The sequence below is a fragment of the Acinonyx jubatus genome, chromosome A2, assembly GCF_027475565.1.
Source record: "Acinonyx jubatus isolate Ajub_Pintada_27869175 chromosome A2, VMU_Ajub_asm_v1.0, whole genome shotgun sequence".
Classification (NCBI taxonomy): Eukaryota; Metazoa; Chordata; class Mammalia; order Carnivora; family Felidae; genus Acinonyx; species Acinonyx jubatus.
Window position 1 is genome coordinate 13,992,785 of NC_069383.1, and position 117,274 is coordinate 14,110,058.

At 47.2% G+C, this 117,274-nt stretch overlaps 1 protein-coding gene and 1 long non-coding RNA gene across 12 annotated transcripts; one reads left to right on the forward strand and one right to left on the reverse strand.

Moving 5' to 3' along the window:
- The first annotated feature begins 2,546 nt into the window (after positions 1-2,546).
- On the forward strand, positions 2,547-104,521 carry DENND2A (DENN domain containing 2A). Of its 8 annotated transcripts, none has more exons than XM_027075610.2 (20): positions 2,547-3,313; positions 30,998-31,099; positions 33,651-34,805; positions 48,109-48,236; positions 50,690-50,811; positions 59,303-59,503; positions 64,079-64,172; positions 64,710-64,760; positions 65,872-66,059; positions 70,757-70,866; positions 71,831-71,900; positions 73,195-73,272; positions 79,719-79,859; positions 81,553-81,701; positions 94,617-94,794; positions 96,433-96,474; positions 100,706-100,823; positions 101,138-101,383; positions 102,980-103,066; positions 104,171-104,521. In XM_027075610.2, the coding sequence occupies exons 1-20, from the start codon at positions 2,562-2,564 to the stop codon at positions 104,200-104,202; spliced, it is 4,044 nt and encodes a 1,347-aa protein (XP_026931411.2). In that variant the 5' UTR covers positions 2,547-2,561; the 3' UTR covers positions 104,203-104,521. The 8 variants fall into 8 exon arrangements, with proteins under 8 accessions (XP_026931411.2, XP_053073970.1, XP_053073973.1 ...); XM_053217995.1 differs by having other exon boundaries at positions 59,306-59,503; XM_027075609.2 differs by lacking the exon at positions 2,547-3,313 and adding an exon at positions 4,921-5,129.
- LOC113604179 (uncharacterized) lies at positions 8,268-31,759 on the reverse strand. 4 transcript variants are annotated; one of them, XR_008296580.1, is made up of 5 exons: positions 30,973-31,759; positions 16,506-16,625; positions 10,984-11,698; positions 9,274-9,465; positions 8,268-8,916 (listed from the first exon to the last, which is right to left on the reverse strand). It is a non-coding gene; the product is annotated as an uncharacterized LOC113604179 (long non-coding RNA). The 4 variants fall into 4 exon arrangements; XR_003426039.2 differs by lacking the exon at positions 30,973-31,759 and adding an exon at positions 17,417-17,723 and having other exon boundaries at positions 9,274-9,344; XR_003426038.2 differs by lacking the exon at positions 30,973-31,759 and adding an exon at positions 17,417-17,723.
- Positions 104,522-117,274: the final 12,753 nt, after the last annotated feature.

Below are 117,274 nucleotides of genomic sequence, written 5' to 3' on the forward strand. Positions count from 1 at the left end.
CAAAGGCTCCTTTTCAGGCTCTCTCCCCGTCTTCCTCAGGCTAGCCTTCTTCCAGCCCTGGGTACTTCTTCACTTGGTTTATAGCGGAGATGAAGGAGGCTCAGTGCTGTGGTGCAGAAGGCCCTGGACCTGAGAGGTTGGGGGAAAGCTCCACTCGGATATGAGAGGAGAAAATGGCCTGCTGTCCTAGGAAAATAACAAACAGGAGGTGACCGAGAGTGCCCCCAACAGGCCAAACCCAGTACCACACCATTTACTTGCTGATCTGTTTTTAATCCCTCCCAACAGAATGAAGTGGGTTATAACCATTGCTACTTCCACCTTACAGATGAAGACACTGTTAGAGGCAAAGCAACCTGCTCCTGAGCCCGTGCTCCTCAACAGGATGCTGAAGGAAGAGAAGGGAGGGGTAGGAGAGGTTCTGTGGCGCTCCTTGGTTGTTCTAGGTGGAAAAAACAGGACTCAAGATGAAGAAAAATCAACTCTGTCTCCCTCTTCCCATCCACACCTTTCCCGCCTTGAGGCCAGGCAGTATCTCCTACCCTAGGCCTCATTTTCCAACATGGAGAGACGTTGAAGACAGACGGGGAGGGCCGGGGCACTGTTGGAGCAGTCAAGTGTCAGGAACGGGGAGAAGAGGGACCACTGAGAGGGCCTTCCAGGCTCCTGTGCACAGCCCTCACCTTGGATGGCTACCCTGACCTCTGGAGCTGGAGACCAGGGCTTGGGATGGATCAAACACCAGCTGGGAAAGCTCCAGAGAGCCAGGGGGGCAGGGCCACACAGGAGAGGCCGAGCCCTGCCGTGGCGACAGTGGCTGGTAGGCCCAGAGACAGGAGCAGCCATGGGGTTGGGGGCTCCAACAGGCAGGCAGGGATGGAAAGTCGCAAAGCACAGGCTCCACTCAACAGAGTCTGCCCCAGGGAACTGAGGCAGGGTCTGGTTCTGAAACAAGCTAGTGTCTAGAGCTCAAAGATGAAGGAGCAGAAGGAGTCTGGCCACCACCAAGGAGTTGCCACTAAGGAGCTCCCCAGCCAGCCTCCTCTTGGTTTGTCCACCTGACGTGGGACTGGCAATTTGGAAGCCACGGAATCAAAGGTGAGCAGCCTGCGCTGTGTGTGGGATTGGGGGAGGCAGCCAACTGGGCTCTCAGCTCCATTTGCCATTTTTCCCACTTTGCCAGTTTGCCCCATGATAACCCAGAGCCCCGGGGGTAATAAACGTTGAAGCCAAGTCCTAGAATTATTTTTTAGAAAGTGAAAAGGTATTGAGTCACCTGGGTGGCTCAATCAGTTGAATGCCTGACTCTGGATTTTGGTTGAGGTCATGATCCCAGGGTCGTGGGATCCAGACCGGCTTCAAGCCCCGAATCGGGTTCTGAGCAGAGCATGGAACCTGATTAAGATTCTCTCTCTGTCTGTCTCTGTCTCTGTCTCTGTCTCTGTCTCTGTCTCTCACTCTCCCTCTCCCCCACTGCCCCTCTCCGCCATTCGTGTGCTTGCTCTCTCTCAAAATAAAGTGGAAACGTATTAAATGATGCTTCAGCAAACAAAACAATAATTTAAATGCTTATACTTTTAAAAAAAGTAATTTGCTTGTACCCTGCAAATTTGTATCCTGGAAGTTTACTGTGCTTAGTTGAAGTGGGTATAGCATGATGGAGTTTAGGAAGCTTTAACAAGCTCTAGAAAAGCTTCAAAAATCTCACAGAATGAGCAAAACCCTGAGCTAAGGAGACACAGCTTTTTTTCTGTGACTTTTTTTTTTTTTTTTTGAGAGTGAGCGAGTGGGGGAGGGGCAGAGGGAGAAAGAATGTTAAGCAGGCTCCCGGGTCAACAAGGATCCCCACATAGGGCTCCATCCCATGACCCAGACATCATGACCTGAGTGGAAATCAAGACTCCCATGCTCAATCCACTGAGCCACCCAGGCGACGTTCTGTTCTGTGACTTTGATACCTAAATTAGTCCCTCAAATCTTGGGCCCCAGTCTATAAGGACTGCCTAGACAGTATCTAATGTTCCCCATGTTCTGCAATAGTTTTTCTTTTCTCTCTCCTACACACCCCTTTTGTGGATTTATAGGCTAGGGCTCTATCTCCCCACACCCCCCCCCACACCCCCCCCACACCCCCACCCCCGTTGCCTAGGCTTTAGACCCTTCCTTCTAGGGGCCCCTGAGCTAAAGACATGAGTGACTTTTCTCTGGTATAGAGATTCGCCTGGAGTCTCCCCCCCACCCCCTCCACACACACACACCCATAAATCACCACTGTCAGTTCCATCTCCCTTTCATCAGGGAACTCCTCCGCTCTAAAACCTTCCGTGGCCCCCCATTGTCCTCAGCACGAGAAGCCCACAGCATTTTCGCGTGTACTCCTCCTCTGGCAGTCCTAATTCACGCGATCTGTGTTCCTTGATTGCCCTACGTAAGTGGGGGCAGTGGACACTATAAAGTCGTGTCCCCTCTGGGAAGCTTCTCCTGACTCCCTCCCGCCCGGCTTGGGAACCCGTGTGCCCCGCGCTCGCCCCCTCTCCCCCGCCCCCGGGCTTTTATTGCCTATGTTCTGGTTGTCGGTGCCCCAGCCAGACTGCAAGCTGCAAGGGGCAACCGAGGCGGCTGACTCGCTGCCCGGGACGTCCCAGACCCCAGCGCCGCGCCCGACCCGTAGTAGGTGCCCCACAAACGCGTTTGGCGACGGAGCGAAACGGGCAGGGGGGGCAGGGAATGTCGCCGCCGCTTCCGTGCCTGTGTCTCAGGGTCTCGGCCGCCGCCGGGCGCCTCGCGCCAATAGATCCCGGGCCTGGCGGAGACGGAGAACACCGCGCCGCCCGGTCTCCAGCGAAGAAAGGGTTAAGCCGCCGTCGCCCTACCCACCCCCCACCCCCCACCCCCAAAAAAAGGCGAGGGGAAGAGTCCGGCAGAAGGTCCTGTTTACGGGAGCCGCTCGAGTCCGCGCGGCCCTGGGAGAGGCGTTGCCGTGGCAACGGGCCGGGCGCCCGCCAGCTGCGGATGAGCTCACTGGAGCGGCGGCGGCGGGCGGGGGTCGGCGGCGGCGGCGGGGCGCGCGGCCCGGCGGAGAGGACGCGGCAGCCGGCCGAGCCCGCCCTGCACTCGCCCACAGCGGCGGCCGGGCGGCGGGCACGCGAGCGGAGGGCGCGCGGCTCGCCGGGCGCCGGGAGAGGCCCGGCCGACACCAGGGCGGAGGGCTGCGGGGCCATGGCGCCCCGGGCCCCCGCCGCCCGCCGCCCCCGCCCGCCCGGGCGCCCCCGAGCTGCGCCCCGGAGCCCGCGGAGCCGCGGCCCGCCAGGAGGTAGGGCCGGGCCGGGGGACCGAGGAGGGGACGCGCGGGGCGGGCGGGGGGCGCCGCGGAGGGGACGCGCCGGCGGGGGGCGGGGGGGTGAGGGGGTCCTGGGGGGAAGGGAGGGGACGGCGGGAGCTGCCCCAGCCCGGGGCTCGGAAGCGGCTCTTTGCAGACTGAAAACCGGGTTTCCCGTGTGCGGACGTGGGGACTGAGGCTCTTCAGCCCGACCTGAGGGACTTGAGCAAAGTGCTGGCCGGACGGCCTTTGGGGGCTCGGCGTGACTTTCAGGGCCGAGTGGGGAAGCCGTCGTCCCGCGCTTCGGAAACCTGCAGAAACTGGGCAGAGCCTGGGTCCGCCGGGCTGTGTCCCAGGGGGCGTGAGTGAGAAAGAGAGGGTGTGTAGAGAAAGAATCCAGTGGGGCTGAGCAGCCAGAGACAACCCCCCCCGCCCCCCAACTGGGTCAGAATTTGCAGTCTTGGGAAAGCAGGATGGTCAAGATGATTAAATGCTCTTATTTCTCCCACTTTTCCCCTAAGGAGGGATTTGGGAGCAGATGGAGCCCGGGGAGTGGGGTGTCTCTTAACAACACGGGGTACGGTGATATTTAGGAGAGTCACAGAGAGCTGGATTCAAACCCTTGAGGACGGCCAGACCTCAGCGGTGGGGTCCTTTCCAGGGGACCCGGTGGGGAAGCTGGGCAGTGCACTCCGGCCGGGCTGGGCAAGGAGAAATGCAGTGACTTGTGCTCTAAGCGGCCGGTACCGGAGAAGGAGCAGGGGGAATTCTAGCTGGTGTGGAGATGGGCTTCAGGGACCGACTTCTCTAATGCCTCCAGCCACTCAGATAGCAATGGCCCCAGATTGGTCGTCTTATAGTCGGCACTCCACCGAAATTTTGTTATCAAACTCTACGCCCTTGGTGGTTACGCATAAAAGAACTAACTCCTCTCTGCTTGCACTGTCAAGTATTGAACACACCAGCGTGGTGGAGTAGAAAGCCTTTGGCTGGGCTGCTTAGATGGAGCAAAAGTCTGTGAGAAGTTAAGAGCAAACAGCGACTGTTTTTTGAGGAAGGGTAGTGAGTGGAAAGGCTGGTGGAAGAGGATGGCTTCCAGTGCTTTTATTGGGAAGGTTTGAAGCCTCCCTGTGTTGTGTAATCGTTCACTTAACAGCACTGTGCTAGGCGTTAGGAACAAACCCAGTGATGAATAAGAGCTCTCTCTTCCTTCCAGAACTCACCATCCCAGCTGGATAGTCAGAAGAATTAAAACCAGGGGTGCCTGGCTGGCTCAGTCTGTAGAGCATGGGACTCTTGATCTCAGGGTTGTGATTTCGAGCCCCACGTTGGATGTAGAGATTACTTAAGAACAAAATCTTACCAAAAAAAAAAAAAAAATTAAAACCAGTCCTGGGCTGGCCTGGCTGTGGGTGCTACGTGCTAGGGGAACCCAGAGCTGGGCCACTCAGCCCAGGGGAGGCCCACAGAGTAGGTAATGCTGGGACTGAGCGCGGAAAACCTCTTCACCAAGAAAACAAAGCAGGGAAGGCGGTTTCCAGCTGAGGGAACGGAAAGCACAAAGTCACCAAGACAGGGGGAGGGAGAGGGCGGGAGGGTAAGTGTGGGGAGAATTCCCAGTGTGCCCCCAGAGGGAAGGAGGATCTCACTGAAGCTGGGTTCAGATGATGTCCTAGAAAGCTCGCTGTGGTTGTTGGGTGGAGGTCTGGAGGAGAATGTGACCGCGGCTTTGCAGTGCCCGGGCCAGAATTACTGACGCGCAGATGATGGCAATGCTGAGGCAGGACGGATGGATCCCAGAGATTAAGAGGTAGGACCCTGGCGACGGGCACAGGTGAGGTAACTTAGACCAAAACCAAGTGCCGAAAAGCTCAGGAGAAAACAAAGCAAAGCAAAAGGAATGGATATTTTGAATGGCCTGAGTTTAGCAGATTACAACACTTGGACAACGAATTTGGCTCTAAATTTCCTGGCAGCTTAGAGACAAACAAAAATACACTGGATTGCACAGTTTTGGAGTTTGGACAACAGAAAGCTTACAAATTAATTTTCAGAACACAATTTTTCCTGGAATGAACTCAATAGGGAATTTGTCATGAGGAACCTTGTGTAAAGACCAAAGAGTGACAGAGGGAAAAAAAAATGTTCGTTGTCGGTGTTACAAGAGATGGGAAGATAAAATTCCACGTGACTGGCTCCTTATACCATCTTCCTGTTTTGACTTGGGAGCACACTGCATTTCTGCGGGCTGCTGAGCGTCAGCTCAGACTTGCAGGCAGTTGGGGCCAGGGGAAATCTATGCCCATGGTCTCAAGTGGAGGAGGTGACACCAGCTTTGATGAATGTAGAGAGCAAAGCACCCCGGGTGCCCACCGTGAAGGGGAAGCAGGCAAGTCGTAGAACGGTCCCCCGGCTGGTAGACTGAGACTCTGGTCTGCTGAAGGGTCTGGTACGCAGTGTGCATCCAGAAACCCTGACCAAAAGGGAAGCAGGCAGTGGGGGCAGCATTGGAGGACTGCGGTCAGATGGGCAAGTCCACGTCTCACCCCCCACGCCCCATCCCCACCAGATGCCCTCAGACCTGCTGTTAAGCCTGCTTCTCCACAGCAGGGAAAGGGTGGGACTCGGGAGACCAGAGATTCACCCTGAGTGAGGCCGGAGGGGGTGGGAATCTTGTTTGCTGCCATACCAGGAATGTCACAGGACAGGGAACGCAGACCCAGAGTTGAGAGGTTCTGCTGACTCCCCCACAGATCCCTTGGCTGGGTCCTTCCCTTTGCTTTCTGAACAAGGGACGGAACCTGCGGAATCTATGTCCATGCATTGCTGCTGTTGAAACCATTTCTTGCTAATTTTAGATGTCTTAAATTAGCATTGAATAGGTGTGAGACTCTACTCCTCCAGCCCCCCTCCCCCATCACTTTCTTAATATTTGTAACTGGGAGTGGCCTGTTAAAACACACATTTAGGGGCGCCTGGGTGGCTCAGCCAGTTAAGTGTCTGACCAGCTCAGGTCATGATCTCACAGTTCATGGGTTCCAGCCCTGTGTTGGGCTCTGTGCTGACAGCTCAGAACCTGGAGCCTGCTTCAGATTCTGTGTCTCCCTCTCTCTCTCTGCCCCTCCCCTGCTTGTGCTCTCTCTGTCTCTGTCTCTGTCTCTCAAAAATAAACAAACATTAAAAGGGGGGTGGGGTGGGGCGCCTGGGTGGCTTAGTCGGTTAAGCATTTCAGGTCATGATCTCAGGATTTTTGAGTTCAAGCCCTGGGTTGGGTTCTGTGCTGACAGCTTAGAGCCTGGACCCTGCTTCAGATTCTGTGTCTCACTCTCTCTCTGCCCCTCCCCTGCTTGCACTCTCTCTGTCTCTGTCTCAAAAATAAATAAACATTAAAAAAAATAAAAATACACACACACATTTAAATGTCTTAGGGGAGCATTTTTTTTAAAGAACAGATGCCTGGGCCCCATGCTAGAGAGAGTAAATAAAAATCTCTGAGAATGGGCCCTGGGCATCGGTATTTTTGAAAGTCACAGGTGGTTTTAAGGTACAGCCAAGGGTGAGAGTGGCTGCTTTAACAATCACATAAAGGGTTCCTTATAGCAGGGGACAGAAACCTCAGATTCCAAAAACAAGGACCCCATAAAATTTAGTTAGGAAGCCCGTTACTCATAATAAAAATCAAATAGCTAATGTGCGTTCAACATCAGAATTTAAAGCCAGCTTGAACAGAGCTAGATACAAAGGCTGGTGGCAGACACATTTGTGTGTATATGAAGTATTTTTTTACAAAAATAGAAATTCTTGGGGCACCTGGGTGGCTCAGTCGGTTAAGCATCCTTTTTTTTTTTTTTTAATTTTTTTTTTTAACGTTTATTTATTTTTGAGACAGAGCATGAACCGGGGAGGGTCGGAGAGAGGGAGACACAGAATCCAAAACAGGCTCTAGGCTCTGAGCTGTCAGCACAGAGCCCAACACGGGGCTCGAACTCACGGACCGCGAGATCATGACCTGAGCCGAAGTCGGCCACTTAACCGACTGAGCCACCCAGGCACCCCTAAGCATCCGATTCTTAATTTAAACTCAGTTCATGATCTCACGATTTGTGAGGTTTGTGAGTTTGAGCTCCTCGTGGCGGTGCAGACCCTGCTTGGGATTCTGTCTCTGTCTCTCTCTCTCTCTCTGTCTCTCTGTCTCTCTCTCTGTGCCCTTCACCTGCTATCTCTTTCTCTCAAAATAGATAAACATTTAAAATATTAAAAAATAAATAAAAATGAAAAAGAGAAACTCTAAAAGCAGAATCACAAGGCTTCTGCAGTTAAATTTGTCTAATCCAGCTGTATGCATGCTTCACCTTAGCCCAAACTGAGAACATTTGGTAACTTTCTCTCTTTGCTTGGAACTCACATAATTCTACTTTTCTTGAGTGCTGAGCTTCTGAGTTCTGGGTACTTTCTACTTGCCTCAAGCAGACACTTCAAGTGTGTTTGTTTTCTAACCAATGTCTTCTGGATTGGAAAGAAGCTGGGAAAATCAGTTTGCAATGGAACATCCATAAAGTCTTAATCAAAAGGAATGAATCTGTACGGGTTGAATTCAGCAACTCTGACAGGATAATAGGGGAAATATTTTGAGGCTCAATGACTTTCCTTATAACACTCAAATACACCTTGCAGGCAGTTGCTTCTTTGGCTGTAGGCAAAGTTGACTCAGCTTCCTTTATGATCTCTGGAACCCCAGCCCCTTCTTTTTTGCTTCCTGAGGGCCCATGGAATGTCTCACAGGCACTCATGAGTGACCCAGGTTGTGTCATGCCCATTCTCCTGTGTCTAGGCATGGACCCTTCCTCCTCCACAGAGCCAGATGGCCTCCATAGGTACCCCAGGTGATCTTTAAACGCCCCCCCCCCACCCCCCGCACGCACACACACAGGCTACCCAACAGAAAGACTGACAGACACATGTACCCCTTTAGTTATAGGAGAAAAGTCAGTGTCTGGAACTGAGGTGAGTGAGTAGCTCAGTTTTCTACATTTGATATCCAAAGACAGAATATGTTGGGAAGCCAGAGTCAGACCATCTTTTACCCTTGTGTCAAGATCATTGTCTGATCTGGGCAAAAATGTATCCTGTCGACTCCCAGCTTGCCCAGAGTTAAGCCCTTTGCCAGCTGCAGTCCAGAATTGCTTTGCCTTTGGCTTCTCTTTGATGCATCCATCCTTGGCCTGCAGTGGACTGGAAGAGGGGTGAGCCCTAGACCCCCTTTTCTAACAGGCTGAATTGCCAAAAACTGCTATCTTTTTCTTCTCCCTGGCCTGAAGGAAGGATGGGGTGAGTCATCTTCATGGCAAGCTCAGGGAAGAGGTTTGCTTCCCTCAACAGTGGGGAACAAAGAGGTCCCACGGCTCCCCTTCAGAAGGAAATGAGAGTAGGATAGAGCTGGAGTGGGATCAGGACAGGAAGTCCTGACAGTGACCATTTTTTCCATGGTATCCAGGCCTTCCTTGGGCTGTGCGTCTTATCAGGAGGGCTTGTCAGACCAGTTCAAACACAGTATCAGATGCATTTCCTTTAGTAGTTTTGTTTTCCTAAAAAGCATACTATAAAGTTTTAAGATTACTCTTGTACACGTACTTGTATATATACATATATTTTTCTATGTAAACTGTGAAAGTTATATTTGCTATAAAACATTTAAGCAATAAGAAAAAAGAATAAGATGAAACATGAAAATTTACTGCATACTCTCTCCCTCCTTAAAGGCAATCCCTGTTTGGTATATATTCCAAATAGCCTCAGACTTTCTTCTTTGCCTGTAATATGTTTGCTTGTTTGTTTACAGAAGTGGAAACATGCTATCATAATTGAACACTCGTTTGTGAGAATAATTCTGTGGGGGACCTACATAGTCCTACTGTTTCTTTGCATGGATTGCCTTCATTTGTTTAACAAATTACCTGTTTTTGAGCCATTGGTTGCTTCTGAGTTTAGCCACTACAAGCACTCTGGGTCACTTGTTCCAATAGTTCTGTAAGATAAATTCCCAGAAGTGCAATTGCTAGATTAAAATAGATTTCAAAGCCAAATGGATATTGAATATATTTGTGCCCAGTGACGTATAATTTAAAAATGAGATCCTGATGCTCAGCCTTAAAAACAAAAACAAAAACAAAAAACAACTGTAAAATGTATTATTACCTCTCTCTTCCTTAACCCAAGCATTACCACCCCAGCTCCCCACTGAATGTACTCTGAATTTCTATGTAATACAAAAATTAAAATTCATAGTGTGGTACATTCATAGAGGCAATCTACTATTTTGAGTTATATTAAATTTTTTTTTTAATTTTTTTTTCAACGTTTATTTATTTTTGGGACAGAGAGAGACAGAGCATGAACGGGGGAGGGGCAGAGAGAGAGGGAGACACAGAATCGGAAACAGGCTCCAGGCTCTGAGCCATCAGCCCAGAGCCCGACGCGGGGCTCGAGCTCACGGACCGCGAGATCGTGACCTGGCTGAAGTCGGACGCTTAACCGACTGCGCCACCCAGGTGCCCCGAGTTATATTAAATTTAAAAAGGCACTATATTAACATTATGATCTCTAGGAGATTTTTTTATGTTTTGTAGTTTGTGATCCAACAAACCATCTTAATTTTTGTCTCTTGGTTGGCTGTTGGTTTCATGTTCCCACAACCTCGATCCCACATAATCACGATTCCACATATTGTGTAGGCGGGAACCTGGGATGGGTGGGGTGGGTTACACACAAGAGTCAACCCAGTGCAGTAATCTAAAGTACCTCCCTCTTTCTCCCTCATTCTTGCTTCTCAGAAAAAAATGTAGTCAGGGTTGTGTTTGACTTAGCAGCAAGTTCTCTGCAAATTCACTATGGGGAATGGATAGGGGAACCATAAGATACAAACCGGGCCACTTTGAAAGTAAAAAGGGAGCACTTAAGATAAGTTGTTGGGGTGCCTGGGTGGCTCAGTCAGTTAAGCAGCTGACTCTTGGTTTTGGCTCAGGTCATGATCTCACAGTTTCATGAGTTCAAACCCGCGTTGGGCTCTGTGCTGACAGCGAGGATCATGCTTGAGATTCTCCCTCTCTCCCTCTCTTTCTCTGCCTCTCTCTCTCTCTCTCAAAATAAATAAATAAACAAAATTAAAAAAAAAAAAAGGTAAGTTGTTAATTGATCTACAACAGGCCTGCCCTGGGACTATCCCTGGAAACTGCAACTTGCGGACGCCCTGGGAAAGGGTGAGAGTTGGCCATTATCTGTCCGTTCTCCCTGCTGGTCCAGGGGCATTGACACAAGCAGAAATGAGTTTGCACCATCCCTCTGCCCCCCAGCCTTTCTTAGCCCCCCTAGAGTAGAGCCCGAAGCACAGGGAAGGAGGAGGGGTCAGCTGGATAACCCGGTGCTACATGTGAACTTCTCATTCCCACTAAAGGAGTCAGAGGAGTTGGACACTCCTGTCCCTGCCTACCCCCAGCTCACCATGGGAAAAAAAAAAATCACGACTGCCTTTTCTCAGCAAATTGGAACCATTAAAGCAGGACACTTCTATCATTTTGTCTGTGCTTTTCATGTCCCTGTGAATTACAGGCGCAACCTCCCTGGATGTCCCATTTGTATGGGATCAGCAAATCGGGATTAAAACTCACCTTGCGTGGTCAGGGGAGATGTTAGTTGGGGGAGAAGCCACAGAGCACTGATCTGATCACTGGGCAGGGGTGACGGGGGCACCTGAGGTTTAGAACTTGCCTCCCCTACAGCTGGAGCAGGCCAGCTTCTCAGCCACAGACTCGCCCAGGGTGGAGACTGGGAAGACACAGAGGAACTTCTCGAAGCAGCTTGCCGGTGCTCTGAGCTTCTCTGCCAGAAAACGTCTCCAGCTCTCTGGGGGCGCAGGGGGGTTCTCTGCTTAATACTCTGACTTGCGGGTGAGAGTGGTTCAGATGTGGAATGAAGTGTGTGGTCATCCAACCCCCAGCAAAGCTCCCCGGCATCTTGTGGCCGCTGTCATCCTTTACATCTGGCCCATTTCACCATCTGTGTTGGTGACAGGCAACAAACACAACAAACACACACAAGCTCCCAGGACATCAAAAAGAGACCAGTGCTCTCTGTTTACCTTCCAGCTGAACTGGTGCATCTAATGGGCTGAAAAAATGTCAGAGAAAATTAACCCCCTAATGCCTCCCAGAACATGGAGACTTAGAGGTCTCAGCAGTGCCGAGGGAGGGTCACAGAGGCTCTCCTTTCCCCTGAACCCTGGATAGCCCGGATCCCGGGCCTGGGGCAGAGAGGAGGGAGTTGGGGAGGGGGTCAAAGAGACAGCTTCTTTGGTTCAGGCTCCAGGTTCAAGCTGCCAACCTCCTGGAGGAAAAGAGAAGGAGGGGGTTTCAGGATGGGGACCTGGAACAGCAGGAAGAGCCCCCGGGGGCAGGTCCACCAGCAACAACCCCCCCCCCCCCCAAGTGCCTGAAATCTGGCTTCCTTCCCTAACCCTCTGCTGAGACCTTATCCTAAGTTTCTAATGAAGGCCGTTCACTGTTCTTTAGCTCCCTAGTGTATGCGACACCCTGACCCAGGTCAAGGTTGATGGAGAACTGGTGTGCACTGATACACTGTCCACTTGTCAGAATGGCTAATGCTTCTGAACCACTTAGTAAGCAGTCACTGCCCAAGCTCCCAGTGTCCCTCATTCCTGGGAACCCCAACCGCCCCAGATCCAGCCATCACAGGGTTCACCATAAGGCCAATTCTCATTGGCTCGTGTCCCAGCCACAGCTTTGTTAAGTACTCTGCGTATTGCCTCCCCACCTGAGACACCACAAGATTTTGGTTATTCTAATCATCTGTAGAAAAGGAGATCTTCACTGATTCATTTTCTTTTTCTTATTCAACAAGCATTTGTACCTCGCCCACAGTAGCCTAGTGTGGGTTAGGCACTGCAGAGGAATAAAAAGAAGCCCAACCCTCATGTCCTACCACTGTCTAGTTGGAAGGCCCAGATGAGGACACATAAAAACAAACTGAGTCAGTGGGGCACCTGGGTGGCTCAGTGGCTTGGGCATCTGACTCTGGCTCAGGTCATGATCTCACGGTTCGGTTCGTGGGTTCAAGTCCCGCGTCAGGCTCTGTGCTGACAGCTCAGAGCCGGGAACCTGCTTTGGATTCTGTCTCCCTCTCTCTGCCCCTCCCCCTGCTCACTTGCTCTTTCTCTCTCTCTCAAAAATAAATAAACACTGAAAAAAATTAAAAAAAAAAAAAGAAACTGAGTCAAGCTGAGTAACAGGGGCAGTGTAAGAGTGCCCCGTGCCTATTTCTTCACTCTCTGCACTTTTCTCTCAGGGATCTCCTTCATGCTCACAGGTTCGTGGGCTCCCTCCCAGATTTACACCCCCAGGGGTGTTCTTTCACCAGACCCCTAAATCTTTCCCTCTGACTGCCTACTCCACATGGCTCCTCTTGAATGTGCCATTTTAACCCCATCATGTCCAAAAGAGTGTGTTTCTCCATTCTGTATTCTCTTTATTTTCCCAGGTGAGCAAGTCTTAACTCCTCCTCCTTCCTTTCAGGACATCCCCCAGTGTAAGCCCCCAAGCCATTCCATCTTCTCCTGGCTCACATCCCATCGGTCCCTGTGTCCCAGGTGGGAGTGTACCTTCCTGCTCTGGCCTCACCTGCAACCTTCTCCTTTCCCAGCTGTTGGAACCCAGTCTCCTCTTAAGGGCCACCAGGTCCGACCTCTTCTTTGAGGCAGTCTGTGGCCATTCCGACTTCCATTGCCCACCTCTGCGTTCCTCCAGTTTGTATTTGTTTGGTAACATCCACCACTGTAGTTCAAATTTAGTCCTTAAACTCGTGAACCGTATGTCAGTCATTCCCTGGACTAATCTTGTCGTTTGATCGTGAACAACTGCAGTCTTTTACTGCCATTCGGTTGTTTGGGTTTATAGCTGTTATTCCTCCCTCTAAGAGGCAGGGACCATCCCATATACTTGTGTATTTCCCAGCATCCCCCCACCACCCAGCACCTCACGCTCTTTGATTCATCTTACTGATTAAATTCAAATCTCTCCATGCTGGCCCAGATGAGCTAAATAAAGTCATAGGAGAAAGACCATTTCCCTTTCTCAAAACCTAGCTAAGTAAAAATGAACATGTTCCCAGGCATTGCACAACTTGCAAGTCCCAAACACCAGAGACAGATAGTAAACAAACAGAGCCAGGGCCTCGGAGTTCAGGGAGCCAGAAAACGGAGGGGGAGGGGAGTCAGGATGAGCCGGCTGTGCTGATCTCAGTGGGCTCCTCCTACTTTCACATCTAGCTCTGAAGCTGAGCCTGAGCACGTCCTGGTTCCTACTGAAAAGGAAAAGGGGTCAGCTCCCCTTCCAATGTCAAAACCAACTCACACAGATTACGTTGTAACAGCAACTCCGTGCTTGGGAGGGTTTTGCAGCTTTACCACACTTGGAGACAACTGAGGCTGGGTCAGTAGCCCTGCAGATGAGTTGAGGAGGTATTATTATCATCGACACAAGCTCCTGTGTTATTACTCCTGTTTGTATTATTTGGCAGAGTTAAGCTCGCTTTATTACAGAAGGGACGTGTGGAGCACTTTTTACAGGACATGTGCTGTGCTGAATGCTTTACAGGTGCATTCTCATTTAATCCTTACTTGCAGTCTTTCAAAATAGGTGCTACAATTATCACAGTTTTACAGAGGAGAGGACTAAATCTTTGCAAAGTAACTTGTCCAAGGTCCCACAGCCTCAAGTGACAGAATGGGAATTTGAGCGTGGGTCTATTTGCAAACTCTTTGCTTTTAACCCCATCTCTCAAGGCCTTTCCCCCGAACAGGGAGCTGTGGCAGAGAGGCCTGGGCCCCCTTCTCCCTCTCTGGGCTCGGGAGCCACAGTGCCGGCCCCGGGAAAGGGGGTGCGAGATGACGTCTTCCTCTAAGATTGCTGCCTTTTGTCCAAATGTGCTGGCCAGGAGCCAAGCTGGAAACTCTCTGCTCATGGAAAGAAAGAGAACAGAAGCCAGCAAAAGAGGGTGGGAAAGGGTCTGAGGGGGAGGAAAGGAAGAGGAGGGCAGGAATTAGGGAGAGAGGAGGTGGGAAAGTGAGGAGTTTGGGGCAGCACAGCTGGAGTCAGAGATGGGTGTCAGGAAGCAAATAAAATGTGCCTTTCAGGTGCATCCCTTCAAGTGGCTACCTCGTGGTGTGGTGCAGCAGCCAGCCCTGGGAGGCACAGGCCCCTGGGAGGCACAGGCCCCTGGGAGGCACAGGCCCGGGGGCTCTCCAGGTGCCCAAGGGTCAGGACAGATGGGGCAGGGGGCCCTGCCTCCCCTCCTCAGTATTACTGTTCAGTGAGGTCAGGTTACAGTGAACATCAGGAGAGCATTCAGAGGAAAAATAAGTCACAAAATGGCAGCCTGAGGGCTGCTTCTGGAAGTGGAAGAGAGGGCCAGGCAGTGCCTTGGTGCCAGGGTGTTCATGGTGGGCAGGAAGGAGATGGAGGGGAGGTAGGAGAGGGGATGGATGCTGGGTACTTGGAATAAAATCCAAGTAACACTTTTACTGAGTAGCTACTCTGTATCCAGGAGGGGAAGGTCTGTACCCTCCCCCCCCCCCACATTTATTTGGGTGTTAGGCACTGGACTTTTGAATCTGACAACCTGGATTTATTCAGCATGCATGTGACCTTGGGAAAAACTTACTCCCTCCAGGCCTCAGTTTCCACATCTGTAAAGGGGAGGCAATAGTAGGGTTGGTGTGAGGATTCAACAAAACAATCCATGTAGAATCTTGCCTAGAGAATAGTAGATGCTCAATAAACGTTAGCCATGAGTTCATTATTGCAGTTGGAAGTGGCAAACATGTGGACCTTGGGTAAAAAGTATTTAAATAATAGTCGAAGCATGCTTATTAGATGAGCAAATGTAGATAAGTTAGTAACTGCTCTAGAAATTCAGAAGAGCGGGGAAGAACTTTAGTTTGTGGGGTGGTCACAGTAGGTTCTGTGGAAATTTCAAACTAGATTTTGAGGGCTTGGTGGGAATATAATAGCAAAGAAAAGGGAGGGTGACAGCCGAGGGAAAGAACATGAACAGAAGTGCGGGGATGGGAACGTTCCAAATTGCTGAAGTGCAGGAGTATTTGCCACTGGACTATCCTAGCTCCTCTTGCCCGCAGTGTAAACTTGGGCAACGTATTTCATTTACATCCACTTCAGCTGCAAAAACAGCTGATCGCCAGGATGCTGCATCCAATGGAAGGGCGTCTGGGCGTCACCTAACAGAGCCGCCCTCTCTGTCTGTGTCTGGGTGGTTTCTTGCTGGGTCCCTCCTCTCCGTGTTTCAGTGCCTTTCTTTCCCTGTTTGTTTACTTCTCAGTCTTTGTCTTTCTTTCTGATTCTCTGCCTCAATTTCTATCTTACCCTCAGTCTCCAGTTCATTTCTTTTAACCTGCTAACACTAAGTCTCTTTTCCTCCCTGGAATAGGGCAGGGAAGCTCTGAACACTGTATCTGTTCGTCTTTTTATAAAAAGAAAAAGCAGGGGCACCTAAGTGGCTCAGTTGGTTTAAGCATCCGACTCTTGATTTCGACTCAGGTCATGATCCCATGGTTCCTGAGATAGAGCCCCACGTTGCTGTTTAGGATTCTCTCTCCCTCTCTCTCTCTTCCTCCCTCCCTCCCTCCCCTGTGTGCATGCGCCCTCTCTCTCTCTCTCAAAATAAACAAATAACTTTAAAAAAGAAGAGGGGCGCCTGGGTGGCTCAGTCGGTTAAGCGTCCGACTTCGGCTCTGGTCATGATCTCACGGTCCGGGAGTTCGAGCCCCGCGTCGGGCTCTGTGCTGACAGCTCAGAGCCTGGAGCCTGTTTCAGATTCTGTGTCTCCCTCTCTCTCTGACCCTCCCCCGTTCATGCTCTGTCTCTCCCTGTCTCAAAAATAAATAAACGTTAAAAAAAATTTTTTTTTAAATAAAAAAGAAGAAAAAGCATTCCATGGGAGCCAGTGGCTAAAGTTACCTCGCATCTGTAGGGCAAATGCTTTTGTTTTTGTCGCTGTTTAAAAATCTCTCAACATCCTAAGACCAAAAACATTTCTCACTTCTTAAAGAACAAAACAAAAACAAAACAAAACAAACACCAACCACCAAAAACCCACTAACCTCAGAAATCTCTCTGGGTTTCTGAAGAGGTGGGGTGACCAAGAAGAGAGGAGAACCACCTTCATCAAGAACACGGAACTAGTAGACCCAGGTTCTTCTTTCCATAGAAACAGGAGTCATCTGGGGAAAGGAAAGGAGTGTGGAGCTGGTGAGTGAGCCCTGGACGGGCCACGAACCCTGGGTCCTGCTTCTGCCTTAGCCATCACCCAGCAGGGTGTCCAATAAGGTGAGCCACAAAACTCTTGGGCCACAGTGTCATCGTTTCTAGCCCCAGCTCCCCCCCACCCCCGCTGGTCCGTCCCCTTTCTGTGTTCATATTTAGTAGCTTCTCCAAGCCAGGGGCCTTTCTGACTTCATTATGTGTCCCCTCCCCTTTTTTTCTTTGAATTTCCTCACTAGGCTGGGGCCTCCTAAAAGCACTGTCATTTACAGGCCGGATTCCCAGTACTGACTGGGTCACAAGGGTAGAATTGCTGAGGCCAGGAGGATGTGGAAGGCTGGGTCAGCCTGTGCAGGCGTCATTCCCTACAGGGTCCTGGGAGAAGGGGCTCAGCATTTCCTGAAAGGAAGTGACTCCCATAAATAGACAGAGGGATGGGAAAAGGATTCGTCCATCCCTTCCCTCCTGTCAACTCGGCTCTTCTTCCGTTGTCCAGACTATGCAAACTCTTGCAAATGTTTTTCATTCAAATGTGTCCCTGCCAGTGTGTGTGGGGGGGGGGGGGGGGGGGGAGATGTGATATCTGCTTTCTTGTATATATATCGCAGATCTAAAATAAGAACTGAAGAAGGCGTACGTGCCTTTTATTTGTTCATTTACCCACAGTTACCTCTCATTAGTCCATTCCAATAAAAAGCTGGAGTTTTTCTCAGTGGGGTTTTATTGTCAAGAAAGGAAGGAGAGTGTTCACCTTCTGATTCCATGTCGTATTTCAGGGTTCATTCAAGGGTTCAGCAGCTCTCCTGTAATAAGGCTTATAATATGCTCTTCAGCTTCTTGGAAAGGTTAGGTCTCAGGATAACTTTACTAAGAAGTTTCCGGCACCTCCAGTGCCATGAAGTGTCTCCGCAGGGACAGAAAGGGACTTCTTGAGAGCTGCTCTTCTGACCCTCAGTCGTGTAACGGGAAAGATCAGAGAGCACCCAACCTCCTGCGCCAGGCTGGAGGCAAACCCAGTGGGGCTTGCTCAGCTTCAGCCATACGGTTGCAGATTCATGTTTAAAACTCATACATACAGTAGCTTTACTTTTTCGCTTTGGGAAAGTAGTTGAATGTAGCAGCTGAACACAGATTGAACAGAACACTGCATGAAGATGTCTGGTGGCACCCATGGGCAGAAGTGCAGCCTAGCCTCAGGAGGCGACTGGATCCAGGGGATGCCAGGCCATCTTTGCACTGGCATCATTCTCTCCAACAGCCCAGCCCTCCGCTCCTTACTCCGCAGAGTGGAAGATGGCCACCTCACAGCACTCGTTTCTGTCTTCCAGGACACAGATAGACGCCACTCCCTAGGAGTGAAATCTGATTGGTCCGACTTGAGTCAGGCCTCCTCTGGAGCCAATCAGCTGTGGGTGGGGGTGGGCTCCTCACTCAAACATGGCTGCCAGTGACCCTGGGACCCTTCGAATGAAGGATGGGGCAGTTTGTAGAAAAAGGGAACTGCTTGTGAGGTAGGCAAGCTCGCATAGCGCCTGCCGCATCTACTACTTGGGTCATGTTTCTTTAACCATTTCGTGTTCATTTGTTTTACCATTGTACTCATAAGTATCCTACTTTCTGGGATTCATTCGCTAAGTACTTTGCCAGAGATACTGCTTGTGAAGGAAGTAACGACATTCTAGAGCAAGGGCTCTGGGGCTAGACAGGTCTCTTTTAAAATCTAGGCGTGCCTGGGTGGCTCAGTCGGTTAAGCGTCGGGTCTCGGCTCACGTCAGGATCTGGCGGTTCGTGAGTTTGAGCCCTACATCGGGCTCTGTGCTGACAGCTCAGAGCCTGGAGCCTGCTTCGGATTCTGTGCCTCCCTCTCTCTCTCTCTGCCCCTTCCCCATTCACACTGTCTCCCTCTCAAAAAAGAGTAAACGTAAAAAAAAAAAAACAAAAAAAAAACCCTTAAAAAATATATAAAAAGGGGGCGCCTGGGTGGCTCAGTCGGGTAGGCCTCCGGCTTCGGCTCAGGTCATGATCTCACGGTTCCTGGGTTCAAGCTCCGCGTCGGGCTCTGTGCTGACAGCCTGGAGCCTGCTTCGGATTCTATGTCTCCTTCTCTCTCTGCCCCTCCCTAACTTATACTCTGTCTCTCTATGTCTCTCAAAAAATAAATGTAAAAAAAAAAAAAGTTAAAAAAAAAATCATGTACCTGTTGGTACATGATGCTAGATACTTAGATTCATCCTTCCTCCCCCCTCCCACCTTCCTTCCTTTCTTTTTTTTTTTTTTTGGTAATAGCTTTATTGAAGTATAATTCACTTACCATAAAAATTCATCCATTTAAAGCCTACAATTTCATGGTTTTTGGTGTATTCACAAAGTTGTGCAACCACCACCACAGTGGTTTAGAATATTTTCATCACAGGGAAGAAGAAACCCATACTCCTTAGCAACCACTTATCTACTTTCTGTCTCTATAGCTTTCCCAGTTATAGACATTTCATATAAATGGACTCATACGATATATGGGCTTTTGTGACTGGCTTGTTTTCATTTAGCATAATATTTTCAAGGTTCACGTTGTAGCAGGTATCGGGACTTTGTTACTTTTAGGGCTGGGCAATATTTCATGGTATGGATATACCACATTTGGGTTATCTCTTCATCAGTTGATGGCGTTTGGATTATTTCCACTTTATGGCCATTCTGAATAATGCTGCGATGAATGTTAGCGTAGAAGAACATATGTGGACATATGTTTTCATTTGTCTTGAGCGATGCATTATTTCTGTAATTATGTTTGCGAAGAGCTTAAATCAATGCCTGACAGATCACCGGATGTAGCAGTGCTAATTTCTTTACCCTGACCTTCTCAAAGGTTATGAATGAAAGCTATTTCCTGCTTGCTGCCCTTAGAAGAAAGTCAGGCTCCCTAAAAGGCCTGACCCCTGTGGGTCAGACTCTGAGGTTACTGTCCCCAAGGGGTCCTGGCATCACCAATTAGCAGATTCTTGCATCAGGTTGTGAGAGGTCTCAATCCTGGGTGGTTCTAGTTAAAGATACTGAGGGAGCAGATAAGGAGGTTTGAGGACCAAACTACAGAATTTGGAGTGGAGAGTTACGAATTCCCTATCCTGTCTCTTAAACAATCATGATTCTGGGCAAGTCTCTGAACCTTGATTTTCTCACCTTCAAAATGAGGATAACAGTAATGCATCTGGAAATTGGTGGGAGGGAGTGGGCTTCTGTATCTTATCATGTGTGTATACTATGGGTGCTGCACAATGTATTGTAAGCTCTAGGGCTGTCCTAGAACAAGTCAGATTTTTGAAAATCCACTGAAATCACAGTGGGTTCTGAAGGCAGTTGGAGCCCCTCTGGGGTTGGTGTTAACCATTCAAGGCTGCAACCCATCATGTGAAACCCGTTCTTGCCTGCAGCTGGTTCTCTGGCTCAGAGAAAGATGCGGGTTATCCTCCTGCAGTTCACTACTTCTGCAAGCACATCGGATTTTCTCTTTTTAAGTAGGCTCCATGCCCAGCGTGGGGCTTGAATTCACGACCCTGAGACCAAGAATCATATGCTCTATTAACTGAGCCAGCCAGGCGCCCCAGGCACATCAGATTTGCGGGGTGACCTTACACGAACACCTTTGGGCTGTTTGGTTATTCCAGCATCATTTATTTAAAAAGTCCATCTTTGGGGCGCCTGGGTGGCTCAGTCAGTTAAGCGTCCGACTTCAGCTCAGGTCACAATCTCGCCGTCCGTGCGTTCGAGCCCCGCGTCGGGCTCTGGGCTGATGGCTCAGAGCCTGGAACCTGCTTGTGATTCTGTGTCTCCCTCTCTCTCTGCCCCTTCCCCGTTCATGCTCTGTCTCTCTCTGTCTCAAAAATAAATAAAAACTTTAAAAAAAAATAAAATAAAAAAATAAAAAGTCCATCTTTGCCCTAGTGATTTAAGATGCCACCTTTATCATATATAAAGTTATTTTTTTTTAATTTTTATTTATTTTTGAGAGAGAGAGAGTCTAGACAGAGTGCAAGCAGGGGAGGGGCAGAGAGAGGGAGACACAGAATCCGAAGCAGGCTCCAGGCTCTGAGCTGTCAGCACAGAACCCGACGCGGGGCTCGAACCCACAAACTCTGAGATCATGACCTGAGCCAAAGTCAGAGGCTTAACCCACTGAGCCACCCCGTCACCCTTGCCATATATAAAGTTCTATGTGTGGCTAGGTCTAGCCTTTCTATTTTGTCCTACCAGTGTATTTATCTATTCTTATAGCGGTACCACACTGTTTTAGTTACAGAAGCTTTAGAGTACGTTTTAATATATGATCGTGGTCCCCAAACCCCACCTCCCCACACACATTCTTTTTTATTGTTCTTCTTTCATTTTTCTTTTTATTTTTCTTCTTTCATTTTTCTTAGCTCTTCTTGCATGTCTGGTATTCAGGTTTTAAAGTTTTCATTGTCCTCCTGGGAGGTCCTGGTGGAGGATCAGAGTGGGTTGGGGGCTGAGTTGTCTTTTGGACCTGGCTGTGCTTACTTACTTTAGTAAACTGGTTTTGTAAGATTCTGTTTTCTTTCAAATTCATGAGCATTTAAGACTTCTAGTGCCTGGATAGAACTTACTTTCCCTAAACCTTCCAAACAGCATTTTAAAGCAGTCTTTAATAGAGTGTTAGAACTTGGTAAACTTGGATGAAGGGTTTATAAGACTTTTCTGTAATATTCTGGCAACTGGGGGCACCTGAGTGGCTCAGTTGGTTAAGGTCCAGCTCTTGATTTCAGCTCAGGTCATGATCTCAGGGTTTATGGGTTTGAGCCCCGCATTGGGCTGCACAGACAATGCAGAGTCTGCTTGGGATTCTCTGTCTCCCTCTCTCTCTGCGCCTCCTCCATGCATGTGTGCGCCCCTTCTCTCTCTCCCTCTCTCTCTCTCTCTTTCTCAAATAAATAAAAAAGTATTCTGGCAATTGTTCTTCAAACTTGAAATCATTTCTGAATAAAAAAAATCTGTAAGGTCATTAGGCTTAGGGTAATATCTTAGTAAAAGCTTTCAGAAAATCTGCACAAATTGTATTCACAGATTCTGCCTTGGTTCACATGTTGATTGACCCCTGTAGTGGAATCCAGCCACTCAGTTCAGTGTAACCTCCTTATGGAATCGGTGCTGCTTTTCATTCAGTGGTTTGTGCCTCTTTAAGTGTTTAGTCATCCTGAGATTATGCAAACATCTATGCAAAGGAAATTCAGCCCATCCTTCAAGCCCAGGCCCACAAAGGATCTTGCCTTCACTCTTTTGTATCAGAGACACTCTTGTGCGTCTTTCCCTCCAGCTTTATTGAGATATAATTGACCTACAACATTCTGTAAGTTTAAAGTATGCAACATGATGATATGATACACGTATACATTGTGAAGGTTTGTTAACACATCTGTCACCTCACAGTTAACTTGTGTGTGTTTGCAGTGAGAACATATAAGAGCTACTCCTTTAGCAACTTTCAAGTGCATAGTACAGTCTTGTTATGTGCATCTTCTTTCCTGTACAAGAATGAAAACTCTCAGAGGGCAAATCAATCTCTTTATTTTATATTTCTCTCAGGCTTCACTCTCGGTTTCCCTTGCAAAGCAGACACAACTATTAGTTGGAAGAATGAATTATAGGATTATTTTCCTGTTAACCATATGTTTCCATATAATCTCTCTTTGGACCCAGGGCAACATCTGTACTGGGAAGTGGCAGGCCAGAATACAAGTCTTGGTGGTCACTAAGGGAAAGGCGGTAATGAGAACAGTGTCACTTACCCTTTCATTTAGGAGGTAGCTGTGCCATAACAAAACAAGTGCTGGACTGATGGGTTCAGGCCAGCCCAGTGCCCAGCCACACTTGTGGCCATAAGGCAACCAGAGCCTTTTAAGGGGCGCCACAGGGCAGACTCAGGCACCCACAGACAACAGGGTTTACATGTTCCCCATTATTTGTGACATTAATAGTAATGTGTGCTTATTATAGAAAGTTTGGAAATCTGTTTTTTGTTGTTGTTGAATTATAGGTAAGTATAGAGAATGGGAAAAAAATCATCCCAAGTTTCTTACCCAGTGACAACTGTTAATCATTTGTTACATATACTTACAGTCATTTTCTTACACAGTTTTGGAAATTCCTTTTTAAGTTTATTTATTTGGGGGGGGGGAGGAGGGTGAGAATCCCAAGCAGGCCCTGTGCTGTCAGTGCAGAAACCATCACGGGGCTTGAACCCACAAACGTGGAGATCATGACCTGAGCTGAAATCAAGAGTGGTCGCTTAACCCCCTGAGCCACCCAGGTGCCCCTTTTACACAATTTGGAATAGGAATAGATTCTTCCTCCTCTTTTTTTTTTTAATATCTTATTCATATTGGACACAATATTTTTAATTTATTTTTTAAATAAGAGCTTTATTGGGATATTTCACATACAGTACAGTTCACCCATTTAAAGGGTACAGTTTAATGGGTTTTGGCATATTTATAGAGTTGTGCAACCATCATCACAATCAATTTTAGGACATTTTTATCACTTTAGAAAGAAACCCCCAGCGCCTGGGTGGCTCATTCGGGTAATCATCGATTTTGGCTCAGGTCATGATCTCACTGTTCATGGGTTCAAGTCCTGCATCGGGCTCTGTGCTGACAGCTCAGAGCCTGGAGCCTGCTTCAAATTCTGTCTCCCTCTCTCTCTGCCCCTCCCTTGCTCATTCTCTGTCTCTCAAAAATAAATAACATTTTAAAAAATTAAAAGAAAGAAAGAAACCCCATACCCATTAGCAGTCACTCCTCTTTTTCTTGCCATATGCACCCCTGACCTAGGCAACCACTACTCTCCTCTCTGCCCTTACAGAATGGTAGTCTCCTTAAACATAATTTCATGTGCTCTATGATAGTCCGTCAAATAGCTATATTATAGTTTATGTTACTATTATATGGTCTGACATTTGAGTTATTTATACACCCGGGCACCCCATTTAGGATTATTTCTTAGGATAGATTCTCCAAATACAGAAGTATATCATCACAGACCATTAAAAAAAAAAAAAAAAAAAAAAGAGACCCACAAAAACGTTCAGTCTCCCTCCCAGCTCACTCAGCAAGCTGAGTGACGAAATTCGGCATGGCTGCAAAGCAGTGTAAAACAGTTGTTGATTTTGAAGAGCTGAAGGAGACAGACACTGAAAACAATGAGCTAGAGTCTGTTTCTAGACTGAATGAGATAGTATGAAGCCACAGTTGTCGCATAAGAAGCACCAGATTTGGGTTCAAAACCTAGACCCGTTCCTGGCTCACTCATGAGTTGTTGTATGAACTTGAACAAATGACCTAACCTAACTGAGCCTCTATTTCCTATCAGAAACATGGTAGGCACTTTGGCATTGACTTCTGTAGAGGTTAGAAGTAAGAAGCGGCTTCTGGTGTAGCCCAGAATAGAGAGAAAGAAGAGCAAGTCTAAATATTTGGGAGTTGAGAGGCGCCTGGGTGCTCAGTCAGTTAAATGTCCGACTTTGGCTCAGGTCTTACATGATCCCGTGTTCATGAGTTCGAGCCCCACATCAGGCTCTGTACTGACAGCTCTGAGCCTGGAGCCTGCTTCAGATTCTGTGTCTCCATTTCTCTCTGCCCCTCCCCCACTCACGATCTCTCTCTCTCTCTCTCTCTCTCTCTCTCTCTCTCTCTGTCTCAAAAATAAAAATAAACATTAAAAAAATATTTGAGAGTTGAAAGAAGTTGGAATCTGACTCCTCCCAGTTTGGTGACCTCTAATACACAAAAGGAACAAAAAAAGCTTAATTTTTGTTTTAATGAGGATAATACCACTGCATTGCAGGTTTATTATTTTTTTAGTAGGCCCTCTGCCCAACGTGAGGTTCGAACTCAACAACCCCCAGATTAAGAGTCACGTGCTCTACCAACTGAGCCAGTACTTTTTTTCTTACAAGCAAATATATTTACCAGAATTCAGATTCTTAAATCATATTTTGGCAGTGTGAGCATATTTCATAGCTTTTATAACTCATACTTTGATGATTTGTGGCAAACCCATAGGAACTTTTTCCACAGCGGTGACACGGGTAGTTCTCAAGCATTCCCCGGGAGGGCTGGCAGCACTAAAACCTTATACACTGTAGCTTAGTGCTTATATGCAAGATGGCCACCTAATTGTACTTTATCTCTTTTTACCTCGACAAAATACACAACCTAAAGGCAACATATGGAAGTATTTCTACATTGTGAGTGACGGAAAAAGCACGGGTTTGCAAATACTGTCAAGCGAAAATGTGTTTCCATTCTACTAAGGTGGCCAAATACATCGCTCTGTACATAAGAATGTTCTGCAGGTGTGAAACTCGGGTTTATGAAAGGAAGAAGAATAAAAATCTTTAGCTGCCTCTGGCCACAGGAGCATCACAAAGTGTGTGCCTTCCTGCAATGTCAGGCTGTTCTGGCCACAAATTCCCAGTGGCTTCATTTGTCAGACAAGCTGACAGGTGCAGGTCAGGCAAATACTGACCAAATTGTTAAAAGAAAATATCGTCAGTAACTGAGGAGTCATACCGACAGAAAGTCTTAAAATGACTCAGATTATGCTTTTGGGCTTGAGGCCTCCTTTAAGCGTGAAAATGAGCTTTTCATTTTCAAATGCTCATTGGAGCATTTACCCCTGGGTTCAAGGGGCAGAGGCAACTGACTGTGGGCTGATAACTCCTCCACCAGATTTTGGAGCTGCTCCGAAATAGGCGCAAACGGACACACTGGAGTGAAAGGCTGCCTTACAAAGGAGAGGCCATAGGAGAGTATTTCTGTTGCCGACTGACGATGCAAGAGGCAGAAAGATAAATATGGTTTAGCAGCTCTGACACCGTCCCATGACTTCCCTGGGGAGCTTAGAGATGCATATTCCTAGGCCCTCCTGGATGATTCACTCTGTCTGGGGTGGGGGCCAGATCTCCTCATGATTTGCAGTTGTTCCTGCTTTTTGTTTTTAACTTTTTTTTTTTTTAATGTGAAACCTCATGGGTTTTTTTTTTTTTTTCTTTTCTTTTAATTTACATCCAAATTAGTTAGCATATAGTGCAACAATGATTTCAGGAGTAGATTCCTTAGTGCCCTTACCCATTTAGCCCGTCTCCCCTCCCATGCCCCCTCTAGTAACCCTCTGATGTTCTCCATATTTATGAGTCTCTTCTGTTTTGCCCCCTCCCTGTTTTTATATTATCTTTGTTTCCCTTCCCTTATGTTCATCTGTTTTGTCTCTTAAAGTCCTCATATGAGTGAAGTCATATTTTTCTTTCTCCGACTGATTTCACTTAGCATAATACCCTCCAGTTCCATCCACGTAGTTGCAAATGGCAAGATTTCATTCTTTTTGATTGCCGAGTAATACTCCATTGTATATATACACCACATCTTTATCCATTCATCCATCGATGGACATTTGGGCTCTTTCTATACTTTGGGTATTGTTGATAGTGCTGTTATAAACATGGGGGTTGCATGTGTCCCTTCAAAACACCACACCTGTATCCCATGGATAAATACCTAGTAGTGCAATTGCTGGGTCATAGGGTAGTTCTATTTTTAGTTTTTTGAGGAACCTCCATACTGTTTTCCAGAGTGGCTGCACCAGCTTGCATCCCCCCCCCCGCTTTTTTTTAAAGAGAGAGCGCTAGGAGAGAGAGGCAGAGGGAGAGGGAGAGAGAGAGAGAGAGAGAGAGAAATAGAGAGGGAGAATCCTAAGCAGGCACCACACACAGTTCAGAGCCCAAAGTGGGGCTTGATCCCATGACCTTGGGATCCTGACCTGAGCTGAAATCAAGAGTTGGATGCTCAACCGACTGAGCCACCCATGCACCCCTTATAATGTATTTTTTGATGGAGATAATAACTCACATAAAATTTACCACTTAGAAGTGTACAGTTTTGGGCATCTGGGTGGCTCAGTCCATTAAGCATCCAACTCTTGGTTTCGACTCAGGTCATGATCTCACGGTTTGTGAGTTCAAGCCCTGCATCGGGCTCTGCACTAACAGTGCAGAACCTACTTGAGATTCTCTCTCTCTCATTCTCTCTCTGCCCCTCCCTTGCTCGTGCTCTCTCTTTCTCTCAAAATAAATAAGTAAACTTTAAAAAAAGTGTACAGTTTAGTGACTTGTAGTATATTCACTGTGTTGTACAACTGTCACTGAATATTTCTGTCATCCCCCAAAAAAACCCTTACTTACATATCGGCAGTCAGTCCCAACTCCCCTTCCCTCTATGGACTTGCCTACCCTAGACATTTCGTATGAATGGAATCATACAACCTGTAGTGAAGACTACCTGGCTTCACCAGACTGGTTCCTCAAGTGTCAGTGGAGGAAAGAGCAGACAGGCAGGCGTGGGCAGGATCCTGGAGGAGCTGCTCTCCCCCTTCCTTTCCCTGGTGAGAGCGTGCAAGCGCCCAAGCACGAGCAGGGGAGGGGCAGAGGGGAGGTGCTAAGCAGTCTCCAGGCTATCTGTGCAGAGTCTGATGCAGGGTTCGATCCCACAATCATGACCTGATCTGAAACCAAGAGTCGGACACTCATAGCTGAGCCACCCAGGCACTCCAGAGATACTTAGGTTTTAATTAATGATTTCACCTTTTAGTACTCCAAGGTCCTTAAGGAAAGTGTTTTCAGAGATCAAGCTGGAACTTCAAGCTTAGTGGATTAACGTAAGGGAATTAAAAAAAATTTTTTTTAACGTTTATTTATTTTTGAGAGACAGGGAGAGACAGAGTGTGAGCGGAGGAGGGGCAGAGAAAGACGGAGACACAGAATCTGAAGCAGGCTCCATGCTCTGAGCTGTCAGCACAGAACCCGATGCGAGGCTCGAACTCACAAACTGTGAGATCATGACCTGAACTGAGGTCGGACACTTAACTGCTTAACCGATTTAACCAAGGCGCCCCAACGTAAAAGAATTTTAAAATAATACAGGTTTTTGATCCGGTAATGTCGGTCTGGAGCAGTTACATTTTCTGTCGGCCTTTGAGACTGACCAGAAGCATCTCACTAAAAAATACATTCATGTACCACCCGTTATTTAGCTTCAGAATTTTGTCTAACATTTTAAATTGAATTAAAATGATCAGTACTAATTATTAGTACTAATTAAGCCCGTCTGATGAATGTCTCCATTGTATTTTTATGGAGAGCAATTGAGTGAGAAAATGTGTTTTTATTAGTCATACATTCATTATACCTCCTGGAAACCAGTCTGGATCACAAGGCCAGATTGCCCAGGAAGAAATAAAGAACGTTGGGTTGCGTAAGAAATCACCTGAGGCCTTTGCTTTACTGTATTGAAATGCAGCTTCCAGGCCATTGCCCGGACAGTTGGTTTTGGTACATTGGACTGGTGCCCAGGAATCTACCTGTCTGACGAGGTCCCCCGGTTCCCAGATTCCCAGTGGACCACACTTGAAATCACTCCATCTTGCAATCCCAGACCTATAAAGTGATAATGAAGTTATGGTAATTTTAAGTCAGAGAACTTCCCATCAACAAATTAGGCTGGGCTTGTCACCTAACTAATGACTTTTAAACAACACAGGTGAAAAGGGAAGGGTCATAGGTTTTTGGGGGCCGCATTTTCCATTCCTCTGTGAATTCAGAAATGCCAGCACGCTGATTGCTGAGTGGGGGACGTTCTTTGCCTTCTGAGTTCCAGCCCCTGAAGCTTCTTGGAACATGACATCAGCTATTTCTCCAAAGACCATGCGTTTAGCACTCGAAGCTGTTACTGCCCCATGGGAATCGTCTTCACTTCAGTACCGTATTAAGTGCTTCTTGTGACTTCAACCTCAGAGTCCATATGTGGTTCTCCATGCAGGAGACACAGTGGCCTTTGTCCCTTTTGGAAAAGCTCTGGCTTTCTGGGAAGTATAGGGAAATTGTTCTCTTTGGGGAGAGCTGGATGCCAGGGCCGATAGTGACCCAAGCACAGTCCCGGGTGTTCTCCCTGAGGGCACACTCCCTGTCTTCCTCATCCTTGAGCCCCAGAGCGTCCTGCACAAAGCCTGGCACCTCGTTGTAGTGCCAGGGAAAGGGGGTGCCAGCTTGAAAGAAGAGGGTAGGTGGACAGAGCAGCTGCTCACGGGGAACAAGGCTGCATCCCTGCGGTCGGTCTGTGTGGAGGCAGAATGCAGGCATGAAGGGGGTGGCGGGGGCGGCCACTGTCCTTGCCATCTGACAGGCCTTGCGCCAGATTCAGGACAGAAGGGCAGTGTCTTTCAGTCCGGCCAAATGGAGAGGCTCCAGAGTTTTTTTTTTTTTTTTTTTTTTAATTTTTTAAATTGTAGTATAGTGGACCAGAAGCTTTGTGGAACTTACGAGAGGGGCAATGAGTTCCTTCCTGTCTCTGAAAGGCCCTTCAGTGCTCTTTTCCATAAGAGGAGAGGAGAACCCTGGGTCTCGCTATCTTAAAGAGCTGGGCTTGGGGCGCCTCGGTGGCTCAGTTGGTTGAGTGTCCGACTCTTGGTTTCAGCTCAGATCATGATCCCACAGTCGTGGAATCGAGTCCCACATTGGGCTCTGTGCTGAGCATTGAGTCTGCTTAAGATTCTTTCTCTCACTCTCTCTCTCTCTCCCACTCTCTCTCTCCCTTCGCTGCCTCTCCCCCACTTGTGCTTGCTCTCTCACTCATTCTCTAAGAATCTTAAAAAAAAAAAAAAAAAAGAGCGGGGCTTGCTTCCAGCATGGCCATCCCCCAAGCTGCAGGGTGCCACATGACTGGTAAGGGGCAGTTGAGGTCTGTGCACAGGCCTGAGCCTCTTTCCTCCTCCCCAAATGCACACCTTCTTGGACCAGTCTGTTCCCTTCCTGTATTTTTAGCTCACCAGTCCTACCCTGCTTCTTTTTAATTTGTTACCCACACTCACTCTCCTTTTTCTCTTCCTCTTGCTGGCCTCCCTCTCCTTGTTCCCGGGAGTTATATGGATGTCTTGAAGCCTAGCCCTTTGATTTCTTGTAGGAAGGGGATGCCCAGGCCAGGAGTTTGGGCAGTCCACCCTGTCACCTGGCAGATAAACTCTCCTGGGAGAGGGGATGGGAATTTCGGAACTTTAGAGGAATTCAGAAGAGGAAGTCCCTGGAGGGTCAGTGGGAAAAAAATGTGAATCTCCAATATCTCAATACTCCTTGAAACTCTAGTCAAAGAATTACCTTGTCCCCCTCGGGAGGGACGGGGACGAGGTAAATGAATTGCATAGCCCATCCTGTTGGCATTCTCTGATGGGCCTCATCTTCCAAACCATGTCCACCTGAGCAATGTCCATTTGTCCTCGTGTTGAGAGACCCAGAGTTCTATAGGGACTTGCTGTTGAAATCATACATTTTATTTTATTTTATTTTATTTTATTTTTAATTTTCTTAACATTTATTTATTTTTTGAAAGACAGAACATGAGTAGGAGAGGGGCGGGGGGCAGGGGGGAGACACAGAATCTGAAGCAGGCTCCAGGCTCAGAGCCGTCAGCACAGAGCCTGACGTGGGGCTCGAACTCAGAAGCTGTGAGATCATGACCTGAGCCAAAGTCGGACGCTTAACACACTGAGCCACCCAGGTGCCCCGAAATCATACATTTTAATCAGCCACTTCACTTCAGTTGAATGTCAGGCTCTGGCATATTGTGCAACCACCATGGCGCTGAGGCAGCTGCTTTGGTATCCACATGGTCCTGATTATTTTTCAGGTCTAAGGTGCCCCGTGGGATTCCTGGGTTTGCCAGAACCACCTAGTTTCCCTTAGACAGATGACCCTAGGGGTTACATGTTTCCTCCCCTGGGTTTGTGGCCACTGGGAGAGGTCCTTCCTGCGTGGTTCCAAAGCCAAGGACGCTGTGGGTGCGTGCTTCTCGTGAGGGCCAGCGCAAAAGTACCTCTGTGCAGATGTTTCTGCTTTGGCACCTAGTTTATTTCTTGTTTCAAGTAAAGTAACAACTCGTTTCTTCTTTGGGGACTTTTAGCTCATTACGGGTTCTTAGGCTGAAAGTGTCACGTTGAGCTGGTATCTGTTTTGCTTACACACACACACACACACACACACACGAGATTGGCATGGGGTCTGGAGGTGAAGAGGTTGGTATGGGGTCTGAGTCCAGGTGGACCTCGGGATTCTGTGCCCTTGCACCCTCCCCTGGGTCCGGGATTCTGAAGGGTGTGTTCCAGTCACACATACCCCCGCCCCACTCCGGGGCTGGACTCTATCAGGGATAAATAGTTCAGGGTGTGGGCCCTAGATCTGCCGTGGTGACTCACCAAGTGTGCATCCCTGTTCCCCCAGGCGACTTGGAGCTCCTCTTGGTGCTGACATGATGACAGTGTGCAGGCCGGCCAAGGGCAGCCACAGCCAGACTGAAAACCTGAGCTACAAATTGGCTGACAAGTAAGAGTTTTTCTCCCCCGAGAGTGTAGGAATTGGCCTGGATTCTCAGTTTCCTTCCTTTCTCTGTCTCCTTTCCCTCCTCTCTGACCTCACTTCCTTGGACCAAGGAGGAGTTCTTTTCCCGGTCATTGTGATGCGCCTCCTGTACATCCTCCCCAAGGCGCTGCAGGACCTGAGGCCAAAGTGGTCAAGGGAAGGTCTGACTGATGTCCAGTTGTCGAGAGGACAGACGCATGGCAGCTTCAGGCCTCTCCCCGATACGCTTCCCAGCCCAGGATTTATTTTTCTAACTAGTAGGATGCACGGGTATTTGAATTATACTTGCACCGTAAAGCTTTACAGCTGCATCTGTCCGCAAAGCCAGCTTTGCCCATTTTATCTCAGCAATGCTGTTTTCTGTCCAGATGGAGCCCTTTCCTCTGATTGTCTGTCTCATTCTTCAGAGGGGTTGATGACCGCTGGGCTGTTCACAGCTCTGCACCCCAGGCCCGAGTCCCTTCTGGAGCCATAGAGTCCTGGAAACAGGACCTTGAGAAACTCTTGGGTGCGGCAACTGTGTGGAGAAGGCACTCTGCATCTGGTTTCACCACCCCTGCCTCTCTTGCTTGAGCTTCGTAAATCCAGTGCAATCTTCCAGCAAGCCATCCTTTCTCCTTTTCAGAAGTTTTTACATAGGGCCTCAGTGATTGTGAGGTCACTCCAGATGTTTGGGATCTTAGACAAGAGCGGTAATCACTACAATAACACTGCTTGCCCGGGGCTTCTGGGTGGCTCGTTTAAGTGCCGACTTCGGCTCAGGTCATGATCTCGCGGTTTGTGAGTTCAAGCCCCACGGCAAGCTCTGTGCTGACAGCTCAGAGCCTGGAGCCTGTTTTGGATTCTGGGTCTCCCTCTCTCTCCGCCCCTCCCCCACTCGCATTCTGTCTCTCTCCCTCTCTCTGTCTCTCTCAAAAATAAATAAACTTAAAAAAAAATTTAAAAACACTGCTTGCCACGTAGTAATATCACAACCTACACTGTGTGCTATAATGTGGGAACATTACCAATATTAACTCATCCATTCATTCATTTTGTAAATATTGACTACCAACTGTGTACTAGGCACAGAACACAAGATAAATTTGGCCTCTGCACCATTCAAGTTGCAGTCTAGAGAAGGGAGGGAGGTTTCTTATTTTAAAATGAAAAAAAAATGGAGCCAAGATTGAAACTGAGGTCCCTCTGACTCGAAAGCCGTATTTATTTGCTGTCAATGATGTTTAACAGTACATATGATATTAATGATTATTATTCTATCATGCACTGTCTTTTTTTTTAAGTTTATTTATTTTTGAGAGAGACAGAGACAGCATGAGTTGGGGAGGGGCAGAGAGAGAGGGAGAAAGAATCCCAAGGAGGTTCCATGCCACCAGCACAGAGCCAGTGCAGAGCTTGAACTCACAAAACCGTGAGGTGGTGACCTGAGCCATCCAGGCGTCCCTCTCATCCACTGTCTTTAAGCATGAACTAACCTGAATTGTTCTCTCTGAATGCGTGTCTGTCCTGTCTCTTCATCTTGCTTCTAGCACTGTGAGAGTAAGGACTTTCACTTCTGCCTTTTGAACTCTCAGTAAAATGTCAACAAACTGATTCTGCTTTTGCTTCTGACTGATATCTGAATTCGTGCTAATGTCTTCAGTAGTGACAGGGCAATTAAAAAATATGTTTCTCTTTTGTAAGCACTCTCTCGTGCGTTCTGATCGTTTATTTAAATCAGGAATTCTGCTTTGATAGCCATATTTAAAATACGAAAATGTGTTTGCGTTTGCACAAGTTTCTAATTTATGCTGTGTAACCGTGAACAGCAACACAATTTACGTGCTAATGTCCCAGTGGAGGGAGAAGTCTGCATGTAAATAACTCTTAGTCTTCGAACAGGAAGCTAAATACTAACAGAATGCATGAAATTATCCATCTCTCACTGTGAACCTTAACTGGAGTTTCAGAATTCCTATATTGTCAGAACCACCCATTCAAAAAATGTGCACCATGAAGTTGGTCCACGTGTGCTTGCTAATGATGGCATGTCCAAGGTCACTCTGCTTAGTTATAACCTTTGCTGGTGGAAGAATGTTTTGTATTCGAAAACATAGAGACTCCTGTTCTCATTAGACTAGCTTAAAAATGTTTTTCTGCTTTTCTTTCAAGATAATTTTTTAATGTTTATTTATTTTTAATGTTTATTTATTTTTGAAAGAGAGAGAGTGAGCAGGGGAGGGGCAGAGAGAGAGAATCCCAAGCAGGCTCCGCACTGTGAGCACAGAGCCCACTGAAGGGGGGCTCAGTCCCGTGAACAGTGAGATCATGACTTGAGACAAAATCAAGAGTCAGATGCCTAACCGATTGAGCCATGCAGGTGTCCCAACAAAGTGATCTTTTTAAAGTGGCGGCTTCAATGTTTGTGACTTACAACTAGCATATAACATTTATATCTAAGTTTTAGCAAATCTTTATGAGCAGCCAAGAACAATAACCAAGAATGCCTCACCCAGTGTTTGTCTTTCTTGTCCAGGGTCAAGGTGGAAGGTCCAGAGGCTGGGGAAGACCCTCGAAGGCCATTTAGGTCCCCCATTCCTTCCCCAGAGACTGATCAGGATTCACCCCCCACAAGGAGCTCACTGGAAAGTCTCAATAACCTGATGCTAGAGTCAAGAGTGGACTGTTTTCAGCAGAACATGTTCAGCTCAAATATGATCATCAGCGACTCAGCTTCAGATCTCAATGCTAAAGAAGCCAGCAAGGCAAGAGGCAAGAGGCAGCTCGGCAGTGTCGAGAACCCGTGCCTTTCTGCCCGAGGCGGGGCCCGGCCCAAGCCCCTCAGCATAAAGGACAAGATATCCAAATGGGAAGGGAGAAAAGAGCTGCCCGCTCCTGCCCCCGGCAGGAAAGCAGACGGGCAAGAGGATTACCTGACGTCCTGTGTGATGGGGAGAAGCAGTGATGGTGTGAGAGCGTGGGGCACAGAGGCTCAGGATGGAACCAGGCCAGAAGCAGAGAGCAAGGAGGATGAGAGGAATAAAGGGCTTGTGAAAGTCAGGGGACAGGATGCAGAGCCGAGGCAAGATCTCAGCCAGCCCACCGAGCAGCCGGCTCCCAGCTTGGGCAGAGGCCGCGAGCCGCGGCCGGGCAAACAGCGCTTGCCAAATGACAGCCTCTCCGTGCTGAGGCAGGTGGAGAAACTCGAGCAGGCTCTGAAGGATGGGTCGGCAGGGTTGGATCCCCAGTTACCAGGGACTTGTTATTCCCCACATTGCCTGCCGGACAAGGCCGAGGAGGGGCCCGCCCTTCCTGAGAACCGAGGGGGCTGGCGTGGCTCTGAATTCAGGTCCCACCACTGGGACCTAGAAGCCAGGGAGCTCGCCCCTGAGGCTGCAGAGGAAAGGAAAGGCTCGTGCAGGAGGCCCTGCGACCGGAGCCTGGAGAGTGCGGACAGGGGCTCGGAGGGCCCCCCCGCCAAACCCTTCATCAACCCCCTGCCCAAACCCCGGAGAACGTTCAAACACGACGGAGAAGGGGACAAGGACGGGAACCCAGGCTTCAGGAAGGACAAGAGGCACCTGCCTCCTCTGCCTTCTCTACCTCCCCCTCCCCTGCCCTCCTCTCCCCCGCCCTCCTCTGTGAACAGAAGACTGTGGACCGGAAGACCGAAACCCAGTGCTGACCACAGGTAGGTGACAAGTGGCTGTCTGCTCCAGTAGTTTATGCTGCATCACAACTGCTGTGAGCCTCATTGTTTGTTTTTGTTCAAAAATTTTTTTTAACGTTTATTTTTGAGAGAGACAGAGACAGAATGTGAGTGGGTTAGGGGCAGAGAGAGAGGGAGACACAGAACCAGAAGCAGGCTCCAGGCTCTGAGCTGTCAGCACAGAGCCCGACGCGGGGCTCGAACTCACGAGCTGTGAGATCATGACCTGAGCCAAAGTCGGATGCTCAACCGACTGAGCCACCCAGGTGCCCCTCGTTGTTTGTTTTATTACGCCGATGGATCTTATAGTTGGTCGAGACCACTCATGGCTTGAGATAGTTTATTGTTAAACCTGGAGATGTGATAGCTGATGCATGTGTTTTGTGTTCTCTGTCGTCAAAAAAGAGTATTTGCTTTGAAAAATTACCTTTGGATGTGATAAGTCCTTGTCATTCTGACACTAACCAAGGGTTCCACGAAAACTCGTGTTAACCCTGGCAATTAACTAATTGGTGCCAACAACTCATTCTGCCACCACCGTCCCCAACTCGTGCATGGTGCTTTGAATCTCCACTGGCTCATTTTTTCATGTTTTTTTCCTGGTATGAGCTCTAGAAACACACAGCCTGGGTCTACCTTGGCCCTGTCACAGTCTATCTATGTGACCTTGAACAAGTTATTGAACCTGAAACCTCAGTTTCCTCATTTATACATGCTAAAAGATGCACACACTAAATACGGTAAAACCTTGGGTTGCAAGTAACTTGTTCCGCGAGTGTTCCGCAAGACAAGCAAACATTTGTAATAAATCATAACTTGATAAACGAGTGATATCTTGCAGTACGAGTTGTATGTGATGCTGAATGTCACATGATCACAACTGAGCCAAGGTTCCCTCTCTCTCTCTCTCTCTCTCTCTCTCTCTCTCTCTCGCTTGCTCGCTGCAGAATTATGGGTGATCCTCTCCCATGCTTGGATGCTCCGTCTCATGCCACAGCGTTTGGCAGAAATCAGTGATTTTTCTGAAAGCTGGAAGGTGCCCACAACTGGCATGAGTGTATTTTGTCACTTCAAAGCACAAAGTCCTTTGTTTTTCCATACAAGAGTAAGCCTAGGAATGCTTTGCTTCATTCTAGGTCAGGCTGCCTGCAGATATAAACCCTTTTCTCTGCTGCCTTAATTGCCAGTTACTTTAAATACAGTCTGTGACAAGAGTTTATTAATATGTAGTGTAGTCAACATCCGTTAGTGATAGCGAAAGTCGTCCTACACAATAACCCTCCTCTCTCGTCTCCCTCACACCAGCCTCGAAGGTTTTCAAAGGCAAGCGCAGGTTAGTTTGTTTACTTTTCTTTATATTTTGTATTTCCTTTATTATTTTGTATTATAGTACAGTATTGTAACCATTTTTATCTGAATATTTTTGGGTTGTGGAATGAATCCTCTGAGTTTCCATTATTTCTTAAGGGGAAATTCACTTTGACATACAAAATACTTTGGATTACAAGCATGTTTCCGGAACGAATTATACTCGCAAACCAAGGTTTTACTGTATTTTATAATGTTAAAATAAACATTAGATAATAAAACGTGAATGCTTGAAGTTAAAATCTACCCTTTGAAAACCATTTCCTTTCTGCTTCGAGAACTAATGTCTAGTCCATTTTTGTTATGTGCTAACTGGTTTGATACCCACTAATCTGGAAACCAGCTACAGTACAAAACTCAAACCCGTTGTGCCTGCTGTGGTCACCCTTCTTCATCTCTGTGTTTCCCTTGACTCACTGCAGTTGGGCTTTTGACATTTATCGTGAAACTTCCCTTGACCCAAGGCCACCTGTGACCCCCATCTCACTAAATCCAACAGCCCGTTCCCTGTTCTTTTCTTCATGACATCTCTTGGCATTTGAGGAACGACTTCACTCCCTCCACCTGAAGCACTGTGCTCTAGGTCACTACCTCCTTGGTGGCCCTACTTCACAGTCTCTTGCTCAGTTCCGTTCTCCTCTCTCCCTGAGTGTTGGAATAACACGCCCGACACACCATCGACCGGGATCAGAGCAGCTAGTTCTCCATCTACATCACTCCCTAAATGATCTCATTCAGTCCCATGGCTTTAAGTGTCAGTTACCTGCTTGCGATCCCCAGATGTATCTCTCCAGCCCTGACTCCCTCCTCTCGTGAAGGTTTGCACCGTCATGTCCTGCACAGTTCTCCATTTGGTCATCTGACAGTTTGGACTGAATGTGTCTAAACCTAAATCCCAGTCCAGGCCAGATAATTGCCATCTTGTTAAAGGCATCATCCTTCATTGCACTTAGGCCAAAAACCTAGGCGTGATTTGTGATTCGTCTCTTTTTCACACACCCCTCATCTAATTCATCAGCGAGCTCTTCGGTTCTAGTTTTAAACATTATCTTGAATCTGATTCCATCTGCTCTCTTACTACTTATCTGTTGTCTGCCTTCCACCTTAATATATTCCTCCTTAGCAGCCAGAGGAGTTTTCTAGAAATATATTCAGTCATGTCACTCTCCTACTCAGCATGGTCTGTCAGGTAGGATTGTTTTGCTGTAAGAAACATAATTTCTTATGTTCTCTTCCAGTGGAAAAAGTTTGCATATTCGAGGGGGGGGGGGATAGATATAAATTACGTCCTTTTAAAAAAGAAATCCTGCTATATATACTGTTTTTCACATAGGATATCGCGGAGAACTTTCAGTGCTGCCACTTTTTTTTTCACCTTCCTTTTTGAACTGCTCTTTACCTCATGTGGATAAACCATATTTAACCATTCCTCTACTGACAGGTGCTTCAGTTGTTTCCAATTTACATATAATGCTGGGGTGAATAGCATATAGCGTTAGAGAAGACTCTAGGGCCAGAGAACTTACTAGATCTGCTACTTACTAGCTGTGTGACGTTGTACAAGCTACAAATTTGTCTTGGCCTCATTTTACTTATTTTGTAACATAGCGATAACTCTAGAAACCACTCCATAGCTTTGTTGTGAAGATTGGATGAATAAATATGTGTCAACATAAGTGAAAATAGAACCTGGAATATGGTGAATGCTTAATAAATGTAAGCTGCTGTTATTTTTTTCTGGTTCTATTCTGTTTAATATTTAGAGTAGCTATTTCTGTTTTAGTACCAAACTGCTTTAATTATCTTAACCTCGTAATATGTTGAATATCTAGTAGAGCTGACAGAAATTTCTTCTCGTTCCTAGTAATCAGTTGATTCTCTTTGACATACTACGGACACTCTCCTGTCGTACACCAAAAAAAAGTGACCAATTGTTCACCTTTGTAATAATTATAACCCCCTTTTTTGTTTCCTTATTATCCTCCTTTTTTCAAAAATATCTTGACTGTTCTTGCATGTATTGTTCCAAATGTTCTAGATGTCCCTATCAGATTTCACACACACAACATATGTTAGTGTGTTATTTTTTTAATGTTTATTTATTTTTGAGAGAGAGAGAGAGAGAGAGAGAGAGAGAGAGACAGCACGTGAGTGGGGGAGGGGCAGAGAGAGAGAAGGAGACACAGAATCCAAGACAGGCTCTGGGCTCTGAGCTGTCAGCACCGAGCCCAAAACGGGGCTCGAACTCACGGACAGCAAGATCACGACCTGATCCAAAGCCCACCACTTAACCAACTGAGCTGCTCAGGCGCCCCTCGTTTATTTTTTTATTTTTTAATGTTTATTCATTTTTGAGCACAGAGCCCGATGCGGGGCTCGAACTCACGAATGTGAGATCATAACCTGAGCCGAAGTTGGACACTTAACCAGTTAAGCCACCCAGGCACCCCTGTATGTTATTCTCTTGAAAGACCCCTTCAAGAAATTTTTTACTGTTGCTAATTGTCAGTTGATTCTCTTGGATCTTCTATGTATATAATATCGTCTGCAAAGAATTATCATTTTGCCTTTTCTTTTAAATCTCTGAACTTTTTCTCTGAGTCATACTGGCTAATGCTTTCAGAACAGGGTTAAGTAATAGTGCTGATAGCGGTGGACAGCCCTGTGTCCTCCCTGACTTTCATGGTAATGCTGCTGGTGTTCTACTCACAGGTACTCTTGTTTGAGGTATGTGTTTATGTAATCAAGGTATTTTCATTTATACTTCCTTTTTTACTAAGAGTTTTAAAGATTAGAATTGGACGTCAGATTTTGTCAAGTTACTTTCAGTAGCTTTATATGATCATATGGTTCCTATCCTCTGACCTACGAGCAATGACTTTATATCCTAATATTGACCCATTCTTACATTTTTGGGATGAACTCCCATTTGGTCCTGGTTTATTACTCTATTTAAGATTTTTGTATCAGTATTCCATAAATGGGACTGGTCTTCACCAGGCTTTAGCGTCATCGGTATGTAGAATCCATAGAAGAATTTAGAGCTTCCGTGTTGATGTTCTGAGAAAGCTCGTACCCATCTCTGGTTCTAAATCCTTTCCCAAACCAGTGCCAAAGCCCAGGTGCGTGAGTGCTCTGGTGACCTTGCTGCTCATGCCCCCAGTGTGTTGTGACAGCAGCTCTTTGTGCCCTTCCTGGGCTGTTCCTCCAAAAAGGCTCCTTCTGTCGGGGCACCTGGGTGGCTCAGTTGGTTAAGCGTCCAACTTTGGCTCAGGTCATGATCTCACAGTTTGTGGGTTCGAGCCCCGTGTCAGGCTCTGTGCTGACAGTTCAGAGCCTGGAGACTGCTTCGGATTCTGTGTCTCCCTTTCTCTCTGCTCCTCCCTTGCTTGTGCTCTGTCTCTCTCTATCTCTCAAAAAATGAATTAACGTTTAAAAAAAAAAAAAAAAAGCCCCCCTCTCCCAGGGGCAGGTCGGTTGGTTCTGGGAAATCAGAGTCTTTCTGCTGTGTCCTCATTGTGCAGACAGATCAACCTGGTGAACAGTTATTCCCATTATCTTTTCTCTCGTAACTACCATCTGCTCTTTTCAGTGTTCCAGCATTCTCTTTAAAACCAGCTAAAGTTACTTAGTTTCAGTCCAAAGATGAAATTTTTCTTGGCCAGTTTGATCATGGTTGCATCAGCTGTGTTTAAGAATTTTGGCTTTGGATTTTTCCTTTTGTTTAAAATAGTACAATGGGGGTGATTAGGGCAAGATGTTCACTTTCTACTTAAAAAAATAATAAAGTGTGCTCTTTATTGTGGTCCTATCTCTTAAAAAAAAAGAAGAGGCTCAACTCAGGATTTGGCTGACTTACTGTCCTCTCTGAGGCAGGAGAGCCAAGCCAAGGCTGAAGAAAGAAATGATTAAGGATTTTGAGGTTAGGAGGGTTTAGAATTACATGGCCAGGCTGTGCACTTCAGAGAACGTATTCAGCTTATTTTCATAGGCCGACGGGTCCACTCTTGCAGGAGCCAAACCAGTGGACTGAGATTCTCAGTTTGAGAAAATGCCTTTTTTCTGGGCATTCTCTTCCTTTTTTTTTCCTCTTCCCTTTCTCCTCTGTTCTGTGTTCTCTCCCCTTCCTCCTTTCATCATTTTGCTAAAGCCCCAGGAAATTAAATGCAAGGACTTATGCCTTCAATCCTAAAATGGGAAATGAGAAACCCTTAAATGTCAGGAAATTCCAAAGATAAGGTTCCTACAGCAGCATTAACTTGGTTGTGTATGTTCTATGGCGTGCATTGAATAACTCTGGCAGGAATGCCTGAAGGCCTACATTTAACAAGGAAAGTTACTATTTTTTAAGTGTAAGCAGCATCCTGAATTTACATGTATCTGTATACCCAAAATGTTTTAACTGGAATGCAGTTTTTTGGTTTTTGGGTTTTTTTAGGGTTTTTTTGTTTTTTTTTGTTTTTTTTTGTTTTTTGAGAGAGAGAAAGAGAGCATTCACAGGTGAGTGGGGAAGGACAGAGAGAGAGAGGGAGAGAGAGAATCCCAAGCAGGCTCCATGCTGTCAGTGCAGAGCCCGATGCTGGCCTCAAACTCACAAACCATGAGATCATGACCTGAGCAGAAATTAAAAGTCAGACACTTAACTGACTGAGCCACCCAGGTGCCCCTGGCATGCAGGTTTTTAATTTTAGTTTAATTTAATCCTATGATGGAGTTTTTAGATCCTTATGAAGCCAAATAACTATGTTGACCAAAATTTCAATGTTTCAACATTATTTGGCATTGTATAGATAGATTCAGCCTTTTCTTGAGGCTTTAGCGTACAATTTGCGGAACTTTTTGAGGACAGGAAGCCTGGGTCATTATATGGCTACCAAATCATACGCCTGCTGTTATTGATTCCATAATTTCCATCTTCAGTAGGACTGATAGGGATCCCCAGAGTGGTCTGGTTGGACAGCAACCCTCAGCTATTACCCAGTGAGTGCTTAATTTCACTTACCAGCCATATTGTGGTCTGTTCCTGTCATGGCTGTTCCAGTCAACATGCCATCCAAGAGGCAGTTGTAACTGCCATGTCTAAAAACTGAGTGCTTAAAATCTTCAAAGGGGCAAATTGTTTGATTAATTTGACAAAGCCAAAGTTACTTTGAAAGCATGAGAGAAGCTTGATTTTGTAAATTCTTTATTTAATGGCAGTTGCATTAGAAAACAGAAATAAGAATAGAGAGGACAGGGGTGCCTGGGTGGCTCAGTCCATTTAGCGTCCAGCTTTGGCCCAGGTCATGATCTCACAGTTTGTGAGTTCAAGCCCCCTGTCAGGTTCTGTGCTGACAGCTCAGAGCCTGGAGCCTACTTCGGGTTGTGCGTCTCCCTCTGTCTTTACCTCTTGCCTGCTCACATTCTGTCTCTGCCTCTCTCTCTCAAAAATAAACATTAAAAAAAAATTTTTTTTAAAGAATAGAGAGGAAAGTTGTTATTCTACATTAGAGCAGTGACTGTCAAGTCTTTTTTTTTTAAATAATTTTTTAAATGTTTATTTTTGAGAGAGAGAGCAGGGTAGGGGCAGAGAGAGAGCGGGGGGACAGAGGATCAACAGTGAACCCAATGTAGGGCTCGAACCCTTAAACCACGAGATCATGACCTGAGCCAAAGTCGGATGCTTAACTGATTGAGCCATGCAGGCGCCCCTATAGCTTTTTTTTTTTAAAAAAAGAGAAAGCATGAGTGTTTGAGCAGGCGGAAGGACAGAGGGAGAGGGAGTGCCAAGCAGGCTCCATGAACCAGCACAGAGCCCAACATAGGGCTCGATCCCGGGACCATGAGATCATGACCTGAGCTATAATGAAGAGTCAGATGCTCAACCAGCTGAGCCACCCCGGTGCCCCATGTCATGTCTTATTTCCCACTGGAGGTGGAAATGATTGGACGTTAGACATAATGGTGGATAAAGATGGGTTTTCTACTGGCATTTCTGTTTTGGATTTAGGATAGAGATAAGCATAAACCCACCATGAGTAGCAGTAGCACTTGATGGGGGAGGTGTGAGCCCCGCTAACATAAGCATTCCCCCACTTAGCCCCACTCTCATCTCCTGATGGCACACACGCCCTTCCCAAGAGCCGGTGGGACCTGGGAAAGACCTGTGTGTGGTCACTGGACATGGAGACAAGAAGAGAATCTGTGGCAGCTCAAGGAGCCTGCTTCAGATTCTGTGTCTCCCTCTCTCTCTGCCCCTCCCCTGCTTGTGCTCTCCCTCTGTCTCTCAAAAATAAATAAATGTTTAAAAAAATTTAAATATTCACTCATGTATTCAACCAGCAAACATTTATCCTGCACCTGTGTAGTATTAGAACATAACAGTGAACAAAATGAACTGAGACCCTGGCCTCGTGGACCTTACGTACTAGTAAGAGAAGCACACAACCCTGCAGTTATGTAACTATAACCACACTCAGTGCCGCGAGGAAGCCCATGGCGCTACGGGAATGTTCAGCAGGGTTATCTAGCCTGTCATGGAAACGGCCAGATTGGGGAGGATGTGGCACTCGGACTGAGACCTTAGATTCCCACGTGGAAAAGGGGTGTTCAGTTTGAGAAACAGGTGAATGTCCCAGAGGAAGAAAGACTAGTGTGTTGGAGGCCCTGAAAGGCAGTGGTGTGGCCAGAGAGATCAGGAAGGGTGTGAGCCGAGGCCTCCAGGTCCTCTGGAGCCTGGTCCAGAAGAGTCCCGGAGACCAGGAAAGTGTTCTGGCCTATCACTTACTAGGAATGGGAAACTTTCCTTAAAAACTCACATTTTTTAAGAAGGGAGAGACCCAACCGGATTTTCATTTGTGAAAAGCTCACCTGGACAGCAGACAGGGTGGGTAACTGTGGGGTGGGAGGGGGTATGTGGTGGGATGGGGTAAGCCCAGGGTACAGCTGCTGGGGGACTGAGAAAAGCAGTGAATACTAGGAATGCTTGGCCGGTGGAACTCTTGTTAATTGGTCAGATATAGGTGCTAAAGGAGAAGGGGGTTTGGACGGGACTCCCAGGTTTAAGGCATAAACATTTGGACAAAGTGCGATGGCCTATGCTGAGGAGCCCTGGAGGAGGAACTGGTCTTCATTGGGGTGCGGGGGGATAGGAGGGTGAGTTCAATTTTGGATGTATTAATTTTTTAAAACATTTATTTATTTATTTTTGAGAGACAGAGCATGAGCAGGGGAGGGGCAGAGAGAGAGACAGACACAGAATCTGAAGCAGGCTCCAGGCTCTGAGCTGTCAGCACAGAGCCCGACACGGGGCTCAAACCCACAAACCCTGAGATCATGACCTGAGCCGAAGTCAGATGCTTAACTGACTGAGCCACCCAGGTGCCCCTTGGATTGAGATTCCCACGGGTCATTCAAATGGAGATGTGGGATGAGCTCTTAACTTAGTATTTCATTTACAAAAATATAGAAAAGTCACAGGTAACCTTCAAAATACTACTTGAAATCACAGTATTTGGCATTGGTTGTCAAAACTGGGATATTACATATGTTGTGACCCACTTCAGGAAACGTCAGTGGACCAGTTAAATCATCCCAGCATCTCTAAAACTAAGAAGTACCTCAATCACATGATAATTTGAAGGCCCAGGAAGCAAACTCAGGCTGGGAGGAGGTGTACCCCTTCACCAGGCTGTGGGCTCCCCAAAGGCAGGGACTTCTTGCCTTTGCTTCACCAGCTAGCTGTGAGCTCGGCTCGACCCCCAGAAGGTGCACATTAAACATATGGGCTGGATGTGGGACGAATGTGGAAGTGTTTAAATAAGAAAGAAGCCAGTTTGGATATGGTTATCATTAGCCTTTTGAAATTTCCTTTTTCTCAAAGTTAATATGTAAATAAAGGTTTTAAAACTTTTTGTGACCACAGCTTTCCTCCTGCGTTGACTTAACTTCCATGCTCTGCTTAGTGCCTGTGCTGTGGAGAGCACCAGACACGGACCAGACTTCCTGGCTTCTGACCCTGGCTCCACCTCTATCTCCCAGTGTGACCTTGAGCAATTTATCTGAGCTCTGTTTCCTTTTTTTTTTTTTTTTTAGTTTATTCATTTATTTTGAGAGAGAGAGAGAGAAAGTATGCACACACCAGTGGGGGAGGGGCAGAGAGAGAGAATCCCAAGCAGGCTCCGTTCTGCCAGTGCAGAGCCCAATGTGGGGCTGGAACTCACAAACCCCAAGATCATGACCTGAGCCAAAGTCCCACGCTTAACAGACTGAGCCACCCAGGCACCCCGGTCTCTGTTTCCTCGTATATATAATATGTTTAATGATAGTAATTCTTTACAAGGTTGTTGCAAAGTTTGAATGTAGTAATCCGAGTACAGACTTAGTTGATACTCAGTAAATGTTGAGTGATTCTGCGGCCTCTTTGAACAGTTTGCATCTTCCCTACCAAATCTAGGTAGTATGCATGCTGGGGACTTGAGCCACCAGAATCCGGTTAGCTCAGCGGGGGAAACCCAGGAGCTGTATGGCCCACTCCAGGCCGGTAACTTCACTCTGCTCTGGGCCACAGACCACCACGCGTCTATCCCCAAGCATCTGCCCGGCTAATACCAGCCTGGGCTAATGGCATCCCCGACTAGGGAGTGTTCAGGGCGGGCACAAAGCACAGTGCGATCCCGTCGTAGAGAAAACAGCTCAGACCTGCTTCCACCCCATAGACCACATCTGTGGGAGCTCTGAGGCACAGTCCTTCCTCTCCTGGCTGGACACCTCAAGGGGAGGAAGGAAGGGGTTTATGGAGAGGTAGCCCTTCCTTCGCAGCAGGAGCTTCCATGAGTGCATCAGGCACCTCAGGGCACGGGTGACAGTTTCAGCCTCATGGCCTGACTTAAGGCCCTGAGGACCTAGGCTGGAAGCTGGAAGCTGGAAGCTGGAAGCTGGAAGCGTGGTCTTTATGTTCCTGTCCTGAGTGCTGAGTTCAGGTTCAGAAGGGAGAAGGGTGAGGTAGAGATTAGGGATGATGAATTCAGATGTGGAGATACTCAAGTTTAGAAGCCTAGAGAGGAAAAACCTGGGGAAACACCCAAAGCCCAGAAAGAGGAAGAGAAAGAGGAAGAGAGAGCTACAAGCAAAGACACAGGCAGTTGTCTGAGAAGGGGAAGTGGCCGGGGGCCAGCATTGCACCCAGCTCGTCAAACCCCAGAGGGTGTCTGTGTGCCTGTGTTTGCAATCCTTTGCTGAATGATACTTCTGTAAAATACAACAAAAAGGAATTGCCAGAGAAATGAAAAAGACAACAATATACAAGCCTCAGTTGTCTTTTAAAAATTTGTTCTGTCAAATTGCTTTAAAATTTTCTAAGCACAGGGGCACCTGGCTGGTTCAGTATGTAGAGTATGAGATTTTTGATCTTGGGATCCTGAGTTCGAGCCCCACGTTGGGTGTAGAAATTACATTTAAAGCAAAGAGAAAAATAACTTTTAAAAAAGAGTTTTTAAATGCCTGTTCTCAATTATTGTACCTATGTCATTGGCACACCAGCCCTGGCCCAAGGATTGCACTTTGAGCACCACAGCCTTATGCTATAGAAACTAACAGGTGTCACATAAAGAAATGCCCCAGAAAGTGATTAGGTTTTACCAGAAACTCAGTAGTGACCCTCAGGGGGCAGCTTCAGAAAAGGGATGCTTACAGAGGCCAGGTTGAGACAATAAAGAAGGAAAACCGGTGAGTTCAGGTAAACTGATAGACAGCCTCAGCTCCTCCCTCCTCCACCTGCCCCCAACCCCCACCAGCTTAAAACCCTTGGCAAGGAAGGTGAGAAATCCGCAGAACTGCAAGGGTCCTTGATTCCAATGAAAGTTTTTCTAGAGGAAACCCGTATGTGTTTAAAGAGGGAAAGGAGCTAGTGGAGAGGGAAAGATTTAAAATGTAGCAAATCCCCAAAGCTTGGAAAGCAGGCCCATGGCATCTGCCTGGCTCTGCTGTCTCCTCCCACCGCGCTCACCACCCTGTTCCCTACAGCCAGCCTTGCCGGGCGTCTGTGTGCCTTTCCCACAAATGCACCAAGTTCTCCGCTGCCGCAGGACCTTCACAGGTGCCCTTTCCTCTTCTTGGACCACTCTTCCCCACCCCCACCCCCCGCCCCCCACCCCAACTGAGGTCTTTGTATCCTTAGGTCTCAGCTTTAATGAGTGACTTTGTCAGCCTCCCCTGATGCATCCCCAATCTATGTCAAGTCCTCCTTGATAGTCTCACTTGTGACACCCTGTTCTTTTCCATCACTGACCTTAACACAGGTTATTATTATTCGATGTATTTGTGCGTGCTCTGCTTGAACGCCTGTCTTCCTCCCTGGAATGTAAGCTCTCTGAGGCAGGGACTCTAATTCTTTTAGTCACTCCTTATTTATGGAACCCTAAGCACCATGCCTCTCACATAGTTCATGTTCAACATAAAACATTTGCTACGTAAGTAATTATAGCACTGCACGGTAATAGTAACAGCTAACACTTGTTGCATGTTTGCTAGGTGCTAAGGACTTTACAGACTTTCTCTTTTCTATTCTTTGGGCAATCCTATGAGATAATTCCTGTTTTTCAAGTCAGGAGGAAGAGTTTCAGCCCAGTTAAGTAGTTCATCCCAGGTTAAAAGGCTTGTGAACAATGCATCTGAGATCTGTGTACTGATCTGTTTAATCTTAGAGCCACCAGAGGGCACCTTCCCCAGGGGCAGAGAGAGATTGGAAGCATGGGTAAGAAGCAAAGACATACACTTCTACGTAGTCAGCCACAGTTTACATCAAGCATGTGCAGGACGCTGTGCTAGACACGGGTGCCCAGAGTAAGGAACCGTGACTCCTGGGCCATGGGAGGCTTGTGACCATCCTATACCAGGAGGAGTGAAGGGCTAGGACCAAGTCAAGGCCAGCTGGGGAGTGTGCCCTCAGGAGTGTGGGTGGACTAAATTCCATTCAAGGAAGGCCCGAGTGTGTTCAGCGCGAGTTCCTCACAAGTCCCCTGGACGGACAAGATGAGCCTCGAGAGCCTGAGTGGACAGGGCTGTTCTGGTCCAACTGGGGGGAAGTTGTGTTTTAGTTTGGAGAAGGAGAAGGAAAGAGGAGAAAAAAGGGAAAGGTGGAATGAACCGGTGAGGTGGCTGATATTTTGTATGTTCCACAGTATGGTCTACCTCCTGACCTTCCTAATGTTCAGTAAAGCTAAAGAAATCATAGAAACTCAAGGTGAGCCACTGTGTATGTTGGGGGTGGGGGCTGGACTTTGCATTAGGTCAACACCAGCAGGACAGGGACAGCTCCTGTGGAAGTAGGGGGTGTGGTGAGGGTGATAGCCATTTATTTATCATCCTTACTGATCATCCTTACCACATTTGCACAAATCTCTGCAGGGGGAGTGCGGGAGGGAGTTGGGGGTGTCTCAGCTGGCCTCCAGGTTTCATTCTGATAATAACCACTTGAGTGAGAGAAGTGCGAAGGGGGCCCAGGCCTCTGGTCCACTCTGAACTGGCCATCACTGCTCCTTTCCGATTATTAATGTATGCTCTGTAAACATTGCAGAATATTTAAAAACTCCAGAAAGTAAAAGTGAAAAGAAGCCATGAGCCATTCCTTAGCCCTAAGATATAGCTGTATATTTCACTTCCTTCACTTCTTTTCCATGTATATGTGTGCTTACAAAGTTGGGGTTGTATTTTATATGTACTTGACTCCCTTTACTCAGTGTAACAGCATAAACATTCTTTCAGATAAAAGCCACACCTCTTATGTAAGGATTTTCATACCTTCTTACAAGAAACAGAGTTGATTTCATTAATAGAAATCTTTGCAGGAAGAAAATTTGGGGGCATATAATCTCTGGACCAGCCTAATTGATTTGAGTTCTTGTTTTTTGGTTTTTTTCTCCCATCTTGTACAAACCAGAAAATCCTATGAGTTTGAAGACTTATTGCAATCTTCCTCTGAGAACAGCAGAGTGGACTGGTACGCACAGACTAAGTTGGGGCTCACACGCACTTTATCAGAGGAGAACGTCTACGAGGACATTCTAGGTAAGAGGCCCACATACCTGTGTATGAGTCCGGGTCTGTCTCTGGCAAGGGGGAGAGGAAATGGGGCTGACCCCTTGAAACACAGACACACACACACTCTCTCTCTCTCTCTCTCTCTCTCTCTCTCTCTCTCTCTCTCACACACACACACACACACACACACACACACAGAGTCTCGAAGAAATACATGTACTCAGATGAACAAGAGAGCAGGTAGGGGCATGGCAGAGTGGCCCACGGAGGGACATATGAGAGAAAGTGGGACCGGAGAGGAAAGAGGAAGGACTGGTGCTGAATGGCCATGGAGGCAGCATGTTGCAGTGGGAAACACTGGAGACCTGGGGTCTGAAGAGCTGTGATTGAATCTCTGCTCTGCTCCTGATTAACTGTACAACAGTGAGTGGGGGACTTCACTTTTCTGAACATCGTTCTCTCATCTGTATAATAAAGACGATGACAGTTACATTGTAGGGCTGAGGATTGGAGAAAATGGAATGGGAAGTACCTGGTTTGTAACAGATGCTCAGTAAATGTAGGGATTACGGAATGAAGGAAAACTAAGGCCACCACGCTCTTCCTGAATCTGTAGGAGTGTGACAGTAACAGGGCATCAAAATTCAGACTAAAATGAATGTCTACTATTTTTAAAAGTAGCTTTGGCCTAAGTTCTTTTAAATTCTAAAGTGGAGCTCAGATTCACCAAGTTTGTTTCATTTCTTTATTTTTTAATGTTTATATTTTATTTTGGATTTCATTTGCTAATATTTTATTTAAGAATTTTTTTTTAAATTTATATCCAAGTTAGTTAGTGCATAGTGCAATAATGATTTCAGGAGTAGAATCCAGTGGTTCATCCTCTACATTTAACACCCAGTGCTCATCCCAACAATGTTTGTTTATTTATTTATTTATTTTTTTAATTTTAATGTTTACTTATTTTTGAGAGAGAGAGCAAGCAAGCAAGGGAGGGGCAGAGAGAGAGGAAGACACAGAATTTGAAGCAGGCTCCAGGCTCCAGCTGTCAGCACAGAGCCCGATGTGGGGCTTGAACTCGCAAACCGCAAGATCATGACCTGAGCTGAAGTCAGATGCTTAACTGACTGAGCCACCCAGGCACCCCAATGTTTATTTATTTTTGAGAAAATATCAGGGGAGGGGCAGAGAGATAGGGAGACAGAAGATCCGAAGTGGACCCTCTGCTACAGCAGCGAGCCGGATGTGGGGCTCGAACTCCTGAGCCATGAGATCATGACCTGAGCCAAAGTCAGACATGTAACCAACCGAGCCACCCAGGCACCTCTGTTTGCATTTAAATTAGTGAGTTAAAAAGGAAAATAAAATCAATAAATTAGTGATTTCAGTAGCCTTCAGGGAATATCACAGTTTTCAGGGAAGTGTGAGCTCAGCCCACCATCTGCATGTTGGGGTCAAGGGTGGGAGTGAGGGAAGAAAGGAGCTGGTAAGAGGGAGAAACCCGCATGTGGCCACATGCAAGGGATCGGTAGGGCAGATACACATATACATACGTGAATGGAATCATCAATACCAGAACAAACTCCACAGTAGGAGGAAACACAAGACTTGAGGCAGAATAGATATTTAGCTGAGCTATGAATTTCACCATAGACTGTTTGAATTATAGCGTCCAAGTTTGGGAGATGGGTTGCTGCCAAAGCAGTAGGCTTCCCAGGTCTGAAGCGGGTATGAGGTCTGGACTTCTCTTAACAGTGTGTACCTAACAGGGAAGTTTTCAGTTACAGAGAACGGAAGACCCAGCTGAAATAACAAGGGAGTTTGTTGGTTCATGTGACCAGAACTGGCCTATTCTCCCTTGTTTCCTCCCGCCGACCCCACCTTTTATAAAGTAGGCTCTGCACCCAGTGTGGGGCTTGAACTCACAATCCTGAAATCGAGAACTGCCCATTCCACTGACTGAGCCAGCCAGGCGCCCCTCTTCTCCCTTGTTATCACTCGGGCTAGCTCCATTCTTGGCGGGTTTCCTATGGTCTTCATGACGGCTGCCATCAGCTCCCTGGAATCTGTAACTTCCCATTGGGAAGGAGAGCCCATGTTCTGCACCCAACAAAAATGCCGAGGTTCACGCTGAAGAGACCAGTTTAGATCCCTTGTTCACCTTCGTAGCCCAGGAATGCCATGCACTGGTTGGCATAAGCTTGGGATGTGAGCCCTTCCCTGAACCGGACACTGAGGCGGAGACTGGGGATGCTCACATTGACTGATGCTCTGAACTTGGAATGGAGTTAACTCCATATATCTAAGAAGGGGGTCACAGGGAGTCACTCCGGCGAAAACCAGGGTCCAAGAGGAAGGGGGTGAATGGATAGGAAGACATCAGACATCCCCACCAGGAGAGGCCAAGACGTTGGGTGGCTCTCTGATAAGGAAAACTTCTGTAACGTTCCCAGTTCCTGACTTGTTGCCTTTGACCACAGATCCACCAATGAAGGAAAACCCTTATGAGGACGTGGAGTTGCACGGTCGCTGCCTGGGGAAGAAGTGTGTCTTGAACTTCCCTGGTTCTCCCACTTCTTCCATTCCTGACACACCCTCCAAGGTATGAGCCCCCCGGGGAGTGGTGCAGGGAGAGGGGTCCCCAGCACCCCCAGCATGGTGGCCTCGAGCAGCCTCGAGCTGTGGGTTACACCGGAGTGCCAGGCCTCCCTCACCTCTGGGTTCCTGGATTTGCCTATCAGCTGCCTGCCTGCTCTAGTTCTGCCTCTAGTTCTCCTGGAAACCCTCTGCTCAACCAAACATCCTAAAATAACATTTTAGTTTCTGGGTCAGAAACCTCCCCAAACTGGGTAAGATAGCACATCCGTATTATACAACTGTAAGGAAGAGTAGCCTGACCTAAAACAAAGTCTAAAATATAAGACTGAAAGTTTTGGTACAGAAACAGTACCTTTATAGCATGCCACCATCTGTGAGGTTTTAAATAGAAAAATATACATACATGGAAACTCAAATATGTTTGTGTATGTAGAGGAATATCCCTGTAGGGAACCTAAGAGCGAGTGGGTATATCTGTGGAGTTGTCTGAATGTGAGTACCTGGAGGACAAGGTGGAAAACTGATTTTTTTTTCTTTTTTTTTTTTACTGAATATCCTTTTGAACCTTTTGAAATTTTGTACTAGGTACATATAGATAATATAACTATACTCATGTGAATGATAACTTCAACTCATTGCCAAGAGGATTGAATTTATATTCCTTAGCTTGGCATTAAATAATCCTTCATAATTGATCCCTGGGCATCCATTATTACCTAATTTCCTACACTTCCTACATACAAAAGCTCCCGTCTAGCAAAAGCATACAAATTGCCCCTCTGATACTCTAGGCCCAGATTGACAGACCTTTTCTGTAAAGGACCAGAGGGTAAATATATGAACTCTGTCGTGACTACTCAGTGCTGCATTATAGTGAAAAGCAGCTGTAGACAATATGCAAACAGATGGATGTGCTGTATGTCAATAAAACTTTATTACAGACACCAAATTTTAATTTTACATACTTTTCACATGTCGTGAAATATTACTTATTTTCCAACCATTTGAAAAATGTAAAAACCATTCTTAGCTCGTGGGCTGTATAGAAACAGGTGGTGGGCCAGATGTGGCCCAGAGGCCACATTTGCCCACCCCTGTGTTAGGTCATTTTTATATCTGCTCTTGGCTCTTGTCTTTCTCTCCCCATCCTTTACAACCCAGATCAATCCTGCCTCCTTCAAGAAGTTTCTAGGCCATTTCAGCCACTGGAACTTCTTCCCCTCTTACTCATTGGGCTGAAGTGTTCATTTTACACCAAATTGTGTATACGGCATTATGATATCTCTGACGTTGATGATTTAAAATCTGATTTAAGTCATGTAATGTATCTTAAAAACCTCCCCAGCTAAATTATGAATTCCTGAAGTCCCTCAATATTCTCTTTCTTTGTGTCCGCCATTAGGGGTTGTTCTACAGTGTGTAATTGATGAAGAAATTAAGTAAAGGAAGGCCAAATCCAGGCCCCGGGTGTCAGTTTCAGTCCCATTGCAGGATCTATTTCCAGCCTAAGAAAAGAAGCCATCTTCCTCTCTGGGCTCCATGCATTTGCTGGCAGGTGGGGGTCCGCACACGAGGCATGCCTTTTGTGCTCAGTGGTCACACAGGCAATCTCTCTGCCACCAGTCTTCCTGAAGAGAGTTGAAGGTAGACTCCACCATGAGGGGTGGATCTTATCTAACCAAGCCGATTACTGTAATTCTTGCCGAAGCCAGTTAACTGCTCTTTTTCTCCTCCTATGGAAGAGTGTTGTCATGAATAATCCAGCACAAGAGATAATTAGCAGAGTTTTCCTACTTGCCTTTGAAGTGTGTTTTCAGTAGATATAGATGCCTTTGACATTTAGGAAATCCTTCATTTCCCACAGTGGATAAGTCTGGCTTAAAAGAAGGAAGGCTCTCTTACAACCCAGGGTGCCCTTTCGTGTCCCACCTGGCTCTCCCCTGCTCTCCTCTTCACGCAGGGAATGCACCGCCTGCCCCTTAGGAGCAATGAACAACATCTGCCCCAAGCAACTCTGCAGTTAGAGCTGGGGGCTCCTCCCTGATGCCAGGAAATAAGGACTTAACGGCCCTCTTCTTCCCCTTCCTGCCAGCCAGAGAAAACCTAGGTCCTGTGTCACCAGAGCAGCTAAACACAGTAGGTAACCACCTCCACAAGCCTATCCCTGTCTCCAGTTGCCCAGGGTATGTGTCTGATTGCCGCCGATTCCTGCCAGCTGCTTTCAGCCTTTGCACGTCATCCGCAGGACTCTGTGTCCACGCTCATTCCTCCGCTCTCCCACATCTGGGTACCCGGTTTGTGCCCATTCTGGGGGACAGCTGCAGACTTCACCACTTCCTCCGTTTTAACTCATCAAATATTCATGGAGCATCTGCCGCATCTGGGCTGCACCTGGGACCTTAGAACTGGCGGAAGCAGTCCCTTTGTGGCGACCTCCTCTGTCAGCCTCAGAAAGATCCTGTGACAGCTTCTGGGATTCTCATTTAGTGAGACCGTGCCTGGACCCAGCACAGGGGTAAGGGTCAGCTGGACAGACAGAAAGGAGCAGATGTGCAGATGCTAATGCTTATAGACACACAATGCAAGCTCTTGAGCCGGGGCTATTTTCTTTTCTTGCTATGTGTTACCTCCATCCCCACACCTGGAATAGCACAGTAAATGGAGTAGGAACTAATTTTGATAACAAAGGAAATCGAGGCTAACGTGAGACATTCTTTTTTATGTACTGACTCGTAAGACCTAAGGGAAAAAACGTGTCACTAAGTAGCATTCTCTGGTTGCCTGGGGAGCCCACCCACACCATCTCCCACACCAAAAAATCCTGTATCACTTAGCTGTAGCTACAGAGAGGCAGTATGTGGTCGAGTGTGCAAGTTCTAGAGTCTGTCTCCATTCAGAACTTGCTAGCTGAGTGACTTTGGGCAAATGATCTCATCTACACGGATCAGTTTGTCACTGATAAAATAGGAATGATAATAGTATTCTCCTCGTAGGGATTTTATGAAGAGTAATCAAATTAATCCTTGTAAATACTTAGGCTAAGTAGCTACTATTTATGTGCGTTTGGTAAATATATAGAATTGTGCTTTTCAGTATGTGTTCTTTTTAAAAAAAAAAAACTTTATTTCCTAAAAACAGAACATTCTCATCACAAAAAAAATTTTTGGCCGGGGGGGTGGTGGGCGCCTGGGTGGCTCAGTCAGTTTCGCACCCGACTTCTGCTCAGGTCATGATCTCATAGTTCATGAGTTCAGGCCTCACGCTGGGCTCTGTGCTGACAGCTCAGCCTGGAGCCTGCTTTGGATTTTGTGTCTCCCTCTCTCTCTGCCCTCTGCCCATCGTGCTCTGTCTCTCTTTCTCAAAAATAAATAAGCATTAAAAAAATTTTTTTTAATTTTTTTTTGAGAGAAAGAGAGAGAGAGAGAGGGTGCAAGTGAGCAAGGGGCAGAGAGAGAGAGAGAGAGAGAGAGAGAGAGAGAGAGAGAGAATATCCCAGGAGGGGCAGAGGAGGAGATGGGTATGGGTGTGGGTGAGGGAGACAGTGAGAAGCAGGGCTCACCTGAAGCTGGGCTCACATTTTACCCTAAGCTGAGCTTGAGCTCATGAACCTGAGATCATGACCTGAGCCGAAGTCAGATTAATGACTGAGCCATCCAAAATTTTCTTAAATACTGAAAAGTGTAATGAAGAATATAAAACTCATCCATAATCGGGGATTTTTATTTTTCTTTAATAGATTGTTAGCGTGTGTGTGTGTGTGTGTGTGTGTGTGTGTGTACATAAAAAAGATTTGGGATGATGTCTATATACTGTTGCTGGCCTTTATCCTGAGTATTTCCCCACGTCATTAATTTCCTTTTAAAAACAATGTTTGTTGTCTGCCTGGCATTCCATTGTTTAAATGTAATGTCATCACTTTGTGTAATGTCCCAATTGTTAAAATATGCGTGTTTGCTTTCCTATGTACTTCTGTGTGTGTATATTTAAGGAAGTGTTTATGCATTCATGGAAAGATATGTACCTGTGGGTATATATGAGCTAACGGACATGTTTGTGAGAATGACATCTAAGTCCTTAGAGGAAGCCTCTATAAAAGAGACCAGGAATGAGGTTAAGTTAGGTTAGGAAGAGATGTGATATTTGGTATCAAGGGCCCTTTCAGTCTTCTTACATCACTGTCTTCTGAGGCAGTAAGACAGGGACAAGAGAGGACAGGAAGGAGTTAAGCCACCAGCCACCATTCGCAGACAAGAAGGGTGAATGAACCCTGGCTTGAGTCCAGGTCAGCTCCCTTTAGGGAGGCATGCAGTTTCCTTGCCGCCCCTCTTCCCCACCAAGAAGTCCCCTGGCCAGGGCCCATCACACTCGGTCCCCCAAAATAACTCATGAAGTTTCCACAGAGAGTTCTTGCCTGCTTTTCTTTTTTGGACACCACAGATCTTTTGCTAGGTCCATTCTGTGTGCCTCTGCAACAGCTGGGCCCCTCCCTAGAGGTTATTCCATAGACACAATGGAATTAGGCATATTACCATCAGAGCACATTGGTGTGAGGCTTTCTTTCTTTCTTTCTAAGTTTATTTTATTTTGAGAGAGAGAGCCAAGCAGGCTCCACACTGTCAGCCCAGAGCCAAACACAGGGCAGCGTCTCAAACTCACAAACCACAAGACCATGACACACGCCAAGCCGAAATCGAGAGTCAAACGCCCAACTGACTGAACCATCCACACGCCCCGTGTGAGGCTTTCTGATCAAAAGCGGGAATCTTATCTGGGCCACAGCCTGATATCATCACCTCTGGGGTCCTATAGTATCTATTCTTTTATACTATCATTCAGGTTTGACCAACTTCTGCTGGTTGACTGATTTTGTAAATAAAGTTTTTCTGCAACAGCCACGCTCATTCATGCACATATTTGGTATGGCTGCTTTTGCACTGCGGTGGCAGAGTCTAGTAGTCGTGACAAAGCCTAAAATATTTACCGTCTGGCCTTTAAGAAAAGGCTTGCCACCCCCTGCTAAATCCAAGAGTCATACCCTTACCTTCAAAGGCCTTCCACAGATGATTTGATGTCCTCATTGGTGTGTGATCTCTCCCATCTCTTTGGCTGTACTCGCTCTAAGCCATGAAGACTCTCTCTGGTCTAATTTGCTCTTCCTCACCGCTATGCCTCTTCTCAGATTGTGCTATCTACTTGAAAACGCTCTACCCCAGAGCCCACTAGGTCCTCTTCTCAGTTAAGTAGCAGCTGAAACTCCACCCCCTCATGAAAGCTCCCTGGACATTTGGGGGCTGATTCTGGGTGCTCTGGAGGGCACACCGGGGCCCCTTTCCCTGGCAGTGTCACCACGGGGAGATGCTGTCACCACGGGGAGATGCAGCCCATGCAGCCTCCCCCAGGTCTCTTGACACCCTTTAGAGAGTTGTGTACCATGTTCTGATTCCGTTCTGTTTTCTTTCTCCTCAGACTTCTTTATCGGTCAAATCTTTGAACAAACACTCTCACACCTAAAAGTCTAATAAAAACAGATGCCTGCTTTTTGCCAACAATGTGATACGTGATTCTAATACAGGGAAAGACTCGGGGCCATTTCCTTGGATTTCATTGCAGATGGAATTTGGCCTCTAAGAAAGCTTCTAGCTATTCCTTCTTTATGTGCTGGTTTAATTATGAAGATGCGCATAGTGAGCAAACCACACTGGCTTTTTCTGCTCAGGGTTTGTGGTGCTAAGCGATTGATTGCTGCCTATAGACTCGTGATACAAACATTGCAGCAGGCCACTTGGGAAGACTAGGAGTCTTTATTCCTAGAAATCTTCAAAAAGAAAAGGTTCTGGAGTTATTGTTACATACTATGTGGAACGAAACAAGAATAAAGAAATCGATGGAACAAAATAAGATGATTCTGTAAGAGTTTAAGATATAATAAATGTGGCCTTGTAATCTGATAGGAAAAGAAAGACTTATTTATTAAATGGAATAGGGATAAAGTAGCTTTGGGGGAAAAATCACTTTAGACTAACATGCAATAAAATAAATGACTGATGGATTAATAAATAAAATATGTTAAGGGGCACCTGGGTGGCTCAGTCGGTTGAGTGTCTGACTTCAGCCCAGGTCACAATCTTGCAGTTTATGAGTTCGGGCCCCACATCAGGCTTGCTGGTCTCAATGCATAGCCTACTTCAGATCATCTGTGCCCCTCTCTCTGTCCCTCCCTCGCTCGCGTTTTCTCTCTCAAAAATAAAACACTAAAAAAATATGTTCGAAATAAGCTAAGAAAATCCACAAGAAAATGGAATTAAATATGTATTAAACCTTTAAAAATATATAGACTTTCTAGGCAAAGAGAGGCAAGATTAAATCATTCACAAAGGAAAAGATGAACAGATTTTCATATACAAAGATTTCACATGATCTTAAAAAAAACATGGAAAAAACACACAACAAAACTGACAAATAGTTCATATCTGCTCTATATAAAGAGTTCTTCCAAATTAATAAGAAAAACATTAGGAACTCAAAAGATAAATAGGCAAAGAACATAAACAATATACTAAAGAAAAAAGCAGTTAGCATATTAAAGTGTGAAAAAAATGAGAAAAACTGTAGTGTATCAGGTATTTTGCTAGGTATTTTATATACCTTTAGCCCATCAAATGCATTAACTCATTAATTCATTTTAAAAAAGAGACTTTGCAGCTATAATTATAGTACAGTGTGCATCCTGGAAGTACCTTTGGAAAGAAGATAGTCCAAGTAGTTTTTAAATTTTATTAGTATCTCTTATTTCAGTGTTAATATATTCGTATGGCTTAAACTTTAAGGAGTATTAAAGGTGTACAGTGAAAAGTCTTCCTCTGGCCCCTGGCCCTCCATCTCTGTCCCCCAGAAGAACCACTGTTTAGTTTCTTATGTGTCCTTCAGAACTGTCCTCTGCATACACCAGCAGGGTAGCTCCTTAAAACACACACACATCAGCATGTTATGCCAACTGTTTTACACTTTGCTTTTCATGCTTAACGACAGACATCCGGGGCGTCTGGGTGGCTCAGTCAGTTGAGCGTCCGGCTTCGGCTCAGGTCGTGATCTCAAGCCCCACGTCAGGCTCTATGCTGACAGCTCAAAGCCTGGAACATGCTTCGTGGATTCTGTGTCTCCCTCTCTCTCTGCCCCTCCCCCACTCGTACTCTGTCTCTCTCTCTCTCTCTCTGTCTCCCCAAAATAAGTAGAACATTAAAAAAATATATATATATATATATACATCTGAGAGAACTTTCCATATGAGTACATTAAGATTTTTCTTACACATGCATCGTATTCCATTCTGTAGATGTACCAGATTTTATTTGACCAGCTTCTGCTGATGGACATCGTTTCCAGTATTTTGTGTACTTGTATTTTACAAGCCATCTCACAGTGTACAATACGGTTTGCACAGTATAGCTTGCCTCGTACAGTATAACTTTGCCCAAGTCTGGGTATATGGGTAGGACCCATTCCTGGAGATGGAATTACTGGGTGAAGCAGCATGTGCATTTGTAATTTTGTTGACACTGCTCCATCGCCCTCCATAGAATTGTACCAATTTCTAGTCCCACCAGCAGTGTACGAAAGTGTGAAAGGGACTCACCAATAACTCCGGTGAGTTACCAAATTTATCTTCGCTAATCTTAGAGGGAAAAATGTCTCTTTGATGGAGTTTTCATTTTCTTTTCTCTTATGAGTAAAGCTAAGAATCATTTTCCATATCTAAGCATCATTGTCTTTCTTTATTCTATAAATTTTCCATCCCTATCTTTTTGCCTGTTTGCCTTTTCATTAATTTATGTGTTACAAAAATGAGTTCTAGAGGGAGTTAATTTTAACCGACTGGGTCACCCAGACACCGCTAGGGGAGTTAATTTTAAATCAGTACAAGATGGCAGAGGGGGACCAGACAGCATGGACCAGGGCCTGTGGAGCCCACAGACCAGCGACCCAACACCAGGGTTAACCACATCTCTTCCGCAACCTTCCTAATACATATTTAAAAATTGGTGGTATATAAAAAAGAAAAAGAAGATCTGTGAGTTGCAGGGTTTTTGGTTTTGGGGTTTTTTGCTTTTTTACCTTTGACCTTAAAGCAGCTCATTTTTAGAGATAAGACCCCGAGGCTTAGGAAGTGAAGCTCCTTGTATAGGAGGTCCTCAGCTTACCAGCGGGCAGGGGTCAAAACCAGGCTTAGGTCTTCTGACTCCCAGTCCGGTGGGTGTTAGTTGGCTGAGCTCCTGATTTGTACAGGTAAGAGAGCCAGGGTACTCCTGCTTGTCTAAAAGGAGACTGGATTGGGTGTGCGTCCTTTGTCATCTTCATGCAGACAGACTCAGCCTACCCTGGGAACAGAGACCAGCTTTCCCTCTCCATCTCATGGTCTGTATCACTGGCACCCCCAGCCATCTCCCAGTTAGTCCCTTTGTATTTATTTGCTCTTCTTTTCTCCTTTCGCCTCCCAGCAGTCATTGTCCAAACCTGCTTTTTTCCGGCAAAATTCAGAGAGAAGGAACTTCAAACTGCTGGACACTAGGAAGCTGAGTCGGGATGGATATGGGTCCCCTTCCAAAATCAGCCCCCCCTCCACCCCCAGCAGCCCTGATGACACTTTCTTTAACCTTGGAGATCCGCAGAATGGCAGGAAGAAGAGAAAGATACCCAAGGTAAGGCTTGCAGCAAACTTCGTGTGCAGATAGGTCCCCTTTCCTGCAAAGGAGGGCTGCAGAGGAATCTGGGCAGAGAACTGAACACTGAGCCGTCTTCTGCCTGCCTCATCACAGGCCAGGCAGCAGGCTGGAGTGTCTGAGCCTTTGTCATGATAGTTACTGTGGTCCTGTAGCCTTCCTCTTAGCCCTTCCTCTCCCAGCCTCAGCTCTGCTTGTGATCCCACACCACCTTTCCAATGCCCCTCCTCCAAGGGCCTCAAAAAGCAGAGCTCCGTTCCTTGTGCTGTGACTCAGACTTTGGTGAACACCAGCTACAGAGGTGGCATCGTGTGAAGCCTGTGCTCCGGGCCAGCACTTGTCAAAAATATCTTTCCTGGCTCTTTGAGAGAGAGAGAGAGAGAGAGAGAGAGAGAACCCGAGCAGGGGAGAAGCAGAGGGAGATAATCCCCAATAGGCTCCACGCCCAGCACAAGCCCAATGCTGGGTTCAGTCTCACAACCGTGAGATCATGACCTGAGCCGAAATCAAGAGTCACGCTTCACTGACTGAGCCACCCAGGTGCCCCTTTGCTGCCTCTTTTTAACCGGAAAGGTAAAACATCAAAGGATGTTTCCCTTTCCTCAGCTCCAGCCCTGCTGTGCTGGTCCCTCTTCACTGGCCACTTGGGTACCAACTTCCTATGAGAACTGTTAGAGCAGGAACTCTTCATTTCAGAATACATGGATGGATGGATGGGATTTAGAAGTCATGAAACCAATAATATCATGTAAAATTTTGTGTGGAGAGTTTTGGGGGGATAGATGGAAGAGGGAGAAGATGGTCTATAGGTTTCATCAGATTTCTCAAAGTGATGCATTGACCTGAAAATCATGGGACATTTACAAGCTGGTTCCTCCTGACAGTTTGGTTAATCAGTATTTTGAGCCATAATTTCACCCCTACCCACACCCGTTCCCAACATTCTCATTCAAGTGAAGTGAAGTCACCTTGACAATCAGAGTGCGTTCTGAAGAATAAGGACAGCCAGGGTCAGGTGATTGAGAAAAGACTAAAACCCACAGCCTGGTGGGAAGGGGTTGTAGGTGGAACAGGGGAGAAGACATCTTGCTGACAGAGGGCAACTGGAGGGGCCAGGGTGGAGCCAGGCCTCCTCCTTCTTCTGCTCTCCTTGTTGGGCCTTGTCCTGCCCAGAGTGTGGTGCAGGTTGCATACTGATTATTTGATGTTTGCTGAATGAGCTCCACTAACACAGGGACCCAGTGTCTTTCAGCACAGACTCACTCCCGGGCGTCCCGTCGACCGCCTTCCACAGTCACTGTCCTGTGCTATCGTGATAGCTGCTCCGGGGCCCCCAAAGTGTGGCATCTCTAGGCACTCCGTTAACTCCCCTTCCGCTTTTTCTGGGACTGTTCATAGGTCTCTGAAATATCAAAATCCTACATTTGCGGAATAATTAAAAGTGACCGTTCACATCTGTACTGACAGCCTTACCATCATTTTAACAAATGAAACAGAGATAATCAAATGAATTACGTGTTGGGTTAAAAGAGCTTTAACACAACTCTAAGTTTGAGTACATGATTTTCTTACCAAGCGTTTAACCTCTGTCTCCTACCCCTGTCCTTTTACCCATCACTCCCCCATGTACTATTTTAATGTCTTTTATTTAATTATTAGAAAAAAATTGTTTTAATTTTTTTTTGTTTTTAATGTTTATTTTTGAGAGAAAGCGTGAGCGGGCAAGAGGTAGAGAGAGAGGGAGACACAGAATCCAAAGCAGGCTCCAGGCCCCGAGCTGTTAGCACAGAGCCCGAAGTGAGGCTCCAACCCACTAACTGTGAGATCATGACCCGAGCCAAAGTCGGACACTTAACCGACTGAACCACCCAGGTGCCCCATTTTTTTTAATTTGAGAAAGAGAACACAAGTCGGGGAGAGGAGTAGAGGGAGAGAGAGAATCCTAAGCAGGCCTTATGCTCAGTGCAGAGCCCTTTGTGGGGCTCAATACCACAACCCTGGGACCAAGACCTGAGCTGAAATCAAGAGGCAGACACTCAACCGACTGAGCCACCCAGGCGCTTCTAATATTTTTTAAAGGTTTTTTGAGACTGAGGGAAAGAGAATGCGTGTGCGCATCTTATGAAAGTAGAGGTGGAGGGAAAGCAGGGCTAGTGCTGCCGCTATGTATGTGTTTAATTTGCAAATGCAGCAGTTCGTTCCATGTTAAGATACTGCCTGAAATGGAAGTGTCACCGGCACTTACACAGTGCACAGGCACTTGGCCTGCTCCTCCCCTGCTCATGCTCTGTCTCCCTCTCCCTCAAAAATAAACATTAAAAAAATAAAATAGTACATTCACACTGTTATACAACCATCACCACCATCCATCTACAGAACTTTCCATCTCCCCAAATAGAAACTCTGTACCCGTGAAACACTAACTCCCCATTCCGCCTTCCCCCCCAGCCTCTGGCAACCACTGTTCTGCTTTCTGTCTGTACAAATTAGCCTATTCTAGGTACCTTACGTAAGTAGAATCTTACAATCTTTATCCTTTTGTGACTGACTTATTTCACTTAGCATAACATCCTCAAGTTTCATTTATGTTCGAGCATGTGCCCAAACTCCCTTCCTTTTGAAGGCTGAATAATATTCCATTGTACGTACCACATTTGGTTTATCCATTCATCCCTTGATCGACATTTGGATGTTTTCACTTCCTGGCTATTGTGAATAATACTAGCATCTCACTTATGCATTGTCTTATTCCATAGGAAATGGGGCTAGCATTAATATTCCAGTGGTTAGAACATGTGTGAAAACCAGCAAGTGCCATTTCATGGGTCTGAGCTCTGAAGGAAATGGCTGCTTCATAAGAAGAAATATAAATAAGCCACACTGCAGGGATTAGGCGGTAAAGGCAGAGACCTCATTCAGGTTCAAGGCAAAGCCAGGACAGGGTTAGGAATGAGGAATTCACCAAGAGAGCTGTCAAGGCCAGTGTTGGGCCACCTCGCAGGACCCAGAGTGTGCAGGTGTGCAAAGATGTGGCAGGGCAGTGTCCTAACAGTCTGCAGAGCTGAGGGGCCGGGGCCCAGGCCCGCCACAAGGAGACCTGGAGAATGAGCCACCTTCCTCCATTGGCGGTCCAGTACTCCGGCTTGTGAGAGGAGCTGCTGAGCTGCTTCAGGGACTGGGACAGAGGGACGGAGGGCAGAGATGGGGATTGGCAACAGCTAACCCACTGTGCCCACCTGCATGCCCATCACCCAGTTCATCATAGCACATCCTCTCTCCAGTTCTTCCAGTGCAAAAAAGAATATAAAACTTTTCAAGGCAGCTTATAAACACAGCTCCCCTTTAAAATCACCAGTTGGGGGGGGGGGGGCGCCTGGGTGGCTCAGTCGGTTGACCGTCCGACTTCGGCTCAGGTCATGATCTCACGGTTCGTGAGTTCGAGCCCCGTATGGGGCTCTGTGCTGACAGCTCAGAGCCTGGAATCTGTTTCAGATTCTGTGTCTCCCTCTCTCTCTGGCCCTTCCCCTCTTAAGCTCTCTCTCTCTCTCTCTCTCTCTCTCTCAAAAATAAATAAACATTAAAAAAATATTTTTTTAATAAAAATAAAATAAAATCACCAGTTGGGGAGTACCCAGCTGACTCAGTCAGAAGAACGTGTGGCTCTTGATCTCAGGGTCATGGGTTCAAGCCCCAGGTTGGGTGTAGAGATTACTAGGGAAAATAAACTTAAAAAAAATAATAAATTCACCAGTTGGTTTGCCTTGACTATACACAGGTAGACTTCCCTTCCTCGCAACCAGGTGGAGCCCAGGAGGCTTCCACTGGTGAAATTTGCAGGTGCTGTAAAGCCTGGTGGGAAGCGACCCAGGGCTTCAGTCACCCGATGGGTCTGCTAGAGTCAGCTTGGAAAATGTGCTGCTCAGTAGTGGTGCCTGCCGAGCGGTAAGAGAGATCATGGAAGGCCTTACAAGTGTGGATGAGCATTCCTCCGCAGGAAGGGTGGTATGCGGGGTGCAGGGCATGGCTATGCAGCCCTGAGCTAGAACTTGAAAGCTGCTGTAATCCCTGCCCACTTCCTGCCCACAGCTGCTCACGCAGTCTTTGGCGTGTTTCCTACAAAACGGGCCCTGCCCGGGAAGCTTTTTATTTTTGCTGTCTCTTCCCTTTTCTTCCCCCACCACCGCCCCCCACCCCGGGGGGCACAAAGACTGCTCCCAAATCACAGTGACATCGCAGCATCGAAGGGGGAGCGACTGTCACACAATTAGCCAATGAAATTGCCTCCCTGTGTCTCAGCTGGATGTGTTAGTATATTCAGACCTCCCCTGTTCATACATCAGGGAGGCTGGCGGCCTCCTTTACTGTCCTCGACAGTCCTGTTCCTGTCTGGTAGAAAGGAGTAATTGAGAGATGCCAGTGGGCCCGTGGAAAGCGGCCCCTCCCTCCTTTCCCGGCCTTCCGTCGTCCTGGAAGAGAACGAGCAGCAAAGGAATCCCAGCTGCACATGGAGAGGAAGCCACTAACACTGGCTTTTCTTCTCCCGGTGTCTGGCAGTTGGTATTGCGAATCAATGCCATTTACGAGGCCCGGAGAGGAAAGAAACGTGTGAAGAGGCTGTCCCAGTCAACAGAGAGCAACTCAGGAAAAGGTATGACCCCCCGCCACCATCACTCGCGCCCCATCAATCTGAAAACAGATTCTTCCTAAAAGAGGCTTCCTGTGGTTCAGAGCTGGCTCACCAAAGATGAGAACAAGTCAGCCCTTTGTAAGAATCTCCTGTTGTCCACGGGACAGCGAGGACCCAGGAAAGACCTCAGCCTGGTGGCCTGTCCCGTGGTCCTTTGACTGTCCACCCATCAAGTCAGCCCAGTGCCGCATGCTCTGAGCTCACCATGGGAGCAGTTCTCTTTGCTTAGCACACATACAAGGAGCCAGTCTCTTTGGCTGTATTATTTTGATATAGGTACCATCCAAACTAGAGCCGCATTCACGTGGAAGTACATTTAGTTGGACAAAGACATAGTTTGTCCATGACATTTAAATTGACAAAAAGAAAATAGCCCCTCTGAAGTAGAAATCTTGGATTTACGTGACTGCATGCAAAAAGTTTCCTGTGTTAGAAAAACGCACACACGCAATTTTCTTCTATTGCCGTTTTTTGTTTGTTTGTTGTTTTTCTGTCCAGTGACAGATGAGAACAGTGAGTCTGACAGCGACACCGAGGAGAAACTGAAAGGTGAGAAGAGCAGGTGGTGTGCAGGGCGCATGCAGATGGCTGTGGCGCTTCCTGCTTAACGGGGGAGACAGGACAGAGTGTCCTCGCACGAGCCGGTTGGGAAAGGCGTGAATGTGAGGGGACAGGGGACCCACAGGGTTGCTCAGGGGCCGGTCAGTCCTGAGCATGACCAGATAGGACCTGTTCGGTCACTGAGCCTGTGGCTCCAGAGATCCAGGGTGGATATCACTGCAGTGGCCCCCATTCCTATGCCTTTCCGTTATCGGTGTTTTCCACTGCTGGCCTGGGACTCCAGGCACCTGGGCTCTTGTCCCACTCCCATGAAAGTTGCTGTAAGATCAGGAGGAAATCACTTAAGATCTCAGGGCCTCTATTCCTCATCTTTCAAATGAAGTCACTGAAGTAATTGGTCTCTGTAGATCTAAATTCATTGACTTCGGTGTAGGCTTTAGTGAGTTTTCCACAATTTCTCAGACCCGGGGTGGGGGGAAGCCAAAGAAAGCCATAGCCCAGGGCTGCTGAGGGAGGTGATGGGGACCAGTCTGCTTGGCATCCCTGCCTCATTCACCTCTCATGCCCACCTGCTCCCCGGCCCACCTCAAGAATGAAGCAAGTCCGTTTCCATCACATAGAATGATGGCAGGAGGGAAGGTGGGTGGGAGCTCTGAGTTAAGTCATGTCTCTGCCCGTTCTGTCACACAGATGTTCACAAAGTTCCCCGCTCCAAAAGCCTTGTGGTCTGGATTGTGTCACATCCCACAAACTGGAAGATGAAGGGAATAAGTGAGGGGAGGAGTCAGCGTCCCCCACCCCATCTGACAGAGGGACGCAAAGATTACTCAAACCACTGCACCAAGTCCACACGACAGACCCATGGCTGAGCAGAGCCCCTGCGTCCCAGGCTTCCGCACCCCCCACGAGCCGGGTGGCCTATCCAGTGTGGCTCACCCCGAAGTTGGCAGGGACCCCAAACAAAGGGCTCTGAGCTAATTTGTTAAATGCGGGAACACTTTTTTAGGATTGGAAGGAACACACAGGCTGTCACAGCCCCGTGCAGTGCCTCGTTGGGAAGACAGTGGCACGCTGGCACTCACTGTCCCTGTCCCCCTAGCTCACAGTCAGCGCCTGGTCAATGTGAAGTCACGCCTGAAGCAGGCTCCGAGATACCCATCCCTTGACCGGGAGCTCATGGAGTACCAGCAGAGGCAGCTGTTCGAGTACTTTGTGGTCGTGTCACTGCATAAGAAGCAGGCCGGGGCTGCGTATGTGCCAGAACTCACCCAGCAGTTCCCTCTCAAGGTATGGGCCCGGCCTCTGTGGCCTGCCAGGGGACTGCGGCGTCCTTGCCAACTTTGTGCTGGTATTCGTGGCTTCCGGGAGGTGTGGGAGTCTGAGGAGCGCTTGGTGTCTGGAATCTTGAACGCGGGTCGTAACTAGGGTATATCAAATGCAAAAAGCTGCTGCTGGAGAACTTGGGAGGTCCCAAGAGGTGGGAGATTCAGAGACTCACAAGTATGGACAAAAACACTGACTCACTTCCTGTGATCACTGTGCTGTCCCGACCAGCTTCTTCATCCTCCCCGTCTCCCTATGCAGCCACGTCTCTCCCCAGGCTATGCTAGAAGCCTCTTTCCCATCAGCCACACGACTGTCCCCTGGGAGTGTATGTTTGCTGAACATCTGTGCGTGTGCTGTGCACCTCTGGGTGTGCACCAGGTGTGCTAGGATCCCGTTCTAAGTCTAACATGGTTCGCGGCTGTGTGGATGTGGCTTTACCATACATTAAATCAGGTACCCAAAATGCACTGGCACTCAATAAAGCCTAAAATAGCATGGCCAATAATATATATATATATATATATAAATTTATATATATATAAATTTATTATATCTACTATATATATTATTGTTACATCTATATCTACATATATTGTTATATATATCTATATAGAGAGATATAGATATGTTATGTATATATCTATATATATAGATATGTTATATATATCTATATATATTGTTATATATATAGATATATATATACCGATATATATATCTATATATATTGTTCTTAGTCTTTGACATCACTATTAAATGGGTTCCACCACATTTCAATTCAGTCCACCCAGAATTTACTGAGACCCTATTACATTCAAGCTGTTTTCTGCTTGGCCCTACTGTTATAAAGATGAGCAGAATATGTTTTCCGTCCTTAAAAAGCTTACACTCTGACAGGAGGTCATAAGATAAGGATACAAAGACTCATGAGGCAGAATGTGACACTGTACGTGGCCTTCAGACAATGAAGGTGTTCAGAGACAGGAAGAGGGGAGGGAGGATGTGTCCTGGTCCCCTGAGGGCCTCCTTCTGCTGCCACTGCCCAAGCATGATCCCAGCATCTATGCTGGGCCAGCTTCCTTTTGTCCTGTCCACTGTGGTCCAGTGCAGTAATCAGGTCCTTGTAGTTTAGGATGGAAACGAGGTATCACTGAAGGAAATCATGGGCGCCGGCCCTCCGGACTGGCTCTGTTCACCTGCGTCCAGCTGACCTCCAGGGATGGTGTCCAGAAAACCCCAAAGCTATGAGTATGCCCACATTTGGTTGAGGCCTACACGGAGCAAGCACCCAGGCACAGAGGACTGTTCTTTTATCCTGTTTACTTCCCTCAGGGCCTAGCACAGTGTTGTACTCGTGGCAATATTTAATCAGTGTTTCAGGAATAAAGGCCTTAATTCATGAATTAATGATTGAATCACTATAACTATTGAATGCTTATAGTTTCCAACCTGGAATCCCCAGGCTCCTAGACATCCACATAAAACTTTTGAGGGGAAACATGTATAGTCATTGTTGGAAAGGGGACCAATCTGGAAATGTATCAAGAAAAAGTCCTCTATAATCCCACTCCACAGAGATCATTGCTGTTAGCATTTTGTCATGTTTCCTCCCAGACTTTTCTCATAGTGTAATTTTCTTTCTTTTTTTTTCATTTTTTAAATTTTGTTAAAGTTTATTTTTGAGACAGAGAGACAGAGCATGAGCAGGGGAGGGGCAGAGAGAGAAAGAGGTAGACACAGAATGTGAAGCAGGCTCCAGGCTCTGAGCTGTCAGCACAGAGCCCCACACGGGGCTCGAACTCACAAACCACGAGATCATAACCTGAGCTGATGTCAGACACTTAACCTACTGAGCCACCCAGAACCCCTCTCATAGTGTAATTTTCTAACAAAATTGATATTGTACGTTGTATAATCTTTGCATCGTGTTTCCTAAATGTATCATTATTTATAAACATATTTCCTATAAATTCTAAAACATTTTTTTAATTATATAAAGCTCTGTTATGTGGGTATGCCCTATTTAACCAATCTCTCTCTGCTGGAAATGTATCTTGTTGCCAGTGTTTCTTTACATTTCTATTTTGAATGCTGTGTGATCATTCTGTGCATGCATTTTTACAGATCAGGCTATTTTATATCTTCTTGCCTTTGCTTCCTCCTTTCTCCTCCCTTCTAACTTTTTCTTATGGTTTTTATCCCCCACTTCTAGGGTCACCTTGACCAAGATTTCCCCTCCATACTTGCACACTAGAGATCATGCCTGCCATGTTCCATTAAAATGCTTGAGATCATGTAATTATCTTTGTGACAGTTCATGCAGACTGGGAAATTTTCCAGCCATTTATGATCGCTTGTATTTGTGAGAGACCTCTTTATGTCTCACTTCCCATAAATGAGCTTGTGTGCATGTAAGAGCACCCATGTACACATATGGGTTGATAATGCCTATGTTGATGACAGCATGTGTAGGTACATGTGTGTACACACGTATGTGTGCCGTGCATGTGATCTGAGGGTGGGCGCATCCACAAGGATGGGCCAAGTCAAAAAGTGCTGGAACTCGCCTCCCTACAAGGTCTACTCTTTAGTTCTCTCAGGGTTTCCACTGTGGAAAAATGTCATTGTTCTTTCCTTTTGTATTCTTTGGAGTTTATGGGCCTTCACTCTGCGATGATTAATGACCCCTTCCAGCAACTACACCCAGAAGGTAGCAGGTATTTGCCTCTCTGTGAGATTATCCAAGGGTAGCCAAAATTAATGCTTTGGCAATGGTCTGAGCTAGTGAATTATCAACTCAAAAACTGCTCCTGGACAAGCTGGAATCTCGTTTGTTATGTTTCATCATGGATGGAAGAGGGAACCATTATTCTCTCAGTAGTGACTATTGATTCTGAAGAACAAAAACCAAGGGACAATTAATGACTGGCTTTAGGTCTATAAATAGTGGCTGTGTTTCATTCACTGATAGTTGTCTCAACCATTAATATTAGTAGCAACTTTAATTATATTTGCTCTAGCCCAAGGGGAATCATACTAGAAGTAGGTTTTATTTTTCTAGTTTTTTTTTTAATTTTTTAAATGTTTTTTCATTTTTGAGAGACAAAACACAAGCAGGGGAGGGGCAGAGAGAGAGGGAGATACAGAATCTTAAGCAGGCCTCAGGCTCTGAGCTGTCAGCACAGAACCTGACACGGAGCCCAAACTGACAAATGACGAAGCCGAAGTCGTACGCTTAACTGACTGAGCCACCCAGGCGCCCTTAATTTGTTCTGTTTTTTAACAAGAGGATATTCATCCAGTCTATGATGTCAGATAAAGCAGAGAGAAACAGAGATTGAGAGACTAGAGATTAAGATTCCTGGGGCACCTGGGTGGCTCAGTCGGTTAAGCGTCCAACTTCAGCTCAGGTCATGGATCTCACAGTTCTTGGGTTCAAGCCCCCTGTCAGGCTTTATGCTGACAGCTCATAGCCTGGATCCTGCTTCAGATTCTGTCTCTCCCTCTCTCTCTTTGCCCACCCCCCCCCCCCACACACACACACTGTCTCTCTCTCTCTTTCAGAAATAAGCATTTAAAAAAATTAAAAAAAAAAAGATTCCTAGCTAGATTCCACACAAGTTGTGTGATCATGGGCAAGTCACTTAACACATTAGGGTTTATTTCCTTATCTCTTAGATAAGAATGTCATGGAGTGCCTGGGTGGCTCAGTCAGTTAAACGTCCAACTTCAGCTCAGATCATGATCCCATGGTTCATGGGTTCGAGCCCCATATAGCTGTTAGCTCAGAGCTGGAGCCTGCTTTGGATTCTGTGTCTCCCTCTCTCTCTCTGCCCCTCCCCCCTCATGCTCTCTTTCTCTCTCTCTCAAAAATAAACAGTAAAAAAAAAAAAGTAAAAAAAAAGGATATCACACTTGATGATGTCTAGTTTCCTTTTGATTCTGACATTGAAGGTCATTGAAATTCATTGAAGTTTACAGTATAATATAATTTGACTGGATGTATTCACTAAGAAGTGTCATAAAATGTCTTTGCATGGGGCACCTGGGTGGCTCAGTCGGTTAAGCGTCCGACTTCAGCTCAGGTCACGATCTCACGGTCCGTGAGTTCGAGCCCCGCGTCGGGCTCTGGGCTGATGGCTCAGAGCCTGGAGCCTGCTTCCGATTCTGTGTCTCCCTCTCTCTCTGCCCCTCCCCTGTTCATGCTCTGTCTCTCTCTGTCTCAAAAATAAAATAAAAAACGTTAAAAAAAAATTTTTTTTTAAAAATGTCTTTGCATGGATCGAGGCTTTCTTGGGCCCAGAAGTTGGAAGACCAGATTTGAGGCTCTGTCCTGCAGATTCATGAGTCTCCTAGTTGAAGGGGATTGCTATGACACTTTTTCCTACTTGATTAAAATAGTTACATTCCAGAATGTTAAACATCAAAGATATTTCTCCAAAACAGACCAGTTTTTTTCTCCTGACTTGCCCCATGAGACTAGAGTTAACAGTGCCCTGGGGGAAAAAAGCCCCAGCAGACTGAGCTGCAAACCCTTCCTAATGTTAAGGTGGTGGTCTCCGCTGTGGGAAGGTGGAAGATGTGGTCTTGCCAAACATCTGCCTCTCTCTCCACCATGCTGGGGTTTATTCCCCAACCTTCTCTCACCCTTTTCCCTGCAGTTGGAAAGGTCTTTCAAGTTCATGAGAGAGGCTGAGGACCAGCTGAAGGCCATCCCCCAATTCTGTTTCCCTGATGCCAAGGATTGGACTCCTGTCCAGCAATTTACCAGGTATGTGCTGGTGTCTCCCTTCCCCACCCCGAAAAGCTAAGGCAAGAACCAGGGAGGGCGTCAGAGATGGTAGATGTCATAATTCAATCCTACCATTAAGCAATCCCGATGGGCCCCAGGCTAGAGGTTTTCCCCACCGTGTTTTAAAATGGGTATCTTTTAGAAGATACGAATCACCTTGCTAAGCATGCCCACTGAACGTGGGCATACGTTTGTTTGCCTCTGTGAAGGGCAAACATAGTTCTTGGTCTAGGAGATGCTAGAGAAACATTACCCATCACCCTTTCCTTGTCCCTTGTCCCTTGTCCCTGGAAACATTTCTTTAATAGCCCATCCAGCTGTTACTCGGACTGTGACAGGTTTACATTTCTGCTTTAACCCACATTGTTACATACCAAAATTTTTGTTATCGGATGTGTTAGCAATTGACCAAACTCAGTAGGCTGCATACTCTGTGTTTGAGGGACGCCGTGTTCCTTGAAGTTGGCCCAGCAGTCTCTAAGGGCAGTCTGAGCTTCTGGTTGGCTCTGAAGAGACAGTTCTCAGGGAGGGTCACCTGAGGGGCACTTCCAAGGGGGGCACAGAACTGCCCCAGTCTTCAGCTGCTCCTTTACTGAGTCACATCCCTAGGACAGCAAAGGCCATCTCCTCCTGGACCTCACTGGGGGCAGGAGTCACGATAGATTCTCCATCGGTGACTGCTGTGTTTCGGGCAATGGGACGGTTCAGGTGATAGAATGCTCTGAGAGCTCAGGGTGAAGAAAAATCCCTCATTACTCTCAGGGTGCACTGGCACTTTGGGTCTCCCTCTCCCTGACACAGACCCCAAAACTATAGGCGCACAGAGTCCCTGCACAGAGATGGACGGGCAGGACAGACACAGGCAGGTCCCTGTGATTGCTCACTGCCTGGTGTCTTTGGTTGTGTTCTGCTTTGTAATGCACTTTTGTTTCCCCAACCACAGTGAAACCTTCTCATTTGTCTTAACTGGAGAAGATGGGAGCAGAAGGTTCGGTTACTGCCGAAGACTGCTGGTTAGTACATTCAGCTCTCAGTCTGCAGGAGAAGAGGCAGGAAGTGTGACAGGTTAATCAGAGGAGTTAAAAACATGGAAGATTTGGGGGAATTACCTAAGTCTCACAGGTAGAAGGGAACAACAGTTCTGTCTCCTTTAAGAAGAAAATACTTGCTCCGTTATTTTCCTTGCCAAATGAAAGGCCTTTCTCTCTTTAAGCCAAATGTCCTTTCTAATAAAACATGCTACACAGACCCAGAGAGCTTATAGTGCACATTCATAATGGCTGCTAAGGGTCAAAGAAAGGTAGTTCTCTTGTTCATGATGCAGATCATTCAAGAGTGTGTTCTTCAGGGGCTCCTGGGTGGCTCAGTCGGTTAAGCATCCAACTTCGGCTCAGGCCTTGATCTCACCATCCATGAGTTCAAGCCCCATGTCAGGCTTTGTGCTGATAGCTCAGAGCCTGGAGCCTGCTTTGGATTCTGTGTCTCCCTCTCTCTCTCTGTACCTCCCCCACTCACGCTCTGTCTCTCTCTCTAAAATAAAAACATTAAAAAAAAATTTTTAAGTCAGGATTGGATTCCAGTGAAATGACCATGCTAACCCATTTCAGAGCTTGTCTTTTTGAGACTCATTCTTTTGAAAATCTTCAGTAGAAGCAAATCGTTTCCCTCTGAGTATATTTGAGTCTTTGACATAAGCCGATATAATTTAGAGTCAAGAATAATGCACAGCATACAGAAGGTATATTCAGTAATTATTTGTTGAATTAATAGTGAATAAAAAGTATGGGTAGCAATTTAAAAAGTTAAGTGGGAAAAAAATAAAAAGTTCAGTGGGATAATAAGTTTTCTTGATAAAATTACTATGACATAATGAGATTGATTTTCATCTTGGTTTGAAAATTAGCTTAAAAGGCAGTTTCCAAAAAGATTTTTCAGAAATGATTTCTGACTTGGAATTATTCTAATAAGCAACATGTGGTTTCAAGGTAACTCCTTAAGAGGAACCACAGGGATCTGGGTGAACAAGTTTAGCCTCCTTCCTTTATGGCTCCATGGGCCATTTTGAGTGCCTCCTGTATGCACAACACCCTCAATTTGGTCCCTTCAAGAGAAGAAAAATATATATACTACATGGCCAGAAGTGCTTCCCACTTATAAAATGGGGTATGGGTAACTACTTACCTCAGTGCGTTTTCAAAAGGTTCCGTGTGTGGAAACATCTGGCACATGATATGCACTTAAAAATGTTTGGGTTCTCTTCTCTGAAGTGCTAACACTCATGATTTCCTTGTGTTTCACCCCAAAAAGCCTGGTGGCAAAGGGAAGCGTCTCCCTGAAGTTTACTGCATCGTGAGCCGCCTGGGGTGCTTCAGCCTCTTTTCAAAGGTGAGGACTGGGGCCTTAGTGGAGGGAGGACACAGGAAACACCCAGACCCCTGGTACTTTTATAAGCGTATCCTGACATTTTCCTTCCCACTTCTCTTGTCACTGATATTGGAAATGAGAGCTGATGACGGTTGGCGCCCAGGAAAAGGGGGTGGGGGGAGAGTCAAAATAATTGCAGGTGGAGGATGGAAGGGGATGGAGGATCTTCCCAGAATATTCCCTATGGTTTACTTTCGTACTTCTCAGCCCTGTCTTTTGTCATATTAGCTTTTGCATGACAGAAAGGCCACTATAATGGATGGATGTCTAAGTATCTGTGTATATATATGTGTGTTGTGTGTGTGAGAGATTTATTATTGTAATTGTGCTCTAAATCTATCAAAATCCTTAATGTAATTTGGTCCTCTTTTTGGGAAGATAAGCCAATGTATCAAGACCTAGGAACTGCTGTATTGAATTGGCTCATCCATTCTACTATTCGGTGGGTAGAGAGAAGCTAATTACTATCATATATGATAATCTTAAATATTAGGTATAATCCAACATTCATTTCCTACATTAACGAGACATGACCATCTAATCCATAAATTGATTTTAAGTTCTTCTTGAGCATATATTTTAGTCTGAGCTTTCTTTTGAGAACTGAAGTCCTATGTCTACTGTCCATGGATGGAAAGCAGCATTTCCTAAAATCATTCCGAAATAAGTCTGCTTCCTGCCCACTGTCCACTTATACTCAGAGGAAGCCTGACTTCTACTGATCTGGTGTAACCTCTTGCCTTGGTAGAACTTATACTTCTATTCAAGTCTGTTAGAAATAAAGGATGATATCAACTTGTCTGTGTTCCTCCCTCCACTCCAGTGAGGTGGTAAGCCTTTCACATTGAAGTTGGTCATTTGCAGACTCTAGGAAAGCTATGCATTGCTGCTCATGCGGGTCTTTCCGAGGGGGTTGTTTAAATTTGTTTTTTAATGTTTTATTTATTTTTGAGAGAGAGAGAGTATGAGCAGGGGAGGGGCAGAGAGAGAGGGAGACACAGAATCCACAAAGCAGGCTCCAGGCTCTGAGCTGTCAGCACAGAGCCTGACATGGGGCTCAAACCCGTAAACCACAAGATCATGACCTGAGCCAAAGTCAGACTGAACCACCCAGGCGCTACCCCCCCCCAACCCTGCCCAGGGTTGTTTTTTTTTTTTTTTTTTTTCCCTCAACGTTTATTTATTTTTGGGACAGAGAGAGACAGAGCATGAACGGGGGAGGGGCAGAGAGAGAGGGAGACACAGAATCGGAAACAGGCTCCAGGCTCTGAGCCATCAGCCCAGAGCCTGACACGGGGCTCGAACTCACGGACCGCAGATGGTGACCTGGCTGAAGTCGGACGCTTAACCGACTGCGCCACCCAGGCGCCCCAGCCCAGGGGGTTTTAAACATGGAAATAAGGCTGTAGGTCACAGCCTTTGCTGTTCAGAGAATGCTTATGAAAGGGAGAAGTGGAACCCCTCCCATGAGTCAGTCTAGCGTCCAGTGGCAGCTTTGGAGTTCACATGAGCCCCATTGTTTTGTCGTGGACAGGGGCTGACAAGCAAGTAAACGTATTAACATACTGTATGTGTGCAGTTCTGTGTTTTCATGGTAGTTTTGTTACTGGGGATATTGAAGGGTGTGTATGATAACTTGCCAAAGACCACACAGCAAATATGCTGGATAGAACCAGAAACAGAGCTTTAGCAAACTGATCTCTATAAACTCGGCCTATTTCCAGGTGAGGGACAAGGATGACTAAAATGACAAATTGTCCTTTTGTACAGAAAAAGGAATCAGGGGCGCCTGGCTGGCCCAGTTGGTAGAGCATGCAGCTCTTGATCTCAGGGTTGTGAGGTCAAGCCCTACACTGGGCCTGGAGACTACTTAAGAAACAAAAACAAAAAACAAAGAAAGAGGAATCGTCTTTAAGAACAGCTCTCAGGGGTGCCTGGGTGGCTCAGTCGGTTAAGCAACTGACTTTGGCTCAGGTCATGATCTCACAGTTTGTGGGTTCGAGCCCTGCATCTGACTCTGTGCTGACGGCTCAGAGCCTGGAGCCTGCTTTGGATTCTGTGTCTTCCTCTCTCTCTGCCCCTCCCCCACTTGTGCTCTGTCTCTGCCTCTGTCTCTCTCTCTGTCTCTCTCTCTCAAAAAATGAATAAAATATAAAAAGAAAAAGAAGAATAGCTCTCAGGGGCGCCTGGGTGTTTCATTCGGTTAAGTGTATAACTTCAGCTCAGGTCATGGTCTCATGGTTCATGGGTTCGAGCCCCACATTGGGCTGTCTGCTGTCAGCTTGGAGTCAGCTTCAGATCTTCTGTCTCCCTCTCTCTCTGCCGCTGTCCTGCGCACGCTGTCCCCCCCACCAGCTCAAAAATAAACATTAAAAAAAAAGGAACACCTCTCAGAATCTCTGAAGAAAGGTATATCATTAAATATGACTACAGTCACACTTTGTAACAAACCACAGTAGCTTAAACAAGCAATCATTTATTCTTACAGACCTGCAGGTCGGCCGGGGCTCAGCTCAGCTCATCTCCCCCTTCCCCCCATCCCTGGGCTCGCTCTTGTGTTGTGGGTAGGCCGGGGGTTGGCCGACCTGGGCTGCCTGGTCTCTGCTGTAGGCTGCAAGGCTGGGGTTGGGGCTGGCTCACATGTCTGTCATCCTCCTTGGACGGCGAGCTGGCCTGTGGACCTCTCCAGCAGTTCTCGTGGCTGTGGCAGAAGCCCCAGAAGGCCGCGGAGACACGTAAGGCAGCCTTCCCGAGGCCTAGGCTTAGACCTGGCACGCTGTCACTTCTGCCTCAGAATTCTTCATCCTTTTGTTATTACCACCTAGCCAGAGTTCTAAGATTTTTTTTTTTCCCTTTGGGGCACCCGGGCAACTCACTCGATTGAATGTCTGACTTTGGCTCAGGTCGTGATCTTGTGGTTTGTGAGTCCGAGCCCCGTGTCAGGCTCTGTGCTGACAGCTCAGAGCCTGGAGCCTGCTTCACATTCTGTGTCTCCCTCTCTCTGCCCCTCCCTCTCTTGCACTCTCTCTGTCTCAAAAATAAATAAACATTAAAAAATTAAAAAAATTAAAAAAGATTTTTTCCTCCTTCATTGCCTCCCCTCATAAAATTCTTTTTAATTTTTTTGTCATATTATTTTTTTATTGTGCTAAAATATACATAACATAGAAGTCACTATTTTAACCATTTTTTAAGATTTTATTTTTTTTTAATTTTTTTTTTTTTTAATGTTTATTTTTGAGAGAGACAGAGAGAGACCAAGCATGAGCAGGGGAAGGGCAGAGAGAGAGACACACACACAGAATCCAAAGCAGGCTCCAGCCTCTGAGCTGTCAGCACAGAGCTCAACGTGAGGCTCGAACTCACAAACCCGGAGATCATGACCTGAGCCAAAGTCGGATGCTTAACTGACTCAGCCACCCAGACGCCCCTTAAGATTTTATGTTTAAGTAATCTCTATACCCAATGTGGGGTTTGAACTTACAACCCCAAGATCAAGACTCTCTTGCTCTACCTACTGAGCCAGCCAGGCACCCCTATTTTAGCCATTTTAAGTGTGCAGTTGATTAGCATTATGTTCATTCACATTGTGTGCAACTGTCACCATCATCCATCTCCAGAATTTTTTTACAATCCTGAATTAAAATTCTGCACCCATTCAACACTAACCTCCCCGTTCCCTTCCCTTCCCAGCCCCTGGCACCCACCATACTACTTTCTGTCTGTGTGAGTCTGACTACTCCAGGATCTCATGTAAATGAAGTCATATATTTATCCTGTTGTGACTGACTTCTATCACGTTAGCATATGTCCTCAAACTTTATCCATATTGGAGCATATGTCAGAATTTCCTTCCTTTTTAAGGCTGAATAACAGTCTATTGCTTGTATACATCACATTTTCTTTATCTGTTTATCCATAAATGGACATCTGTGTTGTTCCCACCTTTTAGATATTGTGAATTATGCTAACCTGAAAATGGCCATTCAGATGTCTGAGTCCCTGCTTTCAAATTTTGGGAGTACATACCCTTTTAAGTGTGAAATTCCTGGATGGTAGGGTAATTCTATATTTAATTTTTTGAGGAACTGCCACACGTACAATCTTTTTAATTTTAATAAGAAATTTTATTTAACCCACATATCTAAAATACTAGTATTTCAGCACTTCATCAATATAGTCATTGATATTTTACATTCTTAATTCTGTATTTTGAAATCTACTGAGTGTTTTTACATTTATAACACACATCTCAGTTCAGACTAGCCATATTTCAAGAGTTCAATACCTACACGTGATATTATTATAAATGGGTTTTTTAAGTTAATTTGTTTATTTTGAGAGAAAGAAAAGGAGAGCGTGAGTAGGGGAGGAACAGAGAGGGGGAGAGAGAATCCCAAGCAGGCTCTGTGCTGTTAGCACAGAGCCCGATGCAGGGCTCAGTCTCACAAACTGTGAGGTCAAGATCTGAGCCAAAATCACGAGTTCCATGCTTGGGGCACCTGGGTGGCTCATTCGGTTAAGCATCAGGCTCGGGTCATGATCTCACAGTTAGTAAGTTCGAGCCCTGCATCGAGTTCTCTGCTCTCTCTGCTGTCAGCACAGAGCCCACTTCGGATTTTCTGTCTCCCTCTCTCTCTGTCCCCCTCCTCAAAAATAAATAAACATTAAAAAAAAAAGAGAGAGAGATGGGGCACCTGGGTATCTCAGCCAGTTAAGCATCAGGTCATGATCCCACAGCTCCTGTCTTCAATACTTGTGTCGGGCTCTGTGCTGATAGCTCAGAGCCTGAAGCCTGCTTCGGATTCTGTGTCTCCCTCTCTCTCTGCCCCTCCCCCATTTGTGTTCTCTCTCTCTCTCTCTCTCTCTCTCTCTCTCTCTCTCTCTCTTTCTCTCTAAATAAACAAAAAAATGTATGCTCAACTGACTGAGCCACCCAGGTACCCCTATAAATGGCATTTTTATTAAAACTCTTTGATCCACAACTAGATTATGGAGGGTCTTACATTTAGACCTTTTAGAATAACAGTTTTATTGAGATGAAGTTTGTAAACCATAAAATTCACCCTTTAGCACATCCACACAGTTATGTAATTATCACCACAATTATAGGACATTTTTATCAACATTTTTATAGAAACCCCTATACCCATTAGCAGTCACTTTCTACTTCCAGAAAGCAGTCTGCTTTCCATCTCTATGGATTTGCCTCTTCTGGAGTTTTTATCTAAATGGAATCATACAAGAAGTAGCCTTTTGTGACTCGGGTCTTTGACTTAGCCTAGTATTTTCAAGGTTCATCCCTGCTAGAGTATGAACCAGTATCTCATTCCCTGTAGTGGCTGATTATGGCATATAATGGAACATCACATTGTGTTTATCCACTCTTCAGCTGATGGACATTTAGGTTATTTCCCCTTTTTGGCTACAGTGAATAATAGGGTTTTTTTTAATTTTTTTTTAATGTTTATTCATCTTTGAGAGACAGAGAGAGACAGAGCATGAGCGGGGAAGGGGCAGAGAGAGGGAGACACAGAATCCGAAGCAGTCTCTGGGCTCTGAGCTGTCAGCACAGAGCCTGACGTGGGGCTCGAACTCACGAACCATGAGATCATGACCTGAGCCGAAGTCGGAGGCTCAACTGACTGAGCCACCCAGGTGCCCCTGCTGTGAACATGAATGTGCCAGTTTTTGTGTGGACATATGTTTTCATGTCTGTTGGGTAAATGTCTAGAAATGTAATTGCTAAGTCATATGGTAACACTGTGTTTAACCTTTTAAGGTACTGCCAGACTGTTTAGCTATTTTACATTCCCACCATCAGTGCATGAGGGTTCCAATGTCTCCACTTCCTTGCCAACACTTACTATTGTCCGTCTTTTGGTTTTAGCCCTCCTAATGCGTGTTAAGTGGAATCTTATTGTGGCTTGTGTTTGCATTTCCCTAATGGCTACCCCCAGAGAGACTTTAAATCCACAGATCTACTGTATATCTTTTTATGTACTGTCGCCCCTTAAAAGGCTACAAACCATTATAGTATCTAAGTTTTCTTCATCACCACCCCCAAGAACCAATTTTTATCCCCTTAGGGACAATATCGCTCCCATTAAAAATGCATATTTTAGCCCAGTAAGTTACATGTCCAAACCCAAAGTCAAGCGGGTCAAGGAACTTCACCCCTTTGGTGGAAAGAACTGCAAAGGCACAAGGCAGAGGAGGGGTACACAGAAAGGAGATTTGGGACAAAACCGTATGGGGTGAAAGACGCTTAAAGTTTGGCCTGATGAGGACAACAGGGCTTCCCCATAATTCTTCAGTCACTGTGGTGGGCCCACTTCATCGAGAACAGAGCAATACCTTGGCACCCTGACATCAGGATAGCTAAGCTGCTTTGGTGACCCTTGCAGATCTTGGATGAGGTGGAAAAGCGACGAGGCATCTCTCCTGCCCTGGTACAGCCCCTCATGAGGAGTGTCATGGAGGCCCCTTTCCCAGCACTGGGCAAGACCATCGTCGTCAAGAACTTCTTGCCAGGATCAGGAACTGAGGTAAGCCATCAGATTCCTATTGTCTCCTAGAGGAGAGAATGGCCCAGACAGCCAAGTCCCAGTAAACCAAGCAAGGGGCTGGCTTTCAGTGGTCTGTCTCATCGCCTGATGTCACATTCAGGTGCATGTAAAATCCACCCCAAGTCCTGTCTATCCATTCGAGGATTCATTCCCAGACAGCATCCCCAGCTATGTCATGGCAGTATATGGTGTTTCTTTGCATGACCTTGGCCCCACAGATTAGGGACCTGCATTGAACATCCTTAGCTACTCTTAATAGCCCATTACTCTCATAGATAGCATTTGAACCCATTTATGTTTTTGGTCTCTGTCACCTCTATAACTTCATATTGTAAGATAGATTATTTTCAGGGAAGACAAGTTCAGATACTACTTTTTTTTCATCTGTCTAGGACTTTGAGGCATGTTCCCCTCCTTGGCTGGGTTGGGATTGAATGCAGGATTTTGTTTTTCTCCTTCCCATTCCTTTTATATGGCTCCGTGGACATCAGAAGGTACATCCCATCCTGCCTGAGTATCTATTTATTTCCAAAAGCCCTTGAAAAAGCAAAGTCACCTCTGGAGACAGGGGAGGGGAGGATGGGGAGGGGAGGATGGGAAGGGGATATTCTGCCACAACTCATTTTCCCAGAGCAGAGAGAAGCATTCTCCCTGTTGCTGGAGAGTCTTGCACTGTCCTATACCAGATACAGGCGACTTGGCCATAGGGATATTAACATGAACATGCCCCACTGTGTGGGCAACACCGGGCAGGCATGGTGCTCAGAGTAAAACACTGGTCTCTGCTCACTGTGAAGGAGTCAGCTATTAAAAGAGAAAAACAGGAACGACTGGGTGGCTCAGTCAGTTACACATCCGACTTTGGCTCAGGTCATGATCTCACGGTTTGTGAGTTTGAGCCCCGCGTCAGGCTCTGCACTGACCGCTTGAAGCCTGGAGCCTGCTTCAGAATCTGTATCTCCCTCTCTCTACCGAACCCCATTCGTGTGCGCTCTTTCTGTCTCTCTCTCTCCCTCTCTCAAAAATAAATAAACATTTAAAAAAAAGAAATTAAAAAAAGAAGAAAAGCACACCCAGGAGTAGTTGACTTGAGATGAATTTGGGAACATTTCAACAAGTACAGAATGAGAAAGTATGCCCACTGAACATACAAGCTGTAAGACACATCATAGGGAAGGGACTGGTATGGGGTTGGGCTCACTGAGAAATGCCTTCTAGAGGAGGTGAGTCTTGAAAGTGTTGCTTGGATCTTTTGGTTCTTCTGCGTGAGCCCTTGACTCCATTCCAGCAGGTAATATTCCCTTGTGAGGCAGACACTTCCCTGTGGGACTCTAAGTGATGGGATAGCAACAGTCATGGCACTTCCAGGGAGGGGCGTGGTCCACATATGTCATCGCCAGCCAGAGCCACCCGCCATTTTGGGTCAAGGGCCATTGATTGAGCCACCCTATGTCTCCACCTCCATCCGAACTTTCCTCACACTCAACTGCGACAGAGTCACTTCCAAGTGTACGTGCTCCCCAGTCTCCTAGGATCTTTCTTTTCCCCAGTCGCCTTGTCTTCCTTGTTTCCTTTCCCTTTTCGCCTGCCAGTGGGTGCGCCCTGCTGAGGACCTCAGAGCCCCCGGCCTGGGGTGCGGCCCCTCCTCACGGCTGCTCCTGTTCCCCGGCAGGTGATTGAACTGTGCCGCCCGCTGGACTCCCGGCTCGAACACGTAGACTTTGAGTCTCTCTTCTCCTCTCTCAGCGTCCGCCACCTGCTCTGTGTTTTTGCCTCCCTGCTTCTGGAAAGGAGGGTCATCTTCATCGCAGACAAGCTCAGGTACCAACCGTGGCCTCTCCTACTAAATAAAGTGTCTGAATGACAGTCGGTCTCGGGCTGGCTGGCACGTGTAGGGCAGGTGATTGTCGGGGACTGCCAAGGAAGCACCCTGAGGGAAGAGTGCGGGCCAGTGGGCAGCGAGGAGTGGAGATCTGTAAGGCACAGCGGTTCTGAAACACCGGGTAAGCCCACGCCTCCCTACACACTTACCTGATTTGCAGCCTGCCTTCCACCCGTTCGACTGTGTGCTGGGCGCTCTGCCGTGTGCTGGGGGACCGACGGTTCTAGAACTGAGCAGACCACCCAGTACTGTGTTGTAAAGGCTTACCAGAGCAGTGTGTTCTAGACAGGAGGAGGGCCCTCCTCCTCAGAGGAAGCCAGTTCTGGCTGAGTCCTAAGACTAACAGCAAGTAGAAAGCACATTCCAGGCGAAAGGAGCAAGGCAAGGAGGCCGGAGGCCGAGCATGACACCTTCAGGAACTGTAAAGCCGTTGGCTGCAGCTGAGCCCAGAGAGGAAGGCCCAGGAGGAGGCAGGGAGCCAAGGTTCACAGACAGCTGCAGGGTTGTGCTAGAGCACAGATGTATCCCAAAGGCGCTCCTCTCAGTGCTAAAATAAATTACACAGAGTCACACACACCTGCTCGCTGCTTGGTAGGATGCCCCCCACGTCCTATGGGTCACACTCAGTGATTTGCAAAGCCCATGTCACAAAGCAAGGAAGAGCCAGGAGATACAGGTAGGGATTCGAGTTAATTCTAAACTAGGAAGAAAAAAAAAAGAATTCCTGGCATTGTCCTCCTTTCAAAATACCAAATCAGAACCTTCTTTGCTTTGGAGCTGAGGGCACAGCGGCACGGGTAGTGAGTGAAACTCCACGAGGGGCTGAGATGTGAGACCCAGTCAGAGATGGGCCAGCCAACCAGTGAAAGCAGATGAGGCCAACCGAGGAGTCCATCTGGAGAGAAGAAATGCCAAAAACACAAAAATTAAAGAACCGTGGTTTGCAGAGGAAATCTGACTCCCAAGTCTGGAAAACAAAAGGGAGGAAGAGGAACAGGGAAAGAGGAATGGCAAGGACAGAAGGTATGAACGTGGAGTTCATCAGGAATGTGGTAGGAAATGGAATCCAGTCCTCTCCTCCCGCGCCAGCCCATCTGGTCATCTTGGTGATGCTCCTCTCTGGATAGCAGCCACTTGGCTATTCCCAGCCCGATCCCACCCTGGCCTTTAGCGGGCTATTCACTTTTACTGTCGTGGTTATTGCACTCCCTGTGCACTGGGGTCCGCTCAGGAAGCGGGCCGGCACTCTGCTGGGCGCGGGCAGCTCTCCAAGCTCGCTGGGCACTGGGGAGTTCAGACGGGAGAGTTCTCAAGGTTGGGGCTCTGGGAGCTGAGGAGGAGTAATAACCCTTCAGTGGCCAGGGTCGGATTTCATGGACATTCTAGTAGCTGTCTGTATTCTCTGGAAGCCCCACTCTGTCCCCCAGAAGTAGAATTCTCAGGCTCGGCCGTGGGGGAGGGGAGAGTGGGGAATCTCAGAAAGGCCTAGGCTAGAAGTGATTGCCAGCCAAGTAAACTTGCTGCCCACCAGGATTGGAGATGGAACCAGACAGTCCCCTGAGGAGCTTGCTTCTGGGCTGAACGTGTTAGGCTCAGGAAGGTCCAGCCTGAGAAAATATCCAGGAAGATGGGCATGGCTGGAGAGGAGTGTGCCCTCCCCAGGCTTCCTCTCGGACAGAGGAGAACACAAAATATCATCTGTTTTTCTTGTCAAAGTACAATGCAAGAGAGAAGGTGAGAACAGAGAGGGTCAAAGACAAATGCATCCCTGAAGGGCAACAGAGTGGATGTGTCAGGCTTAGGGGACCAAGACAGCTGGAAGGGCTCAGGACAGAGATCTCTGGGAGGAGACCACCACCTCGCCCCCCCACCCCCTCCCTGGACACATTTCTGGGTTGATGGGTTAAAGCCCCTCCCACAGAACTGCTCTAAGGAGACAAAGGAAAGCGAAGGAGCCCCATTGCTGTAAATGGACCCTGCCCAGTGGCTGCATCTTGTTAGTTCTACCATCCCCTCCCCTCCTGCTCTGGGGCAGCTTTGTGGGGAAGACAGGTCACCAGTGTGGTCAGACTGGAGGCACTTGGAGTGTCCCCACTTTCCATGATGCCTGGTATTCTGCCGGTAGACACTTAGTCCCTTGGACAAGCAAACACCCATGAGAGGGGAGAGGGGTAAGATGGCAGCTGTGGATGCTGCAGGGACATGGAGAACGTTGGTGCTGTCCTTGGGTCCAGGGTTGGGCCACAGTGCAGCTAACTGCTGTGTGTGCGTATGGAAAGTACCTTAATTACATTTTTAAACCCTTCATGGCCTTCAGACTTGCACGCCCATCTCTCATCACACAGGACGTGGGGCCTAGAGGTGTCCCACCCACCCCCCGCCCCCAGGAGACAGGAAGCCTGAACATCCTCCACCGTTGGCCTTGGGTCTCCTCATTTATGAAACAAGGGCTTGTCTGCACCCAGGTCCCTTGTCATTCTGACCTGCTTGGGCTCCCGTGTCATGTTGGCCCCAAAGACAGCCCATACTTTCCCTGTTACAAATGGCTCACAGTGTTCTCTCTCTTACCCAATAACTTATGTTTCTATCCAACACGAGTTCCATGCAGACCTGAAGAGGTGGAAAAATAAATAAATAAAGGCCCACAGAGCTGAGGCTGGAAAAGAAGGAAACACAGCAGGCAGGAGCCAGAGGACAGTAACAACAGGCAACCGTCAGGAGCACTGGAATGTTGCCTCTGGGCCAGGCTCTTGGAAGGGTTTGACCTGTATTCTTTCAGGCTCCTGACAACTCAATCACATAGCTTCTATTATTAGGAAACTAAGAAGCACACAGAGGTTAAGACACGTTGCTCAAGCAAGCCAGAGGTTAGTGGAAGAGCTGGGACACAGGCAGCCTGGCTCCAGAGAAAATGAGAAGGAAGGAGGAGGAGCTGGCCTCATTTGGTGGTGGGGGGGGGGGGGTAGGGTGCAGGGCGGCCGTGCCTGTGACCCCACCTACAGAAATCTATAAGGAAAGTCTTTTTTTTTTTTTTTTTTTTTTTTACATTTATTTATTTTTGAGAGAGAGCACAAGTGGGGGAAGGGCAGAGAGAGAAGAAGACAAAGAATCCGAAGCAGGCTCCAGGCTCCGAGCTGTCAGCACAGAGCCCGATGTGGGGCTCGAACTCACAAACCATGAGATCATGACCTGAGCCTAAGTCAGACACTTAACCGACTGAGCCACCCAGACGCCCCCATAAGGAAAGTCTTTTTAAAAACATGCCATTAAGACCCCTTTGTGCTTGGCAGTTAGGCTAGAATTGTCTATGGAAGAAGCTGAGACTTCTGTGGTTTTCTCCCCAGGCCCTCCCTCTCTTATGGCCTTCATCTGGGGCCTGGAGAGGCAGGTGGGTCCAGATGACCCCCACACTCTCTCCTAGCTCTGAAACTCCCGGCTGCACGGTCAGAGTGCTCTGGGCCTCCTGGGACTGTGCTCCTTTGTGCCTTGCCCTCCCAGTGACCCTGGCCCAGAACCTGCTAAGGGCCCCATTCCTGACCCAGGACTCCCCTCCTCAGGCATCCTGTACTTTCCAAAGTGTCCCCGGGGATGACCACCTCGTGTGTCCAGCTGTGCCGTGGGGGAGGGATCATCTAATTTCTGCAGGACCTCTCCAGCTCAAGTGATGCCTGACTCTGAACACACTGATGAGGGAAGGTCAGCACTGCCAGCCCACATCTCCCTGCCCTCGGTAGGCTCTCTCCTCTCCCAGGTTGATCTGTTCAGTAGAAATCACCTGGGAAGCCTGTCCCAGCTACTTGGCGTCTGCGATTCTAATCCTAGACACTTCAGAGCTGGTGTGATGCCGAAATAACTGTGTGCTCATTGAATGCCCCTCTTAACATCACTTGGGTTAGAGACAAATACACACCATGTTGTGGGTCCTCTCCAGGATTCCCAGGCCTCTGACCTAGACTGTGCCCAAAGTTGGGGCCCTCTGCACCTCCTTTTACAGCTTAAACGGTCTACTTCTGGAGGCCTCAGTTTTGGGTTTCTTGGTTGTGACCCCTTCCCTAACAGGCCAGCTAAGCCAGTACAGGGAAGCCTGGCTCACCTGTAAGAAAGTGACATCGCTGGGATGCCTGGCTGACTCAGTCAGTGGCGCATGTGACTCGATCATTAGGGTTGTAAGTTCGACCCCCACATTGGGTGTAGAAATTACTTAAAAATAAAATCGTGGGGCGTTTCAGTGGCTCAGTCTGTTGAGTGTCCCGACTTGATTTGTCTCAGGTCTTGATTCCAGGGTTGTGGGATCATGCCCCACATCGGGTGGGCTCTGTGCTGAGCTCTCTTTTCCTCTCCCTCTCTTTCTCTCTCTCTCTCTCTCTAAAATAAGAAATAAAATAGGGACACCCCAGTGGCTCAGCATTTAAGCGTCCAACGTCAGCTCAGGTCATGATCTCACGGATCCTGAGTTTGAGCCCTGCATCGGGCTCTGCTGACAGCTCAGAGCCTAGACCCTGCTTCGGTCTGCTTCTGTGTCTCCCTCTCTCCCCGCCCCTCTCATGCCCCTGCTCTGTCTCTGTCGCTAAAAAAGTAAACATGAAAAAAAATTTGTTTTAATAAATAATAAATTCTTTTTTAAAAAAGAAAAAAGTGACATAGCTAATGATCAAAGCACAGAAACTCCACCAAAGAACATCACACCTGTGACGCTGCTGCGTGAAAAAGCCAGAAGCCATGTTGTCCTCTCCATCCTGCTCTGCTTCCCAGCTGTCCCTCCAGGACCAATCTGTGTGCACCTAAAGCTGCCTGATTTACGGGCAAAGAGCCATAAGGAACTAAAGGGTTCTCTGGCCAGGCCATGACAAACTAGGGCTTGGGGGACAGTGGCTGGCTGCAAGTTGTGTGACCTGGGAAGGTGCAGGAAGAGAGCCTCCCGCATAAGCTCCTGTGGCGGGAGGTGGGGTGGGGGGGGCTTTCCTCCTCCTTACTGGGCACAGTACTCCCCCCCGCCCCCCCCACCACGCATGCTCCCATTTCCAGCCCTGTCCAGCCAGACGTTGAAGCAAGCCTCCCGTTCTCCTGATTCCTCCCAAACCTTGTGACACCGCAGAACAGCGCATGAGAGCAGGACATGCCCCAAGCTCCAGGAGTGGCCGCGTGGCATCCCAGGGTGGACAGGGGCCTGCATTAGGCCCGTAGTCATGCCGCCATTCCCTCCCCTGCCACACAGCGTTCTCAGTCTTCATTGCCGGGGAGTCTGCGCATTGCAGGCGGAAATAGCAGGGACTTGTGGCAAATGCTGAACGAGTTATGAAAGAGTTTTAAGTCAGGCCAAAAATCTATCAAACTTAGAATAACATTTTTGCTCCGTTTCATCTTCAGGGTGGACCCTGAGTGTTTCTTAAGGGCCTGTCAAGCCGAAGTTTTGACAGATGGAAAGGAAAGAATGCTGTTGTGATGGCTTGTTCTGTTGTCATAGCAACCCAACTAAATATTTGCTCATACCCCTTTCTTCATTGCCCCGATGGTAAACATTTTGTTTTTTAGTTTATTAATTTCAATTCCCAAAGTTTTGACTATATCTACAGACCAGGCTGAATAGTGAAGTCAGAGCTGCACATAAACAAATCTGTACAAAAGTTTTAGATGGGACAGATTTTTAACATTTAAGAAATTCACTTTTATCTTTCTGGAGTACATGAAGGCTAGAAGCCAAGGGACTGTTGGCTGATGATAAGTAGGATCAGGTGGTCAAATCTTGACACATACTGGAGTTTGCGCCTTGCCTTCCACACCTGGGTAACTACACAGAGAAGTTCGTAGGTGGCTGTGCATTTTCATCCTTTTGTGTGTTCCTGTCGGTTCGTTGTTTCATCGGTTTCTGTAAGCCTAGGTCCTCTGTCCTGCCTAGAATCAGTTGTGCTCAGCAATGCTTACCGTCTGGGACAAGGTTGGGTTTGTGAGCCTGCCCTCTCTAGGCAATGAGCTTGCCTGAGGCCGGCCTGAAGTTTTGGTAGCTGCCCCCTTGGTGGCCCTGGCATTCATGGGGCACCTGGGTGGCTCAGCCAGTTGAGCATCGACTTCGGCTCAGGTCATGATCTCACAGTTTGTGGGTTTGGGCCCCGTGTCGGGCTCTGTGCTGACAGCTCGGAGCCTGGAGCCTGCTTCGGATTCTGTGTCTCCTGTTCTCTCTCTCTCTCTCTCAAAAATAAATAAGCTTAAAAAAATTCAAACTACTACTTCAGGGGGCACCTTGGATGGCTGAAGCTCGAGTCATGATCTCGCAGTTCGTGGGTTCAGGCCCCACATCGGGCTCGTTGCTGTCAGCGCAGAGCCCCCTTTGGATCCTCTGTCTCCCTCTCTCCCTCTCAAAAGTAAATAAACACTAAAAAAAAAAAAAAAGTAGAACAAAACAAAAACAAGATACTATTTCAGAGGTCCTCAGCGTGGCTGACAGAGGTACATACATGTAAATCAGCAAAATTCTATGAAAAATACAGTGCTAGTAACATAATGACATCAGTCTGATTAAATATGAAGGGTCAACTACCTGTGTTTGCACATGAACACCAAGAAGATAACACGCGGAGCCGGATTAAGAGACTAGCATAACCACAAATTGTCTTCTACTCCAAACCCATCTCAGGGTCACATGCTCTCAGGCGTGCTTGCTTTGTGTTACCGCCTTTTTTGGAACTTACTGCCAGGACTCAAAACCTCTCCACTGCTTTTGTCTGTTAGTTCACTGTTGCTGTTCTGTCCTATCTCTGTTAACGAGCCCTAGAATTGTCTTCCGATGACCAGGCGTAGTTCTTTTCAATTTCCAGCTCTTCCCAGTTCCTGGCTTTCTCTCGTAGATTTGTAGTTTGTAAACATTTTGCTGGAAGGAGTTTAGAAATTATCTAGTCCATTTACTTATTTGATAGATGAGGAAGTTCAGGGCTTTTACCTGAGAGCATACAGGGAGTAGCAGACCCAGTTGGCCCAGTTTTCTTGAGGCCCAGCCTATGTTGTTGTTGTTGTTGTTTTTTAATTCAGCTCCACGTCACTTCCAGATTTACAAGTACGGCAATGAAATATAGCAGCCAGTGCCTGGTGCCATCCACCTCCCACTAGGTCTCCCCAGGCACCAGAGCAGACCGAAGTTCCCCTTTCCCTCCAGTTCCTGGGAATGATGCACCAGGAGAGATGCCTTGCTTGGGATACGAACAGATGCTGATGGCTCATTCCTGAAATTCCTGGGGAGTCTGTCTAACTCAGGAAACTCATTGTTGACTTTTCTGGCAGCATTTTACAGGAGGCTCTGTGCTCCGTTCTTTCTGGTTCCCAGATGAGTTGAAAGGTTGCTGAACATAGTAAGCCCACATTGTGGCACAGGGGCTTGGTCGCACCCCTGTCCAGGAGAACTTGAGCACGCACAGGCGCATCCCAGTGGCTCTGAGCTAATGCTTCAACCCTCGTGAAGCACTGCCAAGTAGCAAAGCATTCTGGGACCTGGCCCTTCTCCCCTGTGCCCATCTTTAAACCCTGTGGCCCAGCCAGCCTCGCACGTGGGCATCATCTCCCTCCCCTGCTTTAGTACAAATTGATCCCAGCTGCAAGCTGGTGTTCCTTTCCTCCACCCCCACGTAACACAAGCCAGCTGGGAGGGCTCTCTTCCTAGGACTTCCTCCAAAAACCCTGCCTCTCCTCCGACCAGCAGGCCGCTCAGGGAGGGCATGTGACGAGCTTGCTTGAAAAGTCATCCTCTGTGTCCCCCAAACCAAAACCTGTTCTTTCCATATTCCTAAGAGACCACCCCCCACCCCCATGGAGACTCACCTTCAGGAGTCTGAGAATAAAATGTCATTACCACTTGCAGCAGAGACCGAGGAAAGCACAAGCGACACTCAGAATAATCCCTTCTTTCCTCCTCTACCACTTATTTTGGGGGAAGAGTTGTCACCGTACTTTGGCAGAATTTGACCTTTCCTTCCAGTATTTCAAGAGGGGGATGTGTATTTTTGTCCTTTGGGGCTTTTTTTTTTTTTTGTTCTGTTTTGTTTTGTTTTTAGCGTGTTGGTGTGGGCTAGTGAGCAAGAGGAATGAGACACTCCTCAGCCCTGCCCACCTGTTGTCGTGAGCACACCGGGCCCCCTTTGCGCCTGCCCGGAGGTGCTAATGATAACCAGGTGCAGAAACATTGGGCTCCAGCTGCAACAGCACATCAGATGATTTGAAAACAAACAGAAACCACTTATTCGGAGAAACGGCAGTGGCAGCGCCTACCTACATGGCCAACGGGGTACCCGGCTGAGTTGTCATCGTGGGTCCCCTTCAGAATTGAATTCTGGTGACCTTTAGGTCAGTGCATTCCAGCCGCAAGAGTGAATTTGATCTTCCTCAGTAACACGTATCCCCCCACTGTATGTGTGAGGCTAGCGCTGGCACTGCTTATCGTGTTTCCTAACCGGTTCCAACTGCCTTCCTTGTGCAGCCGGTGCACACTCCCCGCAGCTGAACGGGGGCCTGCCTGACCTCTGGGGGCCTCGCCCACTTAGGGTTCCCCTAGGAGCCACAGGGAGCTCTAGTAGCAGAGAGAAGCGAGCCACCGATCGCGCTTTCTCCTTCCAACCATGAGGCCACAAGAAAGCAAAAGGGCAGAAGGCCTTTTCTTTGACTTGGGAAAAAAAAGTTAAACTGATTTATTTTTCTATTGCAGTGACTGAGAAAACCACAAAAGGCTTCTCTCTGTGTGCCTCTTCAGGCCTCCATTCCTCTCTCGGGATCTCTTCACTTCCTCCAGGCCCCGGGCGCCGCCTCGCTCCCCACCCTGAATTCAGAGGTCAACCTCAGCCTAGGTTTCTTTAGCTATAGAATTCCAAAGGAGGGACGCCTGGCTGGCTCTGTCGGTGGAGCAAGGGACTCTTGACCTCAGGGTTGTGAGTTCAAGCCTCACGTTGGACATAAAGCTTACTTAAAAAAAAAAAAAAAAATCAAAAGATGAACTCTATCTCTAAGGTGGCTCCAGGTTTAAACTTCTGTGATTTTACAACTTCCCTGGGGTCAAAAGTGCTTAAACCACAACTCTAAAATGTGAATGAACTCTTCAGCGTGAGCATTGCATTTTTATTTTCCGGTAGCAAGTGGAAAGTGAGAGCCTCAGAGATGGCTGAGGTGGACCCCGCCAGACAGCGCCCTCCGTGGGGACCCGCCACTCTCCCTCCAAGTCCTGTTTAGGAGCTCACAACAGATGTGCTGTAAAAAGAGACAGGTTTCATACATGAGGCTTCATTCAGGGAATTCTTTCCTACGGTCTCCTTTAAGGTCCCTCTAGTCCCTTGGGAGTGAAAGCCAACCTCCCAGTAAAAAATGGAACATACCAGAATTCCAGTTGAACCATCTCTGTCCTCCTGCCTCCAACCTCCAGTTCTTCATTCCCAGTCATTGGCTTCAGACCCTTTTTATTACAGACCATGATGAGAAATGCATTTCACGTCCAGACCCAATGCCAACACCACATACATACACACAGATAGTTACACCTGAAACGCATTGCAGCACACTCTCTCTTGTCTCTTCTTTCTGTTGTGTGTTGCTTTTTTTTTTTTTTTTTAATGTTTATCATTTTTGAGAGAAAGACAGAGCGTGAGCAGGGGAGGGGCAGAGAGAGGGAGACACAGAATCCGAAGCAGGCTCCAGGCTCCCAGCTGTGAGCACAGAGCCCGATGTGGGGCTCGAACTCACCAGCCGTGACGTCACGACCTGAGCCAAAGTCCAACGCCCAACCAACTGAGCCACCCAGGTGCCCCTTTTTTGTTGTTTTTAATGCTGATCACAACCCACTAAAATTATTTCAGGACCCAATGATGGGTTGCAAAGTATAGTCTGAAAAAATCCACTCTACACCTAACTATCCTCCTTTATTTTTTAACGTTCTTCTCGTTTTCTTGGCTGTATTCTCACAACTATAGTATGTGAGCAGATCACCTTTGTAGACTGGTCACACACAGACACAGAGTAGTCCTAAAACTAAAGAAATTTAGAACAGAGTAAATTCAACACATTCGTGATCAAGAAAATTAAACACAAATGGTGTGCAACTCACTGAAAGTATAAACATTCCTGGTATCTCAGAGAAAGTGATGCCTTAGGAAAATGCTTCTCTGCTTTGAGAGAAGATTCTTTGGAAGACAGAAGTCACCCCAAGCCACTGGCTGACTGATTGCTGTTATTCTCCTTGGTATAAGTCCTGACTTAATTATCCTAGGTCACTGTTACTCAAGAGGGTATTACATACTTTGTATACCTCACTCTTACAGAGAAGGTATTATAGTGATAAGAAGGAAATCTTGGGGTGGCATCTTTCTCATTTTGGGGGTGATAATTTGGAAGGAGAGACTAGGACCACATATCAGGGCAACATGGGGGCTCCGTGCTACTAAGAAGCATTTCATGACCCCAGTGAGTGTTCAGAGAGTGATGGTTTGCGAAGACAGGGAACAGGAAGGTCAGAGGGCTCATGCTGATAAATGAACAAGATTCAACATTACTCTGGTTCGAGGGGCCCCGAGTGCAGATGGGATGGAAAAGAGGGCTGGTATGTATGTTAAGGATGTTCAGGGAGTGCCACATTCATAGGAAATCCCCTAGAAAGTAAGTGTTTTTTTTGTTTGTTTGTTTTGTGTTTTTTTGCTATTTTTTTATTGTGGCAAACCATAGATAACAGAAGGTTTACTTTTCAAGTACACAGATCAGTGGCAGGAAGTATATTCACAGTGTTTGCAGCCATCAACACTGCCCATTTCCAGAGGCAGCAACTGCCTATTCTCCCTCCCCCAGCCCCTGGTAACCTCTGTTCTATTCTGTCCCTGTGAATTTGCCTATTCTGAGTCCCTCATGTAAGTGGAATCATCCGGTATTTGTCTTTTTCTGTCTGGGTATTTCCCTTGCTAGCCAATATCTTTTCTCCTTAAGGAAGCCAAAGTTAAGTGATTCCACTAAAATGGGCTTGGAAAGGTTTTATGACCATGACATTACATACCTCATTCTGTTGCACTTTGCAGATACTGTGTTTTTTTTACAAGTTGAAGGTTTGTGGCAACTTGCTTCAGGCAAGTTTATCAGCACCATTTTTCCACCAGCATTTGCTTGCTTTGTGTCTCTGTGTGACACTTTGGTAATATCTCACAATATTTTTCATTATCATTATATTTGTTATGGTCATCTGTGATTGGTGATTTATGACTCACTGGAAGCTCAGATGATGGTTAGCATTTTTTAGCAACAAACTGTTTTTTAATTGAAATCTATACACTTTATAGACATAATACTATTGCATATTTGCATACTGTATACTATGAACATAATTTTTACATGCACCGGAAAACAAAAAAAATCATTTGACTCCCTGTCCCAAACATATTTGCTTGATTGTGGGGGTGTGGAACAGAACCCACAGTATCTCCAAGGTATGCATGCCTTTATAGGTGCCTGACATCCCTGGGAACCCAGTAAGGGGGCATTCATCTATCCAGAACTCTGCTTCCTAAACAGAACTCAGCTGAAAACTGGGGCAAACATTAAAAAGGTGGCCTAACAAATCAAATGCTGGTTATAGGGCTTGTGGCCTGAGAAGGATGCTGTATACTCCAGGGAGAACCCATGGGCCCTCGCTTTTATTCTATTCTTACATTACACATATTTCTAACAAGCTTCTGACGTTTGAGTCCCATGGCATTTTAGAACAGCATACTAGGATGTGAACAGAGACGGTCTGACCCCAGCAGGCTCACCAGCAACAAGAAACTGCCCAGAAGAAGGGAAAGTCAGCTCTTGCCCACCCTGGGAAGCTGCCAGGCATCACCATCTGTGGCACAGTGGGGCTGATATTCCAGATGACAGCCTGGGGTAATCCACCCATTCATCCAGCAGACCAGGCATGAACTCAAGCTCCGCACAGAGCACTGGGGACGGTGATCAGTGGAGCTCAGGGCTTGCCGATAAAGGCTACACCATGATCATTATTCTTTAAGAGAGAATGTTGTGTTTTTTTGTTAAGTTTTGAATTCTGGGTAAGGGGTAACTGACTGCATATGAGTTTCTTGCTTACAAGGAGAGCCTCACAGTTGGCGGTTGCCATGTAAATGCCAGAGGAGCCACCCTGTTTGCCCTGATGGCACCTAGGTATTCGTGCTTGGCTGAGCGAATGTGCGGAAGGGAACGAAGAAGCAGCTAGTGTTAGAATATAAAACTGTCTTCAGTAAGAGAAATCCATGAGCATCCATGAGAAAAGAGGCTTTCGTTGTTTTGGAAGGATATGGGGAAGAGGGGTGCAAGTGAATGATGTGGTCAAGATCTTACCAGAATGTAGCTCATGGGGCGCCTGGGTGGCTCAGTAGGTTCAGCGTCCAACTTCAGCTCAGGTCATGATCTCGGGGCTCATGGATTCGAGCTCCGCGTTGGGCTCTGTGCTGACAGCTCAGAGCCTGGAGCCTGCTTCGGATTCTGTGTCTCCCTCTCTCTCTCTGTCCCTCCCCGCTCATGCTCTCTCAAAAATAAACATTAAAAAAATAATAAAATAAAAAAGAATGTAGCTTGCATGTGAAGGGACACTAGCAAAAGTTAGCTGAGGCATTCAATCTGTCCTTCTGGCTGTGTGTCCAAGCCTCACACAGGCTCCATGTGCCTGATATACTCTGCGCTAGGACTGTGTTACGTGATGTACCTGCTTACACATGTGACGCCCTTTCTGACCAACACGCCTTCGGGGAGGAGTGCCCACATTTGTCTCCAGCCTCCTCCATGGAGGCCGCCCACCCTCTGAGCCTGAGCAGGCTGGAGCTTTCCCTGAATCTGCACCTTCTCCCCTTCTCTCCCCTCCACTGCAGCACGCTGTCCAAGTGCGGCCATGCAATGGTGGCCGCCATCTACCCGTTCACCTGGCAGCACACCTACATCCCCGTGCTGCCCCCCACCATGATCGACATCGTGTGCTCACCAACCCCCTTCCTCATCGGGCTGCTCACCAGCTCGCTGCCACTGCTCAGGGAGCTGCCGCTGGAAGAGGTGAGCTCTGGGGGCATCCCTGTTCCCTCCCGAGGGTGCCCGAGGTAGAGGGGAGGTGTTGGCTAAGGCACTGTAGGCACGCAGGGAATAGGGGACCCCATGGCTTTGTCTGTTAGATCCACGCCCCCCACCCCAGTCCGCCTCAATGGACCCTCAGTAGCCGCAAGTTCAGTTCTCTCCTCTAAATGAACCTACTGGCCTGAGAAGGGCAGACATCTACAACTTAACCAGATGTTAAAACGTTTCATCCAGAAGTAGCCATCTACCCTAACATCCCCTCCCTTGCATTCCCCAAAACTGGGAGGTGGGCGGGGAGCACACAAGAGCTAACTGGAATTTATATTTGGACTAATAACAAAGTTGACAGATTGTGCGAACAGGTCCTTTTTCATATCAGTTAAAGAGACAACAACCAAAATGTTTTTAATCCTCCAGTTCTGGGTTTTCAGGCTTGCACCCAAGCAGGGAACATCCTACCTGGCATTTCTGTGGGTATTTAGCCCCAGTTCCTTCCTCTAAATAATCACTGTCCTGTGTCCTGAGCTCCCAGCACTCAGAGAGGGAACCAGAGGGGCCTAACTGATACTACTCACTTCCAAACCCCCTGGGGAACGCCTGTCCCTGAAATTCACCCCCGGGCCCCAGATGTAGCTCTTCTAATTGCCCAGGTAGCCTGAAGCCCCATTAAGTATTCACCAGCACACACAGCTCTTCGCATGTAAGTTTCTGAACTGCAAAGAGCTTGTCTGGGTACTGTGTGATCCCTGAAATGGCTCAGTTCAACCCCAGAAGGAGGAATGGGAGGGCTCCCTCAGCTCCTGGGCACAGTCTCTGGGATGTATCAGAGCCTGTGTTTCCAGCTGTTGGTGAGGACATGGTGACCATGCAGGCCCATGCTCTTCATCATAGCCAGTGTGGCCCATGCCGAGGCCCAAGTGAGGGCCTCACTCCCCGGGTCACGTAAGCAGAGGCCAGCATTTTCCTGACCTGTGCTGTAGGCGCCTCACTTGCCTCACGCAACACCTGGCCCACCTGGCCCGGGTCCCAGTCCCCAGTCACTGTTTACGGAGACAAGGGGAAGGTGCCTACCCTAAAAGCTTTGACTAATGAAAGCCCAGCACCTGCAGCTTGATTTATTCTCCAGCTGGATCCACTCCTCTGGGTTTCTCTCTTCTTGTCCCGTTCAGAGAAAGGACAAGGCCACCTGGGTAGCTGAGAGGAGAGAGCGAGCTGGGAGTGGGGGGTGGTAGTGTCGAATGGAATGGAAGCAAGGGGGGGGCCTGGGGGGCCTGTAGCATCTTTTGCCCACCCCAGTAACCTGCACACTAAAAATCTGTCCCAAAGGCTCTGCCTTAGCCAGCGTGGGAACGGGACAGGGAGTCCAATCTGTGGCATACACATGTCCCAGCTGTGGTTTCAGTGTTGAAAGCATGCGATTCTGGAAAGCCCTTTCCCACCCCCTACCTCCCCTCTTCATCACTTGTGGCTACAGTGGCAACGTCGGGAAACCACAAATGGGCCACTCTATCCCCCACCCTAGCTGCCTGTCAGGATGCCAAGAAGGAAGAAGGCTAAGAGTCTGTCACTACATCCCAGAAACCCTGGTGACAGTAATCGTCCCTTTTCTTCATCTTGCAGGTCCTTGTGGTTGACCTGGTCAACAATCGGTTCCTCAGACAGGTGAGTAAAAAGGCTGGCTTCAGCGTGCTGCTCTGTTTTCACCTCTCTGTTGTTTGGGACACAATTTTCCAGGTCTGGAAAGGCTCCTTGGTGGGCCTGGGATTGCACAATAGGCCAGCAGGCTTGAGTGATTCCCTAGCCGGGCTGTACTGAGAACAGGACAGAAGGCAGGGGTCAAAGGGGAAGGGTTTGGGAATGGATTGAGTCCCATTTGTTGTGTTAGAAAATTATTTTCTAACAGTTAGAAGCTTTGTATAGGTTATAACTATAGACGGGGCGCCTGGGTGACTCAGTCAGTTAAACATCGGACACTTGATTTTGGCTCAGGCCACGATCTCAAAGTTCGTGAGTTCAAGCCCCACATCAGGCTTTGCGCTGACAACAGAGAGGCTGCTTGGGATTCTTTCTCACCCCTTCTGTCTCTGCCCCTCCCCTGCTCATGCTATCTCTGTCTCTCTCAAAATAAATAAAATAAACTTAAAAAAAAAAAAAAGAATATCTTAAAAAACAAAAGGAAAAAGAAAGAAAAAAACACAGTTGACCCTTAAACAACACAAGGGTTAGAAGTGTCCCTGCATAGTTGACAATCTGTGTATAATGACTTTTGACTTAACCAAAGACTTCATTACCGATAGCCTACTGATGGCCAAAAGCCTTACTGATAGGATAAACAGTTGATTAATACGTATTTTCTTTGTTATATGTCTTATACATCAGATACTTGGAATAAAGTAAGCTAGAGAAAAAAAGAGAAAGTATTACCAAGAAAATCATAAGGAAGAGAAAATACATTTACAGGACTGTACTGGATTTATTGAAAAAGAAGTTGCCTGTAAGTGGACCTACAGAGTTCAAACCTGTGTTGTTCAAAGGTCAACTGTGTGTGTGTATACGCGCGCGTGTGTGTGTGTGTGTGTGTGCACGCGCACACCTCTAAAAAAGATGGAAAGGAAAACTCACCAAAACATGGATACTAACTGTTCGGGGTAGGAGACTGAAAAGGAGGCAGAGTGTGAGAGATCTTAAATTGTTTTAATACTTTCGTTTGTTTTCTATAATGATCATAAACTACTCTCATTATCAGAGAAAATAATACACATTTATGTTCTTGTTACCACTCACCTAAGAGAGCTAACTCCTATCAGATCTTGCAAAGAATCATGGTAGTAAGGTTTTCCAGGCATTCTGTTGAATTGCTTTTAAACTTGGACGTGGCCATACTGCTGAAAAGTTCTGTCATGTTAATGTGGTTTGTTCGGTTTTTTTAATCATTACTTTTGTCTGCTTGCCCTTCCCAAGGCCCTCCTGCTCTGAGGTCAGATCATAAAGCCAACTTCGGATCACACTGGTCATCTGTCCTGACCACAGCTCCCTTATTAGCACTGGCTATCCTGAAGGGTGGGGGCAGCAGGGAACATTTGTTGAGTATCTACTAGGTGCCAAGGACTTTGTATTGTACTTAATTTCCCCCCAGCTTTATTGAGATATTACTGACATATACCAGTTTACAATGATGATTTGATACACGTACATACTATGAAATGATTATCACAATAAGATTAGTTAACACTTCTATCCTCTCACATTATTATCTTTTGTGTGTGTGTGATGACATTTAAGACCTAGTAACAACTCTGAAGTATACAGTGGAGTGCTGTTGTTAACTGTAGTTACCATGCCATGCATTGGATATCCCCGGAACTTACCTTACAACCTGAAGATTATACCCATTTCCCCCACACCCTGGCTCCTGGCAACCACCATGTCTACTCGAAATCTGTGAGTTCGGCTTTTTTATTTTTTTTTTAATTTTTTTTTTTCAACGTTTATTTATTTTTGGGACAGAGAGAGACAGAGCATGAACGGGGGAGGGGCAGAGAGAGAGGGAGACACAGAATCGGAAACAGGCTCCAGGCTCTGAGCCATCAACCCAGAGCCTGACGCGGGGCTCGAACTCACGGACCGCGAGATCGTGACCTGGCTGAAGTCGGACGCTTAACCGACTGCACCACCCAGGCGCCCCAAGTTCGGCTTTTTTAGATTTCACATAGAAGGGAGAACATACAGGATTTGTCTTTGTCTGACTCCTTTCACTAAGCATAATGCCCTCAAGGTCAATCCATGTTGTCACAAAGGCAAGATTTCCTGCTTTTTTATAACTGACTAATATTCCATTACATGTGTATGTGTGTGTGTATACATTCCATTGTGTGTATGTATGTATATGTATGTTGTATGTGTGTGTATATGTGTGTGTATATTCTTTGTTATCTATTATTTTATTTTTTTTTAATTTTTTTTTAATGTTTATTTTTTGAGAGAGACAGAGACAGAATGCGAGTGGATTAGGAGCAGAGAGAGAGGGAGGCACAGAATCCGAAGCAGGCTCCAGGCTCTGAGCTACCAGCACAGAGCCCGACGCGGGGCTTGAACTCACGGACAGTGATATCATGACCCGAGCCGAGGTCAGACACTTAACCGACTGAGCCGCCCACACGCCCCTATCTATTATTTTCTTTATTCACTCATCCATGAATGAACACTTAGGTTGTTCCCATGTCTTGGCCTTTGTGAATAATGCTGCAGTGAGCATGGAGGTGCAGATACCTCTTCAAGATAGTGATTTCATTTCCTTTAGGTATATACCCAGAAGTGGGATTACTGAATCAGAGGGTAGTTCTATCGTTAACTTTTGAGGAACCTCCGTTCTGTTTCCCATAGCTGCTGCACTAATTGACGCTCCCACCAATGGTGCACAAGTATACGACTGTCGTTCATCATTTCTTTCACTGTGCAGAAGCTCTTTAGTGCAATGTAGCCCTTTTTTATTTTTGCTTTTGTCACTGTGCTTTTAGGTGTCATAACCGAAAAAATCATTGCCAAGACCAATGTCAAGGAGCTTTTTCCATTTATTTCCAATAGTTTTACAGTTTCAGGTCTTATCTTTAAATCTTTAATCCATTTCATGTTGATTTTTGTGAGTGGTGTAAGATAGGGGTCCAGTTTTTTGCCTTTGCATGTGAATTTCCCGGCACCATTTGTTGAAGAGACCATCATTCTTTGAATTGAATTCTTTTGTTTTTTTAAGTTTTTTTTTAAATTGATTTTTGAGAGAAAGCGTGAGTAGAGGAGGGGCAGAGAGAGGGGCAGAGAGAGAGGCAAAGAGAGAGAATCCCAAGCAGGCTCCACACTGTCAGTGCCACAGCCCAATGTGGGTCTCAAACCCACAAACCATGAGATCATGACCTGAGCCAGTCAGATACTTAACTGACTGAGCCACCCAGATGCCCCTCCTCATTGAATTCTTAGCTCCCTTGCCAAACATTAGTTGAGCATAAATGCGTGGGTTTATTTCTAGGCTCTCGTATCTGATCCATTGGTTTATGTGTCTCTTTTCATGCCAGTACCATACTGTTTTGATAACTATAGCTTTGTAATAAAATTTGAAATCAGGAATTGTGATGCCTCCAGCTTTATTCTTCTTTCTCAGGATTGCTTTGGCTATTCATTGTCTTTTGTGGTTCCATGTGAAATTTAGGATGGCTGTTTTTATTTCTATAAAAAATGCCATTGCAATTTTGATAGGGATTGCGCTGAGTCTATAGATGGCTTTGGGTAATATGGACATTTTAACAACATTGATTTTTCTTTTTTTTTTTTAATTTTTAAAATTTTTTTTTTAACGTTTATTTCTTTTTGAGACAGAGAGAGACAGAGCATGAACGAGGGAGGGGCAGAGAGAGAGGGAGACACAGAATCTGAAACAGGCTCCAGGCTCTGAGCCGTCAGCACAGAGCCCGACACGGGGCTCGAACTCACGGACCGTGAGATCGTGACCTGAGCTGAAGTCGGACACTTAACCGACTGAGCCACCCAGGCGCCCCAACATTGATTTTTCTAATCCATAAACACAGAATATCTTTTCATTTATTTACATCTTTGTCAAATTCTTTCATCGATGTCTTCTATATGCATTTAATCTTCACAATGGGGTAGATATGGATTGCTAGCCCATTTTACAAGTGGGGAAACCGAGGCTCATATCGCTTGTAAAAAGTGGAATAGAGATTCAAACCTCAGATCTCTGTCTCTAAATCATATTCCTTCCGCTAAACCAAAAACTGTGCCAGGATGGCCCTGCGGTGTATCCAGCATGACCTGCTGGCCAGGATGCAGCTATCCACCCCAGAAGCCCTGGTGCAATGGCCCACCTGCTTTTTCTGCTTTACAGATGGATGACGAGGACTCCATTCTCCCCAGGAAGCTGCAGGTAGCCCTGGAGCACATTCTGGAGCAGAGGAATGACCTGGCTAGTGACCAGGACGACGGGCTCCCGGACTGCAAGCGTGGTAAGTGCCCAGCCACCTCCCAGACTGCACCTTGCTCTTCAGTCATTACAGTCTGGGAGCAAATGGGCAAGTGACTGTCCCTTCCACGTGGCCGGCCGGAGAGGCATGCCCGGAGAGAAAGTGGGTATGCAACCCCTTTATCTGGATCTCATTCGAACACTGAATCGTGAGACGATTTTTCTCGCCTCCTCCGTTTGGGCCCTAAAATCCCTGATGACAAGGGGACACGAAATGACTTCATCACCTTGGGTAACCTGTGTCTCGGGGGCTCTGTGTCAACCCTGCCCTCACCGGCCCCTCCTCACTGTGCTCAGGCCCGGAGTCCAGCCCCTTGAACGAGGTGGTGTCAGAAGCCTTTGTCCGCTTCTTCGTGGAGATCGTGGGTCACTACTCCTTGTTCCTGACGGCGGGCGAGCGTGAGGAGAGGACCCTGCAGCGAGAGGCCTTCCGCAAAGCCGTCTCCTCCAAGAGCCTCCGCCGTTTCCTGGAGGTTTTCATGGAGACCCAGACCTTTCGGGGCTTCATCCAAGAGCGGGAACTGCGCCGGCAGGATGCCAGAGGTGAGGAGGCACCTTCCACGTGGGGGCCCAGGCAGCTAGGGACGCCCTGGCCCCGGGGGCAGATGAGTAAAAAGGAAGGTCGTGGAGCCAGGGCCCTGGTGGGACCAGTGCGGCTGCCTGCTCTGGAGAACGCCCCTTCTTGCCACCTGGGAGCTGAGCCAGCTGCCCCAGTGTCCTGCCTGTCTTCTCGGGCCATCTCTGTCCCCTCTCCCAGCCTCTCCCAGAACCACAGTCCAGGTTCTGGTGGCAAGTTCTCCTTCTGTTCTATCTTTCCAACTTGACGAAACCCTTGAGAACACTCTCCCCTGTCTCTCTCTGGCCCCTCGTCTCCTTTGCCTCAGGCCTCTCCTCCTCCCTTCTGCCCTTCTTTCCTCCATCTCCACTGGGCATGGCAGGAGCCAGCTGGGACGGGACGGGGGAAGAGAGGAAGGCCGAGGCCTCCACTTTGTGTGAGGGCCTCCTGACGCTTAGCCAGATTGACCACACAGGAGGGAGGACAGCAGTGGCTCTCCCAGCATGGGGGTCATCTCGCCACAGAGGCCACCCATTCCCCTCCTGCATTCTCTCTCCTCCCTCTTCCTGTCCCCTTTGGCTGGGTTCCATCGTATTTCCAGGGCTGGAGGAGGCAAAGTATGTGAAGGAGGATCAGATCACTCCCCTCTCTTTCTTACATCATCTTAAGCCCTTTCAGGAATCGAAAAGCTAGAAATGTGGGTAAAGACGGTCACCGATGGGATTAGACCGGGGTCGGTGGAGAGACACTTACCACCCAGGTGCAGTGAGTAGGGAGGGCAGGGGGGTCCTGGGAGAGCCTCCACCTGGGCCTTGCTGTCCTCTGGTGCTGTGATGGCAGAGACTAGGCTAAGGAACCAAAGCCCCACATTCCTGGAGCTCTTTGCAAAGTAATGATGGAGGCTGGCCACACTTCAGGTATTCTGATGAGTAGTAACTGAAGAGACAAAAGGAAATTGATTAAAGTATGAGTCACACTCCCCATGATAGGATTCCTTTAAAGAGAAGCTCTGCTTTACCAGCATATCTGTCTACAGATCACTATTTGATAGAAAGGTCGAGAGACACAAAAGCTTAAAAGTAGCATGGAAGGCAGCCTCTATCCAGTGAAGACGATGAGAAAAGAAGACAGAATGGCTGAGGCTCCCGCCCTGGCCTCACACCTACGAGGTGCTGTGTCTGGCCCTGCTGAGCTGATAGATGGCTGATGGATTCCCAGGAAGCCAACCACTTGGCCAGCGTTCCTCGTATGGGAGGCTGCAGGAGTCCTGAAAGCCAGGGCCGTCTGGTTCATCCTCCAAACCGCGTGCCTGGCACGGTATAGACACTTGGAAGGTGTTTGCTGAATAAAAATAGGATTTCACATACGGGTTAGCTTTCTAGCCTTCCAAAGACACTTACTGCACAAGGTTGGGCAATTATAAGGGCAATAAAAACCCTTAGAAACCTTACAATTCAGAGCATGTTTATAGGAGCCGCTCGTCTCAGAAGCAAGGTTTTTTTTATGGCAATAAGGAAATGGGTATGTTTAGAAGGGAGGGAAAGAGAAGGGACTAAAATGGCTGGGATTTCTTTTGCCAACAGGTCTGTTTGAGGTCCGAGCCCAGGAGTACCTGGAAACACTCCCCAGTGGAGAACACAGTGGCGTCAATAGGTTCCTGAAGGGACTTGGTAAGGCCCAGCTGTCAGTCCCCAGCACCAGCCTCTGGTCCTTGGAGTCTCAGCCAGTTGCCTCCCCTGGGGTGGGTCCTAAATAATGCTGAGCTGTGCTTCTGCATCAGCATTGTAACCTCCTGTTCTAATCTGGCCCCAGAATATAAACTGAGGAAACTAAGGACCCCCCATGCTTTACAGCCCCCTGGGCTGTCTTGCTATCTTCCTTCGCTGTTATCTCCCGTGGTCTTTTTTTTTTTTTTTTTTTTAACTTACATAGTTGAGAGAGAGAGAGAGAGAGCAGGCTTGTGTGTAAGGGAGGAGCACAGGGGGAGGGAGAGAGAATCCCAAGCAGGCTCCACACCCTTAGTACAGAGCCCAATGCGGGGCTCGAACCCACAAACTAAGAGATCATGACCTGTGCTGAAATCAAGAGTTGGAAGCTTAACCAACTGAGCCACCCAGGTGTCCCCTTTTTTACTCCCACACTCTCAAATCTTCTGGGGAATTGAGTTTAGGAAGTGCGAAGGGAACCAGAGAAGGGTGTATGTCAGGAAAGGCCTGGACTAGCCTCCAAGTGGCCCTGAAAAGTGGAAACATAAGAATTATAAGGACCTTGGGGTGCCTGGCTGACTCAGTCAGTGGAGCGTGCAACTCTTGAGCTCAGGGTTATGAGTTTGAGCCCTATGTTGGGTGTAGAGATTACTTAAAAAAATAAATAAAAATTAAAAGGAAAATAAAAGAATCGTAAGGACTTTGGTTGAATTGCACTGACAAAGCACAGGAGGAGCTACACGTGGCCGTACTGTGCCTGCCCCGACCCACCGGGCCGCCGGGAGTCTTCTCCATCCTTGGCTCCTCAAGGACACGGCACATTCAGTGCTTCCTGTGTCACCAGTGCAGGAGCAAAGCCTCCTTTCCGGCTCTGAAGCTCTTCCTTTCAAAACTCCCACCTCTGGGGAAGACCCCTTTTCGTCACGGAAGGGCACACAGAGAGGCTTCAGAGGTGACACCGGAGGCCACACTTGTCCACACCGCGTCTGGGATGAAAAGAGCAGGATTTCACTTTTGTCCGCCTGGTGAAATGTTCTCGTTTTCTTTTCTTTTTTTTTTTTTTTTTAGGCAATAAAATGAAGTTTCTCCACAAGAAATAACCTTCGGCTCATCCTCAAGGGGAAACTTCCTCCTGGTGCAAGCACATTTTTAAAAAAAAACAGTCCTAGTGGCCTTTCTGAAACGCTGGGTCCTGGTTGTTCCACGTGTGGGGTGAAGGCCAGGATGGTTTCCGGCTGCCGCACAGCCTCCCCAGGACCCAGGGCCCAAGAGCCGTGCAGCAGGTGCTGCTTCTCCAGAACAGCGCTGTGAAGGGGACCTGAGACCAGGCATGTCACCGACATTCAGATGTATTGTTTGGGTTGTTGGGTTTGGGACTTTTTATATTTTTAACCTTAGGTATTAAAAGAAAGAAAAGTGTTTGGGTTTTCTTTTTATTATGCCAGGGCTAGGAAGAGTCTCTACTGCCCTGTGCCATCTTGCCCTGGTTCATCCTGCCTGGCAGCTGGGCTCTGAAGCCAAGAGGAGGGAGGAGGAGGAGGGCAGGAGCAGTGACCAGGGACTTAGAAACAAGGTGCTCCTCCGGCAGAAGCGGGGACAGATGCAGGTGTCAGGGGAGGAGGGCTGTGGCGATGCCTACCACGCTCCTGCTCACAAGTAGGGGGGTGGGGGTGGGGGACACCTTTCCTCTCCCCGAAAGGATTGGCCTGTGTGTGGAATCCTGAGGTCATATCGGGGCTGTAGGAACAGTTGCCTCCTGGGATGAGCTGCACTTGAGGCCAGCCAGTGATGCCACCTGGTGGCCAAGGTCATTTGTTGTACAACCCAGTCGTCTCGTCCCCAAAGGACCTGACTCCTCTGGATGGCCTTCTTCTCCCTCCAAAGCCGTAGCATCACTCACTGCCCAAGCAGTCCATGACTTTTAGAGGCACACACAAGAAGGAAATCTCCTTCTAAGGTCTGTTAAGGAAACGTTCTTGGGGTCCTTAAAACACGGAAGCCACAGCTTTGACCCTATTCCCATTTATATCGTAGGAAACGTTCCCGTCTCGTTGTAGGGACCCAAATCGGCATAAGTGAAATAGTACATGTGCAGGAAAAATGGAGGGGCTTGTGGTGTTGATGTTAACAAGAGGGGCATCCAGACTTTGGGGTTAGCTTCCTCAGACCTGTGCTCCAGCGAGGAGGCTTACTCCTCTGGACCAGAAGCAGGGAGGTGTGGAAGAGGCTGCACCCCAAGTGCCATCCTGCAAGGGCTGCAGGGGGGACGCAGGAAAAGAATGGTGGGCAGCACAGGCAAGTTCTCAAGCAGGCCTCAGGCCCACCACCACAGCATATCCCGCTGGTTGATCCCCTCCGGACGGCACCAGCAGTCTGAACTCTGTAATGGCCCAAGGACCTGTGCCACTTGGCAGAGGTTCTCACCTTTAGGGAGTTGGGAGCAAGGAGTCTTCTAAGGGAAAAAAAAAAAAAAAAAAGAACAAGAAGGAAAATGAAGAAGAGGTTGACCTGTCATTCTCCATTAAAGGTTCTTAACTGGAGTCATGAATGACCCCCTCCCACCTGCAGGTTGTATCCAAGCTCTGGTATGTCCATTTGTTTTTTAGGAGAGAGGATCCATGGTTTATATCAGATTCTCAAAGGGGTCCAAGACCCCCCAAAATGGTAGGAACCAGTCTATACATCACAGTTAACCTGGGTAGGTATGTGTGTTGGGGTTGGGGGGCGGGGGAGATTGAATAGGCGTCTCTTGAGTCTTGGGAGCTCAGGAATTTGTACCTAACAAGCTCCTCAGATTAGTTTATTTTATTAATACCAATATTCTACCCAGAGATGATCACTTTTAATATTTTGGAATATACCTTCTTTTCTAACTTATTTCATATTATATTGTTTACTTAACACCTCCAGGTGAATAAATACACATCTTTGTCAACATTTCTTATGATTGTGTAACACTCTATTTTATAGATGTACTAAAAGTTATTTTACCAATCCTCTACCTTTCTGCATGCAGGATATTTGCAGTTTTTAATATCCTAAAGAGCATTGAGAAAAGCATCATTGTATAAGTATCTCAGTACTTTGCCTTATTTTCATTTTCATTTTTGCTTGAAGTAAAATATACATAACAGAAAAGTTCTCCGATCGTGAGTATACGGCATAACAAACCTTTGCAAATGACCACATTCGTGTAACCATCACTCAGGTCAAGAAGAGAACATCATCAGACCCTGGAGAACCCTCCTACCCGCCTTCCCAGCGTTCCTCCGGTCCAACTCTGCTTATGTTCAAACTAAATCAACTGAAAAGTTGTCTACAATATGCAAAGTGGGAAATTAGGCTGGGGAGGGTCAGAGGCAAGATAAACAAAGCAGAAATGTAATCCCAGCTCACAGTTTAGGGCAGACTGTGGATGGACAACAAACACTGTTCGGGTTCAGAAACCAAGTGTGGCTGGAAGACCTGGGTGGGCTAGACCAGATGACCGCCACTCAGCCTATGTGTCGTGCCTCACACGGAGCATCTGTCCAAGAACCAAGTCCTCTAATGCCAAGAAAAAGCATACATTTTAACGAAGAATGTGTATGTGTTTGCAAGCACTCCGTTATTGCATTTCAGTTCACATGGTCCATTTCCCCCAGGCAGTGGGGATAATCCTTCTGCCTCCTTGATCCTTGACAGCCTCCTTCATACCCACCCCATTTCTCCCCCCCCCCACCCCCCGCTTTTTATTATATTGGGATGAAATTCACAGAACATAAAATTAATCATTTTTTTCTTTTTTCAAGTTTATTTATTTTGAGAGAGAGAATGAACAAGGAGGGGCAGACAGAAAGGGGGACAGAGGATCTGAAATAGGCTCTGTGCTGAGAGCAGAGAGCCTGATGTGGGGCTCTCACTCAGGAACCATGAGATCATGACCTGAGCCAAAGTCAGTTGTTTAACCCACTGAGCCACCCAGGCGCCCCTAAAATTAATCATTTTGAAGTGAAAAATTCACTGCCATTTGGTACACTCATAACATTAGCAACAACCAAAAACATTTTCATCATCCAAAAATTAAACATTTAAACACTAAACAGTTACTCCCATTCCCTCCTCCCCCCTGCCCCTGGCAACCATGAATCTTCTTGCTTTGTCTATGGATTTATCTATTCTGGATATTCTGGATATTATAAACAGGATCACATCATGTCACCTGTGTCTGGTTGCTTTCACTTAGTATAATGTTTTCAAGGTTCATCCAGGCTCTAGCACGGGTGAGAACTTCATTCCTTTTTATGGCTGAATTCATTCATTGTATGGATAGACCACATTCTGTTTATTCATTCTTCCATCAACGGACACTGGCTTTATTGCCACCTCTTGGCTATTGTGACTAGTACGGCTACAAACATGTGTGCATGTATTTATTTAAATACCTGTTTTCAACTTCTTTGAGTAGATACACCTAGGAGTGGGATTGTGGGTCATATAGAAATTTCTACATTTAAATTTAGACGGGGGCGCCTGGCTGGTTCGCTTGGCAGAACCTGAGACTTGATCTTGGGGTTGTGAGTTCAAGCCCCACATTGGGTGTAGAGATTGTATATTAAAAAAATTTTTGGAGGAACCACCAAACTATTTTCCACAGTGGCTACATTGATTTTCATTCCCACCCCCAATGTGTGAGGGCACCCCCCCCACCTTTCAATGTTCCATTCCTTTCTTCAGACAGGTTCCAGCTTGCTTAGCTATCCCCATCACCTTGCAGCCATACCTCTCAGAGAGGACCCCATGTTTCTCGGGGGGTGGGGGGGGAGTTGGCACCCCCTGCATCAGAATCACCTTGAGTACGAGTTTGAAATGCAGATTCCTGGGACCCACCTTAACCTATCTAGGGCTCAAGCCCTGCAACCCTTGATTGGCCAGGAGTTCACCAAACATCTTCAGACATTTACAGAACTCTGTCTTAGGTGACTCACTTCCTCAGGTGACTGATCTCCTCCCTTATAAGCAAATTCTCCTTTATGTTTCACTGACAGAGAGTAATGTTAGGGCCAAGTTTTGGAAATGAGACTTTTGCATGCATGTCCTGATTTCAGCATTACCTAAGGGCTCCTAAAATGCTCTGCAAAATAAAAACATAAATGGGTATAAGCTTGCAAGGGGTCACCCACACTCATATGAGATATCAAAGCTGGTGAACTAGGTTTTTGAGAAAGGTCCCATCATTCTAGTTACCTGGCATAGGCTTGAAAGCAAGCCCAAGGTGGTACATGCTAGGCCCCCAAAAATCCCGAGGAGAGATTGCTGTAGGAGTGAGCTCAGGGGAGGGTGAGGTGGGTGTGCGCAGGGCAGGCGGGGGGGGGGGGGGGGGGGGGGGGAGGGGGGGGGAGGCCTCAGACTTCACGAGGAGTTGATGTGAGCTGAGTCCAGAGCCCGACTTGGGTGGGCAGGAAGGGTTGAAACAGGCAGAGGAAGAAGGGAGATTCTGGCCTGAGCCAAGGTTAGTAAGAAAAGCAAAGGGCAGGTGAGAAGGGCCATTGAACTGCTGGCACCTGTTAAGGCCAATTAACTTGGCTCGTCCGGTGGCCACACCTCACCCTCACCCAGATCCTGGGCGGGGTGCAACTGGCAACCTCTGCCTCCTTTTTGGTTACAATTCACAGAGGCCTGGTGCCAGCTTCCCTGGCAATGGGTCAAAAAGCAAACAGCGTCACCGTCAATCAACTCTGGGCACCTCAGCCAGCTGCCCTGCCTGTCTTCCTCTCCTCCGCCTACAACCCACCCCAGCTGTCTTCCTAGGAGCACACAGTTAAGTCCTGCACCCAAACCTCACGACGGTTGTTCTTCCTACAGCAGAGTTCATTCTCTTACCCCTATGGGCAGAGTGTGGACCGAGTTCTCTTTCTGGCAGAGAACTCCAGATTCATGCGGACTCACCCCTCCCCTCTCTGACAGGTATGAAGGGGCTTATCCAGTGGGGCTCCAGGGAGGCAGGCAACTACCTGAGCCGACCAGAGCCCCAGTGCCTGGAGTTTAGCTTGGGTCTCAGGGCATAGGTCTTCGGGCCCTCGCTGCCTTGCCTTACCCTGGGAAAGCTCTCAGCGGGACCAGACACAGCACAGCAGCCTCAAGCCAAGCCGGGTCGGCCGCTAGGATGACTCAGGGTGGGGTGGGTCAGGGCCCTTCCCGGCAGCAGCGCGGGGGGTCCGCTCCGCCCACGTCCTTGGCCTTGGCCAACCAGGTGGCCCTTCGAGCCCAGTCAGGCCCCTGCTGAGTGAGGAAGTGGTGCTGTGGAGGCAGAGTGAAGCCAAAAGCTGCCACATATCTTGAGACGGGGCATTTGCTTCCTGCGGGAGCTAGTGAGGTAAAGGCCATGCTCCGCCAGGCAGGACGGTCACCATCCGGCACTTTTTAGCCACATCAAAATATTGGGCTTTCAAAACAAAACAAAACAAAAAAAACAAATGTTGGTCTGGATAACCACGTGAATGTACTTAATGCCACTGAGCTATATAGTCTAAAAATGGCTAAAATGATACATTGTTTTAATATGTTGGAGCGCCTGGGTGGCTCAGTCGGTTAAGCATCTGACTTCTGCTCGGGTGGTGATCTCATGGTTTGTGAGTTCGAGCCCCTCGTCTGGCTCTGTGCTGACAGCTCAGAGCGTGGAGCCTGCTTCCAATTCTGTGTCTCCCTCTCCCTCTGCCCCTCCTCCTCTCACATTCTGTCTCTCTCTCAAAAAATAAATAAACAATTTTTTAAAATATTGGTTTATTTATTTTGAGATGGAGAGAGAGAGAGAGAAAGAGATAAAAAGCAGGGTAAGGGCAGAAACGGAGAGAGAGAATCTCAAGCAGGCTCCACACGGAGTGCGGATATCGACGCGGGGCTCAATTTCACCACAGTGAGATCGTGACCTGAGTCAAAATCGAGTCAGATGTTCAACAGAGCCACCCAGGTGACCCTAAAATGATACATTTTATGTTGTGTGCCTGTTAAACCTCCTCTGAGACACACACACACACACACACACACACACACACACACAAACCCACAGCAACAATGTTGCACTGCATGTATATTCTAGTGCAATTATCTTAACTTTGGACATACATCATTCACACACATATTTCTATAAGATAAATGCCAACTTCTCCCTGTATGTAATGGCTTCCTTCCATTCCAATGGTATTGTCCCACCAAATCTACATACTACAGTTATATATATTCTTCTCAAAATTTTGTTTTCTTACTGTTCCAGGCCTGGTCCAGGAAACTGAAGGAATTCCTTAATGCCTTCCTCTGTGGTCTCAGGGTAAGACATGGAGCCTTAGGACACTACGCCGAGCGTTGTGCTGGCTGACAGATTTCTGCTAAAGCCTGGTCCTCCCTCTGTCCTCTCCTTTCTGCAACTCAGCTGCAGGCAGGACGGCCCCCCACTTTCCCCTCTGCCCCCAGAACTCAATCGTCCCTCTTCCCTCAGGGCCCTGAGGTAGGTAGCTGTGGGGATGACAGCTGAAGTCACGCCTTCCAGGCATTTCTGCTTCTGCTTCCGACTCTCCAGCTTTAAGAGTTGACACTGGTGCTTAGGGGGATATTTTGGGGGGTGGGGAGGCGGCTGTCCTGAATGGTACCCTTGATTTGCCATCGCCTCCCTGACTGTCGCTGCCTAGTTCCTCACAGGTTCCCCACCACCCAAACCCTCCACTGTCTGAGACAACACAGCTGGCCCTGGGCCCTCACACACACATGCACACACACACTGGTGACCTTCAGGGGAACACTGAAACCCCTCCACTTTAAACAGCACGGAGGGACACCTGGGTGCCTCCGTGGGGTAAGCATCTGACCTCAGCCTCTCGCTTCATGAGTTCGAGCCCCACACGGGCTCTGTGCTGTCAGTGAGGAGCCTGCTTTGGATCCTCTGTCCCCCTCTCTCTCTCTGCCCCTCCCCTGCTCACGTGTGCACATGCTCACACTCTTTCTCTCACTCAAATAAATAAATATGAAAAAAAATAATAAAATAAAATGTAATAATTCCCAAACCCAGGCCCCTTCTCCCAGGGAGTCACCCAAGCTTCCACCCACAGCAGTTAAAAAAGAGCTGAGATTAGACAGTGCTGAAGGTCACTGTCAAAACCAGAGAGATGTACATGTTGAAAGGGTGAACTTTACAGCACATGAGCTATATTTCAGTTAAGCTCAGAGTGAAGGCCAGCCACTGGGGGACAAGGAGAAGCTGTGCCTGTCGTGGCCCCTGGGGGGGTCGTGGGACCAAACCAGCTGCAGCCCAAAGAAGCAGGAGAACAGAAGCCCTGTCTTGGTGTTGGGCTCTGAGGCCTGCCGTCGCAGCAACCCCTGCGACGGCTACCCACCCCCCCCCTCCCCCCCCAGCGAGCACTGCCATTCTGTGTCACAGTCGTCACGTGCACGGCCACAACCGGTAGTTAGCATCACCCCTTCCCTCAGGCCCCGTGAGGTTACACACACATGGTCTGGGCACCCAGGCATCTCCCCGATGAGCCCTCCTCCCAGGGACACAGCCACGGGCCGCATCCAACATTTCCCCGAATACCGGCGTTTCTTCCAGCCCGTGAAACCCGGAACAGCTCGAACATTCTGTCCGGGGGCCACAGCCCCCCTTCCTTGGCAGGCTCCCAACGGAGGAGACCAGGACGGCAAGTGGGCCTCGTTCTTCTGAAAGAGGCATGAGAAAGCCAGACTGTTTCTGTCACGCATTTTCCCCACACTCACTCCTCCGTGGCTGGGGAAGGACATTTGCAGTGTTTGCACTGTATTGAAAAGGCGAGACTGGGGCCCAAGACCACAGAGAGGCTGCCTTCCCCCCTCCAAGACCTGCAGGGCCAAGGGAGGGGAAGACGAGGTACTTGAAGAAGGAGCTGGAGCCACTTCAAAGTGTCCCTGAGTCACACGGTCACCTGGGGCCCAGAAAAGTGGTTTTCCATATGGAGAAAGAAGAAAATTGGTCCCCTACCTCAGACCACGCATACAAACTAACTCCAGGGGTCTCAGTGTACTCACCAGAAGGTCACGGATTCCAGAGACTGGGAGACTGCATGGGTTTGAATTCTGGCCTCCCCCTCACTGGCTGGGGGACCTGGAGTGAGTTACCCAACGTCTCCTGGTTTCCTCATCTAGAAGATTAAAGTAATAAATAGAGCTTTTATGAGGTTGAAATTAGTTGATTTTTGTAATGTTTATTTATGTACTTATTTTGGGAGACAGAGAGTGCGAGAGAGCATGGGGCAGGGGGGCAGAGGGAAAGGGAGAGAGAGAGAGTCCCAAGCAGTTTCCATGCTGTCAGCACGGAGCACAATGTGGGGCTCCAACCATGAACCATGCGATCATGACCTGACCTGAAATCAAGAGTCAAACGCTTAACTCACTGAGCCGCCCAGGCGCCCCTAAATTAGTTAATATTTTTAAGGTTTGGAACTTGGTAAGCACCACTGAACAGCTTGTTAAATCAAAATGTTGGGGCACCTGGTTGGCTCGGTCGACAGAACATGAGACTCTTGATCTTTGAGGTCATGAGTTCAAGCTCCACGTTGGGTGTAGAGCTTACCTAAAGAAAAATAATAAATTAATAAAAATTTTTCAAATTCAGGAGGTGACTGTGTGTTGGGATGGGAGAATTCACTAGAAAGGAGCAGGAAGGGGCATGGGGGCTCCAATCAGAGCCTTCTATCCTGTTTGGGTGGTGACCATATGAGTCATACAGGTGTCAGAATTCACTGAACAACAATTAAGATCTGTGCATATTATTGTATTTACATTACGTCTCAATTTAAAAAAAACAAAACAGAAATATGGGGTTGGGGGGGAAACTTCTCCTCATCAAAAGATACCGTCTGTACTGTGGAAAGATAAGCCACACATCGGGGGAAAGATATTTGTAACACATATCACTATCATCACCATCAGAGGGTTAATACCTGGAATATAGAATGAGCCCCTAAAGGGGCACCTGGGTGGCTCAGTCAGTTAAGCCTCTGACTCTTGATTTCATGGGATCGAGCCCTGAATCTGGCCCTACACTGACAGCACAGACCTGCTTGGGGGTTCTCTCTCTCTGCCCCTCCCCCTACCTCTCAAAATAAATAAACTTAAAAAAAAATGAGCCCCTAAAAATCAATAGGAAAAAGGCAACCAATTCAACACAAACATAGGCAAAAGAACTGTGTGGTAACTTGATAGAAGAGGAAATACAAATGGTCTATAAACATACAAAAGATTTTCAAATACAATATTAATCAGGTAAATGCAAATCGAAACCACAAAGTGTTTCCATTTCAAACTTCCCTGATGATCAAAAATTAAAGTCAGGTGATACTGGAAGTCGAAATATAAGTCACTTTGCATATCATAAAACTTACTCTTGTGAAGTGGAGAGGTTTGTAGTTTCTAGTCTAGTCACAAAGTTGTGCCACTGCCACGAGTACTTAATTCCACAACATTTTCATCACCTCGGAAAGATCTCCTGTATCTGAAACTGCTCTGGGCCTCAGCTGTGGGTGATGAGCGGGAGTGAGAAGAGCAGGGTCTTGGGGACGCTCAGCTCCTTTCCGACGTGTAGGATAAAGTGTAAGAGCATGGAGAAGCAGGATAGGATAGGAGTCAACAGGATAGCCACTTTGGAAAACTGACCAAAGACCCAGGAATCCCACTCCAACGTGTATACCCAACAAAATGCATGCATATGCGCACCAAAAGATGTGCATGAGAATATTCATAGCAGCATTATTTGTAACGGTCCAAAACGGGATATAGGGAAATATACATCAACGGTACAATGTACACACAGGGGCGCCTGGCTGGCTCAGTTGGTAGGGCACGCAACTCTTGATCTCAGGGTTGTTGAGTTCATTGGGTGTGAAGATTACTTAAAAATAAAATAAAATAAGGGCCCCTGGGTGGCTCGGTCGGTTAAGCGTCCAACTTCAGCTTAGGTCATGATCTCCCAGTCTATGGGTTCAAGCCCTGCGTCGGGCTCTGTGCTGACAGCTCAGAGCCTGAAGCCTACTTCAGATTCTGTGTCTGTCTCTCTCTCTGCCCCTCCCCTGCTCTCTCTCTCTCTCTCTCTCTCTCTGAAAAATAAATAAACATTAAAAAAAATTTTATACATAAAATAAAATCCCCGCCCCCCCCAAAAAAAGAACAGTGAGGCACCTGGGTGGCTCAGTTGAGCACCCAACTCCTGATTTCAGCTCAGGTCATGATCCAAAGCCCCATGTCAGGCTCTGCAGTGAGCACGGAGCCTGCTTAAAATTCTCTCTCTCCCTCTGCCCCTCTCTCCCTTTCTTTCTCTCTAAAATTAAAAAAAAAAAATCATTCTAAAAAAACAAAACAAAAAACAGTAAAATGTATAAGTAAGGTGTGGTACAACCATGCAATGGAATACTATCCAGCACTGAAATGAACGAACTACAGCTACACTCAACCAGTGTAGGCTAATCTCTCAAACATAAGCCAAAGCAACAAGAAAGAGAAGGGATCAGTATGATTCCATTTAAATAGAATTCAAAAAATTTAAAGTTTTTATTTTTGACAGAGAGAGAGAGAAAGAGAGAGCATGTGCACAATTGGGGAAGGGGCAGAGAGAGAGAGACAGAATCCAAAGCAGGCTACAGGTTCTCAGCTGTTGGCCCAGAGCCCAAGGCGGGGCTCAAACTCAGGAACTTGGAGATCATGATCTGAGCCAATGTCGGCACTTAACCAACTGAGCCACCCAGGCACCCTGTCCATTTAAATAGAATTTTAAAACAAGCAAACCTAATAATGTTTTACTTAGGATTCCATATGTAGGTAGAAAAAAATGTAACAAATGGAAAAATTAATACAAAATTTAGGACTGTAGTTTCCTGGGGGCCAGGCTGTTCTGGAAGAGGCACATAGGGCAGGGCTTCTAGGAAATGATCATATTCTCCTTGTTGATATGGGTGGTAGGTACAGGGGTGTGTGTGTGTGTGTGTGTGTGTGTGTTTAATTTTTTTTTTTTTTAACATTTATTTATTTTTGAGAGACAGAGACAGCATGAGCAGGGGAGGGGCAGAGAGAGAGGGAGACACAGAATCTGAAGCAGGCTCCAGGCTCCAAGCTGTTGCACGGAGCCCGACGCGGGGCTCGAGCCTACAAACCACGAGACCATGACCTGAGCTGAAGTCGGATGTTTAACTGGCTGAGCCACCCAGGCACCCCTGTGTGTGTGTGTTTTAAATGTTTATTTTTTGGGGGGAGAGAGAGACACACACACAGACAGAGTGCAAGCAGGGAAGGGGCAGAGAGAGAGGGAGACACAATAGAAAGCAGGCCCCAGGCTCCAGCTGTCAGCACAGAGCCGAACTCACAAACCTTGAGATCATGACCTGAGCTGAAGTTGGATGTTTAACTGACTGAGCCACCCAGGCGCCCCGGGTGTGTGTTTTGTGGCGAGAAAAGCTTTTACCTTCTTAGGTTCAGGAATTTGGGGCCTACTAATTAGATTAACAAAAGCCAGAGTGATGGACAAAACGTGCACAGTTTTTATTAACATGTATGTGCAAAGGGACTCCTGAGTGGCTTGGTCAGTTGGGCATATGACTCTTGATTGCAGCTCAGATCATGGTCTCACAGTCATGGGATCGAGTCTCACATTGGGCTCAAAGCAGAGCCTGCTTAGGATTCTCTCTCTCTCTCCTTCTCTCTCTGCCCCTCCCCCACTTCGATGCGTGTGCACGTGCGTGCTATCTCTCTCTCTCAAACTTATATAAACATAAAAAAACTCACATTTATGTGCATAGAAGTTCACAGGGAGTAAGTGAAAATCCAAGAAGGAATTAAACTCGGGAGCTCATACACCATTTCGACAAAGAAATCAGGGGGTCCTGGCCGGCTCAGTCGGAAGAACATGAGACTTTTGACCTTGGCAAGGTCATGAGTTTGAGTCCCACGTTGGGGGTAGAGATTACTAAAAAACATAAATAAAACTTAAAAAAAAGAAAAGAAACCACGGTTGGGCTTTGAAGGATGATAGATTGTGGAAGAGTGACTGGAGAATATACGGGGAAACTAGTGACAGAAAAGTTAGTAGTTAGATTTGGTTCCATAGACTCATGTCTATGCCCACCGACTCTGCATGTCCAGTGGTAACAGCTCCTCTCCTCTTTCTCACATGGGAGGAGGGGACTCCTTCACAAGGGAAGTTTGTGCCCTGTTTTTAGAAGGAGGACAGAGAACTCTTTCTCTATCTGTGGATTCTCAGTTGCCTTCAGCTCAAAATAGCTTTATACCAAAATGGTGTATTTTAGGGTGGCGTATACTCATCCCCTTCAGGTTAGACTGTGCACATCGGTGTTACAGTCTTTTGTTTGCTGACACATCAAAACGAGAAAAGAGGGGCTCCTGGGTGGCTCCGTCGGTTGAGTGTCCGACTTCAGCTCAGGTCATGATCTTGAGGTTTGTGAGTTCGAGCCCCACGTTGTGTTCTCTGCTCTCAGTGGTGCAGAACCCGCTTTGGATCTTCTGTCTCCCTCTCTCTCTGCCCCTTCCCCACTCATGCTCTGTCTCTCTCTCAAAAATAAATAAAAACGTTTAATAGGGTGCCTGGGTGGCTCCGTCGGTTGAGTGTTCAACTTCAGCTCAGGTCACCATCTCACACTTTGTGATTTCCAGCCCTGTGTTGGGGTCTGTGCTGATGGCTCAGAGCCTGGAGCCTGCATCAGATTCTGTGTCTCCCTCTCTCTCTGCTCCTTCCCTGCTTGGACTCTGCCTTTCTCTCTCTCAAAAATAAATACACATTAAAAAAATTAAAATAAATAAATAAATAAATAAATAAATAAAAACATTTAGTAAAAAATTAAAAAAAAATAAAAAGAGAGAGAAAAGAAAACATCTTCCTTCCTCCTCCCCAACCCCCCCCCCCCCAGATGTTCAACTGACTGTGCCACGCCCAGCAAATTCATATCTCACTGGCAAACTGAGAATGTCCTGGCCTCACTTAGGGGAGGGACGATTTATTTCAGCCACTGTGCCAGATTCTTGTCTCCCTCGCAGGCTCCGGCATCGAAGGGGCAGTGAGGTCTGGGAGACAGTGGGGCCTGCAGCCTTGAGGCCCAGCCCTGCCTCCACCTTACTGTGGAACTTGGGGAATGTGTCCTCACCTCCTGCTCTTCTGTTTCCGCA

Bases quoted from the DNA above. Each gene is read 5' to 3' on its own strand.
- DENND2A (XM_027075610.2), top strand. From the start codon at position 2,562: ATGTTCTGGTTGTCGGTGCCCCAGCCAGACTGCAAGCTGCAAGGGGCA. The intron at 73,273-79,718 runs GTGAGGACTGGG...TGACCCTTGCAG, and splicing joins GCTTCAGCCTCTTTTCAAAG to ATCTTGGATGAGGTGGAAAA. The intron at 79,860-81,552 runs GTAAGCCATCAG...GTTCCCCGGCAG, and splicing joins TGCCAGGATCAGGAACTGAG to GTGATTGAACTGTGCCGCCC.